This window comes from Mugil cephalus, chromosome 6 (genome assembly GCF_022458985.1).
Source record: "Mugil cephalus isolate CIBA_MC_2020 chromosome 6, CIBA_Mcephalus_1.1, whole genome shotgun sequence".
NCBI lineage: Eukaryota > Metazoa > Chordata > Actinopteri > Mugiliformes > Mugilidae > Mugil > Mugil cephalus.
The window spans coordinates 16,849,620-16,992,462 of record NC_061775.1 but is presented as its reverse complement, the minus strand read 5'-3'; the positions used below and the strand labels follow the sequence as shown (position 1 = coordinate 16,992,462).

Genomic DNA, 142,843 nt, shown 5'->3' with positions numbered 1-142,843 from the left:
ACTAATTATTGCATTTATTTGCAATCAAATATGAGATTTGTTCCCTGACTTGTTCGCAATTCAGTTGAGTTAAATAATTCAATAGTATCAATCGACTAATTTTTCTTTAATTGGAACAAAAAAGGAGTTATTTTCAGTGAAAGTGTTCTGACCTTTTTTGACTGGTTTTATTCACGGTGTGTCATCATCATTAATCTGGAAGTTGCCATGTTGGAGGCACTCAACAAGGTAAACAAACCGCACGGACTGGAGTAGATTGTGGAAAATGGTGAATTATTGTTGTGTTTTTGACTGTACCGATCAGGCAGACCGTGAAAAACATTTGGAATTTGGAGAAAACGTTATTACAAATCAGGGAGAACAATGTCTAAAGTTATCAGTGGAAAGGAGGCCAAACCAGGATCTATGAGGCAAAAGTCTGTACAACATCTGAATTTGTTCGGTCTGTGGATTTTTTTTTTTTTGTTTTGTTTTGTCTTTACAGAGGAAGCATGTTCAGTTAACTTATATTTGTAGGCCTGTATAAGAATGTTTCTCCCTGCAATCCTAGTTTTTCCGGTTCCCTATTTCTTCTCTCACAGCCAGAGAACGTGCAGTCTTTGTTGACCTTTGACCGTAATTGTTCCTGTGTTTTTTGACCCAGACGCAGCCACCACCATCAGCCTTTGTCGACGCGAGATCTTTATTATGTCATTTTGGTGTGTTCGGCCTTTACTTGTCACAATACGTGCTGGAAGCGTAACAATCAATGCACCTGAGAGCCGTACAGGAGCTGTGTGTGTGTGCGTGCGTCGGGAGTAGTCAGGGAATAAGCAATTTGGAGTTATTTTTGCCGACCAATTTTTTTTTTTTTTCCCCATCCGCAGAGCAACAAGCTTCCAACTTCATAAAACACTGATCCTCCAGAGACAGAGTGAGAGGGAGCAAGGTGGAGGCAGACAGCCGAGGGGGAATAACAGAAAGAATCGTTCATGTGTTCAGGAAGAGGGTTGGATATATGGAAACACAAGAGAAAATGAGAGGATGGAAAATTGGACAATCAAACACACACACAAACAGAGAGCAGACAATTTCAGAGGGTTGTACAGATGTCTAATCGATTTGATTCCCCTCATTCTCAGATGAAGCCACACACACGTACGCACGCCATGGGAATGACAGCGGGGTACATTATGAACACTGTAATCGAAGGAAACATCTCGGATGGCTCCAGCATCTTAATATTGAATAATCATTCCCTCATTTTTCTGTCTCTCTCCCGCTCCCTCTTCCCTCGCTGACTCCCGGGTTTATTGACAGAACGAAAATCAAGGCTGCTAAAAGAACAAATTAGAGGGTTGGAAAAGGAGCACTTCCCCTGCGGGCGAGGGGACTTCAATTACAATGGAGAGCCATGTTTGGCAAAAAAGAAAGAAATAAATAATCATAATCATAATTCCAAAAAAGAAAAAAATACAATAAATGTTGTCTGGTAGATTTGCCGCTCGCCTCTCCCCAAGAATCAATTTGTCATATTCTGGGATATACGTATATGAGAAGCAATCTATTTCACACTCTGAAAGAATTACTCATTTCCAATTTTCCTTGTTGACATTTGAGCCGCAGGGGTGGGGGGATCGTGTGTGTGTGTGTGTGTGTGTGTGTGTGTGTGTGTGTGTGTGTGTGTGTGTGTGTGTGTGTGTGTGTGCATGCATGTGTGTGTGCGTGCGTGTGCGTGCTCACATAGCTGCACTGTTCCTTCCTCGATTCCTTCTCTACTTTTATTTCTATCATTCGCTTCCCTTTGAGATACGAGACCATACGTCCTCCAACACATCTGCACCTTTGACTTCAAAGGTTTTTTCATGTTGGAAAGACACTTTAAAGATGTTAAAACATTCGAAGATTTCTTAATGAAAATATAAAAGCTTTTACTTCAGTGACATTAAATATGACAGTGATGTGATGACAGTATTCTCCGTGGTATTTAAGTGTGTCAGTTCTTTGAAAACTATTTTTTATCTTATTTTATCAGGTTTGTGGACAATGTGCACGTACATTAATGAATTGATGCATGCACCAGATTTAGCGGAAAGCTAATTTCCATCTGTTTAAATACAAAACAACATCCAACACAGACCCAGAGGACACATGAAGTTGCCTACGCCACAACACTACATGCACAAAACATACAAAACACAACTTATAAAAGCACAAAAACATGTTGATGAGTCATCCTGCACTCAGGGGTGTAAACCATTTTTGTTTATCCACCATATAACCCTACCTCCTACTGTGTCTCTCCTACACCAGCAATTCTGTTTGGCTTTGGAACATGTGGCATTACTCCAGAAAAAAGTTCATCTTCCCCAATTTTATCCCCATGCTTGTCAGGGAGGCAGCTCGACTTCCACTGCCCACACTATTTTATTTTAGTGGACAGTTTGTCTGAAGGCAAATATTTGCAGTGGAGTCAATCGTTTGTAAGGATTTATGCGCTGACAGACACAGAGACGACTCTACTTGGAGGGCTATACAGTTGCATCTTTTACCAGAAAAATCAGAGCGGACGATTCATAACACCATGGTACCAAACTTCGGTCCTTCGCACAGAAATGTCAAAGTGGGACTTGTTCACAACCAGTATTGTTCAAAATTGAAAGGGTTTCCATTAAATTCGATGTCTGCTGGTGCCTTGAATGCTCTTTTTACTCATTTTAGTTCAGGGGCCACATTCAGCCCAGTCTGATCTCAAGTGGGCCGGATCAGTAAGACAACAGAACCATTACCTATAAGTAATAATAACGACTCGAGATTTGTTTCTATTTGGTTAAGTGCAAAGAAGACCATGTATAATAAACTGTCCTTCAAAAAAAGTGCAATTTGGGTAACTTGCTGTCTGCTCTGTAGTCCTGGGTCTCAGCGTTGTGTTATGTCCACTTCTCTGACTACAAGACGGTAGTTTAATTGAAAAAATGTCTTGTCTTCTATGTAAATTTGTCACTTTGCATATTGATGTTGCGGGCCAGATTAGACCCTCTGGTGGGCCACTTTTGTCCCCTAGGCCTTAAGTTTGACACCTGTGTCCTAATGTAATAATGGCTGCATGTTAACGGTGATAATCAGAGCTCAGCAGCTGAAGAGCTGATACAGAAAGGTAAACTTCTTCAGACCAGAGTTTTCCCAGAGTGCTGTGAGAAAGAAATGGCCTCATCTTGCAATTCCATGGAAACTGTAAATATGGCTGGAATAAAAGATAACACAAAAGAATGGAACAGATTAGAAATGTATTAATCATTATATTTTTTTTTTGCCCAACAAAAATGTGCCTTAAGCTTTATTTATTCAGATTTATTCAGATTGCTGTTAAGAAATTCTTGAAGACGTTTCATTGTCTCTTCACATTGTTTTCTGGAAAGGCTCAGTTGTCAGTCGCTGATGATTTGTTTTTTCATTTTCAGTCGACGCTAAGAGCTAAGAACCACTAAGAACAGCCATTGTTTGCTGCACTCGTCCACGTTTGCCACCGTTTCTGTGTCTGCGCCGAAAGAAAAGTGCCTGTTTTTTATTTCCTAGCAGTTCGCTTGAAACACATCAATTACCGAGCATGACACCAGACATATTTTTCAGTGCTGAAAAATGAGAAATGTGGGCGTCAGGAAAGAAATACAGCTCTGAAATGGTTAAATCTGATTTACATGTATGGTGTGGCTTAAATAATTAATTTTTCTATGGTCAAACTCAACTAAGCTTTTATCACATGTTGTCTTACACACTTCTGATTTCTTTCCATTTTACCCCTTGAGATTTTCTCTGACACGTCTCCTATATTCCTCTTCTCCTATACGGTCTCTTTCCCTCCCTCCCTCCCGCCCCTCCTTCTGCTTGGCTGCACCGCCAACTGGGGTCAATTAATCATCAAATACTATTTGCATATTTACAGTGGGGCTAAGCTAAGCTGATTACCGCTAGTCCAATAGCCACTGATTCAACAGGGCTTACGCTGCGACATAATGTGATGAGGATTTGGGGGGGGAAACGGCTTTAGAGCGATCTGATTGGCTGTCATCCCAGAAAGCCTAAATAACAGAGAAGCGTAACATCGTTGACCTTGACAGAACACCTTGCTGTCATCTGAAACCCCCACGGAAACGGACTCTGTCCTCTCGCATTACTGCTTCTCTCCCTCTTTTCTTTTTGTAATTGTGTGTCTCCATGCCAGCATAATAAATTAACATACACACAGCAGGTTTTGGGAGATTGGCATGTCGGTGCATGCTCAGTCATGTTGTTTGCCTGGATGTGAAGGTGGTTCGTATCCAAATTCTGTTCAGTCTAATTGGGTCTTGGGTTGTTCGCACTGCAGCGCTGTTGGTCTCAGGTCAGAAATGTGTCCAGCACCTAAGCGTGGGCTCACAATCAAACCTGATAATAAGGTGTGCTATAATCATCATAGGAGAAAACAATGTCCCGACTGGCACGAAACGGAGAGTGTTGCTGCTCTTTCCGCTGCAGCTGCTCATTACAGTAATTGGTGGTGCATCATGCTGTTGCTATGCAGTTTGGATCCGTTCAGGTCAGCCGTATTTTGGATCGAGCGCTCGCGTCCGCTTCAAACAGGGCCCCAGGTCCCTAGCAGGTTGTGACTTTGTTTCCAAATTAAATCATGTCCGTTTGTTTGGTGAAGTGGTGCAAATGGCTCCGGAAACAAACAAGTAGGATCGCCGGTGAAAGAGCTGAATGAGGTTTTTGCAGCGCAATGCTACATCAGGCAGGAAGGCGATGTGTTGCCCAATCAAACACATGCAGGGAGCACATTACTTTTTAAAAGAGCTCCTTAATGCTAATGTTTGTGTTACGATCACCAGGATAAAAGACAGCACAGAGAACTGTAATAACCTTACTGTGTTTTATTGTATTTTGTTCGGTCTTGTGAACGACAGAAATTGGATCATCTAATCTCTTTATTTTAATATGTCTTCAATCACTCACCTTGGGCGCTTGTGATAGAAACTCAAAGTGATTCTCGTTCGCAGTCTGCATTGCTCAAAATTGAAAGGATTTCTATTGAATTTGACAATCTGTCTGCTGATGGTGAATCCGAATGACTTGATGATTTGCTAAATTAGAGCCAAGATTTTCATCCTCATGCAATAATGGCTGCACGCCAACATCGCTAATCTGAGAACATGACTTGAAACATTTTTTCCTGCTGATGACCAAACTCTCTGTTTGAAATTGACACATGACATCGAAACAGATTCATCGGTTATTCGGGAATATCAATTGACCGCGCAGCACTCAGGTGGCACCGTTCAGTAGCCTGAACCTCGCGGAGTTTTTCCTGTTGAGTCTGTCCTCACCTCTAAACCTCGAATCACCCGTTCTTTTTTCTAATTTCTCTCAACGTTTCGTTCTACCCTCTTTTCCTGCTTCATAAAATGGGGGAGGGGGGGGGGAGTTATTACGCTGGGATTAGGTCTCAGCCGGCTTTAATTCCACCTCCTGAAATGAGATCCAAGCCGTAGCCAAAGAGGATGCTGCTCCCCATCCTGACACACACACACACACACAACGGTTATATTATTCATCTTGAATTTATATTTGAGTTGGTGATAGAAAAAAAAAAAAATAAGTTGAGAAAATGTGGTTTACGTCTTAGTTTGTATCTAGACATTATCATATATCTTTCTTAACTGGGATTAAAACGTCCTCTTCATAAACTACATATTTGGAGAGACTTAGTCTACTGCAATGTTGCTCTGACACTTGTTTTATCCAAGTGATCTTAAATAATATCTTGCCATTTCAACAAACAGTTTGTGATAATTCTTAATACTTTTTTTTTTTTTTTTTTTGAAGATCTTTACCTGAGACTTCTGAGTAGCTGGTTTAGCTGCCTACGGCCTTATCTTGCATCAGGCAGCCTGATATGAACTCAGTCGACAATACTTTAAGTCAGGGGTCTTCAGTGTTTTTCAGGCCAAGGACGGAGAGATTAATTAGGGACCACCTACCTACTATATGTGACCTATATTAAATTCAGCCTAGTGCTATTTATAAATACACATCATTATTATTATTTTGCATTCGATATTAAGCTATCCCTTATCCTTTTACTAAATTATGTTGGATTCATGTTAATGTGTATTAAAAAAATGTGTGGGGAGAAATTAATAATGTATGTGTGTATATATATAAAATATGTCTAATCAACCAAGGATTTTGACCCTTTGCAGCACCTCTGCTGACCCCCTTTTGAAGACCTATGCTTTAAGTAAAAGGTGAATGACGCATGAGCAGCCACTTCTGCGACTTGCACAGCTTGTCTTTAAAGTTTCAAAAGGTCAAGTGTTTTTTTTATCATTATTATTATTATTATTATTATTGCCATTTGAACCATTTCAGCCGAGACAACGTTCCTCCAAGACCGTGGGGCTATCGAGATGAAGTAAAGTGAGTGTGCAAGCGTATACAGGCGGTAATGGTAGTGCAAATATGAGAGCTAGACAGTACAAAACATTTCAGAAGGCAAATGCACTTACAGAACCACTGCACTACAACGTATTTATTATTAGAATCAGCGTAACCTTTAAAATCACACAGTTCAGTGCCACACGAATGAGCAACTAAAACCACCAGCAACTAAAACTGTTATAACCTAATGTTATTACTTTGTACAACAAATTCACCTGCTCTTTATATTTAATGTGCTTGTTTGTGGGCGTGTGAGAGAGAAAGAAGATGGAAGGACAGCCACGCCATGTGGACATCTCTGAGCATGTGGAGTTTTACTGCCCCCTAGTGACAACACACGAAGGTATAACCAATTACAAAATGAGGAGTGGCAGGAGGGCAGAGCAGAGGTAGGGGAAGCAGGTTCGGCCCCAGATATTCTACTGTGAGTTTTTCCTCGTGACAAACGTCTCAGTCTGAGACGGGGCCCGTTGTTTATGAAGCACTGATTGATTTTATCCTTGTTTATACAACCGCAGAGTAAAATTGATGCCGTATGAATGGATGGAGGCGCAAGGACGCCAAGGACACAACACAGCAATAGTGTTTCTGACCAGAAAGAGACACGTAAGACAGAAAGAAAGAAATCAATCACAAGCGTCCCGTATAAAAGGAAGTATGTTATGAAAGAGAGCGAAAAGTGATTATAGTTGAATAGCCGTGTTGTACCTTTTGGGAGGATTAGCAGCAGGCACATACACAAAATAAGACACACTTCACAGATGTTCATGTCAGCAACACACACTCGTCTGTTCCCTTATTCATTCTTTCATTGTTTTTGTTGTTTAGTTATGATTAACCCTGTGTGAAAGGCATGTTTAACCTCACACTGGTTAAAAATAAATCAGACATGAACTGACATAGCCTAAATAGCTTTCTCAATCCGGTGCATACTCTTCGGTTCTTGGTCTATTAATGTTTTGTTAGATGTTTTGTCATTTCGGTTTGTTTTGACCCTGTCTATCTGTGCCTGGTTCTGTAATTGTCTGTTGCATGATTGTTGTTTTAAAGTCGTTTCTGTCCGTGTTGTGAACCTGCCTTGGGACGACAACGGCTGAAAATTAGCATTTGTGCCTAGTCCGGCTAATGCATCAGTGTTGATTAATGTGCATGGTCCCAATTCAATAAACTAATAATAATAAATGAGAGCAGAGGTTTATGTGAAAGTGGAGGACCGCTGTCAAAAATCCCAAGTGAAGTGGAGAGGTGCCAAAAAGAGCAGCTGAACAACTCAACTTTTACAGATTTCGAGAGTGTCCAGCAATTACGCAGACACGGTAGCGAGTGTCCACTTGACTTATGTGAGTTCATGGAACATTATGTTCAATCTGTCACGAGGCAAGAGAGAAACCAGCTTGTCATCACTAGAGTTAATACAGCGGGAGCAGAAGAGCTAAACGAGGATGCAGCAGTGGTTAAAAACCTTGATGTGAGCATAGAGATCATGAATCATTGGATCCAAACTCACTGAGTTTATCTGAGGTAAAATGACCCATTATGTTGTTGACACTGTTGGCAGCTTTCGCGTAGATTAAATGCCGTTTACCTGGAACAGCCTTTGGCCCCCCACCCAACTGAACTGACCTGCTTTTGGAGGACTCTCCAGTTGAGGAGGCTGGGAAGGGACCAGCAATTACTGGTGCCCTGATGAAGTCTTCCATGTGCAAAAATAGTGACAATTATGAAGATTTCAGCTCTGGTGATAAGTAAAAAAAAATTGGTGTCATTTCATTCTGTTAGCAATTGTGATCTGAATTTATGCTGCATGTGTTTTTATTTTTATTTTTTTACATCAGCAATTGGTGGTTTTGCCGAGGAGTTGCACCTGCCAAGCCGATTGTCTGCAGCTGTTCATCTAAAAGCTCACTGCAGTTGCGCCGTCGTTTGCAATATTTCATACTGATCTACTGTCAAAAATTGCAGTTTTTACCTAACAACAGAACTGAACACATTCCAGGGTTCCCTCTGACTACTTGATAACGAACGTTGACTCGTTTGGAACCCCATTTTTGCCAGTTTAATGCTTTAGTGCGGAGCGGCACTATGAAGACTTTCAGTTCAGTTTGCATTAGCTGTGGTCTCTCAACCCGTCCGTTATTGTCAGATCATGATTTAACATTTTACATGTCTTACATTCATATCCAGATGTCTGTTTTTAAAGTTTGCAGACGACTCACTTTGTAATAATGAGAGTATACAGTATAAACACTTCAGTACATTGATGACACAGGCTCAGGCATCATTGTCTTATCCCACTCAGTTATAAACAACAAATCAGGAAGAATACCAGGTTCATGTTATTATTTATTTCTTGTGACTACCTGAACATCTGTGTCCAACTTCTTCCTGTTTGTTGAAGCTCTCACAAACCCACCATGTGTTCATGTTGATGTAAGCAAAGTGGTCATTTGTCATAAAAATGATTTTACCTTTATTAACAGTGACTTTACAAACAGTGACTTTAGAAAACATATAGTATTGTGCACGTCAATACCAAGTCTGAACAGGACCTAAGTGTCACTCTTCCGCCATGTGAAGCCTACCCCCGATCTCACTTTCCAACCTCATTCACCCTATCCCTGCAACCCCTTTCATCCTAATTCAATTCCTCGCGTCTAGGGCACGGTTTTGTTTTGAGCTTTGAGATTGCCACTTTAAGAGACAGAGAAACTCAAATCCTTCAAATCGCAGAAACACCTTTTCTGACTCCCAAGTCTCTGAAACTTCTGCTGGCTCACCAGTACAGTGTGCTTAAACAGAGTTTAACAGCAACTGCATTTTAAAAACCTGACAGCAATGTGTTGTTCCTGAAACAGCTTTCCATTACTTGGGCAAAAAACCCTTTGAGGGAGACTTTAAACTTTACCTGAATTCTGACGGAAAGAACCAGTGACTTATTTATTTCCTCTACAAAGTCTCAAAAGTTGTTTCATCCGGGGAAAATATTTTGTTTTGTACCATTAGTTTGCTGACACCATTCTGTCTCTGCTGTCAGTGATTTTTATTGGGACACTTCCTGCAGTAGGAAATTACTTCTCCTTACCAACTATCCACTAGACCAGACCTCGCTATGAATAACTTAAAAACAAATATATGAGACAAGTTTAATCACTCATTATTTCCCTCTTTCCTTATTACTCTATGTCCAATCCAAACAGCCCAGTGGAGCCTGAAGAGCTTTTCCTTAACATTCACCTCTGTTGGTCGACTTTAAAGACGCCACAAGGAAGATTTCTTTCATGATAAAACCATATCAAAGCAGCTCCGACGGTGAGCAGAATTCGGCAAATCCTGTAGCTTATCGATGCTATTGTTTCTAAGTGCGACTTCTTACTTTTAAACCGCCGAATATTGCGGAAGAAACGGCGGCAACATTAAGCCGCTTTGTTCTTTAATAAGATTGGATTTGGGAGGGTTGGGGTTGGATTTTTGCAGAAAAGCTATAAACTCCCTTCCAGCGGGATGTCAAATAACATATTCATTAGAGCAGAGGAGACCTGAACTGTGAGTGGCATTTCTAAAACAGTCGGTAACAGTAAGCAGGGCTTCTGTGGTTGTGTTGTTTTGTACTGTGGAAAAAACAAAACAAAACTGAAAACCATACAACACATGCTTGTGGCATTTTTCTGTGGACTAAACTCAGCCAGGTGCTCTGCTTTTCAGAAAGCATTATCCATGTACACCGATCAGGCATAACATTATGACCACCTTCCTAATATTGTGTAGGTCTCCCTTGTGCCTCATCAGAGAATGGACAAGGGTCTCCTGAAGGTGTCCTGTGGTGTGTGGAAACAGGATTTTTTACTTTTTTTTTGTTACTGTGGATCATCCCACAGATACGTGATCAGTTTGTCTAGGGAATTTAGAGGCGAGGTCAACACCTTGTGCTGTTTTTCTAGGTGCCAGGTCCAAAAGTTTCTCAGCAGAACATTGAATTGTCACAAGATGATGAATGTTATTCACTTCTGCTGCCAGTGGTTTCAATGTTGCGGCTGATCGGCGTAACAGAACAAAAAGAACAAAAGCATAAAAAGTCTGTAGTCACATCCACTGACTAGACTACATTTTTATTAAGTATGTTTTGGGAATTTAAAACATTGTGAACTGAATTCACAGAAGTTGCCTCCTCATTCACTGATTACCTGAACCTCATTTAAGCTTTAAACGAGACGGGGACACCGGGAGCTCCCTGTAAGTTTTCATCTCAACAATTAAAGCGGCAGCTCTTGACTGCTGTTAAAAGGACAGGATACGAATCCGTGGGATTATTTGCAACAATGTTATGTTATAATTGGGATTGGAATTATTCCAGTGACATAGCCTCGTAGTTTGAGCGTTAATTTACCAGGTGATGCACTGAGCCACGAGATGAGACAAAAGAAGTGAATGAGGCATCTTAAACTAATTAACTAATTAATTCGATTTAATATAACTTTAAACAAGGTCAAAAGAAATATCATTTACCAAATCTGAAAGGCTCGATAATGAAGGGTATTTTTTATTTTCTTACTTTGAAGAAAGATTACCTGGTCTCTATTGTGAAAGTGGTTGTTGTGTGTGTTCGTACAAGAGATCAATAGAAGGCTTCAGAAAACGGGGAGAAATCGGTTGGTGCATTCCCCGATGTAAAAACACGAGGGCAAGAGTTCATCAGACGGTATAAACGGATCTCCATCGTACAATACAAGGCACTAATTTTAGTTTTGTTATCAGCATCAACACACAGTGGTCCGACTGTAGAGCAGTGAAATCTAGCAAACAAAGAAGAAGACCATGCAGAATTTAACAAACTGAGCAGGGAAATTTATCATGATTGCTCGAACATAATTATTTACACAGTACATTTGGGTCTGTTTATAAGGCAAGCATGTTTTGTTATGAAGAGAAGCAGCTGAAAAAAAATCTTCTTCTTACCTTACTACACCAATCAGGCATAACATTATGACCACTGACAGGAGAAGTGAATAACACTAACATTGATACAAGAATGGTTGCCGAGGCAACCATGAGACTGATGAGTTTAATAATAATAATAATAATACATTTTATTTATAGAACACTTTTAAAAGGTACTGAAAGACACTTTACATTTACAAAAATCATACTAAGAAGACCTGCTGTCTGATGTCGAGTATTGCAATGCAGTCTGGGATTTGTAGTATCAATGGTAATTCTTATAGATATAAAATATTATTCATTATTTTAAAATATTATTTCGTGGGCCGATGTGTGCCATGGGGGACAGTGTCCAACCTGCGTGGCTATGAGATAGATAGATAGACATAGATACAGAGAGATAAATAAATATACTAAATTAAGTAAGTAGACACTCTGTTCTTGTTCAAATATTAAAATCAAACTGTTGTGATTGTTTAGATGGCATGGCTGTTGTCCTTAAATTTTATTGGTGGTGGGAGGGTGGGGGAACTAAATTGCCTGGGGGCACCAGATTAGGTAGAGCCGGCCTTGACTGTAGGCGTGGTTACAGGTCAAACAGCTGACCAAGCCTTTATTTAAATCTGTTCCTTTTCTGTATGGGACTCATTTTGACTTGGGGGTCCACAAGTACCTCTTAACCCTGAGGAGTCTGATTAGACAGAAAACAAAAAGGCCAAAAGAACCGTAATCCTTGCAGATAATGTCTCTTGCCAACGAAATTCACAGGGAGAAGCTTTCTGTTACTGCCAGATGGAATCGCTTTCTGTTCCTCAAGCAGACGTCTGGAGCAGACGGCGAGCTGTATCCTGCTTTTTCAGCTGGGAGGGACGAACCAGCCAATTACATCTTCTTCCCCTCTTAAGTCCATTAATCACCTCATTACAAAGGCCTCTCTTCCCTTAAAGGAGAGTTTTGTCCTGCTATCACACTTTATCACATTAGCGCTTAATTAAGAATTATGTCCTAGCATCTTGGTTTTAATTATGTGAATGGCTGGCTCCATTTGTAAAGGAACTGTGCGATGACATGCAGCAGCGACAGCCACTGCAGGAAAAGACACTGAGGGAAAACAGGCTGTGGCCTTTTGCCGAGGTAATGAATTTAGTTTTAATGATGACAGAACATGGGGCAGAGCCTCCAAGCCACGGCGGCTTACTTGGAAGAGTGAACACTGATGCACTCAAAGTGAAAGTGAGGCTGTGAAGTGTGCGTACGTCACCTTACGAGGCCAAAGTTGAGCATAGGACTGAAATTAACAGCTGGGCTGTTTAGCACTATGAAGCTTGTTTTGTTACAGAGCAACACACAGTTATTTAGCACTGTTCCCAGTGTACACAGGACCCAAAATCTCAAACAGCAGAGATGGATGAATATGAGAACATTTAAAATGAATAAATAAATGGTAAAATGACTATTCTCCCCTACAGTGTCACCTGTTTTGACAGTTTCTAGTAGATGTTCTAGTCTCTGGTTGCCTAGGTGGTTGCTTAGGTGGTCCTCTTGTGCGCAACACAACGATCAGCCACAGGATTAAAACCACTGAGGAGATATAAATAACATTTGCTATCTTGTGACAATTCAGAGTTCTACTGGGAAACCTTTGGACCTGACATTCTTGTGGATGTCACTTAGACATGTATCACCCACCTAGACCAGACCAGGCACCCCCACCCCATAGCGATGACACTTCTTGATGGGAAAAGCCATCCCCAGAAGGACACACAAAAACAATTTAGGAACAACTCAAAAAAACAAAAACAAAAAAAACATGAAAAACAGCTCAAGATGTTGACCTGGCCTCCAAATTCCCTAAATCCCAAATTGACCAATTATCTGTGGGATGCACTGGAACAAGTCTGATCCACAGAGCCCCCTTCCCTCAACCCATAGGACCCAAAGCCCCCCACTAAATGTTGCCACACACCACAGGACTCCCTCAGAAGACCCATGTCCATTCTGTGATGAGTCATAACTGTTTTGGAGGGAGACCTGGACAATATTAGAATAGGATTAGATCATAATGTTATGCCTGATCGGTACATGTGGTGTCAGTACAGTGTGAGGCCCAAATGTTTCCAAGTGGGAAAAAAAGTAAAAGCTAGCGTCTGGACAGAGCTAGCTAAAAAACACTGCTGTCCCATCACCAATGTGTTCTTGAGAGTAGTTGGGCTGACCCACCCACTTCTACCCACTTTTTGGACAATCAGTGCTAAAACTTGGTGAATTACATTACATTTCCATGCTGTCTTGTTGTCACATCGTTGCTGGTTTCTCTCTGTGCATACACCACCTTAACAGAACACATTGGGGTTCATAGACAGTTTTATTTCGTCTGCCAGGCTTCCAAGTAAACCCGAGTAAACAAAGAAAAGACCGACATGAGTGTACTCCTCTTATGATGGTAGATAAAAGGTGCCAGGCAGCATTGTCGGGCAAGTGTGGTGCATCTTTGAGATTTTATTTGTGAATATACCATCTATCTTTATTTTATTATTTTTTAAAAATCAAACTTGTAGCTGCTTGTTAGAAGGTAGAGGTAGTAGTTGGACTTTAACATGAATAGTTCTGGACAAACCTCAACTGTTAACCACTAAAGTCAGTTTCTGTCAGATGAACTTGAAGTGCTAATTCATGAATCAACACAAATACCACATTGACTTACGTTGCTTTGCTAACAGATGTTATCTGGGTTCTCTTCTATATTTAGTCGTTTTGATTCAATATTAAAATCCATAGTCGTGTCTCTAGATTAACATGCTAATGATTTATTGATTAGGCGCTTCACTCTGTGGAATCGGAGCTGACGCGTGGGGTTCACCTCAGGGTTAATATCAGCGGTGGCCGTTACTGGAAGCTTGCGTGAAATTATTGGATATTTGCCATTGCCGCTGTTGTCTTTGTTACACCACATGTTTAGTTACCTTCGGATTTTCATGCGAGAAATTGGAACTGTGACTAATGGGCATCTATTTTTGAAACCGCAAATCTGAGGACTAATGACCGCCATCTGAAACTAATAGGAAGCCAACGCAATGAGTAAATGAGGTGTGACAGTCCTCCACTCCACAGAGAAATGACCACAGATCCTTGGAGTTGACGTTTCCTCACATAAAAGAATAATGAAGTCCGGTCTTGCTTACAGTGTATATAAACTTCCCAGATTGTTCCCCATTGTGTAACTTCCCAAACAAATTAACACAACATTTCCTGTTTTGTCCGTGGTGTTAGAAGAACCCTGAAGGAACCCCTCTCCCTTGGAGTGTAAAGTGAATTAGCACCCAAGAGGTGTTTGTTGCTTTCAATTAGCAAGAGAAACTAAGGTCTCTTTCCGGAGGGGGTGGGGTGGGGGGGCCGAGGTTGAAGTGTTGGATGTGATAATGATGAAGAGGGAGGTCCTTTTTGAAGGCATGTCGTCGCAGCATGCGGCGCTTCCTCTCAGGGTGCACATCTGTCTGATGTTCGAGGCGGGAGAGCCGATCACATTTGATGAATGTTGACGTCGCCGTTCTCTGCTTCCTTGCCACAGATGCATCATCTGTTGCGTTGCCGCTGCAGAAATATCGTTCCGAACGGATCGATATTCAGGGCAGCTCTGATAACAGCCAGAGTCAAATTGTGAATCGATTTGTGTGTGGATGGGTTGTTTGTGTCTGCTCAGTGAGATCTGCCATTTGACTGAGATGCCACCTGTGCTTTCAGAATGATGGATTGGGCTCAGTTATACACTGTTAATGCATCAAACCATGTGCTTGTGCTTTGGCATTAAGGAATATAAATAGCGAAAAGCAATAGCGTGTCTTTGTGAAACTGCGGCATCTGCAGTAGTGTGTAAGAAATTGTGATGCATTATTATTACAGTGAGACGTTTCTTAGCACATTGTGAAAACATTAGATGCACCAATGTGGGTTATCTTACACACTGCCTCGACTTATAGGCCTATAAGTCGGCACTAAAAAAAAAAAGTCAACCACTCTAATATTTCATCATTACCTTCTGGAACGTCACAAGATTTATTTCTATCCAGTGTTACATCCATTTTTCACCAAGATCTTATATTGATGATGGGAGAGTTTGACCACTGGATAAAACCTTCTCCAGCACATCTCAAAGATTCTCAGTGGGGTTTAGATCTGGACTCTGTGGTGGCCAATCCATGTGTGAGAATGTCTCATTTCCTTGAACCACTCTTTCACAGTTTGAATCCAATGAATCCTGACATTGTCATCTTGGAATATGCCCGTGCCATGAGGGAAGAAAAAAATCCATTGATGAACTAACCTGGCCATCCACTGTATTCAGGTTGTCAGCTGACCTCATTTTTTGGTTGCTGAACCTGGACCTGAGTACTGTAGTAACCCCAGATCATAGCACTGCCCCCACAGGCTTGCACAGTAAGACACTAGGCACGATTGGGGCATCACTTCATCTGCCTCTCTTCTTACCCTGATACTCCATAACACTGGTACAGGGTAAATCTGGACTCATCAGACCACGTGACCTTCTTCCATTGCTCCAGCTTCCAACCTTTATGCTCCCTAGCAAACTGAAGCCTTTTTTTCTGGTTAGCCTCACTGACTAGTGGTTTTCTTAATGCTACACAGCTGTTCAGTCCCAATGAGTTCCCTTCACATTGGACATGTGGAAATGCTCTTACTTTCACTATTAAACATAGCCCTGAGTCCTACTGTTGTTTTTCTTCAATTTGATTTCACCAAACGTTTAAGTGATCGCTGATCTCGATCAATCAGGATTTATACCGACTATATTTCTTCCTCAAAGACGATGGATCCCCACTACACGTCCACGTTTTATTAACCCAATTTTAGTAGTTCCTGCTTCAGTCTCCTTAGATGTTTTCTCTGCTTGATGCATGCCAATGATTTGATCCTTCTCAAACAGACCAAACATCTTTTCCATGACCACAACATTTGTCTTTCAATATGGCTGTTTAAGAGATGTGAAGCTACTCATTGCAACAGTTGGGGTTAAATAACTAGTGCCAGGTGAAAGCTAATCACCCATGCAGTATTTCTCCACTAGGGGGCTTGTATCATTTGTTTAGTTAAATCCAGGTGGCAATCGCACATATGCACAAAAGTAATATTAGATATACCACTGCACGTTTTTTACTTGCGCACATTATTTTTAATTGCCTAAACCCTGGGGCACACAATGAAACTTGTCAAGTCTTCACACCTGCAAATTTCATTCACATGAGGCTTTTCAAGAGCCTCGTTCTTTCTTTCTTTTTTTTAAATTCATAGTAGAAAGACCTGTAAACAGACTTTTGTTCCCATATAATTACTCCCCTTGAAATAATCATTTGTGTGCACAAATTAAGGAAAATAGACCCAAATTACTGAAGTTAGTCCTTCAAGTAAAACGGTTATTATAGCAGTTGAAGCTGTAATTGCAGGGTGCTAGTTAAAAAACGTCAAAACAAAATTTAAGTGATTACAAAGTGAATAGAAGAATAGAAGAGACTACAAAAGGGGGCAGTTTCGTGGCATTTTAGCAACTGAACACTAGTTTTATAAAACAATTCTTTTCAGCTTTCCGGCCGAATGTGGTACAGCGATTTAATCAATTTAAATTATTTTTACAGAATGTTTCCAGGCTCCGTTGAGGTACCGTAGCTCTGATGGAATCATAACGTATCAACTTTTAACACCATCCTGCGTTTCTAAATCTAGTTTTGACGCCGCAAGATGTATTTCCTAGGAGTCTGAGTGTTCACATCTTCTAAAATCCAACTATGTATGTAATTATATATTTAAATATATTAAGTATTATGTAAGCTATATAGTCTGTAAAATTAAAGTCTGTAAAGATGAGCTTGCCTGTCATTTCTGAGGCTGGACCTTTTAATTATTACGTATTACCTAAGAACAATAAACTATTTTTTTCACCATTTATCCATACAGACCACTGGCTAAATCATGCACTTGACCTTTTCCGTACTTGTCTGTGTACCACACGTGTTACGGGAGGATCGTGTGCTCATCAAACCAATATTATTCCATCTGATTACAGAAACGAATGTGGTTCCTCCTGCATTAATTCCCCAGGTTGTTCCTGCGGACCCTGGCCTGACGCGTGAACGCGGCGCGCACCGATTCTCCCCGAGCTGCTGATTCAATTTCAGTTTTATTCAAAAGCAATTCCTGCGACGCTGGCGCAGGTGTGTCGAGCGACGAAAGCAGAATAATTGGAGGTATTAAACTCTTCCCTTTCCTCTTCAGCCTTTCGTTTTAATTACGAGAAAGAAACGCGCCTCCTCTTCTTCTTCCAGGGACAGGCACAGAAATGTGCATAGGCGCACGTGCAATCCGTGCCGGCGTTTACGCATTCAGGCGGAATGAAACATCGGCATCAATGAGGCCAAACGCATACAGACACATGAAAGGATATCGACCTGCAAATATAAGCATACGCACATTTTCATAGGAGAAACCATATTACATACATGACAGTAAACTGGTGTCTCTTGTGGGAACATGTGGAGATGGGATACAAGGAGTCACGCTCGGGGCTATGGAGGGTCTCTCAGGTAGAAAAGACACCTTTGTGACCTCACCTTCTCTTGCAGAAGCATGAGCTTCCTCTCACAGCAGTTTACAGCTTTGTTTATACTATGGATTCAATAAGATCATTATCACTTGCTTCAAATCGTGTCTGTTCTGTTCCTTGTTATTCCAACAATTAAAAGTCACAGGATTTCACCGCGAGATGTTTCTGCAGCCTGTGAGCATCTTCATCATCGTGTTTTGAGAGGACTTGCCGTTAGACACGTACATTTTCCGTGCGCATTGCAGCTACAGAAAAGGGATGAACGTATGCAGGCTATTAGATTAAGCTATGTTTACATAAGCTCTCCATCGGTTTGGGGGTCCTTAAAGACCCCTGACTTCAGACATTATTCCACAGATTCTGTCTTCGGACACAAAACACACCCTGCTCAGTTGGTTTGGAATCATGCTTAAATTTGTGGACAGTTAGACTCTGTATAGACTGGAACTGGGTCAGATATTCTTTGTCAGGCAGCAACAATATGACTATGACGACATGATTAAACCCTAACAACTGCATCTGCACTCTCTGTAAGAAGAAAAAAATCCATCGAAAGCGTCCCCCGTGGACATTAAGGTCACTTGCCGTGCATTGATTCTGAGAATTTGGAGTTTAGATGCTGACTGAATAGAGTCAAAGGTCTTTCATTACTGTTTTCATATCAGGACGAGATTTGAGCTCAGAAGGCATGATAGGCGTTTTATTTTCCAAAAGCAATCTGCTGTGCCTGGATTTGACTCGTCGACTCATTTGTTTACCCTCATCCACTTTTCAACTAGACGATCTAACCTTTCTCCTCTGCTATTAACATAATCACTGTAATTTATTTAGCGGCAAGTCGGTGGGAGACTGAATGACACAGTGCTGAAACCATCACGCATTCAAAGCCTTTTTGTCTTCATAATGACACTAAAGACATCTCTTGCTATATGACTGTCAGAGTAAAACCCCAAATACATCTGCTGACGTTAGATTTGGCAGAAATATGCCACCACTATCAAACCTGCTCCATTTTCCCAATACACTTGCGACTTTCATACACAACCCTCTGTACTATATGCTGTTCCCTTTGCTCCCTGATGCTTCAACTTGAGGCTACCCGAAGGTTAGCAGAGACATCCCTCCCCGGGCTCCTCCCTGCATGGGAAGAGATCCCACCAGTGCAGATCCCAACAGGAAGTGTCAGAGGTGAGATATGTAGAATTCAACTTGCAGAGCCAAGTGCTCACTCAGTAACAGCCTGCAGCTTTGACCTTAAGTCGAGTTTTAATAGTTTAGTCATGTTATTTGTTATTTGCGACTTTCTGTGTAAATCTGATTTGAGGGCTTGAGACACTAGAACCTAAAAATAGTGAAATATATCCAAACATTGGTCCAAACATGTTTATTTATTAAATTAAACCATTTTTATGACCGACAAGAGTAAAGTAAATAACATTGATCATCTTGTGACAATTCAGTGTTCTGCTGGGAAACTTTTGGATCCTCCTGAACCAGACCAGACACCTCCACCCCAATGACACGTCGTGATGGCAGGAGCACGAGTGTTGACCTGGCCTCCAAATCCCAAAGTATGAAGTTCTTTAGAGCAGGGGTCTTCAACTTTTTTCAGGTCAAGGACCCCCAAACTGATGGAGAGATTAAATAGGGACCCCCTACCTACTATATGTGATCTATATTAAATTTGGCCTAGTGCTGTTTATAAATATAAATATTATCATTTTGCATTCAATATTAAACTATCCCTATCCCTTTGTATTAATGCATATTCAAAAATACATAAAAAATCTCTAATCAACCAAAGACTTTGTGACCCCCCCATCTCCCCCCACCCAGACAGTATTAGGAAGGTGGTCATAATGTTGTGCCTGATTGGTGTAATATTCCCACAGCACTGAGTACAAATTGAAACCAGAAATATAGTCGTGTTTAGGGTTGGGAGGACAGCAAATGAGATAATTTAATTAACTTTTCAAATGTATATCCTGCAGCTGCGATCAACTAGACTACATTTGTGCGCAGTTAACTGAAGATATGTATAAAATATATCATCGGGCAGTCACATCAAAAGTTTGCCAGATTCACCTTTACTTGAAGTATTCGCTCGCCTCTTTGTATGCAGAAACAGTTTATGCTGTTAGAAGGCAATCTCATCATTTAAGTTTCTTTCATTTTAATATGAACTGTTAGTCTGGGGTTTTTAGGATTTCATGATTCTCGGATGTATGTTGTAGGTTGGTAAATTACAGATGTTTAAGCAAATCCGCCATTTATTTTTAATTTTCAGGCAAAACCAAGACCCTAAAACTGATAGGAAGTCCTTCTCAACGGTGCTTTTAGGGATTTCTGATAATTAAAACATCATGAAACTAAATTCGTGAGGCTTTGGCCTCGGTGAGGTTGAACCGTCGAGAGGGGGAAACCTTTCAGCCGCCAGATCTGTTTTGTCAGACACTTCACGCACACTGTTTGTACACTGAGCCAAACAAAAAATTACCCAATTGTGCATTTGAAAAATGCACCCATTTAGAGGCAGCTGCAGAGCAGACGCAGTAAAAATTATGCTGTGACTTGCCTGCAAAGTGAAAATGATGAGGATCCTCCCTCTGCAGGCTCCGCAGTTAAAGAGTTTCACAAAGAGTAAATAACAGCAGCAGCAGGGACGGGCTGGGCTGGGCCGGTCTGGGCTGGGCCGGGCCGGGTTGGGCTGCGGTGAAAGTCTATCCCTTCAGATGTAATTAAAAAACTTGTGGCAAAGGAATGAATTAAGGCTCCCAGCAGCACTGATAACCCTGGCGTGGCAACAAGCAAGGTTTTTAACAGTCCCCTAATGGGCCCGCTAAAAGGCCCCTTTAATATGTTTTCGTCTGTAAATGATCAAACCTCCCTTTTCACTAACCTCAGTGATCTTTATCAGGGAGCGAGAGAAGAAAATGTTCACAAAGGATGAAAGGGGGACGAGGGGCGGGGGAGTGGCACCGCAGGCGACGGCACTTGGATGGGCTAAAGGCTAATTGTGTCTGAAATGAGATTTTAAGCGTCTGAATTAGCAGAGTTTGTGGCGCACGGCAGCCGAGAAAATGGAGGGAATATAAGCGCGGGGCGCATATTTATAAGCGTGACGGCTCTGCCGAGAGTCTGACTCCCGTGTTTGTGCAGCTCTTTAAGCCGCACAGGACGCCTCCTGGTGATTAATTAGGCCGACTTAGGAGAGCAAACACTGTCATCACTTGGCGCGTTCATCCTTCATTTCAGTCATTTAGACGCTCTCCTCGCCAGATTGAATCCATGCATCAGCAAATAAAAGTCACGGCGACCTGACGGCGGCCCGAGCCGAATGCTCCCTGAGAAACGGGCCATGTGCGGTGAGGGAGGAGAAGCGAGCGCGGCTCACGCAGAGGAGATGCATTTTAAGGAGATGTAATGGAGCTTCTGGAACAGACGAGAGTTGTTTTGAAAAGGAGGACTAATGTATTTAAATGATGGAGAGCGAGGGTGAGAGATGCGGAGAGCAGTGTTTATTGCTCAAGTAAGGGAGTAAATATGATGTAGCATCTCCAGCTGTGCGCCGAGCTCTGTCAGTGCGTGTGGTCGGCGAGCAAATACGAGGTGATGGATGTATCTGGTCCGGTCCGGAGGGAACGAAGCGGCGAGGGGGGTGTGTGTGTGTGTGTATGTGGGGAGGGGGGGGTGGAATAAAAAAGGACGGGGCTGTGGTCGCTGGAAGACTAATGGGCCGATTAAGAGCTTCAAGGGGGTGGCCATTTGTTTGTGGTGTGTGACTGGATGAAGATTCACTTCATTAATAAGGCCCAGCACTTACCGGCGTTGTTTCTTTTCTTTTTCTTTTTTCTTTTTTCATTTTTGTTTATTTTCTCTTGCTCTCTCCAGCGAGCCTCTCTCTCTCTCTCTCTCTCTCCGTCTCTCCCTCCCTCCTCTTAGGTGGATTTTGTCTGGAGCATAAGGAGAACAGGCAAACTGCAACAGAGAGGCGGTGAACGCATCAGAAAGTTCGAGCGTATCAAAAAGGTGCGATTTTCACAGGCGCCACATCCTAGTTTCCTGTTAAAATAAAATGCAAAAAGACGGCAAACAATGAGTGTCAACTAAAAAAATTATTTTTTGCAAAATTCAGGTATACGCTCATTTTGACTTTGATGCCACCATGTTTCATAGAACCTGGGACAGGAGCTTGTTTACACTATTACGTTTTCTTTTAACAACACAGTGGGTTTTTAGCTGCTCAACAGTTTGGGGCCATAAAGCACCAAGTGTTTTCGACGGGTAATGGGCCTGGATTACACACTAATGGATAAAGAAAAAAACATTCTGAAAGCATTCCTCTCAGACGTTAATATTTATGCGTCTTGTATTTTCCAAGCATTCTTGTAGATCTTAGATCTTAGACATTCACCACCCACCTAGACCAGACCAGGCACCTCCACTCCACAGCGATGACACTCCTTGATGCCAGCAGGATGTCGTCCTCAGCAGGATTCAGCCTAAAGGGTTTAGGAACTCAACTGAAATAACATGAAAAACAGCACAAGGTGTCGAGCTGGCCTCCAAATTCAGACACCACAGGTCACCCTCAGAAGGCCCATGTCCATTCTCTGATGAGGCACAAGGGAGACCTACACAATATCAGGGAGGTGGTCATAATGTTATGCCTATTGCTCTACTTACACGATGCGGGACAGCGGATGCAAAGATTGACAAATGTCTTATAACACTTAAAAAACAGATTCAGAAATGTATACAACTTACATTAGAACGGAAATTGGGCAAGTCACACACACAAAAACAGTTTGTAGGCACAAGGGAGACCAGCACAATTAAGCAGGTGGTCATAATGTTATGCCTGATAGGTGTCCATATAGAAACACGGCCCGATTTCCTGAACATGAACTGTTTTTTTGCAGTTTTCTAACCAAAAAGCTGCGAATGTTGGTGGTGGTTACGTCACCTTTCAAGTCCTCGGTGTCTAGAGGAGTTCATAAAGATCAGACACCTACCAATATTTCAGCCGTATCCCCTTTAAACAAGGGACGGCGCTGACGGATCGAGCTCACACTAAGTCATTATGGTGTTACTGCTTCGCTGATGTGATTTAGTGGGCAGAAATGTAATAAAAGCTTAAGGCTGTAATGGAGTCTGTCATATCAACCAGCTTGTCAACATAATTGCCACTTCCATCTGCAATTATATCCCACTGCATTCACCGGCGCTCATGTCCATGCGAGCCATTCAGCTGACTGATAGTCGTCGGGCGGGTTTTTAAAGTCATTCTGAAGGACGCAAGCCTAAACTAGCCGCTGTGCCCTTTGAACTCAAAGATCACGCGGCGAAAAAAACATTAAGCGTGAAAATAACAAATATGATTTAGTTCCCTTTCTCATTAAAAAAAAAAGAAAGAAAGAAAATAAAACAAAAAAAACTACAGATGGGTCAGCACAAACTTTTGTCCTTTTAGAGTCCTCTTCCTCTTGTTTCTCCTTCGTTTTACCCCTGGCTGGGTTCAGCTGAATAAAGAAATCAAACTCCGGAGTTGTTAAAGTAATTGCCAAGCTGGCACATCCCCAGTTACTCTGCAAAGACACGGCGGGCACTTCAGAATGTTAATGACCACCCTGATCCAGCGAGGGCAATGCAGGCTTGGCATATGCACAGCTAGAGAGTGTGTGTGTGTGTGTGTGTGTGCCACTTTAACGATTTGTCCATAAGACGCAGACTTCTTGTTCTTTCAGTGACCTTCTCTCTGTGCCGCTCCACTTCTATCCTCTTCTCGTCGGGCTCCTTTTGAACGCGCAAGCTCTTAACGCTGAAGAGTCAAAGCGAATCGTGTTAGTGCATCGGGGTGTGAGGGAAGAAAATACTGATTGTTAAAAACCAGTTTTGCTCAAAGTTGTCTTTGTGAGAACGTTCGACTCACGGCGAAGGTTTTCCCTGATGCGGGGACCCTTCACGCCCACGTTGGAAAGGACAGCCAGCAGATTACATACACGGGCTCTGGTCCTGTCCTAAACTTGACACGTTTTGGGCCGAAATGTTTTTAATGCGTACAGTAGGATGTTTCAGAAAGACATCGCCTCCCGGTGCCACATGTGCATTATTTGGATTCATCCCTGAAACTAGCTGCCTTAAAGGCAAAGCTCCCATAATCATAGCATCCACCTCCCTAATTGCAAGAAGTCTCATTCATATGGAAGGAGCAAACACCACCCAACTTTCCAAGATTGATAAGAGACATTATGCACTTTCTAGAACTTATAAAAATTAGGTACACCCTTAAAGGCTTTTCTAATCATTTAAGGAAACTTGGACCCCATTTCTGGAGTACTTCAAGACCTTACAAGTTCCATTAATTGAAGACTAGGAAACCAGTGTTATAGCATTCAGAAAAGGTTGGATAATAGAATGGATGTTTCTAAAACCCAAAAATAATCGTTAGAAGAAAGAAACAAAAAAGCGCCCGTTTTTTTTAAATTGTGCGACCGGAAGTTGTCGTTTTCAAAGTAAGAGCACGTAAAGTACGGCGCTGTGTGACAGGTTGACGAACGTGATCAGGACGTTGTTTTTCGAGACAATAAAAGAGTGTGTCTCAGGGAAGACGATGTGGCTGCAGAAAAACTAAGCCGCATATTGCAGGTAAAAACTAAAAATAACTACATATAATCTGTATAATCTGATATGCGTGCAGAGATTTCTACAGATGACAAGCCTTGTTTTGCCATGTCAAAAATCATGTCAGAGTAAGCCTCCAAAGACATTTAGGAAAACGACAGATAGAAGTCAGACACGTAGAAACACAGTACCGTCCTCATATGTGCTCTTACTTTGAAAACGGCAACTTCCGGTTTCAAAAAAATTAAATAAACGGGCACTTTTTTTTGTTTCTTTCTTCTAACGATTTTATTTTTTATTTTTAAAAACAGAAAATGAAAATAGACCTTTTAAATTTTTTTTCATCCATTCTCGACCCTGATAAAGAAAAATGCCTTGAATTTCAATTCTAAGTTTTGAATAATAATAATAAAAAAAATCTCTATTTTTTTGTCTTTTTACGTCCTTTTCTGAACGGAAAATCCAATGACCAAAACACACATGGACTGTGACACATGTCTGTGTGCACACGCAGAAGATAGATCTAAAAATGACAAGGACCTCGTTAAAAGACACTTTGTGCAGCTGGAACTATATATACCAGCCTGTCTGTGTGCTACCTTGTGACTGCATGTTTATTTCACCTTAGAGCTGCTTGTGTGTATAGAGTAACTGAACATACTGCTTGCCATACCTTCGAAAGTCAGATGTTTTCAGTACAAAAAAAGCAAATTGTATGGAGTAATCTCAATGTCATCTCCTGGGAGCACACGGCTAATGTACCTCATGCAATTTATTCCACTTCCAAAAATGATAAACTGTGGAAGAGTTTCAACTAGTCTGGATGGTGTTTCCTGTTAATTATATGTACCGTCTAAAAATAAGTTGTGACGAGCCCAGCGAGGAGGCGCAGAAACTCGCTTCCCTCGGCTCGCTGTGAGTTTAATGTGAGAATCCAGGACTGGTTCCAATGAGTCACTGCAGCGAGGACTAAAAATGCGGCGACTCCTCTGTCAATTATGTGCACTTTACACTTTTTTACTTTGCGCTCTTCATCTGAGGAGATCGTGTCTTTTAGAAAAGCAGCAACCACGCCAATAGACCCGTAATTTAACTTTCTCTCACTTTTTTATTTACTTTTACTATTCTAGACCTACACACTATTAGGATGGTGGTCATAATGTTATGCCTGATCGGTGTATTTAACCAGTCGATGTCTTTAGCTGCTTAGTCGTTTTAAGTTTCACGTCGCAGTGACTGCCCACAATTAGGTGTTCGATCCAGAAAAAGAAAGAGAAACACAGAGGAGCTTGCGACTAGCAACCCATTTTTAATCCCCGACATTTTCTTCATGAGCATCATTCGGATACAGGACCACATCTCTGTTCCAACATTTCTGGTGACCGAAAAAAATGGGAAAAGAATGGCGTGACATTTACAAATCTGATTCACAACACCAGGCCTGCGCTATGTACAAGGTGACAGCGTTGGGTAAATCAATCCATCAGTAGTTTTAATATCTCTTTAGCACCTCTGTGCCCAAAAGGCCCAGATCCGGGAAAAAAAAAAAAAAACATAATAAAGACAAACGTGTAGTTGTCGGTACAAACTGAGTAAGGTGACTGCCAACGTCTGTCAAAAATACAAAGGAAATTAATATTTAAGATCGGCCAAGTTCATGAATTCAGTTCAGAAAACGGGACATAGAAAGGATACAATACAGTAATAGAAAAAACATACATTAACAATATACCATATTGATTTTATACATACACTTTAAACCAAGAATGGTACAATAAATCCAGATTTAAGGGTTCCTACATATTTCCTTTTTTCCAAACATCACATTTTTCAGACTTCTTTACAACGGACTTCATAATTCTGTCGACTTGTGCTGATGGGAGAGACGCGTGACGGCAGACGAGAGACGCCCGTCGCCTTTAACGGGAGCGAGTATGACGACGTAAGCAACGCGCGCGCGCTCGCCAAACGTAAGCGCGAAGAATTTCCTTGCTCTTCTCAGCTGCGTGAAGACGAAGACTCGGATCTTCATCCGCTCACTCGTTTTCTGTGGAACCCCCGTGTCCTCTGGAGGCCGAGAGGAGGGGGACGGAGGGGACCAGCGAGGGCGGGAGGAAGCCGGGGGGGAACCGGGAGAGAGCCCACGCAGACACAGGGAGAACACCGCCCGACGTGGATGTCGAAAAATAATAAAGGTTTTCCACATGTAGGAACCCTGAGAGAGAGTTTTGGTGTAAAATGCAGAGCCGCCGCGTGATCGATGCGAAATGATGTCACTACATAAAAGGTCTCACCTGTTAACTACTGTGACACATCTTCACCTACTAGTGTTTGCGTTCAACAAGTTGATTCTATTACAAATAACTCTTTCAATATTCGACTAAGACAATTAAATACTGAGTTCCTGCTACAATACATCATTTTTTTTAATTATTATTATTATACCCTGTTTCCCCCAAATAAGTCTTGCAATCTGACAAAAAACCCCAACAAAATCACTTAATCGAAAACATCCTGTAGATGGACAATGTGACGCTTTCCTTTCCAAACAGTTTCAAAGTCATTAGTGGCTTTGAGTGGATTGAAAAATAGATCATCTTGTTGCTGGTTATTAGATTTTATAAAAGAAAAAGCAGAGTCCACCGGGGGCCTCTTTGCTCAGAGGCTGTCCTGGTAATTAGCTTCTTGTAGAAAGAAAACGGGAGTGTGCCGTTGTTGTTGAGTTAATGCAACGAGGTATGGAGTTGATGCCACCCAGAGTCTGTTCATATTGAAATGGAGGGGGGGAAAAAAGCAGCTGACCACAAAAACCAAAAAGGCTTATCAAAAAAAAAAAAAAAAAAAAAAGAGAAGACAATAATAATAATAATAATAATAATAACGTTAAACATTTAATAAAAAAAAAAAAAAAAAAAGCCTTGTCCTATTTAGCTGCTGCTCAGAGCAGGTTAAAGCACCACTGCAAATACAACTCAAAAATAGAAAAGTAACATGCATTAAAAGAGTGCTTCGTGTCCGTGTGTTTTCCTGCTCCCCCTCTCGAGCACTCAGAGCCGGAACAGGAAATATACATGTCCATTAATACAGCACTCAGCAGGACCCACCTCCATTAGCTTACTTCCTATTGGCTCAGCCTCCACTGGCCGAGTAATAACAGAGTGGAGTAGTTTTTTTTTTTGTCAGTTTTTTTTCATTTTTAATACAGAGGTCCGGCGCCATCGTCCTGAGGAAAATGTGAATGTAGGAGCGTCTCCATGTAGGACACGTATCCGCTGCTGGGCGTGTAGCCTTCAGACATGTGCCGGGGGGGAAGAGGAGGAGGAGGAGGAGGAGGGGACGGGGCGGAGAGGAGGGGGTCAGAGTTCAGGGTGGTCTGAAAGGGAGTACAGTGCGGCGTCAGCGTGGGGTCTGAGGCCAGGTGTGGCTCTGATACGGCGCCGGCGAGAGCAGCGCCGCTCGTGTCCATTGGGGTCCCGGCGACCATCTGAATGTCGGCGGACGGGGCGGGGGCGTCCTGCGGGGTCGTGGCGGGCTGACACAGAGGCTGTGAGGTTGACGGTGTACTAATACTGTGGTGTCCTGGTGGAGGCGGAGGCGGCGCCGCCAGCGCTGCGGTCGGGTGGCAGGCGGGCGGACCGGCCGTCTCCATGGGGGTGTCGGCAGGCGGGGCCGAACCCGAGGGCAGGCGGGGGCGTTTGGCTGCTTGAGCTTCGTCTGCTGAGGAGACCTCCTCCTGGAGTATCGGCCCCTGGAAGGAGGACAGACGCAGACTTAAGACCGAGGACTCGTGGGGATTATTACAAGTTATTGTTTTCTGTCGCCAGAAGTTGGTTTTAGTTCGATATCCTGTTGTCAGCAGCAAAGCCCACAAGATTTAAAATGTATTTGTTACATTTGAGCCGTCCGTCAGGTCCAGGACTGAGCAAATACGATCAGATTTATTGCAGCTGTCTTGAGGTGATTGCTTTCCGATCAAATACACTATAAGTAGTTCAACTGTGAGGCTAACGTGAGGCCAATTTGCCACCAACACATCGTCACATCAAGTTCATTCTACTGTGAGTTACCAAATTTAATACACACATTAATGTGTAGGGACGGGCAGCGAGAACCAACTGGTTCAGTTTATCCACATCACTGGCCTTCAGGCTTCACCAGAATGTGCCCCATAACGTGTGAATTCTGTGACATCTGCAAAGTGACGGCAATTTTGAAACCCCTCACGGAAATCTCCTCCGACGTTGTCTTTACAATTCTCCCCAAATTTGGCTTTGACAGTAAAACAGATTCAAATTCTGAAAACCTGCATGTTCCTGCCCACACCCACTTCCATCCTGCACGGGCTGCAAAGCGTTTTACTTCATCTGCAGATACTTTACCCGTTGGTCGGCCCTTTTCCTTACATTTTTGTTTTTAATGAGCAGCAGGACGCAGAGACACGGTTAAACACTCACCAGTCGGGCTCTGACCCTCTTGGGTAATTCCTGGTCCAGCTGAAAGATCTCCGAGTGCTTGAGCAGCAGCTGGGTCTGGTCCTGAAACTCAACCTGGACAGATAAAAATGTGACGCTGATTAACGAACACGTATTCTCGATGGGAGTACGGGGTTAAAAAGAAATGATACGATTCGGTTATTTAACGTTAACCCAGCGAGACGCAACATCATTCGCATGTCGGGAAGAAACAGATAAATCGGGGAGAGATCATTAAGGTTTTTCGGCGAGTTTTAACAGAGCACCCAGACAGTCGCTGGTTGGATCTCAGACGTTAACAAATGGTTTTATCAACAGCTACGTCCTCTTGTCAAAACGCCCTTGACCGTGACACTGAACCCCAAATCTGTTCACTGGCTGGATAAGAGCTCCGGTTAAGCACTTTAAATGTAAATGTAGATTTTTCTTTTTTTTTTGGTAAAAAAAAAAAAAAAAAATACTTGGAGAAAAGGGGACAAGGTCACGGCTGTAGCTCTGACTCTGTGACCAGCTGGAGGCTTGTTTTTTAGCTCATCCCAGTCTCAGAGAGGCTTCTCAACACTGTAGGCAGCAGGTTACAATGAGACGAGAAAAGATTTCGGTTCTGATTCGTTTTCTGAGGAGGGAGTTGACTTAAAAACTGAGCGCGAGCCACGGGGCCCCACATCATGTCTAGAGTAAATGCAAACAACAGTTTATTTATTTATTTATTTTAATACAGCAATTAAATCAAAGTTTTCAGGGGAGGAGTTAATCTCTATAATCCTAATTTCTGGTTCACGTAACTGACTCTTAAAAATACACGAAACCAGCACCAACAAGGCAAAAAGTAGCGACATCGCTGCTGATTCTGATTCATTCTTACGTCCGGATGTATTTATTTCTCTTCCAGAAAGTCTCAGATATTATCTTGTTTTGCATCTTGCAGTTTTGCGCTTCCCGAGCATAAATCTCCCAGAATGCACCAGTGGCGCTAAGCCCCTTGCGCTTCTGTGATTTACCACGCGACAGAAACAGAAACGTTTGGCAATAATCTACAAGGAGGGCCGAGGCTTCGCATGCAAGTAAATCTGAAATCACCAGAGGGCGGCGGAAGACGCGGCGGAGGGAACTCGGGTCAGCGGCGGCTCACGGGTTCGGCCGTGTCTGCGGCAGGGCGTCGGGTGAAGTACGTTTAACGACCCGCTTAACGATCCTTTCTGCTCGACGCCCGCGTAAAAGCTGCATCAGGAGGTGATTTTTATTGTTTGATTTGAAGACTTTAACACGCGTTCCAGTGGTTGGAGGCTTTTCAACAGCGGCAGCTGCAAGAACGTCTCACTCCTCCTTCCTCCATAAACTGCGCGATACACAGATTTATGACGTTTCACCACGGGAGCGTATCCGCCCAGGTGTAGATATTGCAACCTTAAATCGTTATCTGCCGGCCACGACTGCGACGGTCCATCCTCCAGCCGGTCGCCGAGCTTCGAGCGTAAATGAAAGGTTGCTTTTCTCACCTGGTACAACTTGTGAATGTGCTGTTTGACGAAGGAGGCGTTGAGGACCTGACCCTCAGGCGTGCTGACCATGATCAACTCCCCGATGTCAGGAGGACCGGTACGGAGGCAGTCATGATTCTGGAAAAAAAAAAAAAAGAAAAGAGGATGAAAACGTGTATAGGAGGAGATGAATTCAGCAGGTAACTCGAGAGTTTTCACTCGTCTGCGCTTCAAACAGTTTGTTTTTGTAAGTGGCAGAGGATCAATTTAAAGTTCACGGCATATTTGGATTTGGTATTTTACATCACATTACTAGATTTAGCACTCGCATCATTTATTTTTTTTAGTTTGACCTCTTTCTCTTTGAGGACTTAACGTTATTAGACATCCATTTGTTTCCAACTCGCTGCAGTGACTCATTAAAGGTTATCTGAATTTATATTTAGCCGATACGTTTCCATCCGCCGACGCTCTCAAGCTACAGAGCACGTAACAGTTGCTAGGATATTAAATTAACTCCATGAAAAAAAAACGCACGCATGTAGGTGTCTCGCTAAAAGTGTCGGAGCACTCACCAAGACGTTTTCCGGGTGCAAGTTGTCGCAGTACGAGCCGTCGTCGAAGTTGACCTCGTAGAACGTCTGCGTTGCCATGCCGATGATGGTGCAGTGGTAGTACCAGCTGTCGCTGTTGCGACCGATCACCTTCTGGCCCAGGGTGGGACCCTGCGGTGCTTTGGGCGCCGTTCGAGGCTGAAAGGAGGAGAACACAGAGACGGTCGCGCGACGCTCGTCATCACTTCTTATACTCCTACAAATACTTATTAAATGGCGAGAGTCATCGCACAATGTGACATAAAGAGGCGTAAAAATTAAACTTGTCCACTTTAAAAAGCAGATACAACTTGTTTTTAAACATTTTCCACGGATCACATCTGAAAGATCATTTAACGCCCACTCATGAAACATGACTAACAGGAAAACATGCAATTAAAGCTTTTACAACTACTTTAATGAATAAGTTACAGCTTAACAGAAGCCTTTAATCTTTGTGGGTTTTTCATATCACACAGAAAAAGAAAAAGAAAAAGAAAACGCACTTAAATGATGTCAAATGAATCGGTTTCTGCGTTCGCGCTCACCTTCTGAGTGGCCCTTTTGATTCTGTGCCTGTGGCAGGTGACGGACACCACGTAGGGCCAGTCGGCCGGGGTCATGACTACGCCGGCGATTTGGGCGCAGGTGACGTGGAAGGAGGTGGCGCAGTTCTCGTACGAGCACTGGATGCAGGCGCCGCGGTTCTGGTTGGCACTCTTGCCGTGGCAGAACACGCACTTCTGCGAAGGAGGAACGACAAAATAGACACTTCATTTTTTTTACGCCTTTTGATGATCATGACAAACACTCTGGAAAAAAACATAAACTGAATGACTTTCAAAGGCGTCATTTAACACCTGCAAGAAATTTAGTAGCTGACCATGTAAATACTCACCTCTGAAGATTAAAACAAATTATATATCGAATTATCTGGCACATCATGAAATCGCAGAGCTCTCATAAACAAACTGAGAGGAGGAATCAGCATCTGCAACCATGTTCTCTCCTTTCTGATCTTTGAGTATTAACGGATCAGGCTTAACATTATGACCACCTTCCATTATTATGTAGGCCCCCCTTGTGTGGTGTCTGGTAACAGGATGTTGTTAGTGGGGGCCTTTGGGTCTTATGGTTTGTGGGGAGGGGCCTTCGTGGATCAGTGCATCCCACCGATGCTTGGTCAGTTTGGGATCTAGTGAATTTGGAGGCCAGGTCAACATCTTGTGCTGCTCTTCGTGTTTTTTGAGTTGTTCCTAAATCGTTTTTGCGTCTGTGTCAGGTTGCATCCTGATGGGGATGGCTGCTGCCATCAAGGAGTGTCATTGTTATAGGGTGGGGGTACACGTCTAAGCAACATTCACGAGAATGCCAGGTCTAAAAGTTTCCCAGCAGAACACTGTATCGTCACAAGATGGTCCATGTTAGTTACTTCTCTTGTCAGTGGTCATAATGTTATGGCTGATCGGTGCAGTACCACACTGTTAACAGGTTTCCTGCTTCATCTGCTTGAACTGTCACTTTCAAAACGCTACATCACTCTGCATCCTTCCTGGCATTGTGTTTGACCTCTACTCCTCTATGATCAATAGAAAAGAGGACTTTTCTATTCTCCCCTGAAGCGTTTCAATTTTCACATCTGAAATTACTGCAGCCCAGTGATTACTATTAACCATTTTAATTTGCTTTCCTGTAACCCTCCACGTCACCTTCCTCACATATCCCTCACATGCTCCTCAAAGTAAAAACTGAAACAAAAAAAGGAGACACAGCCTAAAAGTGTAATTATTCACATAACAACCAACTTCAATCGAGCCGACTCAACCCATTATCCCCACAGCTCTGACAACTGTCCGCTGGTATTATTCTAGCTTTGTGCTTTATCGCGATTATCAACCGTCTCTCCAGTTCCTCATTCTTCCTCTCTCGCGCACCTCTACCTCCTCCTCCTCCATTTCAGAAAGTGAGCAGCCGCAGCACGGCGCATGGCCGATCAATACAAAATAAAAATTCTTTATTAAAGTGTCGATACTTCATTTCTGTACTGGTGCGGGAAAGATATATCATCAGCTGATACGTTTTTATAGTTTTTCTTTTAAAAAAACGGCCGGTGTAGTTTTCCGGTGGAGGCTTGACACCACTGCAGCACGGAAGGAAATTCAGCGCCACCAAGAAATATCTGTTGCCTTTTTATTTCAGCTGTTTGGTGTTTTCTAGATTTAGCTTTTAATCTCCAGTTCAGTACAAAAACAGTCTGAACGGACTGAAAACAAACTAGCTTACTTCTGATTGAGCGTTCAAAAACATACTCCTCTTTAACTTTCAATTTATTAATTTTTCATTTTATCTATATGCATTTATTAAAGTTTTATTTTCATCTGCAGAAAGGGGAAAACTTGAAACATGAAACTTTCCCACAACTGGAATTTTGAGCGTAGAAGTAGTATTTATAGAAACCTGTATGTCTAAGAACGTAGCTGAGAAGGATCTCACATAAATCTAGTCTCGTCCAACCCTCACTTCAATCCACAACACTGTCCTACAACTCTGCTCTCAGAAAATAAGTGGTTTAAGTAACTGATAAGTAGAATCACTTCAGTGTTTTAGTTGCTGCATGTAACAGAGGGAGAATGGGCCTACAACTGCACGTAGGTGGAAAACCGTGATGGTTTATTTAAGCCTCTTGCATTTCCAAGCTTGAGGCGTTTTTTCTCACAAGAACTGAAATCGCAGCATGTCTAGGTGTAAGATGCAACACTACCTCTGGGAAGGGCTCTTCTTTAGAGGGGGGGGGGTTTGTAACGGAGCCTGAGAAATAACTAAAACAAAAGCGACTTGTGTGAAACGGCTCCATCCCTGAAAACCAAACCCTGAAAGACGGGAGGGGGGGAAAACACTGATTGCTGAACATCGAGCGCTATAAACTGGCTCCAAAGGAGCGTGTTCACATTTGATCATCCGAATCATTAGACCGCGGAGCTTCCTTCTCGAGGCTTTTTAAGGAGAGACAGAGGATACCTTGCTTTGACAGCGCGCGGATGCAAATGTCACGCGGCTCGTCTTTGATCGATTACTCAAAGGGACGGGGAAGGGGAAGGGAGGGAAGGGAAAGGGGTGACAGTATTTGTAAATTTGAGACAACGCGGCGGCGGCAGCAGGCACTGGGATCGGGGAAGGAGAAGGAGCGATGACGAGGACTGAAGGAAAGGCAGGGGACGAGTTGTGTTCAAAGACACGGCAGCGATGGGGAAATTGCCTCCGGCCCACGGGATCGATGCAGTTCATTTGGCGCAGCGAGAAATGACAGCTGATTATTCAGCCGTTCCGTTTAGCACATCTGTTTTACCCCATGTCCTCCACTGCTCGCAAAAAAAAAAAAAAATCCCTTAAATATCCATCCACCAGGGATGGAGGGAGGGTTAGGGACAGAGTGACAGATACAAGAAGAGAACTAGAAAGACAGCATTTTTTTTTTTATAACGCTGGGGTTTTAATATCCATCGCGCGCTTCGGGAGAAACTTAATCACTAAACTCAAACCAGAACATTGTGCATGATCTGAAATTAACGGGGTAACGCACACCCAGAACCGGAGAACACCGGCACGATCTCACAGGGAAGCGGATGTAAAAACAAAACAGACGGTAGAGCAGCTACTGATCAACACTCCAGTCTGCTGTAACACTTGGTGTAACTTTGCAATACTTTGCAGTGATGAAAAAGAAAATGGTCGGGAAGACGCGGTCCACGCACGTTCTTTCAACAGCAGCATGCCAGCCAACGCCGTCTTCTGTTTGACATTCCCGCTCTACCACGAGAGACATGTGCATCACCATCGTCTTCTCTTCGTCTCTGCCTGAACTTACCAGATTCTTGCGGGTTTCGGGGACAGCGCTGACGTCCACCGGCTCCCTCTCAATGGCGTTGACGAAGCGAGCTTCGGCCACGGCGATGGCACAGATGACGTGGACCCACCTGGTGGACACCGCGCGAGAGAGAGAGAGAGAGAGAGACAAGACGTCATCGAAACCGAGACCAAAACAACAGTGAACTATGAACAGTGACATGGTTCGGTTTGAAATTTCTCCATGAAGACAAAAATCTTCATAAGCTCCTCGGGGTGTTGCTGATATTGAATTTTGCAAATGTCAGAGTGAAACCCAAGCATGAGGCGCTCACCGGTTATTTGTGGTGGTCTTCAAAGCTCCACCTCTCAAGTTACAGAGACAACACTCCTAAAACGAAAAAGGAAAAAAAATGGGAATATGCAAGATTCAGATATTTCAGTAACACTTCATGTTACATCTCTAAATGTTGAAATGTTAGTCCGGGCAACATTATTGATCTGTCTTTACAGTGACCAATGTTAAATAAATAAAAACAGTATGACCAAACAGTCTAGTTCAGTTCAATCTATGTCTCTGTATGCAGTGAAGAGTTTGAAGGGGTTTAGCAAGTTTTTGCTGATTCCTATTATCACGTGAATTATTGAGTTATGTCAGAGAAGATGTGATATACGTGGTGAGATTTACAATAGGTTTGAAGAATGGTATCGCAGTCACAAATATGTTTGGAGTTTATTTTGATATATTTTATTGTTACGGGGCAAAGCTGGGGGCAGTCAACTCTGAGGGAGCTTTTGCATGTAGTCTGTGCAAATGGGGGCACTCCTTGGTTCGGAAAAATGTATAGCTGAGAAGCCCTCAACGCTACGTGCTGCGTTGACTGCCACGTAAAGATGGGAAAATGAAGCCTTGTGAAGCTTCTGGGGCTTCTTCCCGATTGCACCGAAAAACTATTCGAAACTTCGAGGCTTCAAAGAAAGACACTACTGGTGACATCTAGTGGACAGCTGCAGTTATAGCAGCCAGGAACTTCTAAAGATTCAACAACACACAACAATAATAAAGTCGGTCTGAAGCAGCTACACACACTTGAAATTGCCACAACATTCGGAAATATCAATGCGCGAGTCAAACTTTTTGAATGTGTTGACCTCTTTCTATTTATCACCTGAGACAAGACTCAGATCGAGAGATCACAGCTGTTTGAACATCGGCGTTTTTCGATGTATGATTCAAGGTCTGTGAGAAGTTCTTAAGCAACTCTGTGAAGTCAGGAGGGAACACAGAGCAATCTGTGTCTCTTTCTAACGAATGAAGTGGTGCAAATGATTCGCATCAGTCAGTGTCATGTGATTTGATACGAGCCTCGACACAGTGTTTCAAACCGGTCTGCTTTAATAGAGTGAAACAGGCTTCAGAGCCTCAGCGTCATGTCACATCTCTACTGCCACGTCAATATGAAGTGAATGAACGCTGAATACAACATTGTATGATATTACGTGGTATTATACTAGTCCCTGATCTGGAACAACGTATAGGCAAATAAACCTGTGAATCCAATTCTTTAAACTAAATGAAAACATTTCCTTTAAGCTAACACTCACCTCTGTCCAGGCTCCTGCTGCACATCGTGAGCATATCCAGGACTGACCAACAGAGTCCGGCTTTACACCGTAGCAGCCTGTAAGAGAGGAGAAACTAATGATTTCACATATCCTTAGACATGTAATACTTCACCTTTTCTGATGCACGGCAACGTTTCCTCTACTTTTCTATCTTTTTCTTTTTTTTTTAACACGGTTGCGCTCACTTCATCTTCCTGCGAAACACCCGATCCCTCCGCAGGTTTCTTAAACATTCTGTTCACACCGTCTCCACATCATCTCCAATTTGAACTTCTGAACTAAAAAGTGTGACAGGTTTATGTAACACCTGGACAGGTTTGAATGATTTTTTTTTTTTTTTTTTTTTTTTTTAGCCGTACGTCCATTCGAGAACAATGAGCAGTAAAAGGATGCTGGGCAGAGCTGGCGTTTTTTTTTTTTTTTTTTTTCTTGACAGGAGCTCTTTCTGCTCCATGTCCTCTCATCAATAGACGTGCTGTTTCCCCAGCTGAGCCCGGCTCATCCCTGGTTGGCTAATGAACTGGCCTTGAAGGTGCACTACAGCTTTAGGGATAATAAGAACCCCGGAGGGTTGCTTTGTGTGTGTGTGTGTGTGTGTGTGTGTGTGTTGTGTTACCGAGTGCGCATGTGCGCGCACATCTAAGCCGTGATATGTGATCTTATGTTTAGCTTGTCAGAAATCACCCTTCAGTGCAGATATTTTTAAATGTTTGCAGATATTTAATCTCAAACATTTTTGCACTAGATGAACAGAATTTTTGTCTTTTAGTGCATTTAACTAAAATAGTTTTTAGAGCACAGCGCACAGCGATCCTTTCAATAACTCACTCAAATCTAATGTTAATAGGCTCTCGCTGCTTTCGCATGCTGCTCTGACACTTTAGGTGTTTAAAAGTCAATATTCTTGTGAAAAGCGGTTAAGCGCACCAAGCAGGGTAAATAAAACCAGGGGAAGTTAATGCCTTCAGAGAGACCGGCTCGTCGCTTCAACAGCTTCTTAGCTTGTTGAACCCGAGTCAAGGAGAGTTAAACTCGAAAGCCTCTCCGAGGACGTCAACGGATGAATCCAGCACACACTTCGTTGAACTGCTGTAGTGGAGTCTCATCTTGTGCGCTTCCCCCATTTTTTCCGACACTATTCTCAGAGGAGTTTTGGGGGGTGGAGGGGGTTTGTTGTGAATAGAGTGAAAGGCCCAGCGGAGTCGGTCTGTAAACCTCGTCAGCGCGTGCACGGCCTCGTAGCTGGCGTGATAAATCAAACGCTGCAGAACAGAATCAAATACAAATACGTTCCCAAACCACTGATGTCCGTTTGTTAAATTAATGTTTTTAAATTTCCGTTTGCAGCTGCGTTATTCCCCTGTCAATTTGATGTGTAAAACATATTTGTCACCTGAAAGCAATAAACAGATGAATGAATGACTTAAAACACCACTATAAATTCTGTTTGTTTTATTATCAGCATGAAGACACTGTGTTGAGAGTTTTACACTTACTGGCATGAACCTGCATGTGGCAAGATGAACAGCAGATCAGGAGACTGGTTCCATCCTCCCCGATGTGATAGTTTGTGGGTGGGGGCTCCGTGTTCCCCGCTCCGACGCTGAAGCACATCTCCGGGACCAACGGACGAGTCATGCTGCCGTGACGGGGAACGGGGCCGCGCGGCGTTTCGTTTGCATTGGGGGCGTCTTTCTGCGGCTGGAAAAGTCGACTTCTTATTAACCTCGAGCACTAAATGTTGCCCCGTGTGTTTAATGTTACTATTTCACGTGCACACACGCGTGCCTCTGCAACCGTTTACCTTTGTGTAGGGACAGAAAAGCGAACAAATAGCACAGTGAGGTTGCAGCACGGCCACTGCGGCGTTGAAGGCCTTCTCTGCCAGGAAGTTGGGCGAGTGGTTCTGCCACAGGTGCTCTTGTTTCTTCATGTCGCTATCCAGAGGCATAGGGGACGACGCCTCTGTGGGTAAAGACAAATTAAAAAATATAATGTATTAAGAGTGTTGCTGCACAAGGAGACAAGTCTCCGTGGTTACGGACACTGAGTGGCAAAAAGTGACAGTTGAACATGGAGATTAGCAGCAATAGTTTGAATCATAGGCTTCAACATGGTCTAAATTGTTAAAATCTAAGAATTTGTTAAAAAACGCAAAGAGCTGTCGTGCGAATGACTGTACCAACAGATCTAAAAAGCAGTCAGAGATATATTTTTTTACAGATAGTAAATGGATCGTTGCATTACGAAGAAACAACTGGAATCCAGGCACAGAAACCCGGTGTTGTGGTTCACATTTAGTGTCAGGTAATCTTAATTTATACTGTATTTTATTTTGATGAAGTCAAATCTTGAGTTACTTCTCGTGTTATGCTGTGGAGGGCTGTCGGATAAGTTTGTGGACGTTGTTGTTTTGACGTAGTTATGACTGACAGTAACTATTTCAGTTTCAAAAATAAATAACAATAAAACAATAAACGGAATATTTGTGATCACTCCTGGTCATCCTTGGTCATTGCTGGCGTTACTTCTCTTAGCGTTAGCATCTCTCATTTAGCTACATTTATCATAACTGAAATCACCTAAAACTAACTTAAACTAACTTAAACTGAGCATAATCCACTTTTTTCAAATCCATACCAGTTCGTATGGATCACTGTCGAGTCCAATTGTCCTTAACTTCTTCTGATAATCCACATTTTCCCTGGGCTCGCTGATACATTTCACTGTGTTTTTGTCACTCAGGGGGCGTGGCCCCGGGCGGCAGTGACATCAATGCAAACCCTCTATAGAACTTTTAGCTCCCATATCTTCTTAATAAGGGAATCCACACCAAGAAACGACAGCAGCACATTCTGCTCCTGGACTATAGCAACATTACATACACACATGATGGACCCAGCAACACAAACAGCACAGGCGTCAATTATTTGCTGCTCCGGGTCGTGAATCAATTTTGCATCAAAGCCCTGAAGCCACTGATCCAGGCCGTCTGTTCGACCTGGACAGAAAAAAAAAAGGAGCACCTTTTCAAAAGCATCTCATTTAACTCCCGTCTTTTTTTTTTTTCTCCCACCGTCGGCCTTCTTTCTCTCTTTCTCTCCGTCTCTCTCTCTCTCTCTCTCTCCTCGTCTCCTCATCCACCACCCTTCTGGAGGACGAGCCCTGAGTCGGGTCCCTTGCTGCCAACTTAAAGTGACTTTGAAAGCAGGTAATTGGAAGTCATGATCCCTAGATCAATAAGTGCCCGTCAGAAAATGAAAAGAAAAACATTGAAGGGAGAGTAAGGGGGGGGGGGGGAGAAGACTTACGGTCTTGATTTCATTATCCCCACAGGGAGTTTAAGTTGCGCTTGTTTTTCTTTCATCGGATCAATAATCACAAAAAAAAAGGTGTCTTCTTCATTTTGAGTAACATGATGGAGAGGACAATAAGTGGGTCGAATAATGAATTATCTGTTATAATTCTTGTGTGTTAAAATAAATATTATATATATATATTTATATACACACAAGCTTAGTTACTCTTGGGTCGGTACATTTACAGAACAAGCATGGAGAGTTTAAAATATGAAGGATGTAATCAAACCTTTGTCACTGGTCGGGTCTTGCTTGACGATGGACAGAGGCGAGCGCATGGGAGGTTTACTGAGGGGGTGGCGGCGACTCTTCTTCACCTCAGTTGGTTTTTTCATCTTGGAGTAGCATGCCTGAGGAAACAGGTTTGGATGAGCACATCTCTGAATAAAAGTCGTTTTTTAATATCTTAATAAAAAGAGTTTTGCATTCATTCCATCCTTTCAATTCACACCATACCAATCATAAGTTTGGACACACGGGTGCGTTCAAAAATATGGAATTCGGTGAAGCTGATCTTATTTTAACACCAGCCAGCGATAAATTAAACGATTAAAAGGAAAATCCCGGCAGGTTTGCCCTCTTTGACGCCATCACTCGCCCACAAATCAAAGGACAGATCTATCGACTTTCGGTCTCACCTGGGTGGCACTCACATCCATCTTGCTGTCTTCTGGGATGTCGCCGTCCCCCGGCGACTGTGTGTCAGGATTACTGGCCGCGCTGTCAGAATCCTTGAAGCCGGATATAGCGTACTGCTCAAACGCCTGCTCGAACCCGGTGATGGCATTTGGGAAAACCTTCTTTGGCTTTTTCTGCTTCTTCTTCTCGATGTCGTCCGTCAAGCTCGGCGGTACGCTTTCGGATTCTGGTGGTGGCGAAGGAGCGCGGAGGAGAAAAGGTCAGACGCATTGAAAAAGACTGCATGAGTGGTGACTACGTTGAGGAATTAAAATTATTATGAGCTTTGAATTTGAAAGGTTTTACCAACAAATATTTGACTATTTTAATTGAACCTCAGAGAGAGTCTAACCTCAGTTCATGGGAGTCAGCTCAAGCTGCCGTTTAACACTTTTAATCAAACTGAGTTGAGCCTTGTGAACCCTTTCTGAGCTACCTGTTCACATCCTCCTCACCTTCTACGAATGGAGACTCTGCCGCTTTAGCCGCGGCCTCAGCGGCCTCTTGCTCCTCACGCTCCATGGCCTCCAGGGTCATCAGGGCCTCCCTGGCCAGCCTCTCCTCCCTCTCCTGCCTCCGCTGGGCCTCGCGTTCCTCCACCTGACGCTGGTACTCGGCGGCATTCAGCTCGATGCCCTCCTCCGCCAGCACCTTCACCTCCTCCAGCTTTAAACGCCGCACCTGCTTCATCTTCTGCTTAGCCCTGGGGTAGCGCGGAGAGGCAGCTCATTAAAACCTTCACGTGTTCTCCTTTTGGTAGCACAAACACCGACTTTGTGTTTTTGCTTCAGTCCGTCGCAAACGCATCCAACGTGCAAAGCGTTGGATACGTTCTAAAGCCGAGTTTACACGTAAGTAATTGTAATTCAAGACAACGTTCGAAATGTCTCCGAAAAGAAAAATGCGCTGCTCTAAGCGTTCTCTATAATTATTTCATGTCAGCTTATACTTCCCATTTTTCACGAAGACAACAAATGCAATTAGACTGAGTGCTATACGTGTGGGAATATGTGTTGTTCTCTTGAAGCTGAAATGGCTAAAGCCTTAAGTGAGTTGAAACTTTTCAAATGAGCTCATCATTTTTCTTACATTTAAGGCTGTTACATACGTACGAGAAGTGATGACGTCGTTTTGTTCTCGCCGCCCTCATTTGGGAGTTCTCGTCGCTTGTTCTTGACTTTTTATTGCAATTCAATACTTTGTATATATGCCGATACTTGTATATCGTTTATTCTGTTCTGTGCAATATCCGATAGTCATTACCTGTGCAATTCATTACTTATTGTTGCAATTCAATTATTTTTTGCTTGTCATTCAATACTTTTTGTTACAATCCAATTACTTTTTATTGCAATTCAATACTTTTGTATATAAGCCACTACTTGTATATTGTTTATTCTATTCCATTTCTTTTTTATCTTATTATTTATCTTTTACACAGTCCACTCATTATTCTTGTTTATTTTTCTGCCCCTATGTATGCTGCTGCAAACAGCAATTTCCTCATTGTGGGACAAATAAGGGTTTTCTATTCCACTCTACTGATAATAAGAAAGTCCCTCTCGTTGTCCATCCCCCATTTCTCCCACAATGCTTAGCGCCTGTGACGTACGCTGCAGTGGGAGGCCTCACCCAGAGTTCGGCCCTTGAGTTTCTCGTGAAGTATAAATGACCAAGCCCCAGGAGCGAGAATAAATGTCTCGTTTTATCCGTAACGTCAAACTACATAACGGACGCAAATTAAAATGCATATGCATGCAAATAAATGATGTGCAACATCTCCACACATGCAGTCTGACACTTCACCTTTGCAGGAGGTTTGCCCGGTAAGCGATACGCTGCTGCCTCCACATCTCTAGCTCGGGGCTGCTGAGCTCGGTGGACTTTAGGTGGTCCAGCACGGTGGTGTCTTTTCCCTGCTTCCACAGCTCGTAGCGATCAGGCTGCAGGCAGCGCACAAACACATCCATGGAGATCTTCACCATGTCCTTTCGACAGGTACACTGGGGTGGGGGGGAAGCAAACATGCAGAGAATGAGGACGTAGCTCTGTTAGAGCAGGGAATAGTGGACGTGGTGTCCTTTACATTTGACTGTTTTTTTTTTTTTTTTTCAAAGCCCCGTGCGGTTGTTTTTCCAAAGCAAAGTTTGTCTAAAATATGCTAGCGGGTAAAATTTGGCAGACAGTAAGGAGACTGTGAACTCGGATGTAAATGAGAGTGACAGGTGCATCTGGTAACCACCAACACTTCAAAGCGTCTACGGAAACCTTCATGGTGACATTACAGGTCAACGGACCCTTCTGCTCTCCAGAGAAAACGAGCTGCCGCATAAATGAAAGCCCGGCGCTGACGTGAAAGATGGCAGGTACAGCGACAGCGGCGAAAAGTTGGGGGAATGAAAGACACAAAAGGAGGGAGATCCGACAAACAACAAAAATGGCAGAGGAGAGGGAGGGAGAGAGAGAGAGAGACAAACGAAAATATTTTCTCCTGTGCCTCGCTTGCTGTGTTACATTCCGGGCCCCATTATTTCCTGAGCCGTACCGGGAGCCTTATGTTCAATTACTGGAAACACAACAGCTCACACCCCCACAGTAAAACAATATCCAGCCTACATCTCATCTAGACACCACTTGACAGACGGAAACATTAAAATGTGGTGTTGGGGTGGAGGGTGCTGGAGTGAGAAGTGGGAGGGCAGAGGAGGTGTGTGTGTGTGTGTGTGTCTGTGTGTGTCTGTGTGTGTGTGTGTGTGTGTGTGTGTGTGTGTGCGCATCATGAAACCTTTAGTGGAAACTGCACGATGCCAGGAAACGGCAGAAATAAATATTGCTCCGGCGACTACACCAGTAAAGAAGCTCTATTTACATCGGGAAGAGGATATGAAGGCTCATTTTATCCTCATGAAACTATTAAGAGGTTATGGACATTGTTGATGTCCTCAAGGGCCAAGACGAATTCCACTTTATTATCATATGAAAGCTTAATTAGAGGAAACACATTTGGAGAGGCGCAAGATCTGAGAAAACAAAACCTCACCGAGGGGCAGGCGGCCAATGAGCCCTGACGTATGTTTCGAGCTCCTAATGAAGCTAAGCTCGTTGGAGTCACAGAAATAAATCCATGGACTTTAAAGTCTGAGATGCACTCTCTTCCCAACTTTTGCTTTCGATAAAAGAGAAACATCCCGACTGATCGTAACCGATTTATCCACGATAACAAAAGCGATTGTTCCTCACCTTTAGCCAACGTCGGGATGTAGAGAACTCTGTAAACAACATGCTATTGTTCTGTTTCTGTCTGTCTGTGCGGTTTCTGTGATTTCTTCTGCAAACTTCAACGTTGTCATTTTCTGCTACTAATGCACCGATACCAAATATCTGTATCGGTGCATCTCAAGTAGCAAATCAAATATAAAAAAAAAAATGCAATTTTAAATGACTTCACATTTACAATACCTGGCCACTCAATGTGGCCTTGAATCCGTCATGTCCACCTGTAAATTCACCCGACAAATGTTTGGAAATTATTTTCCACTGAAAGGTTTGTGTAGAATATGAACCTCTTTTCACGGTGGACGCAGCCATTCCTCGGCTCCGGGCAGCGTTCAAGAGCAATCACACTCTTCTGTTAAATAATATAGTGAGCCTACAACACATCGAAAAAGAAACGCCCTTCGCTGAATGGCTATTATAGACACAGGCAGCACATAAACAAAGTCTAATAAATAATTCATGGCGTCCAATCACCGTGCGGCGTCTGGCCTCGCCAGCACGAGACAACTTCGCAAACAAACATAAAAAGACGAAGTGAGTCATTTGCAACTCATAAGATGAAAAAGCGATGTGATTTAGTCTAGGACCTGGGAGGAGGATTTCTGCTCCTCTACCAGACAGAAAAATCACCTTGGAAGCCCGGAGGAAGGAACGGCGGCAAAGTGTGACTGAGCTCCGAATCAACAGAAAGAGGCTCTCACTGAGGACACGACAGACGCAGGAGACATGAACTGTGGACAAACACCAACATGATGGTTTTGCAAAGGCAGCTTTTGACGAATTCAATGCTGTATGTACAGCGTGTAAACCACTGTAGCTAATTAAGACGGCAACGTCTTCAGCAATAGACGTATAAGTACATGCATACACGACACTGGAGCTGCTTTGACCCTGTGCGTTTTCTCTTGGCAAGGCCGACACACAGGTTAGCAGTTACAAGAGCGTGTATCTAAGCAGCCCGAGACACGCGGCGCGCCCCAACTTCCTCTCTCTTCGCTGGCGGCGCCAACATGTGACAAATCTGACGCCGAGCCCCATCCGTCACTGTCCTGTTTGGTGCGGGCAGAGTAGGGGTTAGGAGGAGGAAGGCGGGACAGGGAGCAGAGGCAGCCGAATGAGATAACGGACGGCTGCTTGAGCCAGAGAGAAGGATGGAGGAAGTTAAGACCCCATTTAAAGTCACCTAGCCGTTTACACTCGCCGTTCGTCAGACCGGCTCACTCCGTAACAACTGTGTCTTTTATTGTCGGCCGGGGTTCTTGTTTCCACTCTCAAAAAACTCAAAATTTCAACCAAAGACGAGTCATACAAATGTTTGTATCTCTGATACGTCCTCAGTTAACCGCTCCTCGATGATGGGTTCCATCTCTATTGATCCAAAACAATCGATTCGAAAATTGCGGAGATGGAGAAGCAAGTGGAAATACTAAACCAGAAACAGGCTACTACCAATTGGACCAATCACAGCTCTTGCTGTTTGCGTGGCACTAACATGTAGTTATATCTCTGGCAAGTCACACGTCAGGCTACGGCGTCAGGGTCTGCACTGCCGCCGTAGCTACGCTGTCTTTGAGTGAGACCAATACAAAATTAGAGGCTTCATTATTTTCAGGCGTAGGCGGATCATGGAAAAAACTATGGCATGTTTAACACCACTGACTTAAATGAACCCGACGTGGAAACAGAATAACTGACCAATCACTCACTGACCAATCTGTCACTGTGATTAGGTGCAATTACACTCTGCAAGTTCAGTACTGGAGGGTTGAGACGTGTCGTATTAAAACTTGACTGTCAACCAGTGTAACCAATTTCTGTGTCCAGAAAAAAAAAAAAAAAAAAAATGTTCAAAGATTTTCAAGGCATTTTGATTTCAGGGTTCACTTATTAATGAGGATGAGACGAAATAAGATCTAATAAGAGAGAAAAAAATATATATATATATATATAAATCACGGCCATGTTCCATTTCTAAAAGCAGAGCCCATTGAGACCTAGCAATAATGAGAGGTGACAGCTATTTGAGCTAAAGTTACGCAGCACTGGTTAAGGGACAATCTCCGTAACCACCGTGCTTCCACGGAAGCCAACGAGAGTGGAAAAGAAAGACAGACTGGCAGAGAGAGCCTCGCTCGCCGGCCAAGCTGTTTGTATTCCACATTCCTCTGACTGCGTGTGCTGAGCCGGGACGTCGATTTGTCGACTCGGATTAGTAGTGCAGAATGGACCGCTCTTTTTTATCAAAGACAAGTGCAGCGGAGATGCTCCCCTGAGCACTGGCTGAGGGAAGACCGCTGGAGCCCGGACTGCTGGTTCTTAAATTACAAGTGGCCACATGGGCAAAGCGGGAAGGCCGCCGAAAAATGAGAAAGAGCGAGGAGGGAGGGAGATGTACTTCTGCAGAAACTGGCACCTCATAAATCTGACACGCAGCCAAGTAGAGAGAAAGCCGGGAAAAGGGGGCGCGCGAGGAGAAAGGGACGACAGGAGGGGCGAACGGGGAAATAAAGCGGAATGTATGGAAGAGGGACAAGTGGGGAGTTTCCTCTACATCGTGGTGGGGCTCCCTTCCACAGCCAAACCGTGCCCTGTCAATTTCATGCTCAACGGCCCACAGGCAAAGAGACCGTTTGCGTCGGCGCGGGAGACGCAGGAGTACAGTTAGCGTCGATAACAGATGGCGCGTAGCAGAGAAACAGACGCTGCTTTTACATTTTGATATGATCTATTACTTTATCCCTTCAGAGACGCAAACAGTCAGAGCGGGACGGGTGGGAAGCTGAATCACACATCGGGTCGCGTTCTTGCCAAGTGTCTGCGCCATGATGACAACACGAAAGGAGCTGCAGATTCAGGCACCCTTGACTGTTTGGATGCTTCCAGAAGATCACGATCGAATCACCGTTTCCCCAAATCTTTTAACAGATGTTTTTTCTCGCCACAGCAAGACTGAATGTACTGAATACCCTCTTAGTGTGCCTTATCTTTTACCTGCGTGGCCATCTTGCCGTAGTCCACCCAGCGCAGGGTGGCAAAGTTGGTGGACTCGGCGCAGTTGAAGCCGTGGTTGAAGCCAGCGTGGTAGCCGTAAGGAAAGGTGATCATGAACTCCCCTTCGTTCTGAGTTATCTGTTCACAGAAATGGGGACAAAAAAAAACAGAACAGAGTTTATACATTTCAAATACTTGATCTGTTGTCACCCGTGAGTCCCGCACAGACAGCAACTGCCATCAAGGTTGGGGGGGAAAAAAACAGAGTTCGACTCCTAGGAACCAACTTTTCTCTAAACTTTTCTGACTCGCGAGCGAAAGTTCAGTGTTATTCAGAGGATGTTTTTTTTTTTAAAAAAAAAAAAAAATGTGAGGACAAGTTAAGCGCATTCTTTTTTAAACGCGTTGCCCCAAAACTTAAGCCCTACGCTCCCGCGTCTGACTGTGGATCTCGACTTCTTTGCGAAGCCTGGATCCCAGCAATCAAGAGACACATCAAGCAAGACAAGGTGACAGAGAAACAAGAGGAGAAACAAGGGGCTGAGGCTGAAAGCAGCAGATAAACTTCCTCAACTAAAGGCAGTGGTGCGGATATCAAACGCGCCTTTTTGCTCTTGCAAGAACACGACGGCGGCTTTATTTTTACGCATGAATCGGGAAAAAGCTACTGTAGGTGTGTAACATGTTGGCTGTGATAATGACGTCCTGAGGGGGGAGAGATGTGATAAGTGGGGCGGGGGTCGAGGGGGGGGGGGGCTTATGCTGACTGTGAGAACTTCAGTTTCCTGCTCTGCGTTCGTTTTTTTTTTTTTTTTCCTGGTACCATCTTTCATATTTATTTCATAGTAAGAATTTGTGTTGGATGCTGAACAGAATAAAATCAGGAAGGTGAGAAGACGCCAATTAACAACCTATGACAGAGAAGATCTTTACTCATACTGAATCATTACTACAACCAAGCTGACTCATTCAAAACAAGTCCACCTGTCCTGCAGTTGGGTGTACTTGGGGAACGGGGCGTGTAAATACATAACCTCACTTCCTCTTTCAAATATTATACTTCAAACTTATTTTTTATGCAAGTCTCGTGTGCGTGTGAGTCAGTACTGGCTGAAGGGAGAGCATCGAAAAATTTTCTTTGGGACAAATGCAATGTACGTTTCTACTCACCCTGTCAAAGGGAATGCCGTACTTCTTGAGGATGGACGGAGATATGAGCGTCATCTTGTGGCGAAGGAAGGCGTCGCAACCTTGGGAGCTGCCAGGGAAGAAGCCTACAGAGGAGCGGCAGAGAGGACAAGGCTCTTTACTGGTGAGTGGAACATAGTTAGTGGAAGAAACGTAACCATTGGTCAGTTTAATTTACTACACTCCTAAGTCATTGCGGACAAAAATGTCCCAAAAACTGCTATATAGATAGTACAGGTTAATATTTTTTTCTGCTTTTTGTGTTAAATCTTTTTGATCAACATCAGCCCTGACCAAAACTATCAAATATTGAATCATTATCAGGATTTTATCCCTTTATATTCCAATTTGGTTATATAATGTTAACATTTTGAATGGAAAACATACATAAATTGGGTTATTTTCTCTATAATAAATGTTACATAATGGGCCACTCCAACATCTTGGTCCATTAAGCTCCATTACAACCACTTTTTTTTCTCTCACAGACACAACAGAATATAATCATGCATTCTTTAAAGTTGTGTTTTTACATGTTGGGTTTGCATTTATTGTTTGCATTTCACTTCTGAAATCAGCCGTTTCCTCATTATATACCGACGCATAAAATTACTGTCATTTCATTGGTCATTGTGCATGTGTTATTTATAAAATGTGGGAAATATGAATGATTACAACACAACAGCAAATAATGATCAACAAGAAGCTTGAAATCAAATGACAAAGGGGTGGTTTATGAGTTTTAAATGTTGGAGGGACATCTCAGTGGGTCTTTGGGACGTATTGTCCTGTAGCTAGTGATGGTACAGAGGACAGAGAAATGGAGGATGTACTGTGATGTCAAGTTTATCAGTTAAGAGCGCCAATGGAGCACTTGTTTATGAAAGACATTAATTATAATATTATCAATGGAGCACTTGCTTAAGAGAGACAGTCATTATCGCAATCATTTTCTGGTCCCACAGTCCCCTGATGTCATGATGGCACAAGAGAACTTCACAAAAACTCGCAACGACGTGGCATTTAAATAGCTGCTAAACGCAGCCAGGACGGCAAAGGAATCAATGTAATCAGTCACTTTTCACAGACCGTGTCAATACATCACACCGTTTACGGTCATCTCCGGTTTGCGGCAGCTCCCCGTTGCCAGGAGTGCATCAATTCATCCTTTATCCCAACCGGTCTGAAGCCAATTGTCAAAATTGGGTGTATTCTTTAAACAAGCACACAAATAAAAAAAAAAAGGGGCTCGGCCGTCATTTTTCAGGACGGATGGAGCGTTAGCTGCAGCCCTAAAAACAGCACAGACATGGGTGACGCATGCCTCGTCCTAGACACATTACTTATCTCGCTTGTGTAAAGCTTGATTTATAGTCGAGAAGCAGACGGCAACAGATGTGATTGGTCTGAAACACATTTCCTTGTTCAAGTGTCTCAGCGGCCGAGCGAGCACAGAAAATTCATCCTCGTACAGCCTCCTACAAATTATCTGCTCAGATGTCTTCTGTGGTTTTTCTGTCGCCGAGATTCTAGTGAAAGTAACTGTATAGTCACACTTATTAGATCCATACCCAGAGAACGCTTAAGAACTATTGTACACCAATCAGGCATAACATTATGACCACCTTCCTAAATACTGTGCAGCTATACACAAGCTATAAAAGAAAGACCGGTGTCACCTTAACATGGATATGAATTCATTCACTGCACAAAGGGTGGAATAATCACATTACCACAGTGAATGTAAGTGTGAAATTATTTGCCAAAAAATTTAAAATATAAATATTAATTAAAATTAGCTGTAGCAGTCTTCGCATTACGTTCCACCTGCGCGTCGTGAAAGCATTAAGTTTGTAGCCATTACGTTTGTCTGATAAGCAATGACACACTCTAGCTGCGGGAACTTATCAATCTTACTTTTTGAGCCGCAAAACAAACACGCTTCCTTAAGAGCACAGGCTGCTTTGAGATCACAATACACCGCTGACATTTCGGGCTTTCAAAGCCTCGACTCGCTCTCTAAAACAAAGGCTCGCGTTTGCTCTTGGAGACAGGGAGACTCAAACAGCCTCTGCATAATCAAAGGAAAGAATTTCTCCTCCATCACTCACTCTCCCACCCTTCACCGTCTGTACTCGCTGGTGCCTCAAAGGAGGGAGGGGGGGGGGGGGGTCCATCCAAGCCTCCATCCAGTTAAACTTTAATGTTACTGACAGTATAATTGGCAGCCATTTCATCCTTCATTTTCGCTGCATTGTTTCAGCCTCTGTTCCGCCCTACAAAGCAAGAGAGGGAGAGAGGGGCTCTACTCTCTTGTTGCCTTCCTGCTTGTTGGAGCTGATAAAGGTGAATAATGTGCCGACAGAGTCTGGGTATTAATCCCCATTAAAATGCAGCTCGCTCTGTGAGCTCTCCACGGGGTAATATTAACTTAAAGGCTCCATTCTGTCCTTTTGAGTTTGAAAATTAAGTTGATGCCTCCAACCCTGCACCCTCCCGTCTCCTCCCGTCCCCGCCCGTCCCCTCCCGTCCCCTCCCGTCCCCTCCCACCCCGCCCACCCAACCTAAAAAGTCTGCATCCATGACAGTGATAAGAGAAACGACGGTCGCTGTCAAATGTTTGGAGAGGACATTTCGAGTAACGAGACCGTTGTCCCAGCCCCATTTGGCATCCCTGCTACACTCATAACTGTCTTTTTAGGACCTCGTAAACAGTTGGCCGCCTGCGCTGACGGCGGCTTTGATAGGTCAGCGGGTGCCTGTTAAATAACGGCGGCACCGATTCCCTCCTCCTGCCAGCTGCTTGGATGAGAAGAGAGGACGGCTGCAGTGTGACTGACTGAAAGCTGAACGCTGCCGGGAGAAAGGGGGTAAGAGTGGGGCTGGTTCGTACTGAATACCGGTATTTTTTCCCCGCTATGATACGAATTTTTAATATACCGGCACACCGGTGCATTTGATCACACAACATGCACCGCGAGACGCTGTTTCAGACTGGACCATTTTCAATGGAAGCACTTCTAAACACGCGTGGTGCGACTGTGTCACTATGTCGTGTGGTGAAGATGGAAAGGTCTGAAAAATGAAGAGGCAGTAAGAGAAGACTTTGGATTTTTTGTAGGTTTACTAGACGCCCCAGATTTCTGGGGACAGTCCTCTTTTTGTACAACCTGTCCCCCGTGTAAAGTCGTCCCTGAAAATGTCCTCAATTTTAACATTTTACAAATGATGGAAAAAAAAATAAATGTTGCACACAGACTATAATTATTACGGTAGCCACTTGCGCTGCTACTGACATTACAGACACAGCAGTTTAAATATGTTTTAATATGAATAAATATGTCAAAATAAATGTAACAGTAATTGTCCCCATTTCTTCATTTCATCTTGACAACATTTATTTCTTCGAGCTGTAAAGGCTGCTGCCATCAAGAAGTGTGGGGTTTGGGTGCCTGGTCTAATCTAGGTGGGTGCTACATGTCTAAGTAACATCCACATGAATGGTCCCACCACTGTATTATCACAAGATGATTAATGTAATTCACTTCTCCTGTCAGTGGTCATAATGTTATGCCTGATCAGCGTACAACAAGTTATGGAGAATGGAAAGAATTTGAATCTAGTATTATAACTGCCTACTCTCATCAAGGAAAATTATTATTAACAAAAACTTTATTATTATTATAATTATCCTGTAAATCACCTCAGGTCAATAGTAAATATTCACTGTAACACACATGGTCCCTTCATGTCATTAAATGAAGCACATTGAATTATTTTGAAATTTGATTGAATGTTTTCATCTACTTACCTACATAAGCTTATTTAAGTCCTAGTTTGCTCAAAAAAAAAAGGCCATGCAATTACAAGTTAAATTTATTTTGCGGCGAAACAATTTAAGCAATAAGCATAATTAAAGCTGACATTATCGAGGATTGCACGTTTCGAATGCGCTCGAGGTAAGAACACGGCGCCGATATTTACGGCCCGACCTACGACGACAGGTTTCTGTGTCAGCAAAGCCTTCATTATATACGGTGTTGTTTGTAAAAAGTTGCCAATACAATGAGCCGGGCTCAGAGCAGACATTCAGACAAATCTGAGATGGAAGTAATAACAGTAATTATGGCTTCGTTCCATTTAGGGGGGCCGGTAAGTCAACACGAACACCAGGGCTGGGAAATTGAAACAACTAAATGGAAAGATGCCGAGGCAGCAGTTCTTTTTAATACTGTTTTGTAGTATTTTCCAGGTACTTAACTTCAATAAGACAGAGATTAAAAGGACTAAGGTGAAAAGAACGAAGTCTCCCTAACTAAGGATGATCAGAGTAACTGACAACATTAACGGTGGGTGCGAGTCATTTAGGTCTAAGCCTGTTTACTGAAGACATATTGCTGGGTTAAGTTAGATTTACAGTCACGCAACACTTCCACGGTGTAGACACGGCGTCGCTCCAGAAGCATACGGTGTGGCCTTACACGAATTTTTTGCAGAAACGAGACTAGGCATCGATGCAGAGCACAGCAGCTGTGGTTGTTTGCTCGTCTCAGTGGCCGTAAGAGCGCAGAAAATTCTTCCTGGTTCAGCCTCCTACACACCATCTACTCAGGTGTTTCTCTCGTTTTCTGGGTTGCAGGAACGTTTAACGCAATTGACGGCGTGTGAAGTACACAGGGAAACTCAATAAAGCTAACTAATAGCTTCAATGTTAAATGCCCTGAATTTATCTTCTCTGGAGAACAGGTTCACCAATGTTAAATGCTGGATGGGTAGAGAGGGGTTCTCTTCAAATGGTTCAAATTAATTAGAAATTAGAAATAATGTCATTAGGTGAATTTAGTGAGGAGTCTTTTCTTTTAGTACCAACTTTGAACTTTTTTTTATTTGTTTAAATGTCTACTGCCAACACAATGGTTACTGAACCCATTAGCCACTAATGAATTAGGTGTGTATGAACCACAGACTGTATATAGACATTGACAACGTCTTGTCACTTCCTACCATTGGCCAAACTGATGCCATTTTCTCAGGGATACGGGCGGCGCCATCTTGTGCTTTTGGAGCCAGAGTCTGATCACTGTGTATACTTCTGTTAGTCTCACGTGCGTTTTCATTTAATTAATACTACGCTCTGCTCTACCTCCACCAATTCACCAAGGAAATGTTGGATTGTACATTATACTTAATTGTTTATTTTACAATTTTTATAGTCCCACAGGACCACTCAACAATTGGCACTTGAACGTGCATCAACGTTATATTAACTACCTAAAATCACAGAACGCATCCTTGAAAAGAAAAATGATCTGATGTGTATTTCAGTGTTTTAGTTTTTAGTCCCATCCACTATCACAGAGGAGGTGGAACTTATCACCTATACTGCAGCCGCCCACCAGGGGGAGCTCTATTAGGTTTGGCTTCACTTTACAAGAAGCAGTTCGGCAGCCACAGCCACGTACTCTATTATTATTTATGTTCCTTCCCCATAGATACGGCTGCGGGTAAACATTTATGTGGTAGACTAAACCAAATGAAGGAAAGACCCATGACTGTTATCCTGAGGCTACATCAATGTATAATATTTGTACCACTGTCATAAAAAAGGTGATGCTGTTTGGCTCTCTGGGAAAGATTGTCACTATATTAAGGTGAACTGTAACCATGTAGCCACGGTAACCATTCGCAAATAAAGGGAACAGCCTTCAACAGATGTTGCATGGTTACTTGTAACTAAATATTTCTGGGTAAGAGGCAGTTATAAGATAAATTGCCTGCCACACTTCACATAGCGTCTATTACCTGTACAAGCCAATCCAAAGCCAAGGCCCAACGAGAGAGACTATGCACTTGTGATCAACTATTTCTTCTAAGCTCTTCAAAACAGGTGCAGTTTGTGTACTTACTTAATAAAATTTGGTTTAAACAACTCTCCCTCATCATGACCAAATTTTCCACCTCGCATGCAGCACTCAAGTTAAACCTCATAGATCAATGCAGGGAATGAGAGAAGGAGGAATCAGGAGGAAGGAGGAATCTACGGTTACAGAAAGAGGTCAGAACTGCTTCACTTCACTACCTCTAATTTATCTTCCTCAGACAAGATTTTGAGATTTGAGATAACATGAAAAAAAAAACAACAAGTCAGAGCAGATCCTGGCTCTGGCAGCTGTGAAGCTGTTAGCAACTGACCAAACAACTGCACCACCTTGGACACTGGTTTGGCAACTACTTTAATCTGCTCCCGTTTTATTTTATCTTTCTTTCCCTCTTGGATAATTAAAATCCAAGTGAAGAATGTAATGATCAAATATTTCAGAGATGTTGTACGAGTCAAACGTGTCCAGTTAAGTCGTTTTATCATGCAAGCGTCAACAGCTTGCTCCGCAGCACCAGTAGCATTCACAAAGACGCCGTGCGCGAGCTCCAAATGTCTCTCCAGAAGCCCCGATGCAACTTGCGTCACCTCTAACAGCCTCTCCTCCATATTCAGCGTCTTCAACCCTCCTGATCTTTTAGCACAAGTCGCTGCACACATCAAGGACTTCAAGCTGCTCTTCCTTCTCCCGCTCCACTCGAGCACAGCCAGGTGACGGAGAAATCTGTACGTCACGCGTTGAGGAAAGTGGAATATCAACATTTCTCAGCCCCTTGCGTCGTTTACGGCGAGGCCCATTTTGCTTCTCAGAAAATTTCAATTGCAAAGTTGTTTATTGTGAGTAGTAAATACTTCTAAACAGCGCTGTCCCCGCTGTGCTTAGGATGAATGAGGCGGAGTGTGGTCGAGAGGTGCGGCTTTGCTTTCCACGCGCAGGAAGAGGAGCAGCGAGTGTGCTTCAGGCGCGTGTTAGCGCATGTGTCGAGAGTGCAGCATGTGTATGATTTGATGGCGCGCGTTTGACAGTCTGAAGCACTTAAAGCACATTACTGAGAGAGGCGGGGAGGCGTGAGGAAGCACCGGAGAGAGAACGATAAATAGTTTTTAATTGAAAGCGGGGCCTCACCTTGCGCCAACCTCTCCAGTCTCTTGCCGTGCTCGGGCGGGACGGCGTACCTGCAGACAGAAGAGGAAAGGGTGATCAGTTTTTTTTAAAGAAAGTTGGACGGACAGGAGTTGGACGTGTCTGCAACATCAAAAACAAGTCTCCAATCAGGACACCTGTCTTATGATACAGTCAAGTAAAATAAAAGAAATATCACAAAATGAATGCAGAGCTTTCTTCATAGGCTGATGAGCTACAAAGAATCTTAAACCTTGCCTCGGGCAAACCTGCAACTTTACATCGTTTTTGGTCGGAGGACAGAGGAGGAAAAAACAGATGTGGAAATGGGAACGGCTATGGAAATGGCTACAGGTCAGCGTGACTTTTCTTGGCAGCGAAGGGAGGATAATAAAATGACCATTACTGCCGATGACTTCTAATGGTATTAAATTAAATATAATCCTGTTCAAAGGGAACGCAAGGAACGATGTCGAGACAGCTGAACAGTATGTTAAACATTAAATAAAATAAAAATAATTATACAGCGAGACGAGCAGAAAAAAAAAGGACTGGGGAGAAATAACAAAAGACATAAGTTCCTATCTATATAAACTCTAGAAAAACGCAAACCAGTTTTTGGAGGACTCGCTGCACATTAAGCCGGATGTTAAATAAATAGTGTTGGAATCGAAATTTAAGTTCTCCCATTAACCTAACATGAATATTTCAGTGTTGTGATTTTCTTGGTTTGGCTTTATTTATATTTATTTGCTCACAGGCCACTTTAATTTGATGTGAATAGAAAAATTTCTAATAACTACGGCCTGGTCTTTTCTATTTGTCAACTTTTATCTTTTTTGTCGATGTGCCTCGCTCACACTTACCACACTTATTGAATCTGAAATTACGAGGCACTTTTTTACTTCACACATTACATTAGGAGGGCATTTTAGATAGTATTTTGTGTATAGTGTTTGTGTGTTTTTGTGCGATGTTTGCAGCGTGGTGTTGTGGCCATCTCTGCACGTCCTGTGGGTTCGCGTCGGACGTTGTTTTGTCGTTTTATTTTAGGGCCACAGATGGAAATTAGCTTGCTGCCAAATCTGATGCACACATCTATCCCCGTCTTTGACGCCGTTTAATGTATGTGCACATTGTTCATAAACCTAATTTAAAAAACGCTCTCCTCTGTTATGTTGACGGTTGTTATTGAGACGCCACAATCGTGAGCCGTTGTGTGGCGAAAGGCAAAAATTAGGCAAAATTACTCTGAACTCGGATAAAGAATTGAAGCTGAGACAAGAGTCTTCTAATAAATCCACTGTCTTGCTGCATATAACAAGTTATGATCTAAAAGGGAGGGAAAAAAGGGAGACGTGTGGAGGGAGGAGGGGGTCGGGGGATAAAATGACTGGTGAAGGGCAGAACCAGGAGAAATTACTGTTTTGGGAGTGCTGGGTTATTTCTCAGCCCTCAGCACTTACCGGTTTTAGAAATGAAATTGCCCATGACGTACCCTTCATCATCGCTCCCTCCAATTTTCTCTCACACATGAGCACATCAAGCCGAGCAATCGCTATTCTTATCAATGTTTGAGGGGAGGCGGCTTTACGTTCCGCTGCCACATTACTATAAACTCCTCTTCTTTTGCGGCTTTGTTGTTTTTTTTTGTTTTTTTATAACCGACTCTTTGACTGCATATCTGTACAAATTAGCCAAAACCCCCGTATTAGATTTTAATATTTCCATCTCTTTACTGTGCAAACGTAGTAACTCCGTGGCTTTGGCTGTGTGTTGTGTTGAGTTTCTGCACTGATAATAAATGAGGCAGGCACTGTGAAGTGTGAGGCACCGCACAAAATGACGGACGCAACATTTCTAAAGCAAGTTTATTAGTGAAACATAATGGGAGGGCGTCTGCAGAGCTCAAATCTAATCTGTCCATTTGTGAAGTTATTACGTACTCTTTATTACTGCAATTACTTCCTCTAGGCTGTTCAACCCCCCCAGAGACCTCAGGCAATGAACTATGGGTAGAAAAAAAAAAAAAAAAGCTTACATCTCTCCTTTCTTACCAAAGCCTCAACAACAACAACAGCAAACTGAGACGGAGAAGAAGAAAATGGGAAAGAAACGGCACGGACGAGAGATGGCGAGAAGCAACAACACTTAATGAGAGAGAAGAAGAATGAGCAAGAGGCTGACAGCGAGGGAGAGATAAAAAAGAAAGAAAGAAAGGAACCAGGGGAAGTCAAAAGAAGCCCATTTCAGTCAGTGGTGCCAAAAAACACGGTGCAACACTGCCACCTGTAGACAAAAGCTTATAGCGTCAGAAAGGCAAAGCCTCCTCCAGTCTTATTACGGATCTACACATGTAGCTGAGCCATATGGAAACAAGGAAGTGACATCTCACAGGAATTTTATGAACTGGAATTTAAGTTATATGGTGGGTTTAGAAAGTGAAGGAGTTTACCGTCTGTGTCTTTGGGTTTAAAGACCTAAAATCTTTCCGTGCGAGTGACCTTATGTCTAATTTGTACATTTTGTACCTACACATAATGGCTAATGAGCAGGACGATAAAATATGAATGAGGCTTTACGATCGGAGTTATAATTTGTCCTGTGGCCATAAGACAAAGGACAATGAAAATTAATAACTTCTTATTGCTGCTGGTGGCGGTTCCCATTACACTTCAGAGATAACTGAAAACTTTGCATATATTTCAACTCTAATCTGACCTTGGGTTATGGTTTCTCATAATAAAACTCGCACACTTCTCGCGAGCGAAAATATGAGCAGATATAACACAGAGCGCGCGTCAGCCTGCCTCATTAAGGTTTGACGATATAATTGCGCCTTAGCCTATCAACGGGCATGTATTACACCGTACAGACTGCGCTGCAAAACCTTTCAGGTCTAATTTAAGGCATCCTCGCAAAGCGTTGCTGTGTATTGTGAATAATCGATAATAATGTGCAGCAGCATACTGAAGCTTAACGTCTGTGTAAAACAGTTTTTTTTAGTGGAAAGTGACGTGTATTACGCCATTTGTAAACATCTCTGAACTGAAGATGAAATCGAGCTTCTCGTCGTGCTCTTGAGAGCGCACAAGTACGCCTCCAAAAACGTTTGAGTGTTGCTTCAAAAAGGTTTCGCTGTCCTCTTTGCGAGAGGCTTCGTGCTGCAGCTCTCCATGTAAATGTGCACAAATTACAGGGCACGCCGCGTCACAGAACATCCCTCAGACCACCGCCTTCCATCTCGGCAACAAACTAAACAAATCAGACGATCAGCGTGAGCTCCACCGCCCCCCTCCCCTCCCCTCCCCTGCCCTCCCCTCCCCTCCCCTCCCGAGGCCCCGGTTACCGCGGCAACGACACGTAACGTCACTCCGCCGGCAGAGCGAGAGAGAGGCCCACAAATAAAACAACGCACGGCAAATGAAGGTTTGAACTTTTACACCTCTCCCAGGAGGAGGAGGAGGAGGAGGAGGAGGATGATTTATCCGCCGTGGGATCGGGCTCCTGGGCGGGTGGAATTGAGGAGCGGGGCGGCACACGGCGCACATGCGTTAGTTTGTGTTTTACACGGCTACGGGCGTGTCACACATGTGTGCTCTCTTCTAATTTAATCGGTTTTCGAGTTCAGGATCGCGCGTGTTAAAGCGAACGCCGCTTGTAACATGATTCCCCCTCGTGACGGGGAGGGCTGAGGATGATTACATGCCAATAATGATGTTCACAGTGAATGTAAAGTGCAGCAGAAATTAAGAGTGTGTGAGCAGAGATGAAAGGTCCCAGCACATAATCTCTGTCGCTCTTGGAATTTGTGTGGGCACTTCCAATTACTCCAAACACCAAGTCAGAGTCCAGAGCGCCCCGCATCCGGCATCCAAATACGCAGATCGGCCTATGGTGAGTGGCTCAGGACCACGGGACTGCACGAGAGGTGGACGGATTCATAACGAGCTTCTCCGTTCCCGCAAAGTTGCAGCAGGGCCGCACTTCAAAATATCTATTTCGATTCTCTTTCGTCAGCCTTTCCCCTACTTTCCTCTCACACGCTCGCAGGCTAATCTTTTATCTGACGGCAGATCTGCTGTTGTGTGTTGGGGGGAGAGCGGTGATCGAGAGGGTTTCGGCGCCGAAAAGGGAGGGGAAGGAGAGCGACGGAGGGATAAAGACGGAGAGAAAGCGACTGGCAGCTTGAGCTACACGTGCACCGGTGCGTGCGCGAAGCAGTAGTAGTCGTGGAGGGGTCGGATTTTGATGGGAGCAGAGTTGCTGGGGGATTAGAGTTAATTTCACAAACGGCTGCACTATAAGAGGAGAGGAAGAGAAAGACAAAGAGAGCATGCGAGTGTGTGTGTGTGTGCTTTAAAGGAGCACGTTCTATTTAACAGCCTGTTATTACTCCACCACGCACCAGTGTTAAAATGAAAATGACTCAAGTTTCAGGAAGGGAAATACAGGTGGGAGGGTTCGGTGAGAGGCAACGGGTGACGAACAGAACAAAACCAAGCAAGAGAAAATTCAACAAAGCAAGAAACGAGTAGAGGGGAGGAAAGATGTCTGAACGAAAGGTGTACATCCGACACTTGGTCTTAAATGGCAGAAATGACGGTAAGAAGATAAAGCCAAGTTGAGGAAGAAGAAATTTGAGATGTATTCTTATGGTAACCTGCACTCAGCATGGGCGGATGTCAAAAGACAGTAATGCTATACAGTTCCTGCTTAGAAATTAACAACACATCCGCTAACCAAGTGGGGGTGGTTTCACATTCTTCCAAGAAAGAAAGAAAGAAAGAAAGAAATGGAGTAAATTGTGAAAAGCTGTAACTGACTCCTATGTCAGATATTCAGGATCTAGTGACAAATTTATGAGAAGCTGATAAGTCTCAAATTAATAAGCAGTTAAATTAAAGGCCCAAAATATTGCAGCGACTACGACAAAGCAAGGTTTGAGGTTTCATAATGAAGGATTTGACCGTTCAGGTGTAAATGGCTCTTTAATTTAACGCAAGCAGCAAATATGCTTCTGCACAGGGCTACGCAAGGACCTGACGCACTGAGCCTTTGCTGGTGCAAAACATTTATACTCATGCGCTCATCAGTCTGGCTCGGTCTGTAACAACTCCATCCAGACACTAGACGGCGCTGTATCTTTTTTGCCAGTCGGGTTAATTTTTGTTTCTACTTCCTGCTTCACTTTCAACAATGGAGACTGAAACTTATATAGAGTTATAAAAATGTCTGCATGTCTGCATCTCCAAACCTCCTCAGTGAACCTTTCTGATTCTTTATTGGTCCAAACCAATCAATCCAAAAAAATCATGTGACTACCAAGCGGACCGATCACAGCTCTTGTGCTCTATGTCGCCGGTGCAAGTAGTTCCATCTCTGGGGAGGTGCGCAACAGCAACGCCGTAAGGTCCACACACTGTCAGCTAAACACACAACAACGGATCCTCTGCAAAACTTCAGCTTAACCCTGATCCTAGTGCAGAAGCCTAAATTACACTTCACTCACAAACCTCAGTGTAAACAGTCAGGTTTACACCCCTTTAACCCTGCACCGACGGTCATCATTTAAATTTAAGTCATGTCCAAGGACGAATGATAAACTAATCATTTTGATTTCCGAGGTACATAAAGAATTAATAGTCTCTATTCTGTTGTAAAATTCATTAATCTATTAATTGTTGCTTCTGTTATCATACTTTCTATCTTAAGTAATAGCTCAATAAACTTTGTTGTACTGCGTCTTCAACATACTGTGCGTACACTATGATGTGGATCACCTTCAGTGTGTATGTTTGTGTGTTAAACTGTCATTCTTATAAATAACCTTTACATTGATAACACCAACACATAACCCTTACTCAACCAGTGTTCTTGTCCATAATGGCTGCCACATCTCCTACAGAGGAAGACTTTATTTCTGTAAGACGCCACTTGAACATCAGATGGTGCTGTTAACTGATACTGCAAGTACCGTCACACAGGCAGCTCCTGTCGTTGTCTGATACTTCCACTATGCAGCATCTGATATATGATTGGCTGATCCAGTTTCTTGATTGCAACAAAAATTACAAAATCCTACCCTGCCATTTATAATCTAAAGGACAAATAAATTAATGAAAATGGCAAATGCAATACTGCCTCCTGTGTAGCAGCATGTGGAAGTAGTATGAGGTTTGTGTTTATATCATTTGATCTTTCAAGCCATGTTGTAAAAACTAAAAAGTTTTAAATGTAGGAAATGGAATGGGAGTAAGTAAGTGCCTTTGGATATCCTGGATAAGAGAGACAACCTGTTGACATGTAAAGCAATCCTCTGGACCATACTAAAGGTTTCAGGAAAAGCAAAAAAAAAAAAAAAAGGTGACTGACCAGGACTTGGACTGTCCAAAGTGAAGGTAGTTGATGCTGTAGAGGTCCATATCCTCAGTGTGCCAAGCAAAGGTGGTTTTCCACATGCCAAAATACAGGTAGGGAGTGTTGACGCCCTCGATGACGATGCCACACTCCTGCTCCACCATATCCAGCAGCGTGTTGAGGTGGCCAATGTTCCACTCGTGAATGTCCTGGAGGGGATAACATCCATTTATATGACATTTTGATACAATACAGTGTTTTAATGCACCTACACTACACTCCAAACAGAATCTAAAAGGTCTATCAATGGCCACTAGATGGTGCTGTAGACAAAAATAAAAGTCAACCAACTCGCTGTCTTATCAATTAACTGATGTTTCGGTCATTATTAATCAATAAGCAACAACAGACACCGTCCTCAGGATCAGACACAGCCCCTTTACCTCGTCATAGATGGAGCCACTAACATCTGCACCGTAGATTGGCGACACAAATGTCAGGTTCTTCCAGTACTTCCTCTCCAGGTCGTCAAAGTCTTTGTGGCGCGGTGTGCAGTACCTGGAAACAGAGCAAGACCGATAAGACTGTGAGTGGTGAGTGAGGACAAGGCCTTAACTATGAGTAGCTCAACAAAAGCCACACAGTCACATGTGCTTCAGGTCTGCTAACAACAAATAGGACCCGTGTACGATAACTTATCCATCCTGACTTTCTTTGTTTCTACATTTTAATAATTTAATAGTGGATACAATAACTTCACCTTCAGGGCTGCAGTGACGAAAAAAAGCAAAGAACAATTTCGATATTTTGACCTGTAATGCATTATTATGTTCACTAAAGAGCAGAGACTGTGAAATACACTGACAACCACAATGCGTCACATCCAATAAAAAGCATTTATTTCATGTTTTAATGGTTTTTAATATTCAACGCAGACCATGAATTAGACATGAAACAAACATTATTTTTCATTGAGAGTTTTAAAAAAATCCTAGACAAAAGTGACACAGTTACAGGCTAAGAAGTCAGGATTTATTCATATTATTCACATGAATTATTACTTTTTTGTTCTTTTTATTCATTGAAACTTGTTTACCGTTGCATAACTAAGAGGCATTTAGGTTTTGCGTCAATTTGACACCAAAGCTACGGCGACATTTCAGACCCTAACACCGTAGCCTCACGCGCACCTCCCCAGGAAAGTAACTACACAACATGGCGACACAGACGGCCATTGGTGAAAGTAAAAGGAAGTAGCAAAAAAGGCACAGTGCCGACTAGTACAAGTAAACAAATATAAAAGCCTTGTACTGATGTAGGCTGCATGTGTGGTTGCGTCGTCTAGTCCCACAGGCTTTAAAAGTTTGCATATATATAAATATATAAGTACAAACTTGTACACAGAACACTGCTTGGGACACATCATCAATTTAGACGCACGTCGTTATCAGCCCCAATGTCTTCGAAAACCACAAAAATACCAATTATACGCTTTAATTGATGTGGACGAACTTACTTCTTGCTGTTGGCCAGCTTGCGGTAGTCGCCCACAGTCATAGATTTCTTCTGAATGTTGTACTGAGTGAAAAGACCCGACTGGCCGGTCACAACCTGCATGATGGGCGCTGGAATCACCATGTCCTCGATGGTGTCGTAGGACCTGCGCGGCTTCCAGCCCTCGGGAGGAATCACCTGCAGAAGGAGAAGAACAATACACATTTACATGGATTAAACTGACATTCAAACTGAGAGACTTACAAGGAGCCACATACGAGTCTTCACATACAACTCTCTCAGGTCATGTTCTTCTAACGGTCAATAAATCTTTTAGACGTTCACCATGAATGTAGGTAGAAAGTGGGTTATGATTGTAATAATAAGACTATACTATCAGAAAAAGAGTAAGTGAACGTGTGAGTTTAAATGTATAACCTTTGCCAGGCCCGCACGATGAGCTCCTTGACTTTCCATGTAGACAATGTATTTGGCAAAGTCTTTGAACTCCTCCATGGTGGGTCGGAAGGTCATAATCTTGCAGCTGGCGTTCTTGGCAGTCGCCGGTGGCTCCGGGGGGGACTCTGGGACCGGAGACGCGTTTGGGTCCGCAGGCTGGGCCGGGGTGGGATCTGGACCCGCATCGTGTTCTGAAGTCACTGGCGTGTCAGAGCTTTCGGGTATTTCTGACTCCTGGTTGGAGATCTGGTCTTGGCCTGCGCTGGAGCCGAGGGAAGCAGCAGGAGACGCTGAGACGGGATCGGGGGACGAGGCCGGGGCGGGATGAGGGACTGACACCGTGTCTGCGGGCATGTCGGTAGCCATCGGGGCATTGAAGGGTTGCAGGTAAACCTGAAATAGAGACAATGAGCACGTTCAGTCCATTTCATCTTTTTTTCCAAACTGCCTTTTGTAATAAAAGCAAAGAGGGCAACATAGTTATGCATCGAGAACGAGATGATGTAACTTAAAATAAAAACACTGTAAAGACACTAAACTAAACAAAATTTACGAAATATAACACAAACTGCAATTTAATAGCAAGCATTTTTTTTTTTATAATTAATCATGTGTGCGAGTTTTAAAACTGAATACGGAGGAAAGTCTCCGGTGTAAGTTGAAAGTCAAAATGCTTAAAATGTTTTGTTTGACATTGACGCGAACCCGTCAGGTAGACTCCTCAAACTGCTGAGCTGAGAGTGCACTCGAACTCGTCAGCTAATATTAACGCTTTTCAAATGTGCTGTACAACAGAAAGAAGAAGCGCATACATTCGAATCACAAGCCGAACCAGACAACTAAAGCCTGGTTCAGACTACACGACTGCGTCCGCTCGGGCGAGTCTGGGCTGTTTTAACACCTCCAGGACGCCAGCCAGGCGGCAACTAAAACTGAATATCTAGCCTGCCAAATAATTAGCTGGGTCACGGTGATGTAAAAAGAGCACGGGGGTTGCCGCGAAATGCAGAAGTAACTCAGAGCAGCAGCAGTGACGACAACAACAACAACAACAGGACCAAAAAAATACCATGGAGTCAAAGAAGGTTTATCTACACTAACAATTTATTGGACACTAAAGTTGTACAGCCTGTCTTTATGTTTGGAATAAATGTGTGCACTTTGTCTGAGCCTGTATTTGAGTGCTTCATGTGTATGTGCCAATATATTTCCATTTTCTATTCGTACAGGACTAGTTTCATAAGAGAAGATAAGATATGCCTTTATTCATCCCACAGTGGGGAAATTCTCGTTAACAGCAGCAAGACGTTCAGTTTCACAGACAGTGCACATATAGGTTATCTAAAGATAATTTAGATAGAAATATAGTAGAGAGCATGGACGATTAGTGGACTCGGACACAAACTGTATTGCAAATATAAAAAATTTCACACTCAATAAAATAACCGGCGTCTTGTTCAACGGGTTCCCTGTTCAGAAACCAAAAACTGTTTCTGCTCTAACTCTAGTAGTGAAGTGTATGTTTTTAACTTGTGCCATTTCACCCGTGACTCACTTTCTCTTTTCTCCTCTGCATTTGAATGTATGCAAATTTCAAAACCAGAGGACAGATCAGTCAGAAGAGCCTTTGTTTTTCGTATTTGTGTTTAGTTTATATGATTTGAACCCTATCTATCTTTATTCATCCCACAGTGGGGAAATTCTCGTTAACAGCAGCAAGACGTTCAGTTTCACAGACAGTGCACGTATAGGTGGAGTAAAGAATAAAATATAAGAACATCAAAAAATATATAAAAAGCTTTAATTTGGAATAATAATCACAGAGGACATCTGTGATCTTAATACATGTCCGGGATTTGTAACGTAAAAATGACTGGCTCTTGTCACTTGAGAATTATGAAGGATGTTGCTATAATTCAAAGTTTGGACAGATGTCGCTGAACTATTCACGCGTTCATATGGATGAAATCATTAAATCAACCATTAAATGTGTTCATTGGCAAAGGTGGAGATGATTTAAATACTAACAGGTCACTGGTTATTTCTTCCCTGGGATAAATAGCATAAAAATATATTTTTATCATCCATTATAACTTACAATAGAATTTAAACCGTCTCAGAAACGCAGTGGAGTGAGACGGAAAGTAGCCACAAAAACGGAACGCACATTAGAGTAAAACACAGAGTTTATTTATCCCCTGTGAATGTGCCCCAGGTAAAACTAATCCTGTGGGAACTGCAATATATCGAACTTCTAACATCTGTGTCCTTCATAACTACTTGTAATTAACAGTTTTACTGCACAGAACCACAAAAATGTTGAAAGATTATGTCTTTATTAAGCAGGCTCTCTGCAGGACAGATGCTCCGTGCTGTCCGCATGTCCCCATTCATTCCTTCACCAACAGTTTTTCCTTCGTTTTCGATCTTTTTTTCTCTAGATTTTCTCAGACACACACAATCTGGAGGGTTCCCGTTTTGTTTTGTTTCATTGCCCGTTTTTGCAATGAAAATCATTAGCTTGGACTTTGCGTTCCCACATTTTCCTGTGTCACTTCTGTCGTGACTTTTTGATGCAGAACGTTTTTGAGACCAAGTACAGCTGTCGGCCGCGCCTGCTGATGGAGGATTGTGTAGTTGTCATGTAGCGCGAAAACCCCACAGACCTCAAGACCAGGCCCACCAGTCGAGAGAGAGACGCGCAGTGTGAACAGCACAGAAAGCCGACGACGCTGAAAATCGTGTAGTGTAAACTTAGCTTGATACCACCGAAAAGGAAGCGAATAAAAGTTGTTCACTAAAGCAGCTCTGTGGCTTCTGTATGACAACAACTGGTCAACAAGGCCACTTGAAAGCACTGACATTAGGGAAACAATTATAGATGATGAGCCCAGAGCTGGAACAATTTGTCAAATGGATAAAATATATTTCTGCGCTTTATACTGTTAATGCAACAAAACAATCTCACAACAGGTTTGCGGAACAGAACAAGCTTTTACTTCATGATGATGAAAAAGTGAAGCAATAGTTGCACTGTTGGACCTAGCCCTATTTCACACCAGTGGAGATTAAAGATAATTTAGATAGAAATCTAGTAGAGAGCATGGACGATTAGTGGACTTGGACACAAACTGTATTGCAAATATAAAAAATTTCACACTCAATAAAATAACCGGCGTCTTGTTCAACGGGTTCCCTGTTCAGAAACCAAAAACTGTTTCTGCTCTAACTCTAGTAGTGAAGTGTATGTTTTTAACTTGTGCCATTTCACCCGTGACTCACTTTCTCTTTTCTCCTCTGCATTTGAATGTATGCAAATTTCAAAACCAGAGGACAGATCAGTCAGAAGAGCCTTTGTTTTTCTGATTTGTGTTTAGTTTAAATGATTTGAACCTTATCTCACGGCTCTTCGCATCTATGGACACGAGATGTGGGGTCTGACAATAGACCAACAAAAAATCTTCTTATCATCATATGAAATGTATATCCACATTTTAAAGGGGAAATGAAACATAAATGCGTTGGTCCCTGTACTGCAAACTATATCTGGAAAAAGTCAAATATTGAAAAGCTGCTAAAATCAAGGATTTAGGGAAGTTTACTGTGCGTCACTTCCACCTGGTTTGCCTGCTAGCGAGTCACCATTTTGAAGTGACATAATCGAATTCCTCACGGGGTTGGTTGGATCCCTCTGAACGTCGTTGGAAATGGACGAGGAAGATATGGAAAGATATCTTGCATCCAGTATATAGGACTCGTATTTTCTCTAAATATGCTAGCATTTGTTAATTATTATTTTATCTTTCTTGTGGTTTTTAAGAGTGTTACTTTTATGTGCAACAAAGCTACCGTGACCAAGTAATTGGTCATTAAAGTCTGTCTAAGTCTATATATTGTTGCTAAGAGTGGAAGTACTTCTTGCCTGATTGAGGGCTTAATTTCCCCTTTAAGGTGGGGTACAAAGCATATATTTTTATATATTTCAGGGGAGAAAAAGACCATTGACATAGTAGTGCATCAATCCTGATTCTTCAAAGAGATCGCTGTCATACACCGCAATCTATTAACTGTTTTCTCTTATTTTTTTCCCCCATCTCCAAGCAAACAGATGACATGAAGTCGACTGTTCTCGCACAAACAGGTGCAAAAAGTTATCTGTTTGGAGATTAACCTTGGCACAGGCTCAACCCAAACAAACTCAATCAACAATGTGTCAGCTGCAGCCCAAGACACAAGCAGGGCGCACTAATTGATTTAAAGGAGAGTAGCTCTAGGGTTGGTATGCAAGGAAAGACCAGATCTGAACAGCAGCGATTGAAAAAAAAAAATCACTTTAACAACGTACACACGCGAAAAAGACACATCAATGACACTGCAGCTCATCCTTTACAACGTTACACACCTCTGTAATTCAGCTTTAAATGTGTCACTTATTTATAGCACAATGGGTTGCAACTGCAGGGCCAGACAATTAGCAATTGAAATTGAAATGTCCTAAGTAATTTGCACACACAAACACCTACTAGGCAGGAAAAGAGCAGTCAGGCTTTCAACCAATCAGTCCAACACAAAACTCAGTGACTGGGAACAATGCCTTCCGGGATAAGTTGCTGCCAAGAAACCTGCCCTACTGCACAGATAGGAACCACTTTTACTTTCACAATCAATAGCACTAGTTTCGAAATGTTGACACCAATATTGAGCTCTGCCTTTTAAAATGGAAGTTGAAGACTTTTTTTTTTTTTTTTTGCTGTACTTATTTTGTCTATGTTGCCTATTTCCGGAAGGCTTTTAAAATAGCCTGTAGCATCACTGTTTTATATATTGTTTGTTGTGAAGTGCCTGCAGTATCTTTTCGTTATTGCAAATGGCTATATAAATACAATTTGACTGACTCACTCACTCATTTAGAAACAGGGGGCCCGGACACTCTCGGGAAGATGGAAAAGTCCACATGAGCCCAGCTGTCTAACCAAAACATGAAGGGGCCTACATTGACCCTTTAACTCCACCTGGGCCCGAAACTTATTCCAACACTGCAGACACTGGCCCCGTTTTTACAGGAACTGGCACGCTAGCACGAATCGTATCGTGTGTATTTGTGAGCCGTGTCGTTAATTCAGCCTCCTTGTTTGTCTGGGAGTAATAACGACGCTTCTCGGTGTCGTTTATTACTGCAGCTAAAGGCGATGCTAGCCCTGCACAACTACCATTAAGTGTTAGCATTTCACCCACTGTCACAAGGAACAGAAAGCACAGGAGAATAACTTCACAATGAAGAAATAACGCGGAACCCACCATTTCCCCGAGTTGCATGCATACTCGAACATTTTTATACAGCTACACATCCCCGTGTCCTAATGTAGAGGCATAGCTAGCTGACGTTGGCTAGCTTCGTGCTAGGTACTTCCATATCTGCATTTAGAAAAAACAAAACACCGCGACGACAGAACAACACACAAGCGAGTACAACCGTCCCCGCGTAGAATAAAATCAAAGCCCGTTTGGGAGATATTACCTCCTGCAGCAGAATATAGTCCTCTCCCTGTTTTGCTCAATCCAATTTGGTTTCCTTTAGTTAAATTTCCCTGGATCGATTTTCTCCTAGCCGTAGCTAGCTTATGGCGTCGACTGGCCACGCCCCCTTCACAATCCTCGCCTTGTGATTGGTCGAGGGACGCCCCGATAAGACGCTTGGTGAGCGTACTGGCAATTTGATTGGTTTATCCCGTTACAGACAGACAAAGCAGCCATTGACAGGAGACATTTACCAGTCTCCATGTTCCGATATTGTGTACGTGCGTGGCGTGCACGTACGCACCACCGGGTGTGCAAAAGGCTGCTATGCTCGGCTAAACAGGAGAAAAATAAATATAACCTCAGTGCAGATGAGCGTTTACACATTTTCTGACTTACGTGAGGTCAAGAGTTTCACAGTCCCACCCCCTTCAAAACATCTACCTCTATCACTGAAGTAGCCTTTCTACAGTTAAATAGCAATCCATTTATCAATGCTTTAAAAGCAAAAAAATCTAAATTAAACATTCTCCTACACAGATCTACAGATGCACAAGTAGTTCCTTTCATACCATAGTTCAAGTTCACTGCAAAAGTCTCTCCACTTCAAAAAATACAAACATAATGTACCAAATTTTAAATTTTATTGAATAACACTGAAAATGTATTGACAAAACTTTGCACAAAAAGTGCAAATAATTCTAAAACTACATAAAACTAAAATGCACTAAAAAAAAAAAAAAAAAAAAAAAAAAATTATACAATTTCAGTAAATATACATTTCCCAGTCTATGCAAATATTGGTCTTTCGGTCAAAACATGAAGTCCTGGCGTGTGGATAGATACACACACACACAGCTGTTAAAATTCAACACTAAATATCATTCCTAGAAAACAAAATTAATTTAGCTCAATCAAGCATTTCCTGTTTTTTTTTGTTGTTTTTTTTCAAATGAGGTCAGGTTTCACAAGCGACCAATGGAGACAAAAGACTGAATGAAACCCCCCACCTCCCCCAACACAAATGGCAGTAATGGATTATAAAATATCAAAGTACACATTTTAACATCTTAAAAAAAAAAATCTAGACTCAGCAAGACGCGAGTATCAGGGACAACATCTAGAGACCTAGATAGATGATAGTTCTACATTACAATCTTGGTTAAGCATCGCCGTTTCTTTGGACTTTTATAGAGAAGACTTTTCAAAACGAGGAGAATCCAAATTTATGCCATGGTATAAAAAAGGTTTGGCATTAAAGGGTTATATCAAATTTATAGAAACTTCATATACAATCATATAAGTATTAAGGGAACCATGAAATAGGTTGAAAAATCCAACATTGTTCGATGACACAATTCCCACAGACATTTGTCATGCTGCTTAAGAGCAGGAAAACAAAACAACAACAATTCCTGCTGGTTCAGATTGTGCTTATACGTTGGGTCTCGTCTACACTGTACTGAGCAGTGATCGATTCAGAAATCCTTTTTTCTCTCAAAAAAAGAGACTTCGCTCAGTTATGGTATTGGTGCCAATCACCTAATCATGCCAGGAAAAAAACTAATCGAAACAACTGAACGATCAAATTTAGTTAAACAAATTGCACCAAAAATAACAAGATCGTTCAAAAATTAACCCCGAACAAGTTGGGAAAATGGCTGAACGTTCTTTAAACGAGTGCTAAATAAAACGGAGGGATTTAGTCAAGTGACAACTTTTACATTACGGATAAGATTAGCATTAGTTAATGGACCAAAACGAAACACTGGAAGTAAGATCAAGGTATTAATGGAGTAATAATACAGCCAGTTATACAAAAAAAAAAAAAAGGAGTTTTCAATTCATCTCATTGACACCGCATCATGGCTGATCCAAGGCAAAACTAAAGAAAAAAAAAAAAAAGGGAGCATCAAAGTCCACAAATATTGTAGTTTTATAATCATAGAAAATATATTAGGAGAAAGTGATTCTTTATTGCCTCTACTAAAAATGCCCCTTACAGTTTAAAATCACGTTTCCTCAAGGGCCAAGTAGGCAGAACCAATGATCATCGTCCGTTGCTGTAGCCTGGGAAAAACTGATTTAGAATGTCTTGCAGAGATTTGTTGACAGACATGGAGTAGTTTTTGCCCAGGTCGTGTCTGCAGGCCGGGCAGGTGTAGACCTCTGCTTTGAAGGACCGCTGAAGGCATTCCTGGGGTAGAAAGAACAGAACAGGTTACTCTTGTGTTTTAAGGACTGCCTGCGTTCCCCTGAGTACATGTTGGTCCATCTATCAAAAGGTGATGATATTATATCAATAGCCTCTTTAAGGTAGTATTTCACTCATTCTCAAAGCTTCTCTGTTCCCAGGATTTGAGTTGAAAAGATGACTGAAAGCTAATCCATTCAAGTAAAATGTTGTGTAACACCACAATGAGGCCATGCAGTCGTTATCATTCACTTTACAGCTGCTACTTTAAATCTATCCAATCAATTTTCGATCGTTTACTCAGTTTAGGATGGCGATCGTTTCTTACCCTGCAGACATTGTGTTGGCACTCTGTGGTGATGGGCTGAAAGACCACTTCTTGGCAGCAAATGCAGAGGAAAACTTCTTCAACTTTGTTCAAGAATTTCTGCAGAAATCAAACAAACGGATACAAAAAAAAAAAACATTACAATGTGTTGTAACATAGCACTTTGACATTTCATGTTAAATTTACTTCCGTTGCTTCTTAACAAAATACTGGTGTGAAGAAAAAAAAAAAAAATCACAACAGTCTAAAACACATCTTTGTTTCACAAACTCAGCCTTCCTCTCATAAGACATTTTAAATCTAAACCTTTGGCAGAAAATGCGTTACTGGCACTGAAAAGTCCGAGCATTACCTTATTGACAAAGTAAAGTGTACCCGACAGCGTTTGCCTACAGTAAATTTGATACACACTCATTTATCACTTCAAGTTAGTATCGCCTCAGCGAGTGATATAAAGAGGTGGTTTAGAAAAGCTAAAGTGTGATTTATCGACTCACATTCAGGACAAACACAAAACAACAACTTCTCAAAAACATCATTTTTTAACTATGCAACATTCTTCTGGCGATCTCACAAATGCACAGCCATCCTCACCGGTCCAAGTGACAATGACTCCATGGCTTCGTCCCACAGCTTCTTGTTTGTCTTGTCCTCCTTGATGAGGGCTTTCTGCTCCTGGGACAGCTTGTACACCTCTACCTTGATTTTCTTAGGAGTCTTCCCTGGGGAGGCCTTGGTTTCTGTGAAACAACCAAGAAATACATTTGTCATTTATTAAGGGTTTGCAGTAGAAAAACTAATATCAACCCTAAAGATTTGATCACTCCTTAGAGCGATATCACTCAGACGATATAGAAAATAGAAAATCTCAAAACCAACGTACCGCTGCTCTGAGACTTTCTCTTCCTCTTTGTCTTGTTAGGTGTTTCTTCCTCCTCCACTTCATTCTTGTTCTCCTTCTCTTTCTGATACCCGGCAGGATACTGGAACAACAACAACAACAGTTAATTTGATCACTTGTCAGCACCATTAGCATGATTATGAATGTGAGCCAACTGCAACACAGCAAAACAACCAGTGTACGCCTGGGCTGGAAATCAGTACTTAATACCTTTCAGATATCAAGCGAAACGACACAGTAGTATCGAAACTGCACCTTAATCGGTCTTTTTTGCAGCCAGATCTAGAAAAATGTGTGTATCTATGGTTTTGCGTACAGCCAAATCACTGCAAGCGTTCTTTGATTCAATGTGTGTGTGATTGGCCCACCACCGCAACATTGTCGTGGTTTCGTTTGGCGGATTTGGCAGTTCAGTGTAACGAGATGCCACCAAAACACTCAAAAGTCTGACTGTACTACACGTCTGCTGGTTCTAGTAAATACATAAAATGCGGCAAAGTTATGTCGGGGAAAATGGAGAATACGAGCATCCTCATAAAGCACCTCATCACACACGGAGGGTGGTGAACTGCACTGTGTTCATCTTCTCAAAAGGACACGGTGCAACCGTCGATAACTTCACATAATATATGAACAGCTAGTGGGCTACCTGTACTCATCCTATGTGTGTTAAAACCTTTTTTTTGTTAAGTAAATTGTTTGTTGTAGTAGGTAGCTTGCTTGCTAATTTTTACCCTAATTATCAACTATAAGATGTTGAGGACTGACGGGTCAGTGGCTAGATTCTCCGTGTTTGATGAGGAGCTTCATCTTGATGGAGAATATTGACCTGAGGCTGTGATGTTGAAAATTACACAGCCCAAATAACACTTTGTTGTACAGGTTTGTACAGTTATTCAATAAAAAAAAAAATCAGTCATTTGAACACTTTCAAAATGCATTTGTGTAAAAATGTTTTGAATGGGGAAGAGTGGTGACATTTACACAACTGATTTCTTACTATTGACATGATTAATATTGAATGAAGTAAAACAAAGAATCGAATGAAGTCCTCGACTGGTATCGGTATAGTTTTGAAGGGTACTATATCAGTACTGATACTGAAAGTTTACTCAGCCCTAGTGTGTGCCTGTACCTGCATGACGAGACCAAGCTTCTTGATGCGTTCCTTGCCATCTCTGGTCCACGGTGCTGGCTCATCGTCATCACGCTTCAGCAGATACCGCCACACCAAGAAGCCGGACTTTCCTTTGTCTGGCCAGTACTTTGCCACCTGAATGAAATAGACACATTAAGTAAAACTACAAATAGATGACGGAAGGTACAGGATTAAAAAACAAAAAAAAGTTTGCAACTAGTTGTTGCATAACTGACAATTCAGTATAATTCTTTAACAGTTTAACACTTCCCTAAAACGCCCGTATAGTGCGTTTTAATACCTTATATATCCCATCGTAACGGTTTCCTTCCTCAGGGCAGTATTTACTGTGCTTACGTCCTTTGCAGCTGCGCACAACTCTTACTGGCTTGCCTAGCTTCCAGTTCTTGGACTCGGCTCCGTTTTTGTCATTGACCGGCACGTTGCAGTTGAGAGCCAGCGCCCTGTTGGACCCCAAAGGAAACAATTTAGAAAAAGAAAAACAAGCAAACCAAAAATCTGACCACAAACACTAAATAATTCCTGTTAACATTGTAACACCATACCGGTTCATGTGAGTCAGAGTCTGATCACACGACTGCTCGGCCGTCCTCTTGTTTCCTGACAAGTCTCGACCTCCAGAGCCGGTGTACGTGAACTCATTGCCATCATCCTAAAATGATAATAAATATTACAGCAAACAAAAACAACAGAAACAGCGGCATCTGAATTGAAACTCAAATGGCAGCATACCACGTCGTCCTCGTAGCCTCCTGCCAAGACCAGAGAGTAGGCGCCATCGTTGCTCCTGCCATGAATTCCAGCAACATGAGGCCTGTGGACACCAGATTCACTGACCTAAAAAAACAAACAAAAAACACATTAGAATTCTGGCCGCTGGAATAAAAGCTCACAAAACCCTTTAGTAAATATCTAGATGTAGATGTCACAATTAGTCCTGTTCTCATGTGTCTTAACATTAAAAAGCCACAGTTTTGAATTCACATGCAAAGCACATTTCATATTCTGTAACATGAATGATGCATTTCACACACTCTTAAAGAAGGTTTTCAAATTTACTATTAATGTAACTTTTTTTTTTGCCATAGACTGACCTGCACTCTGAACTTCCACAAAGAGCCGACGGGAACGCCAGGAATTGGGCCGTAGTGGTTGGATGGAACAATGGTGCACTGCTTGGTTCGACCAACACATGCCATTCCCTGGAAGGAGAGAAGTAAACAGTTTGTGGGCACGTAACAAAAGAAAAATATTATTTTAATCAACAATGTTGTTCAGTGGTGTCTTATCCTTTAGAATTATCAATTTAAACGATAAATTAATCTTAAAATGCTACTAATAATTATAATTCTTGCACATATGCACGAGATTAAATTTCTGGCAGTATTCACCTTGCCCCAGTCCCTCTGGCTGGAGGAGCTGGCAGAAGCCATCTTTGCTTTCTTCTTGCTCTCCTTCAACTTTTCTCCAGCCAGCACCACCTCGCTGCTGTCATTGCGGCAATTTGGGCAATACCTGAAACAAAATAACATGTTAAGGTAAAGTCAAGCTCGACATACTCATGAAAAGCGTTTGCTTTGTAGAAATTAATACAAAAGTCTAAAAGGTCACTTGTACTAACTTAATAGTTACAACTTCCAATGAATATGTTGTAAAACTGAATCTACTGACCAGTCCTCATCTTCAGGGATGGAGGCAAGTGGAGGATTAAGACAGTAGATGTGATAGGCCATGTCACATTCGTCGCACAGCAACTGTTTGTCGGGATCCTGCTTGATGCCGCAGATGTGACAGTTACACCAGCGACAGGCTTTATTGAGATCATCCTTGCAGTGCTTGCACTCAGGCCCATTTGATCCTGAGAGGACACATATTCCATTTAATTATAATTTCTAAAACGAAACGTATAAATCTTTATTAATAAAAACTCCTTAGTGCCAACAGCTGCAAGTAGAAAACTTTACAACTTGGAATATTTTGGTCTTCCACCTACTTTTTAGAGGACTTTCGGATCCAGCTGGGGCGTCGCTGAGAGAACCAGCCTCCTCGATTTTGTAGATTTCGGTCAGGAACATAATTCGGCAGTCGTTAAGAGAGTCACCGGCATCGCTGCAAACAAAGGAACAAAGTGTCAAGCTACAGTCAAAGACAGGCAGAATGTAAAGAGTCATAACGTATGCGCATGTAGAGGAAATGAAAGCTGTTCATACCGGAGCCTCAAACAATAGTTACAATACAGATCATTTTATGCAAATTATCAACACCACAGCAGGAAATTAGGTTCTACCCACCTGCAGTTGTGGCATCGAAAATGACCTCAGAACAATATTCACCTGCTACCACAGCTAGTTGAATAGATATTTTATCAGACGTGACTTGACGTGGTAACTGAGCCCACCTTACATCCAGCAATGTCCTTACCCAAGGAGAATCTTGGCGTAGATCTCTCGCACAGTACGAGTCTCCCTCTTCTTCTGGATCTCGGCGTCGTACCAGTACCCACGTTCCTTGGGATCATCTGGGTTGTAGTTAACAAAAACAACCATTCCTGGCTCCAGCTGGTGCCACTGGTACACGGTGCGGGCCCGCGGACGAACATCTTTGCCCAGTAGTTGAATGATTCCGTTTTCTGGGTAGCTGTGAAGGCAAATGAGATGTGATATAATATTGTAGCTCAGAGACAAACCACAGACCCACGCAGGTGCTTCCTGCACAATACAGCTATACCACTCAGAGTATGTTCCTTCCCTTACTAATGCACCTGCACACACAAAAAACACCTTTCAAGGAGTCAAAGGGACCCGGAGAAATCTACAGTTACACTTCTTACTCAGGAAAAAACATGATAGTTTAATGTCGGAATCAATGAGAATTTAATTGCTTTGTCTAGAGTCGAAGTCTGAACAGAAAGTTAGTTAGTATTGGTGAATTAACAGCAGCTTACTTCAGTTTACCTAATGAACTAAATGGATGCTCAACAGCTGACGCCGTTTAGTGGCATGATTCGGCCACTACACTTCAACACACAATGTTTTGTTTACACAATGTATGACAGTGTAAGAGGGAAAAACCGGTTTCACTGAGCAACAGTCGTGTCCTACTGCTCCACTTTTGCTAGCGCATAACCTCCAGCGCAGTTTAGTCAAGCCATGATTTCCAGGGCAAAGCCCTTTGGTGTAACATTTAATGTAATGTAGTGTCTTTCAAAACCAACAATCCACTATATCACTACAACAAAAAAATTAAATGCAACTGACACACACACACTATAGATAATACAGATGCAGATATTCACCACGGCAGCTCTGTGACGGGGAAAATCATCCACTTCACTTACAACAATACACTTGTATCACTGATTGTTTAACTGACTTGTAAGTATTTCAAACTGATTGTTAAAATGTTCAGTTTCATTTAGACATTTCCTTTGATTTCATTTAGTTTCATTACTGAAACTCTTTAGTTTCCTGTGTTTCTTAAGTGAAAAACACAACACAGAAGTAGAAAAGGGATTCTTACTCTTCGTATTTAACATGGTACAGTATCTCCTCCTCATCTGGCTGTGCCTCAGCGCCCTCCTCTTTGGGGGTCTTTGTGGTCTTCGTAACGTTCGTAATCTGGGCTTCAAACCACGCCCCCATGTTCAGGTCTCTCGCATCCACCAGCTCATTGATCTTCAGATACACAAAGGGAAAAGGTCAGCCAGCTCTTCCATGTTTTAATGCAATATATAGACAAAACAAACTTGATTTGAAAACAATCCCAAAACATGTGTTTCGCCTAAATTTAATTGATGCAATGGCTCCTCTGACATCCTGCAAAATAAAACAATGGGTGAAGAAAAGAAGAATTAGAGTGTGATTAGAGTGTGAGCTAGACATCGCAATTCTGATGCCGGGGGAAGTGAAGACGGGGACTCTCCAAAGGTCACGAAACTGAACTCCAGTCTTCTATTTTTATACATAGAAATGTATATGGATATATAGACCAAAATAGTGTTTGGAAATGCAGTGTTTTTATAGGGAAAAAAAAAGCATTAATAGAAATCACATACATCCAAGGCTGAAATATAGACATGAGTATGCTCTAGATCACCTGCACCCATGTTTTTTTTGAACTGCCACGCTTGAAAATACAGTAGTAAAAGCCTTCCATTATAAATGAGATCGTTAGTTAGGCAATAGTTACACCAAATAAAGAACTACAGGCACAGGATTCTGGTTAAAACCTGACGCCAGAAAAGTGGAGTTAATGAGGTTTGTGAAGCTATTCGACCTCCTGACAAGTAAGCCTCAGAAGCCTACCAACAGCCTCAGCATTCATGATGATGGATGTTTCCTGGTTATACTGAACTACATCCTGCTGCTCTATACCCATTCGCTTATATCCTCTCTTTATACAAAGCTGCCAACACAGCTGTGACTACGCTCACAAACCAAACTCAACACTTATCTGGAAGATAACCGCCATCCTGTGAAGTGTATTTTTTTTTTTTTGTATCTTTTTAAAAGGGAATTTCTGGCCATGCTTTATGACCACAGGTTCTGCATTTCACAAAGCCAAACTAACCTGTAAACAATAAAGACAATATTTCATTACCTTGAAGAGTCCAAATCCGGGGTCGACGAGCTCTGGTGCGTTTATCTGAGCGGAGGTGCCGGCGGTCTGAGCCTCTACCTCGCCGTGAGTTGAGTTCTTGTCAGACTCGCTCTGCGTGGACCCACACCCAGAATCAGAGTCTGAGAGCTCAGCTTCTTTTTCTTTGCTTTTGACGACACTGGGGGCCATCTTCTGCCTAACAAGCAGCTGCACTATGTCATTTAGGCCGACATTGTAGTCAAATATGGTATGGCCGTCCTCCATCTGGTATGAATTAACACAAAAACATGATTAAAGGGAAAATCAGCACTTCCCGTTATCTAGACATTTTTGTTTTTATATCCATCACCCATATCTCTACTACAACATGTGAATAATCAAAATGTCTACAAAAATAACACTGAAAACATCTCTATAAAAAAATCGCAGTCATGCTGCCTCACCTGCTTGCCACGGTAGAAGAGCCTCTGTCTCTCTGGCTCCACCTTAAAGAGCTCCATGATTTTTACACGCAGCTCATCCACCTTGGTGAGTTTGGACAGGGAATCCACCCGATGGGTTTCCTTCCCATCCATTGTGCGCACTTGAATCCACATTGCAGCTGCCCTGTGTGCAGTCAAAACAAGACCCCATTATAAGTATTGTAACGGTTGCAGGTATTTTTGCCAGATGCGCATATGGACAGTGACGTGTACAAAGTACGATGCAAACCATTCATAAGTTACATAATCAAAGAATTACTCAAAACATAATGCTACTACAAAAAGCTTAAACTGTTCCTTTGTCAATTAAAATCTTAATTAACAAATGCATCATATAGTGAATAGCAGTTTTACCGTTCTTTTTATAATAAAATCTGAAAATACAGTTTGTTTAGTACATGGAAACAGTAATATTGGAACTGTCAAAGTCTATTTTATGTAGGTAGGTCATGGGTGCAAAACTGTGTCAAAAGTTGGACATTAAAACCAGAAATATCAAAACATAAAAATAAAACAAAGTCAATAAACACGACTCTTGTGGTCCACTAGTTGTGTTATTGAACTAAATAACACAACCACTAGTCGTGTTATCGAAGCAAATTCCTGATGTGTGAATGTGTGGCACAACATCCGAAAGCGAATGACTCATGGCACAAGGCAACAAGACACCTTCCAGACATTCAACCACTACTCTGAACAACAACTGGGCGAAGACGAACGGCCAGACTTTCATTTCAGTTTCACTCTTTCTTTGCAAGACACATTCATAGCTCACTAAGACAACTGTTTCACACTAAAAATAAATGGGTTTCCATCTTAGTATCTAAGATTATAACAAAAAAAAAAAGTTTTGTGGGTTTTGCTCGTGGATTGAAGAAAAACTAACTTTAAAGGATGCGTTTTAAAGGGCCCCATCGGCAGCAGAAATGTGTGTGTTGTATTTCATTCAAACAGCACTGGGCTGTCACTAGCATAGTGAGTGTAAGAGAAAGGGAGGGAACAGGCTGATTTGAATACAGTGCGGGAAACTGAGCTCCAGGCCACTCCCAGTTCTTTTAAAAGCACATCCGGACGCGAGGGAGCGCTAGCAAACAATGTGCCTTCGCTGTCCGACAATAAAACACACCGAAACACGACCCCATATATAGTTTCGAACACGTTATTATTACACACAAGTAGGCATTTTAACGCACAAATAACGCCGTGCTCTCCTCACAAAAAAGCAGGAAACGGCGAGCACGGAGCCTCCTTGACTTTTACTTTTGCGCTCCCAGCTGAGGTCTCGTTCGCTCGAAATAAACCAAACAGCAGTGGACAAAAACACGAGCAAATAATACTGGGGAAAACAACTACTTCCCCCTCACAGGAGACGTGTTCTGTCGCCGGAACCGTTTAAATTTTTTTTATTTTTTTTCTCGAAAACGCGATTTAATTCATCACAAGCCAATGAGGGCAAACGGGGAAATAAGCAAAGTGGGGTTAGCGCATTTGTTTTTCTTCACGGGAAGCAGTGAAGAGGCAACGCTGGCCGAGACTTTAACGTGTGTTGCAGGTTATTCAGCCATGCTACACATGAACAACAGAAGATAACAGCTCGCTACAGTCAAGTTCATCACCCACCCATAGAAATGCCCACAGCAAACCACGTTATAATGTATTGTTGCAGAGCTTTCAACTAGTATGTCAGCAAAAAGAAACCAAGAGTGCGCTGTAAAGCGTGAAAACTCCCCCCGACGACTTGAAATTAAATTCAATTTGAATTTTACGTGATGCAGGCTTGGTGTACTAAGCTATAAAGAAAGGGGGTAGGACTTTGTCAAGTTAGCTAACCTTACTATGCTAGCTACTATGTGAATATGTTATCAATGGACTACAAATTTAAAAGTTAACATAACGCGAGGGAAAAAAAAACTGCTTTACCTGTTTGCTCGTCCAAGTGAAATCAAGAAATTGACGTTTAAGGAATAACGTTCAGGTTCTTGCCCAAACAACTTCTTTTGCGAGGTTGGCACGACCAACTCTGTGCTACTCTTGTTGGAGATTGATCAATGAGTTATTCTTCAAGACTTCCACATCCCGCCTGCTCTAGAAATGTCACGCCGCCATTGGCTGCTGCCCTCGCACTACGTCGATCTGATTGGCTTTCAGAGCTGTCACTCAAGTATGTGACTGGAGCTTAGCGCCAGCGCGCGAAACTACATTCTCGTTTATGTCCCAGGCCTGCGGGTGTTTTCTCGCGAGATTATGTGTCGCTCTGTCTGTCAGCCGCCGGTAGCCCTCCGAGAGACAGATGGTGGTCTTGGTAAACAACCATCGCTTTCAACGCTGTTTATCATGTCTGTGGAATGACTGGTTCGTTATTTGGTTTCACAATAGGTTTCCTTCCTCCAACTAATCAACTAAATATGTTAAACCTGGATGTGCAGCTCTCCAAATGGACTTTAATGATCCTGTTTAATTAATGATGAGCAATTACCTCCCCCTCAGTTTGGCGGGAGCTGATGAAAGCTGATGAGGCCTACTCAGTTCAAAATAGAAAATGAGAAGTAGATGTGTGTGCAACAACGATCTGTGCATGGGAGAGTTTGCAAAACACCCACTATTGTGTTTCGACTGCCCTTGAGTCCTGCTGGTCCATGTGACCATAGCAGTTCAAGCTTAGCCTTGAAAATTTAATTAAAAACATGACATTATAGTAATAATTTTATAACAAATAAAAATATATAAATCTGTCTGTTTGTCCAAGAAGGGTTTCTCGAGAGCTGGTGTGGACTCAGCTTTTCTACAGTTTCCTAAAACCAAGATCTTTCTGTAGGCTGTTATTTAAAAACACAAATACATGAGTTACATGTGGAAAAATGGGCTACGTAAACTTGACTGATGATCAACAGAAAATAGTCCTTAACAAAGTCTCCATTGCCAGGGATTTAATAAAACCTGCTAAGTATGTCCATTAAAAAATAAAATACAAAAGTGCACATCAGCTGTGAGAGACATGATGTATGTCCGTAATGTCTAAAATACAACTGCGGCTTCTCACATACAGACAAAGAAAAAAAAAATACAGAACATAGAATAAAACATAATTATAATCAATAATAATCTGTAGGTTCTGATCAGGGTGACATTAAAAAGAGGTTTCATGAATAAATACAGGCAATAATCAGCCTAAACAAACCATTTCTGACCTAATGAATGAAAGCAATACACCATTAAATGATCTGCAAAAGACATAATCTGCCAGAAAAATCAACAATGTGAGTAAAACAATTGAAATTAAACATCTAATTAAAAGAGCAGAACTGAAATCGCAGCTGGTATTAGACCATCATTGTTCTGAATATAATGGAAATCTAAAACTCTGCGTAAAACGCTTTTTTGTTGTTGTTGAAATGTACACTTACTTGTATGTTACAAACAATTAAAAGACAACGTGTAAAGTTCTTCTGGTGAGGAAAAATAAGTAGAAATTAATTTTACATAACTCACAGCTGTTTCAAATCTTGTTTTATTGCCCCGGTCTAACACTGCCCTGCTTTTCATATTTCTCTCATTCGGTATTGGTGCTGTGTGCAATTTCCAACATCGAGCAGTAGTGTCTAATTCATTTTCATCAAGGTAGAGTCAACTTTCAGCAATCAACGCTCCTATTGCAGTCTCACATTTCTGCCTCAGGCAGCAGTTGAATTCATTCCTGACTCTTGAATTCCTGTATTTTTACTTTACTTATCTACAATCAGTGGTTATAGTAAAAATATTACTTTTATTTTAAAAGTTCCACAAATGCATGAAATTAAGCTAAAAGACAAATAGATTTTATGAATTAAATCCTACAAGTCTGGTGGTGGTTTGAAAGCAAAAATTCTACAAAAACAAAATCTGTTTTCCCATTTATTTGATTCAGATTGTTTCAATACCTTAGAATTAACTGGCTCAGTTTGACACAATGACAGTTTAATTGAAAATCTATAATGCCTATTATGAGGTTGAAAACCCAGTCCTCAGACCAACTGTGAAACTCCAGGCAAAGGAAATGAAGGGATAATGATCTTCCCTTCCTCTAAAGTCCCCAGACAGTACTACTTCCTCTCTCGCTGGAGCTGATCAATGTGCGCCTGCAACTCTCAGGGGTGAATTTGTGTAACGGCATGAATGTGTAGCAGCAGTGTGTGGCCAAAGGAAAAGTGCATGCTGAGATAATCCTTCCAAGTTAAAAAAAAAGTTAGAGGAAAAAAAAAAAAACAATACAGGTGAGCGAGGCCTATCAACTGTACGGTGTCTCCGGCGTGGTGGATCCTGGACAGATCTGCCTGGCCGGTACTGAACAGCACTCAGAGCTCAGGGAAGATGACAGGAAGTGCACACGGCAAGCCAGGTCATCCAGGAAATCCTTTTGCAGCTTTGTTATCGCTTGAGAAAGCACAACGGGCAGGGACTGTACGCTGACGAGGATGGAGTCCAGCTTCTCCTCCAGAGCCACGATCCTCCGGTCCAGCTCCCCGCTTCGATGCTGCAGCTCTGACACCAGATCGTACATCATGTTCTGAGTCTGGCAGGCGACACGGAGACAGTGCACACATCTGACAACGCTGATCTCACTTTCAGATGAAGTGATGCATGAATTCTCCCCGAATTATTCCAAACTAAGTTTACATAATATGTCAAGTTAAAGTTTTATCTTAAGGCCACTGCATATGTTACTAAATGTGGAAATTCACTTCACAAGAATACTTTTTACAAATTATAATTCCCCATGTCAAATTAAAGTGAAACTGCACATTGGTTAAATTTTTTGTATCGTAATTGAGCTATTGATAAATGAACTTCTAACAAAATGAGTAATAAGAGCTTTAACAGCATGAAATAAGGCTTAAAACAGACACTATTTAAGTAACCCTAATGTTCTGCTTTGACAGTCTGTGGAATCTGAGCATAACACTGCATAGACAAACCTTTGCGAGATCAGCGACTGTATTGGCCTGGTCAGTTAATTTCCTCTGCTCCATTTTGACCCTTCGCAGTCTAGAGTCGAAAACCAGAACCACAGTCACTTTTGTGCCAACAGAAATAAACGCACCGTAGAGTGTGTCTTGAGAACAACTTAAATCATAACTCATGTGACAGAATGAATAAACATCCTGCCGCAAATTTAAATCTAAGTTACAAAAGGAGGAAGGTGCAGGACGTAACCCTGTATGCCCTGGTGATGATTAATTGACACCTACTGGTGAATGGCTTGCAGGAATTTCCGCTGATGGTGGCGCACTCTGGCGTGGTCAATCTTCTTCACCAGCTTGGTGTTTTTGTAGATGAGCCACGTCTCCCTCAGCACATTTGCGGCCGTGTTTTTTATCTGTGGAAGGAATAATAGTGAAATGGCAGAGCAGGACGTTCATGTCGCGTCATCTGATGGTCAAAGAGCAAAAATTGTACTCCTGTTTAAACTTAAGTCAAGTTCAATGGATTTGCATCTCTGTTTGTAGACAGACCTTTTTGTAGAGTTGCGTATCCATCATAAAGTTATGGACGTGTTTCTCAGCTCTGGTGAGTTCTGATTTCCTCGCAACAACAGCTACCACCAAGGCTGTGCAGCCCGCTCCCTGACAAGAAGAACAGATTAGCATTGTGCTTGCTTAAGCTAAAACCACTAGATCAAGGGTCTTCAACGTTTTTCAGGCCAAGGACCCCCAGACTGGTGGAGAGATGAAGTAGGGACCCCCTACCTACTATATGTGTTCTATATTAAACTCGGACTAGCCCATTTATAAATATACATTATTATTATCAATTAATCATTTAAAATCAATAATTTCAATATCAAGCGAGATTAAGAGAGATCTATATAGAGATAGATATATATACAAGAATATAAGATAAAGAAAATAACTAACAGATTCGAGTTTTAACTTTAAACATAGCTAAATGTTGTGCTAATATTGCAGCCTACTTCTGGATTTCACCCGTGGACTGAACACGCTCTTGGCCAATTGCGGGGACCCTGACAGAGTCAGCGTGTAATATGTGGCCTCATGATTGGCTAAGCATCGACAGGGGTGGGGCCTACTTTGTACAGGAGGCTTAGATTGACAGGTCTAGTGTGACGCTCTGTGGCAAATGGTGGGTGAGTGAATTGCTGACTGAAAGATAACGAGTCCTGCCTCCAGTTGTCCCTTAACCAAAAAACACAGGATTCATATATGTATTTAAATAAATTTATGGGGGGAAATAAAAAATATATAAAAAAATATCGAATCAACCAAAGATTTAGCAAACCCCCTGTAGTACCTCTGCCGACCCCCTAGGGGGTATGCACTACATCATGCATACTATATAAACCACAAGCTATTGAACAAAAGTCAAACCTCTAGCAAAACGTCTCATTTTAAAGTGGGAGTCAAATAATGTATTTGTATTGTTGTATTGCAACAATACAAATACATCATTTATGTATCTCTCTTTTCCATATTGTCATCACACCAAATCAAAATGAATCTCACCATAATTCCTGTCAACAGGCAAACCCCTTTCCCACAGTATGTGTGAGGGACCATATCTCCATAGCCAATGGACAGGAAGGTGATGGAGATCAGCCACATTGCGCCGAGGAAGGTGCTCGTCACTTCCTGTGCATCGTGATACCTGCTGAGACATGACACCTGGATGTACCAGCAGCTGATGTTGCAGATGTTACAGCTGAAGAGAAGCGGTGTGTGTTTGCTCAGCTGATCCAAGTTTTTACTTGAAGACCCCTCACCTCTCACACACGCGTACAGTCCACGCTGCGATGATCCAACAGGACACACTGAAGACCAGCAGGACCGTGCCGGGGCAGATGGTCATCAGGGTCTTCATGACGAAACGGGTGTCAAAGTTGATCTTGTTGAGCGCCCCGATGCTGCGAGAGGAGGCGTCCGTGAACAGTTTGCTGTGGAGCAGCATGACCCTCCCGATCAGGTAGAGGCGCAGGAACATGGGCACAGAGAGGATGATGTCGGCGTCGGCGTCGGCCACCGAGGCTGTGTAGCTGAAGGCCAGCCGGGCGGTCCAGGTGAAGACGTGCTGGCCCGGGATTGGGTGGATGGCGCAGACGAGGAGCTCCAACATGATGAAGAGGATCCGTTCAAGGGTCATGGCTATCCTCCAGTCGTCAGCACAGTTGTCCACCAAGAAGAGCTGTTGATGGAGAGAATGAGAGGAAAGAAATTATTCACGCATGGACTGAAGAGTAAACAACTGTGTCTGTCATTTGTGAGGGTGACAGGTTTAACACCGATGTTTATGTTTTGTCAAATTAAAGTTATAATATTAGATGCATTTCATCCATAATGACCCATGGCACCAGCACATAAGATAAGAATACAACACATTTAAAGTGATTTAAAGAGATTTTCATTTAAATAAATATTACTTAAATAACAATTTATTGATGGGACAAACATATGTTACATACGTGGTGACTGAACCCATGGCTCAATGCTTAAATTATCTGAAAATTCTTGCATATTATGAACTGAAGACATGTTGATACATGGTGATACACGTTCCATCATTTTCTACCAGAGAAGGTAGAAAGATACTTTAAAATGTGAGATTAGAAATAGATACGTACGTAGATGTTTTAACTATAACCATCCTGTCCCAGGTTAAGCAGATTAATTGCTTGGAAAACCATCCTTTAGTTGATTTGTCCAAGCCAAGGGTTTTATCTACAGCAACTCAGATAAATAAACTCCACCCAATGAGTCAGATATGCTTAAGTGAACTTAATGTAAGCAAGTTATGATTATCTTGAAGGAAGCTGTGAGACACATCCAGAAGCTGTGGAAATAGCTGGGCACTCGAGCTTATATCTTTTCCAACACACATCGGTTCTTTGACCTTTACTCTTACCTGGATCTCCCTTGCGTGGTACATCACGATGAGTCCAAGAAGAATAGCAGTAGAGAGGCTGATGAGGCCTTTCAGTACGTATGAATACATGGAGTCCTGTACATAATGGAAACACAAACATGAACATTGTGAGGACATGCTGTATATTACCCATCTGTTGTATATCTGTATATCTAGGCATGTTTGCTGTACCTTGCTGTAAAATCCCCTCGACAGCTCAGTTTCGATGACCATGACAATAATGCCAAACATCCCACAGACCAAAGCATAGTCGCTCAGCTGTTTGCGCTTCCCAAAGAGAGCTCTTCTCTGGCCCAGCCGGTAGCTGATGTCCTTGGTCTTCTTCTGGGGCACGCTACCTTCCTCCCTGGTCAGGTTTTCGCTGTTGGTCTTACTGGAGTCTTCTCTGATGACTTTGGAGAAGGCGTCCTCGAGGATTGCGCTGTGAAGAAGCTGAAGAGGCTGCTGGCTTGAGTTGAGGTCCGAGAGACTAGATCTCAAGGTGCCGTGGCTGCCCAGAGGCCTCAGTGCATCCCCGTTAGCTATGTCGGTCTCTACGGCGTCAGGAAGTGGAGGAGTGTGTTTGGAAAGGGAGAGCTTTGATCCACTGAGGTGCTGAGAGTTTGTCTGCAAAGGAAAGTGGACACAGACTAAGTATCATAGAGTATTAAAAAGGAATTGTCTTATCGGGCGCATTAATCAAAGCCATCAGTCTCTTTGTCAAACATCCTCTGTTCTTCTTTTCCTTCACCTTTTAATGTCAGGATGGTGGTGTTCTTCCAATATGATACTTTGTCTTTATAAAATAAGTTTGACAAAGTTGTCCAACTATGTGATTCATCTAAAAATGTCAGAAAAACAAAAAAAAAACGCACATACCTGACTTTGTCGCTGTCTGGTTCTCTCCTTTACTAACTCCTGGTTCTCAAGTGAACTGTACTGGCTGATGGAGGAAGAGTTAGGACTCTTGTTACTGACAGGTGCTGATGACCTCTTCACCCACGGAGCGCTGGTCAGGGGGTTGTAAGTGAGATGGTGGCACTTGAGGACAATGGACGCGTCTCCAGCCGACTTGCCGGTCTGATCGCCTGCTATCGAGCAGTGGGAGTCTTGCTTTGCACATTGTTGAACTAAAAGAGGCTCTTTACCAAACAGCTCCCGCCAGTTGGCGTCGGCTCCGGCAGCGGGCTGAGGCTCTTTATGAAGTTTCTGATTTGCCTTGGCACACTCGACGGAGCTCAGAGGAATGTTGAACAGATTTGGACATGCTGCTTGACCGCTGTCTTTGAGTTTCAGATGATTGCAGTGCGGTTCGGCTCGACCTTCTTGGTCAGTGCACTGAGGCATAAAATTATCCTTTGGATGGTTTGTTACAGGTTTCAACGGATCTCTTTGGTTTGTTAGCCTTGGTAAAACCTGGCAAGTAGTTGGTATTGTGGTGTTTTTTGAGAAAGTGTGTTGTGAAGATGAGAGGCTTCTCTTGTTTCTAGCTCTGGACAGGCAGTCCGGGACCGTTCCCTGTTCCGACTGTGGTTCAAAACTAGAGGCCTCTGAATGCTGGTGGGCATCAGGACAGGGACAGCTACATCTGTCTTTGTGGCTTGGATGTTCCACACTGAACCCTGCCCTTCCTTCTAAAGCTGAATCCTCTTCTACGCCGCTGACCTGGCCACAAAGCAGCAGCCAGTCCTCGTCGCTCAGCTGTGATAAGGTTAGGTTTCTGGATTTCAGTGGAGACATCTGGGCCGAACCTCTCGGAGGAGGGATCCCGTTGGATCTTTGGTGCGGTGAAGATGAAACGCAGCACAGACTCTTCTCCTGTGGGAATGAGGATGTTTCAGCTCCAGAGGCTCCAGAGTACAGATCATGGTTCCCTTCGGGGGCTTTGGTCAAAGAGGACGGACCTCCTGAGACGCAATGTTTGTGATCCCCATCGCTGAAGACTTCCCCAGTTGAGTCAAGGCGTCGCGTCGCATTGGTGGGTTTGACCAGAATCAACCTCATGACATCACCGGGGCGCTGAAATGACGCCACATTAAGATCATTCGTAATGTCAACAAAAAGCGTAACAGACTTGGATTATTCAGATCAGCATTCACTCTGCAGTCATCGGTTTCTAGACAAACTCCCCAGATTTACTGAATTTCAATTCAAAGTTCAAAACTTGACACGAGGAAAAGCACAACTATTCAGGTATCAAAGTCAGTGATGGTCAAACATTCTGGTGGAGTCTAAACTAAAAAAAAAAAAAGACACTGAACTCTAAACTAAAGGATTCTGTGGTAGGCGAGTAGTCGCGTATTGTCCATACACTGTAGTGCATCCAACGGGTTTAGGATTCTCATTGCAAATGTACCAAAAGGTAGCCACGTAAGGGCCTCCTGTCTCCTGCCTGTAATGATAGAGCACCCCTGATTAGATTGTACTTCATTTCTCATTATTTCGGAAGGTACATTTTAAAATATAAGATAATACAGATCTAATTCATTATTATTATAGATTTCTAACAGAATTGATATCTTTTTTTTTTATCTTAACCTGTCAATAACATATTATTTATTTGTTGATTATGTATTATACAGGGGAAGCTGTGGCGCAGTGGCTAGAGAAGCAGCACAGGTTTGCTATGCCCCCGCACCTATGGCTGAACCGGCACCTAATCCCCAAATTGGGTCTCCCCATGCGCTGTACCCAAGTGGCAGTCTGGCATTTATTGTTATTAATCCAAGACTGCAAAGCATTCACATAGGTGGAGTGAATAAAAAGTGCAAAATTTGCATCAGAATTTAAAAAACTGGGGAAATGTGAATACATGAGTAAAGCACCTACTGTAAATGCGCGCCGTTCCTTAGTGGATTTCCACCACTGAACACCAGACAAAGAAACAAATGTTATTCTGCTTTAGAAATAAGGTCTTTTAAAATCTTGTGTGTCATTTAACGTCATAATACTTAACATAGTCATTCATCAAACCCACCACCATCCCACTGTTAATGATCCTTTTGCTGTATTGTACAGTGAATATATATATATATTGTATATTTTAGTGTATATATGTTTACAATTTATTGTATCTCATTCTATATTTTTTAAGCAACAAACACGAAGGCAAATTCCTTATATGTACAAGAACATTTGGTAATAAAGTCTTTTCTGATTCTGTATAAAATCCTGAATAACAAAAATCTTTAATCTAAACAAAAGTGATTTTTAAATTAAATGTAACATTATTGAGCACACGAATCCTCCTCCTGTGTTTGCTCACGGAGTAACTGTTGGCGCCAAACTGTCACGGCTATGAAAGCAATCGTCTCAGATTTTTTTTAGGTGGTTGTGAATATAAAACAATCTGTCAAAAGCAGATGTTACCCCCCTCCCTCATATGTTTGTTTGCTGTGCGTGGAAATCAGAAAGGCCGAGAGGCTCATAGCGAGCAAGCAGCTAGTACTGAAACTAAGATTCATTAGGAAGTGGATTCACTTTTATTTGATGTTGATCATTATATGAATCAAATTAATAATAGAAATTATATCCACAGACACAAATGTTAGATGTCATAATAATAACAATAATAAAACAATAAAAAAATCACCTAATTTTGTCGACACATGTCTAACCTTAAACACACCAGAGTAAATATACTCCAAGGTAACACCTTAATTTATCTTTACATAATTCATGACTTTAACGTGAACCTATAACTTGTAAGAGAGCGAATCTCATTATTCTAAGTGCTGTTTGTCTGTCTTGTTTTGCTTTTTAGCCAGAATTTAACTACTAATTAAATTAAATTTTAATTATTTTCCTTAATAAATACAAACAGTATTGGAGCAAATTCCTTCTACTACAGGTGATTCTTACCTTCCTCTCGCATGTGTAATTTTTGTCCAAACTTGAAGCAGCAGGTTACAGAAAGTGCTCCTGATTTGCAGAACTAAAGTGTGAAGAAGAAGAAGAAGAAGGAGGAGAAGAAGAAGAGGAGCAGACTGAGTGGGTGTTGAACGGCGGCCTGCCTCCTCCCAGTGCGAACGCTCGATAAAGGAGCTTTAGAGACGCTTTCCTTTGAAAGTAATGATTAGAATTCAACATGAAGAAAGAAAAGGGCAGCAGCAGCTGGCCCGCTAAAGGGTTGCCATGCAAATGGACGGGGAGTGGGAGGGTGCAGCGACAGGTCGGGATGCAGGGACAACAAAAAAATCTGGGACATCAGACCAGCGTGATTAGGGCGCAACATCACACGTAGGGGCTCAAAGACGAGAGCGTGAATTTGGAGATGACTGGTAGGTTGCTAGGGAAGGGGAGATGAATTGGCAGCTTTGGATGCAGAGAGGCAAATAAAAGGTCAGCTGAAGTTGTCATTGAAGCTCCGCGGTTCAAAGGCCTTCGCGCCGTCTCTTATCTCCTCCGCCACAAGAGCCTACGGGACAAAAGTGTCCATTTTTAAAGCTGTCTCTGAATGACTCACGCCGGTGAGTGCAAGGTCTCATCAGCGGCGTCGTAGAAGATCTAACGAACGTGGCTGCGGGAGTGTATTTTCACAAAGGGAAGCACTCAACAACACCACCGATGATTAAAGGAAGTTACGAGAGCACATGACCGCACAGATGTTCAACGGCCACACTTTTTGTTACTGCACGTTTTCCTTTTATTCTCAGGTCTGTAGAACAGCTCCCAAACTTTATTTCCCCAAATAGCACTCTCGACATTGTGCAGTTTTGTTCTTTTTCCACACAACTTTGCTCATATTTAGAGAACTCTATCCCTATTTTGTTCACCTTCTCTTTACCTGGCAGGCCGACAAACCTACAGAGTCAGTCAGCTTGCTGAATCATCAGCTCAGTATATGAATGTTGCTGCGCTGGAGGAAACCTTTGTGACCAGCTCTGACCCATTGTTTGGCAACAGAGCTTCAATCTTTGCTTGTTTTTAATCACGGCCCACATTCCCTATGGCAACGTTGCAGAACAATCAGAAATGATTTGTCCGCAAAGTTCTTTTTTTTTTTCTCTCTCTCCCTTGCACTGAACTGGATATAAGTGTTTTTGCACCGAACATGACTTATTGCAGAACTGTAGGTTTGCGATTGTGGATCTGAAGTTTCATCCAGGCACACATGGCCCCAATTTTAGCACAAACGGAGCACCAAATATATCCAGATTACGACCCGGGCCGTCCGTTTGGGGAAGTCGCCCGTAACTTTTGTTTCTGCGATAAAGAGTAGACCTCAGCTATCAGGAAAACCAGTGGTTCCAGAGGAACAGATAAAGGAGGCCGAATTCAGCTACTGTTTGGGGGCGTGAGGTGTTACTTAAAAAAATGGAAACAGAATTTTGTTTCGGTAATTTTAAAAGCTTTATCCTAATTCACAGTCCAATTAAAACATTTCAGCCTGGAAGAAAACGGATCTGTTCACATATATGTGTATATATATATATATATATATATATATATGTATATATGTATATATATGAAGCAAGCTATATCAGGGCGTCTGATGTTAATTTATCCACCTGACAATGAATCAAGTAACTAATTTGGTTTTCCTAAAACTGGAAGTGATAGATTCTTCAATCTTAACTCAAACAATGACAAGGCAATGACTTAAAATCCTGTAAAGGAAGCGTCCGCCACGTATTACATCAGGTGCATGATGCTTAATAGCCAGTATACATCATATTTGACGTCTTCACTTGTTTCTAATTAAAACCTAATTTCCTTAGGGCAACAACAGAGGCTTCAAAAGGAGCTGCCATCTGTTCTACCAGTTAATTAAATTTACAAATCGACCCTTATTTTGCCGGAGGCCATAGCAGTCTAACCTGGACACAAAGCTAATCAACTTTTTTTTTTTTCTTGAATGAAGAGTCAAGATGGAACCCTGTAACTCCACTGTAACGTTTATGGTTACACATTGCATCGCAGGGGAAAAAAAAAAAATAAATAAAAAAAGAACATGTGATTTGCTTTATGTGCCTCCTAACAAAATGGACTTCATTTAAAAAGAGAAAAGATAAAAAAAAAGATGTTGATGAGTGAGCTGTGAAATTTAATTAATAAGTTACTTTCAAAACATCTGACTTTCCGTCTCCCCAGAAGTGCTAGAAAATAAAAAAGGTCAGTTACATTGATCAGATATTGAGATGAGAGGCGACGTGCACAAACATTATGATCATGATGATGAGTTAATTTGATAGGTGAAAATGAGTTTCTCTTCTCAGTGCAACAAGACAGTCGCGTCCCTCTGGGATCGAAGAGATTGTTTCTGGGTGAGCAGTGATGAAGCTCTCGTCAGCAACACTCGATCTAATGATTCTGTTTTTCCAGTGGAAGTCTCCAATGTGCATAGGCAGTTTGCATGTGGAGTTACGGGGGGGAAAGAGTGCGTTCACTTTGAGTTGTAGGAAGAAAAGCGTTGGTTGAGGGGGTTCTCCGGCGCCTTGACCCACTCCTTCTTCAGCATTTGCTTCAGCTGCGACAATCTCATGTTGGGGTTCTCCTTTTTTAGGCGAGGCATGTTTTCCTCCTCGTAAGCAGCAAATGCCGCTTTCATCCTCCGCTCCGGGTGGCGATCCATGTCCTCGGGCCCCGTGCTGGGAGACAGGGATCAGCGATAAATTGTTAACGTTTGCTGAAAACGCGAAGGCAACAGGATGACACGTGCACTTTAGATACCTGAGTACAGCGATGGCGTCTTCTATTGTTCTGGCTTCCACGGTTCCTTCTTCAGGGATGATTCTGTTCACGTTCTCCTCCAGTGGTGTATCCAGGTGACTCTTTTCTGAGGGAAGAAATTTATTGGGAAACATGACGTGGTGGTAATTATTGGAATAGCAACTGTTGATTGATTTTTTTTTACCGGGTCCCCACTCAACCTGAAATTTACCTTTCGGCTTGGGCTGTTGCTCCTGCTGCTGCTGCTCGTTCAGAAGCGTCTCCTCGATCTGGGCACGAGTCACTTTTCCTGCCGCCGCCTCCTTCTGGGATTTGCCCTTCAGCCTGGCAGCCTCCTCATCCAGAAGTCGCTGGTTTTCTTTTTTCCTCTCGAGGAGTTCCAGTCTCTTCTTCTCCTTGTCATCCTGCAGCGGAGGAAAATATTCGTAGGTGAGGCCATCTGCATGTTCTACTGCACATTAAGTGACATGACTTATGCTCCCCTGAAACCACTAAGGATAACGAATCAAACAAAAAAGACAACCTAAAATATATCCCCTAACTTCCTTTTCAAATATGATAATTTTTCCATTGTTTCTATTGTTGGGTTTTCATGTCAGCCCTAAACATTTCAGTATTTAACATTTCCACTGGCATCCACAGCACGGATCACCTTAGTTAGGATCATAAATTTGGTCGTGACATGTAGTCGGAGGGAAACATTACCTTTCTCTGCCCCTTTTTGAGCACATGCTTGTCCGTTTCCTGCCACAGGGCATCCTCCTCTTCCTGCTTCTTCCGGGCATCTGCCACCGCCTTGGCCTCAGCCTTGCGGGCTTTGGCAGTAGCAGCCTTGGAGTTCTCGCCCTGGAACTTCTTTGGCATCCCAACAGCTGCCTTTTAGCTGGAAGAGACAGAGGCAAACGAGGGAGATGGAATCACACGAGTTTGACAAGTGGAATATTTTTTTTTCTAGACAGCTGCACACCATTGATATGGCCAGCTTTCATTTGGGGCTTGTGGCATGAAAATCCACCACCGTTGAATGTGCAGTGTGCATGTGACAGATAAAGTGCAGCAGCTCTTTCAGAAAGAAACGATCAAGCAGACTGTAAAGGTACTTACTATAAATTAACCTAACGTGTAACGGAAGCCTATTAATCTACCATATCCGTAAACATTTGAGCACAGCGTTTACTAAACAGCTAGGCGTAAAAAGAGGAGGTTAACGAAGTCATGAATTAGCCCTCTAAAATGATACAGACGACAGCTAGTTAGCATTAGCCAGTTAGCCTGGTAAATCAGACGTGTTTACTCGTTACCGAGCGCACCGTTCCCTGTACCAATTCACCGGAATTCACCTAAAAAGGGCAACCATCGCATCACGTAAACGTTTGGACACAGATGTGTTTTCCTTACCAGTATGAGAGGAAAACCAGGTCGTAAAGAGACGACGAGCTCCTGATGTTTTCGAAGAGGCATCCGCCACCTCCTCTCTCAAACCAGCGCGCACTCTGATGATGTCACCCACTATGCATGGTGGCCGCATGATGCCCATTGACTGTATATGTGACGATGCCTCAGGATTTTACACATTTGCGACATTTACATTTATCAAAGCCATTCCTGTAGCCTTGATCAGTTTGAATAAAGGAATATTACAGTACACATCTGTAACTCCCATGTCCACTACTCTGTTTATTGGCAGCTTCATTTTTTTTGGACATTATGTAATAACGAGATTTTAAGAGGATTAGTAACAAAAGAATGTTTTCTTGTGTTTTTCAAGTGTTGTCTAACAAGACTGACACTGTCAAAGGTAGAGTCAGATATTTGTCATTTCCTTAATTTCAAAACAATTTATGACATTTACTAATGTAGAGTTTTTAAGTTTTTTTGTTAAAATCTGTATATTTTGTTTATTAAGTTTGGTTTCTCTTTGCAAAACAAAGATTTGGAATTCATGTGTAACAACGTAGTGATAATTGCCAGATTATATTACATACATGTAGATGTTTTTTTTTATTTATTTATTTTTTAATTTTATTGCTTTTAAAAATGTTTTGAAAATTGTTTTATTCTTTAAAGATTGGAGAATAGAAGTGTCTTAAAAGTATTTAACCTTCTTCAGTTATATATCGAATAACCTATTCATTATACAGTTGAGTTTTCTATTTGAATACCTCTATCTACATGTCAACAGCCTTAACTGTTTACTTCCTAACTACAAAGCGACATTGCTGCCAAAGATCAAACGCCCTATCCTACACCGCTTCACATAATTTTGAATTTATCTCTTGTGACCACATGTTCATGTTGCAACTGACTCCAAATAATTTCTGATCAATGAGCCCTAAATGTCTCCATGGATCACTGATTGCAATAAATTAAAATTGCAACTGTTTCCTTTTAGCCATCTTTCAATTTCACTTTTATTTATATAATGTTAATAACAATACAAATTGTCTCAAGACACTTTACAAAATCCAGCCTGAAACGTCCAGAGCGAACCTGAAAGCTGAAACCTGAAAGCGACAGTGGAAAACTCCCTTTTAACAGGAAGAAACCATGAACAGAACCCAGCTCACACGGAGGGACCCATCTGCCTAAGGCCAGCCGGTAGAGACAGGAAAGAGAAAGAAGAGAGCGACAGAAGAGAAACATCTGTCATAGATACATACATCTGACTAAAGCAAACATGTAGAACCTGATGATGATACAAATACAAGATGTAGCTGATGATGTTACTTGAAATTACATCTTTTATGTCTAAACGTCCTTTTTGGTCACACTGTATTTTATTCAAATGTAAATAGTACAAAGAAAATCCATCACTGAAAGCTTAAGTATAAGCTATCAAATTTTATTTCAATACATGACTGACAATAAAGTAAAAAGTCATGTTGCTGCTGTCTTTTAATTAATCAGAAGAGATGTAAAAATGAAACCCTTATTATTATTTTATTATGATGAATAATTTTCACAAACTTTAAAGAACAGGAACTGGATATGGATGGTTAAAGTTCAAAAACCTAAATGATGGTACATAGTCACTGGAACATAGAAACAGCTGGAGCTCATCTGTGTGCCCTCCATTAGAAGTCATTATCACTTTCCTCCAGCAGAGGGGGCCTCATGCCTCCCTTGTAGGGACGACTGCCACCTGATAATGGTCCCTCCAAACTGTCATCCTCCAAATCTTTGCTCTCTTCTTCCTCCTCCTCTTCCTCGCCTTCCTCATCTTCCTCATCATCCTCGTCCACATCAATCTCACTGTCTTCAGTCTGAAACGGTGGACAAACATGGTGATTAAGTGATTAAATATCAATGTCAGACTTCCTTCGGTAACTAGTAAACACACAGTGTGAAACCCCAACTACACATAGAACCTGCTAATGTCTCCTAACTACTCCAGCCAGATAAGGGGGCCTAATATATTCTGTAATAAAACACACAACAATTGATGCAAGAGGGAATCCCTGTAGGTTAACATGTCCACCAGGACTAAGTATTAACCTAATTTAAAGGAAAAATCCATCCAACTTTAATACTCTTAAAACCCAACTTAAAAAATATTGCGGTGTCTTTCATAGACACTGTATATATAGTGTGTATATATAGTGTGTGCGTCCCTTATGGTTTAATGCAAGTGCTCATCCACATGTGCTCTATGTGTACATTTTAAATCTCTGTGCAGCTTCTCTTTCAGCAGGTCTACAAGATGTGGTATAATTTCTCCTCCCACTCCAACTTGTTTATTTATTATTTGAAGCAGCTGAAGAAAAGACATTTTTTTCCTGCATCAGATTTAAGGATGGATTTTTTTCTTTAAATACTCAAGGAGGAACAAGACATGACGTAGAGCCTACTCCGACACAAACCTTTCCTTTCCGCTGTTTTTTGGCATGGGGAATTGACCTTCTGGAAACAGCTAAAGACGCCTTAGGGAATATGAATTGAGCGGCAACAACAGAACAAAAGTAAGTATGAGGACGGTAAGTCGGAAACCAAAAGGGGTGAGCTCAGAAACACTGTAAAACACAGGTGGCTGAAAGTGGCAAATAAACAACAGCGAGTCATTTCCCGCGAACACAATTTAAGATCGCAAAGAGTAAAACAGAAAAAGAATCTTTACTCTTCACTTGACAGACACAAAATGAGAAAAAGCAGAAGTGACGACTGTGACATTACTAACCTCATCGCTGTCACCACCCTGCATGTTCCCGATGAAACGCGCTCCTCTCCCTTGGTTAATAAAAACAGAAAGCAATGCAGAATTTAAAACGGAAGCAAGTACATGTTGTTGGTAATGGTAGGTCTTTTACAGGAACCATATTTGCCACAAAGAAGTGGCCTATTGTCGTCTAATGTGACAACGTGTACGTTGACAAGTGTCTGAATCAGCACTATGTTCTAATGGTTCTAATGTTTACATTTGTTTACCACGTAAGGGCAAGAAAACCATGTAACTTCACTGACCTAGATTTTCTACATGAAAAGTAAAAATTCTGAATTTCCAAGTATTTCAATGAGTGCTCTATAAAATGATTAATGTAACTACTTGGGATAATAGAACACAAAGTAAAGAAAACAATATCCCCTTTCCTGCGTACCTGCCATGATGCCATTTCTTGTGGGCCGAGGCTTGGACGGTCGGACCTCTTCAATGTCACTGTCTGAACCTTCGTCCTCTGGAACGTCCATGTCAGAGTCCTCGTCTTTCACTGCAGGAAAAAAAAAATATATGTTTAATAAAATAATCCTACAACGCCATAAAAAGGATATGGATTTGCTTTGTTTTGTTTCATCTCACATGAACCCTTCATCAGATCCTTCTCTTCCTCTCTTAGTTTGTGCTGCATTACCCTCAGAGTGTTTTCAGCTTCCTGCAGGAGACAGAACAACATGTGTGGAAATGCTGCTGTATGTTCAGGCAGTTTCAGCGTTAAAATCAATCTCTGCTTTATTTTATACAGAAAGGTGGTCTAACTCTCATCTTAAGGCCAGCAGAAGTGATTTCTTTTTTCAATTCAAAAGAAAGCTTTCCAAATTCTTAAGATTAATCCAAACTGTCAAATCAATGTTGGTGTCTTTTTGTCATGCTGAGCATTATTGAGATAGTACTGACACACATTTGATCAAAGGTATGTTTGAATGTTAGACGGACAGACCTCAAACCTTTCCTGTTCCAGTCTATGGTATTCATCCAGTTGAGACTCCAGGAAGGTGAGATTCCTGTACTTCTCTACGAAAGTATCATATTGCTTCTGCAGATCTTCCTCGATCTTCTCATATTCATCCATGAACGCTGGCCTAATAGATAAAAAGAGGAAGAATAAAAACGTATTTTGCAACCACTTGCACGGTGAGGAGAAAAGGCACATGTACAGTATCAGTTAGTGAAAGTTTAGTTTAATGACTTGTCAGTAGAAGTTATGTTTAATTGCCTGCTGTAAGTTGCTAATTTTCCTATGAAAATATGTCTGTCTGCTACCTGTCCGGTCATAAACTGACCTTACACTCTGCAACGTCTGAAGTCTCTTTCGATTTCTTTCCAGCTCCTGCTTCTTCTTTTCTATCTTGGCGTCCAGACTGGTCTCATCAGACACAACGTTACTCAGCATGTCTTTGGTCTTTTCCACACTTTCCTTGAACATAAAAGCACAGAAGCAAATTTAGTGCTCCAGTATTTGACATTAGACATTAGACTGAACAGGCACCCGGGGAAAGAATTTGGGAATGAAATGCAAATTGGCAAGAATTAATACAGACCAAAACCTCCTTGATTGCAGCTTTGAGGGCCTTTTCTGTTTCATTGACCTCCAAGGGTCTAGCAATGGCTGCCGTTCTCATTTCCTGTAAGTGACATAAAAACAAAGTCACCAAAGTAATCGCATGCCCACTCTTATTGATGCCTATTCAAACAGATTGCATTGAAGCACAGTTTTTCTTGATAATTTTACAGAAAAGGGGACCCATTGATGCTCATCAGTAATAAAAACAATGACATAATAATTGAAGTTTAAAATGTTACTTTGTAGGCACTGAAGCAAAGAATACAAAAAATAACACCAAGATCAATTAATTCAAAACCAAAAATCACAAAATCATTTCTGTTTTGTCCCTTACCCTTAAATCCACCTCTTTTCCTAGTAAATCATATAGTGATGCTCCTTTAGAGGTGACTTCGGATGCCAGCTGCCGAGCTGCTTTAAGATCTGAGATCTAAAGTGGAGACAAAGTGAGAAAAATAAGACACACTTGATTTTCTCTACTAACTAGGATTTTATAAGATCAATTTAAAAAAGAACAAATGAAAAACCTTAGATGAAAACCTTATTCTCATATCAAAGTTTTGAAAAACGAAATATTGAATAATACGGAGTTGTTTAGTCAAATATTATGTACTGATTACACTGTTTTAATCTGAAAGCATAACTACGTAATATTTGCTTAAAATAAAAGTGTCAAAAACCAAATGTCACTGTATATCCCTTTTTGAACATACCACAGTTGACAGTTTAGTTCTTAGAAAACAAACAAACCAAACATTAACAGCTTTAAAACTGGATCTCACCCGTGAGCCGAGGTCGAACTTGAACTTGTTGTTGTCCTCCTCCACCTTTTCTCCCAGAGCCATCTGTTTGGTTTTCATTGCATTGTACAGCACGGAGGTGATCTTCAACATCTCTTTCACTGCGTAACCATCAGCCTGGTAGAGACGCTTGGTGTTCAGCTTGATGTGAGCCTTTGTCGCCTATAACCAGGAGAAGACACCAGTTATGACTGACAAACAGCAAGGCTTCTATTGACAGGAACAAAAGGCACAGTTTGCAAGAAGTTAAGACAAGATGTCACCATGAACTCTGCCACAGCCTTGATGAAGAATATTCTGTCTGACTCTGTGTCCACATCAGTGGGAATATCAATCTGTGGCTCATATCTAAATGGACAAAGAGAAAGAGGCGTATATATATCACAGTGGCCTCTATTACATGTCTATACATGGTCAAAACTAAGTATATCCAAGTAAAAAAACTGAAGTACACCTCTTTACAAGCCATATAAGGATTTCAGCCACTAGAGTGAAGTTAGGTGTCCTGAAGTTCTCCATGGATATCAAGCGAGGATATCCTAAGGCTCTCATCATTTCTGTGAAATCTGTCAAATACAACACGGTTAGCGTTACACATGTTAAGCCATTTAATATCCATCACATACAACAGGAAGAAGACAACACACACCACTTACTTCTTAAGTCTCTGAATGACATTATGACCAGCAAGAACTGTAAAGCAAAACGTACACTGATGTTTCCTCTGAAAGCAAAATAGAGAGAGGTGAGCTATGGAAAACAAACCACTGACTCGTTCATTAAGTATTGTGTCATTGCCCAAACTCCAATTATCTCTGTCAAATTTATGAAAGTACACAAACCACGGTCCATATTGCTATTGTAAGAAAGTAAAGGTTAAAAATTCTACACAGTTATGTCATATAATCCCTGGAGATTTCCTCCCTGTTATTTCGTTTTTGGATATCTTACCTTTTTGTTCAACCAACAGTGGTGTTTGAGAACGTGGCCTCGGTATAAACAGCACAGTTGTGATTACATAGTCTAGCTAGCTTGTCGCTAGCAGTACGTTAGCAAAAAGCTAACAGTCAAGGCGCCGGTGGCTAACGCTAGCCTAACTTATAAACAACAAACATTGTAGTTTAACTGGCTGTCGTGCGGTTATCGAAAGGAGCATGCTGCATCTACTATGATGAGTTTATTACCCGCTGTGCAGGCTAGTAGCTGCTCCTTCGCCTTTTACCACAGATGGTCTCTATGGAAACAGATTCTTGTCCAACGGAAGCCCAACGCGACCAAAAAGTGCGATGATTTGAGTTTCCAAACGTTCAGTCAGACAGACAGACAAGTATTCTCTCTGTGCAGAATGCAGCAGCTTGCCTTTTACGAGGAAAATAAAAATGGCCTCACTACACTAGATTTCAGTCCATTTTAGGATCCAGTTTTGTATTTTAAGAGTCTGAATAGCCGACCGCCACTCTACTTGTCTGAATTATTACATGGTCATACTCCAGCCAGAGCACTGAGGTCACAGATGTCCCCAGATCTCGGAGCATTTTACATCATTGTTGAAAACAAACTTTTTTACCCACATAGGAAATTAGTAATTGGAATCATATATATCAATAGAGTAATCATTTACATTTGGCCTAAATAAATTCAAAATATTCACTACATATATATTATGAGTCAAACACAAACATCCAACCGTGTGGTCTTTATGTGTAGAAGAATTAATGACTTTCAAAAACTGTAACACGATTGTTGAAGTTTTATTTGTATAAAGAAAATCAGGCAGAAAATAGGCTAATGAGCAGCGTCATAACTTGACGCCAGTATTTGTGTGCCCGTCAGTCTGGCTCGCTCTGTAAATACCCCACCTAAATGGACAAATGTTCATTAAATACACAAACAGTGATATCACACATCCCTACCCGTTACTCCAGAAACAAATGGAAAAGTGATGAATAAATAAATGAATAAATAAAAAAATACCTACAGATATTTGCCATAAGTGTATAAATAAATCACTTAATACCTAAATATATTGTTAGTCTAGCTCACTCTGTAAGAACTTCACCTAGACGCCAGTTTGCACTTTATCTTTTTTTGCAAGTCAAGTCAATTTTAATTTCTACTTCCTGCTTCACTTTCAACAATGGTGACTGAAACTTTTGGTAAAATGTTCAGACGGAATTTCACCGAACACGAGTCATAGAAATGTTTGTATCTCTGAACCTCCTCAGTTAACTTTTCCAATTCATTATTGATGGACCCAATTGTAATTCCAATTTAGACTAATACAGGTACATTTTCTAGCAGTTTAAAGTGCCTCCCAGGTGAACTTAAAGCTTCTATGAGGTCAGGAGACAGTTCTGGTTACAATTTACTTTTTCGTAACATGGAAATACATTTATCTTTCCATGTTTTCTTCTTCAAGAAGCAAACAATAGAAACCCAGAGGGTGGGTCGTCACATTTGTCCTTTAGATTCAGTTAGAGCAGTTCCATATACAACCTTTGTGAAATTTTGCTGCCATGAAGTGATGAGACACATGTGATGATGTGGATCAGAAAATCTAAATGAATGAAATCATCAGAAATAACAACTGTCACAGATTATGAGCTTAAAAAGTCTGCCTGGAGAACAAAATTTGCCTATTTCATTATTTTTATTTTTTTCATTACTTGATGTTTTGTTTTTTTATTTATTTTTTATTTTATTTTATGTTTTATTTTATTTATTTTATTTTATTTTTTTATGAATGCTACATATTTTTTATTAACACTAAACAATATTGAAAATTCTATGTACAACAGATGTAAGAAAAACATTGAAAGGTTTGAGGAAAAGACAGGAGGAAGAGATGGAAAAGCATTGAAAGTTTTGAGGAAAAGACAGGAGGAAGAGATGGAAAAGCATTGAAAGTTTTGAGGAAAAGACAGGAGGAAGAGATGGACAAGCATTGAAAGTTTTGAAGAAAAGTTAGGAGGAAGAGATAGAAAAGTATTGAAAGTTGTGAGGAAAAGAGGTGGAAGCAGCAGAGCTGAAAATGTAGAGGACAGGATCAGGTATTGATACATTAGAAGGAAAGAAGGAAGGAGATCTCCGGGAGGTTTCTAGATGAAGTAAAAGAGGACGTAAAGGTAGTAGAGATAGGGGATAGAGGATAGGGCAAGATAGAGGAAGGACCGCTGACTCCCTGGATGCAGGTTTCACTCGGGGACACACATTGCGGTTTTGCAGGCTTTCCACACTTGTGAGAAGAATCTGCTAAATTTCGATTCCCTTGGTGGTGGACTGGACGGGAAATGCAGATGGATTTTCAGATACTTCAAAACCGCATCGTCAAAAGCTGAATCCACTGACATTACAGCTAACAGCAGTGATTCTGAAGACCCAAATTCTCTGCAAAGGTCTTTCACCATGGCTTTGGTGAGTTTTTTTATGTTGGTGCCATTTACTCTGAGAGTAATGTCAGTGGAGCTGATCTCACTCAAGACTTTGCCTGTCAGTCGATCAATTATTTGGTTGATTGTATCTTTCTGTATGACCCTCTTGTTTCTCTTGAAGGATTTGATAATTATTCTCATGATCAGACAAGTCATAAAGTCGTCGGCCACAGATGAAGAACCAACTGATTCTGCTGCAGGTTCGTCTCCTGACTCTACAGAAAATTGTCCCATTCCGAAACCAAATGAGTCGCCAGTAAAAACTGGTGGAGGCGAAACATTTATTTCAGGAGATGAGATCAGATCTTCTGAATCAATGTAAAACCTGACAGGCTTGGATATTAATTCAGAATGTACTGAATCATATTCACCTGACGAAAGTCTTAAATAATGAGACGTTTGTGCCTCCTCATTGTTGGATTTCGAGGAGCCCGCCGAGGACAGCACCGTCGTCATAAGCTTTTCTATTTCAGTGAACGCATCAGACACTTCTTCAACGTGGGCTGTTGGTTGCGTCTCCCTCTCCTTCCAGAGCAGTACCTGCTGCAGGAACTTTTTAGCTGAATCCTCCATCATGGCATACATGACTTCAGGAGAAAGGTGACACTCACTGTTATCATCATTTCTCCTGAACTTGGAGAGGACACAGTTAAAAACTTTCTTTCCCACTGGAACTCGAGGGGTTTCACATGCGGGGCCGACCATTAGATGCGTGTATATTTTATCAGTCAGCTCCTTTGAAAAGTCGTTAATTACACGGCTGTACATATTTTCCTGTGTGCTGCCGACATTTTGCACAGCTTTGGGTGACTGATTTAATATTTCTAGCATCTTGTCAATACCGGGTTTGACGGTCTCAAAATCAAGCGAAGACACGTTTATCACTACACTCCTCTGTGACAGTGTGGAAGGTGTAGATTCTGGAACGCTCCCTGGTAAAAGACACTCAGGCTGGTCTTTGTCAGTGTGTTCAGAAGATTCTTTTTTTCTGATAGGCATCCGTCACCTCCGCCATCATCTTCTCAAACTGTCTCCTTACAAACTTAGAAAACTGCTGTGCTTTAGTCTGCTGGTTGACATCAGCACTGTTTCCTAACAGAGAAGACAGTGAGCTGAAGAAGTTTTTCAGCTTATCCACCAGGAGCAGCCTATTAAAATGAGGTGTCGGTGATGTGACACTCTCACAAGAATCACAGCAATGCAGTTCATCACTTATGGCTGTGACGATTTCTGACGCCGCTGCTCGAGCCTCCAGAAAGGTGTTAATGGGGGGCAGACCATCCTCGGTCTCTTCCACCAAGTCTGGAGACTCGCTGCAGATTCTCATGAGGATTTCACTCACCGCTTTTCTCACTGAGGGTTCAGCGACTAGAGACTTTACCTCTGCAGAGTCGCATCCCTCTGGGGCTGATAGTATCTGTTGTTTTGGTGAAGCAGCTGAACTTGACTTCGACAGTGATGACAGTGCCGTTTCTGGCCGCTGACATACTCCAAGACACTGATGTCTAAGTCTGGCTACCAGTCTTTTCAGACAGGTGGTAGCGTGGATCACCATTTGATTTAGACGGCCAATACTCGACATGGAGCCGCTGACATAAACTGCAGGCTCTGGGGGTTCAGCAGAGCTGTTGGTAGCCAGAGAAAGAACAGACTTTACCTTCTGGGAAACCTCGCTCTCAACCAGAGCTGTCAGCTCTTTAGCATCCTCACTTTTAAGCTGTGGGACGTTGAGGGCGACAGCAAAGCTGGCGGAGAAGGAGTCTCCCAAGGTTGTACTAAAGTTTTCCAAATCTTCTGGTACAGTGGGCAGAAAATCAGTAGTACCAGTGTGCTGTTGCCGAATCATGGGAAGGATGATTCTCAGCACTTGTACAGAAATACTTTGCACAATGTCTGTGAGCATGTCAGCCAGTGCAGCTTGTGTGTCTGAGTCACAAACATCTGCAGCGAGCATGCTCCACTGTGCCGGAGAGATTGTTTCAAAATGTGTTTTGACAATGGGCAGAAGGTCCTCTGGTGTAATAATCACAGGGCTGTCCACCTGGACTTTGGAAATCTCCACTGAAGACATTTCTATGTTTGTTTTTTTCATGTGGGGGTAAAGAGTAAAAGTTGGTAAACAGTTAATTTTCACTACCTCTAGATACTTAAGTGGCCTGGATACTAGATACTCACGGGCCTGGATACTGGATATGTACGTGGTCTGGATACTGGATTCTCACTTGGTCTGGATACTAGATTCTGACGTGGTCTAGATACTAGATTCTGACGTGGTCTGGATACTAGATACTTCCTTACGTGTGGTCCGGAAATCAGGAACTAAAACTTTTAAAACCAGATCAGCTTGAATATAAGGAAAATCCACAGTGACGTCATGCAAAAAGATCAAAGCCACTCCAGGCTTTGATCTTTTTGCATGACGTCACTCGTTTACGCATGCGCACTCAAACGCTCCGCTGGGGCCACAAACATGGCGGACACATTCAGTACGTTTACATGCACGTGAAAAAAAAAACGAATTATTGCCTTAATCGGACTGTAACAGGAGAACTTAGGTGCATGTAAACACGTTACTCCGATTGAAATCGGAGTTCTCATTATCCGATTGAGACACCCAGATAATGCGACTGGAATTCTATTTTCTCTATACAGTGAATCGCATTTTTTCAATTGGATAATGCGTGTGCGCATGCGCCACAACCGCCGCGTTGGCGTGTGACCCCGGAACAAAAATATCCAAGAAAGTTAGTCATAGAAGAAGAAAAAGATAAACGCTAGAAGAACGGTCTGAGGGATATCGCGCATCTTACCTGCACCGGAAGTAGCGAGAACATTACATACGAGATTTAAAAATGTACCATTATCCATATGGTTGTTGTTTAAAATGCCAGTCTGCTGCTTCAACAACTCTTGTTCATTATATCACGTAATAGGTCAACCGGAAATGGGGCTGTGTTGACGTGATACTAACCCGCTGAAAAGACACGTATCGCCACCTAGTGTGGAGGAGGAGAACTGTTATTCGATTTTCTTGCGCTGCATGTAAACTGAGACTGGTTTTCGCAATTCGCAAATTGTAGGCATTACAGGCAACCACGAACACTTACCTTTTAAAATTGCTCCACAAACAGACAGTATACAGAGGGGTACATTAATAGACAGTAATAGATAGAAAGATCTTTATTGTCATTCAAAAATACACCCACAGGTGCACACATGAACGAATTTTCGTTTCAAATGGCTCAGGCGCCAACGCTTAATGCACATTTTTTCTTAAAAATTGAACAAAAGTCTCCAGAAACAAACTGTAAAAAAGTATAACAGTAAATGCATAAGAATAAGAATATTGCACGGATTATTCACCTGGATTGGAAAACAGAATAGTTAATGGGATACAATAGCATATTATTTTAAAATAATTGGTGAATTAGGTTATTTTGTTTTATTATTATTGGTTTGATTTAAAACCGAGTAAACGCACTGAACACATGTTGCAGTATTGCCGACAGCCGCGGGGAGGCGACACCTCTCAGTGTGATCCACTGGTCTTTTATATTATCTAAAACTGCACTCCTGACGCAGAGCATGATGGAGCAATCTGGCGAACCCCCTCACAACAACAACAACCACCCGGCCAGTAATGAACCTCCTGCCTGCGGCCTCCACAGTAAACGCCTGAAGGAGCTGGAGAATGCCGCACTGCAAACCACTTTAATATCACGGATGGAGACGGAATCCGGGGCGGACGCCGGGAGCTGGACGGAGCAGCAGCCCGGGGAAGGTGAGCAGTCGGACGGCTTGTCCTTGAACCACCGGCCGGCCCCGCCGCAGTTGAGCGCGGACACCGCGGTGGAGGAAGAGGAGGAGGAGGAGGAAGGAGTGGTGGAGCCGGGGGTGAATGTGGCCAAGGAGCGCGTCGAGGAGGAAAGAACCCTGACGGACCATTTAAACAAACGACTGCTTTCCTCGTTTCTGGAAAAGCTAAACGAAAGGGACCTGGCGCTTCCCGGCGTTCAGCGCCTGGACTGTGCTGTAGCCGACGAGGACTCTAACAGGGCCGCGGATGAGTGGTGAAGCACCGGGCTGAAGAGAAGTGCCGCAGCGGCGACATGGAGGTTGGCTGAGGGGTTCAGGACCAACGTGCACGGAAGCACAACATTAAAAGACAGACCTGCTGTGTGGAAACCAGTTTAATCTGGAAGAGTGTATGAAAATGCCAGGTTTAGTTTTGTATTGCGAGAACGGATGAAAGATTAAGAATGCAATAAATGGCCATCATGTCATACAAAGCGCTTTTGTACTTCTTGGCGTATTTGGCAGCCATGATGGATACGACCACGTGGGTTCATCTAAATTCATTTAACCATCACCAGGTGTCAGTATACACCAAGAATACATCCGTGAAACCAATATAATGATGTGAATGATGTTAAATAGTGGTAATAAAAATAAAAAGTGTCATACTGAGTCAGAGGTATAGTTTCAGACTGAAATACCTACAGAAACAGACTGATCAGCAGAATTGATTAAATGGGTTGAACTGGGCACATGATCCTTAGGTGAGGATTAAGATTTGGGAAAATGTTGTACAGTTGCATCATATTCTCACTTGACACCGACATTTAAGACAACTTCTGGGGCACTGTTTAATGTCGGTAGATTTAAAGAATGAATGCAGTCACAAAGTCGTTCAAATGCTGAATATATTTTTATTTAGAAATGTGTGTTGAGCATGTACTATAAAACCTACTTACAGAAAGTAGTACAGAAAAGACATCAAAAAAGCAAAAGTGGGATATAATGGTAAATAAAAATACACAGTGTAACGGCATCACAAACATAATTTTTCAGCCATAGTGCTGCTTTCAAATGTTGATTGTGAACTTGTGGTTATAAAACAGGAAGTGGCGGTGACACCAGCTGAGTATTGTGAAAACACCACTGAAAGGAAAATGTCGGCAGCAGGAAAGCTAACAAGCATGCAACCTGATGTTGGAAATGCAAAGACATTATGAAATGATGAGGCTGCAGAAAATATATACATTTTACTCCTGACGTGACTATACAAATAAAACTTACTGTCCACTTCCACCATATTTGTGGACTCAAATGTAACTGAAAATTTAAGTGGTGCAACCAAATCCGGGACCACAAGAGAGGGTTTTATGGTAAACAACTCCACTTGAAGGCAGCATTACTCCACCAACAATGTGACACTTTGGCAGTTGCTTCTGAATACCACGATAGTCACTGGTCAGGTATGCTGCCTTCAAATGAAACTTGTCAGCCCATGGTTATGATAAGTCGTGTGTCAAGGAGCCACCGAGGCAAAATATGCTGAAGACAGAGTAACAAAATGAAGGAAATATAAAAGTGTTATAAAAAGATGTATTTTCCACAGATGTAGTATTATAAAAAATGAAACAGGACTAAATTGTAGTACGTCAACATACCACCCACTTCCAATATTTTGGGAAATGTCAGCAAGCACGTCACAGCCTGTGAGCTCTGACCTTACTGAACATTTCCACTCAACAAGGATGTGAATACCACCAGACGGCGGTTTTTCTTGTGTAGTTTTCTTTTAAACAAGGTGAACTTGACCTCGTTTATAGACGGCGTTCACCCACCAACTACTGAGCTTTAAGAGCGTATTGACAAGCGCATATAAGGCTTTTGTCAGAAGACCCTAACCCGACTAGGCAGAGGGTTAGAAGAGACGTGACTGACGGTTCATTTGAACTTCTATGAAGTTGAAGCTGTAAAGGGGGCGCGCAGGACAAGAAAATTTAACTGCACTTTAACCGATTGCTCTTTTGTCAGCTTACGTGTCATAACTTATCTTGAATAGCACCTCAGTATGCCAGTTGTTCATTGAGTCATTTCTCATTATAAAAACCAATCAATTATTCAGTGTCAGACCGAACAACATGATTTTTATTATCTTGTTTATCAAGATGCTTCCGTGTTAATTCCTGGCTTCTGAAGTGATAGTACTGTTTGTGTTGGATTATATTTGATAACAGCTGTGCACACACTTGCCGAGCAAGGCTCCTGGGAACCAGTTTCAGCCCCGTGTGTTGTGGTTTTAAAATGTATTTGTCAGTTTCACCGCATGTTCTGCACCTCACAGTTCAGTGGAAAACAATTGTTCTTTCATTGTTCCACAAGAGAAGTCCCTTTAATAGGAACATTTCGGTTCATTGCAGTAAAACAACACATGTAAAGGGTCGGTCTGTTACGCAGCTCATGAAGAGGAAACAGGGGTCAGATTACAGTAAATGTGCACACACGCACACACACATGTACACGTGTGTGTACACACACCAGACTCGGATAACGCCGGTCGAAGTGCAGGTGTGCGTCGCTACAGCTAGGGAACCTACCAGAGGGAATCTCCAGATAAAAAGCCTTTCATCACACCTGAAGGAACTTGATTAGAGTCTTAATGCTTCTTGGCAAAGTCATGAAGGCGCAAATGCAACTCCTAATGTGGCGGAGACTTACACTACGGTCAGATATACAAAGACAAAACAGAAGAGGAAAAAAAGACGTACAAAAGTTGACACCGCGATGTGCGCTGGTCACGGCATAATACGTTTTAAACTCCTAAACTCTGACGCGTGATCTGATGCTCCATTCTTCTTAGGCGTTTGCGTCATCTGTGTGCACTTGTATCAAAGGTACAATCTGTGATTTATCTGCCTGCTGCTCCACCTGCAAATAAATAAACAGGAAGTTTATGTGCTGTAAAATAGAACAAAGAGATCAGTGTTCTACAACGCAACCCATAAAAAAATAAATGGTGCAAACTTTACTGATGGGGATGAATGAGTTCATGTATCATGTGTGTCATCTCTTTACCTGAGTAATCTCGGTCATTCTCGCAGCCGGCTGCTCTTTATCCCAGCTCGAGCGGCGCATAACACAGGGAAACATACTGGACATGGGGACCGTCTTTAAAACAAACACAGGCAGCATATTTGAACACGTCAATGCAGCTATTACGTACAAGAAGGAGAAGCATGATGTTACTGCTGCATTTACAAGGCAGTGGATGTAGTGAGTTTCTCAGAGCTGTGAACTGCATGACCTTAGACTCTGAAAGCTTGTAGAAATCAAATGGAGAATCATGCAAACTCCACAAGAAAATCTGAACCCCAGGATAACATATAAGATAACATACAATACATGTACATATATTATAGTACTCACTCTCAGTCCTGACATGTCGTCCGCTGTCTTTCCATGCAGGTCCCACCACAGCAAACCTGGTTTAATCTGATTCCTCTTTGTTGGGCCTTTGATATGACAAGAGAAATTGCTCAGTTTTTGGAGTAACTTATGGCTTTCGTACGACGTAGTTAAAAAGAGAACGTTACAAGCTTTCGTTGCAGTGCAGTTGTGTGAGCGTAGCTAACTCACTGGAGTTTACTGACAGAAGTTTGAATCAGCAGTTGTCAACTGTGATCTAACACAACAGCAACCTCATTTCAATTCTGTCTGAAACTGTGGTTTATTTTTTTACCTGTTGCGTAACTCACGATCACCCCGACCAGGACGACTGAGCTAGTCGCCACGGCTCCGAAGTAGAGGTAGGACATGGAGTAGAAGCCAAGCAGGCCCCTAGATTTGTGAGGAATCAAAATAAACATTTTGTTTTTGAGGTGTTATTCGTCTATATCTGTACCAGAATTAAAATTGTATTTTTTGTGTATATAAAAAGAAACTTTATACAGCTGATCTAACCACAGGAAGGAACACTGACCCGTTGTTCTCAGGGTGAAGCGGGGTGAGGATGTACTGTTCCTCAGGGTCAGGGATGTTGTTCACGGTGATGTTTCTGAGTGCACAGCCGTCTGTGAAGCTGGGAAGGACGCCCATGGTCTTCTCAGTGGGTGGATAAAGAGTTGAACCAACAGCCAGCCACAGAGAGGCACAGAATCCCGCTACTATCCCTAAGTACGCCCCCTAGAAGACAGACAATAAAACCATCAGATGAGACATTGTCGAGAATTAGCCACTTCATGCCTGAAAGTGTGTTTGTCCAGTGTATTTGTTTTTGTGTCATTAACGTGGTCTGATCCACATTTTGGGCAAAGACATTTCAGTCATCTGACTGTCTCTTGGAGACTCAGCTTTTCTAATGCTAATCATCAGCTTCTAACAGACAATCTGACTCAACATGAAATAATGTGGTGTGACTAAAATTACAAGTACAATACTTTATTCTTACGTGAATGAACGATGTGGGTAGGTAAAGTAAGTAGAAAGTAAAGTGAAAAACTGTTCATATTAAAGCAACAAATGAAATTACATGTTGTGAGCAGATTATGTCTCACTTGTTTTCTGTTCAGTGGCACAGTTATGCACAGTTTGCACAATTTAAAGTTTTCTTTTTTGTTGTTGTTATTGTTGTTTTTCACTCACCAGTCTGTTTGTTCCTGGGAAAAACATGCCCAAAATAAAGACGCCCAGTAATGGACCGCTGACCACACCCATGACAGTGAACGATCCCTGGAGAGAGAGGACAGAGGATACTCTGGAAAACCAAAACTTCATTTAAAAAAACAAACAAACAAACAAACAAAATCAATTGTATATTGCAGTTTACTTTGAATCATCACTCAGAAGGCCAGAAATCGAACATTTTAGATTCTAGTGTTTGTCTCAAATATTCTTGATAAAACATGATGTTCAGTCTTTCCTAATACAACAGACAACATGCAGCTGTTACAGTGCAGACTGTGTCCTTTTGCTCTTACATTGTTGGATTTCAACAAATATTTTGGCTGCATTATTAATTAGGTGTCATACAGCATAACACAGTATGTGCTGTAAATATTGTACCTGAAGAACTCCCCAGTCCAGGAAGGAGGACAGAGCAGCTACGGTGATGCAGCTAATTCCATACAGGAATGCTTAAAAGACAAAAGAGAGACTTAAACGCGATATCAGTGTGGCAGAAATATGCACAATATGAGTTTTTAGGTAAATCTGGGACCAAGCGTTTTACAAAAGGAAGCGGGGTAACACAATATGTAGTCTGAGTGATTTATGAAAGGTGTTAATTAGGTTCATCCGCTTTGAATACAATCGCATTTCATGATCTGATCTTCAGTGAGACTAAACTTACAGAGTCCTTTGGACATGATGACCAGCCTCTTCTGGGTCATGTGGAGCAGGTGGGGTTTCAGCAGATCCTCCATCGTCACTGCAGCCATGGCATTGATACTTGTAGAGGCCGTGCTGTTAAAGAGACACTTGGTTGGTAATGAGTAATAATGAGCTCATTGACTAATACTCGTTTTATTTGTCTACTATCACAAAGAAAAGCAGAGTGCTCAATGGTATTTTCATTTCAAAGTGTTGGAATCAGAACGCTATCACCGACACCAGCCTGAATTTTTACGGTTTTATCGGATCGGAAGGGAAATCGGTGGTATCGAACGTCAATAGCTTCAACAAAAACTGAGCAATCGTGAAGGAGGATCTAGTGAAGGACTGTTATATTAGATGCATCTGTTCTTATTAGGGTACCTAATGATTTGTAGTGGACAAGAAATCTGGTAAACATGTAAAATAAATATTTAAATAAAAAAAACTCAAGCAAAATACAAGTACAGCAACTTGGTGTAAGTTTAAAGAATACTGAAATACCTCAGAGTCCCACTGTACGCGCAAGCAAGGAAGAGGCCTGGGAATCCTGGGTAATCTTTGAAGATATCCAGCACAAAGTAGGGCATATACTTCATCAGACGAGCGGGGAAATAAAAGTGAAAGAGTAAATATTAGTTTAACATCAGTGTGTACAGCTGACAGTCAGTAAATACACCTGAGCGGTCAGTGTTGTTTGACCTTGGCTATATCAAAGCACTGGAGAGGCAGGCTGCTAAAGTAAGCACTTGAAATGGCAAGAGAGATAATCTACAGCAAAAAATCACATGTTAACATGTTAACAAATAATGGACGGAGTTTTCAAAGAAAACTGATAATGTTTCAACCTGACCCCGAGATTAACATCAGAAATATCCAGCTGACCCAGTTCGCTTGACAGTTACAGCTCCAACCTTTAAACCCCACATCACTCAGATCCTCAGATCCCTACTCGTGGATCAGTATAAAAGAATTTTTTCTGGAACAGTGTCAATACCAGATCAGGGGCAGAAATCATCCCAGACTTCAGCGGGTCGCAGCCGTTGTAGTAAGCAAACATGACGATGCCGCAGGTAGCTGCGCTGGACACAATGAGGCAAAGGCCCACTTGGTTCACAAACAGTGCCCTGCAATCAAAAGCAAACATCAGGTTGGCACTATTTACTCCATCACGCCGCCGTGAAAACAATAACACAGATTAAGGTGATGATTAATCTGTGACCTAAATCTGTCAGTCAAAATACGCACGTGAGGAAGCTGAGAAATGAGATGTTTATTTTTTGACATTGAGAGTAAGCTCAAGCTTTAAAGGGAGAGTTCAAATAAATCTTATTTAATAATTATAATTTGTTACTGCATCTCCACTATCCAGTGTTACTGCTGCATAAAATGTTTTGCAGGGGAATAGCATCACAAAAGTAACAGACAATGGTTCTAAGACAATGGCGAATAAAACTTTCCCCCTTCTGATCAAACACAGATAAACAAAGGAGGAAGTGTTGTTTTGTCTTCTGTTTTGGTCTTACCAGAAGTATGGTCAGTAAACATCACAATCCATTATATTGCTATTTCATGGTATGACTATGCTCCAAGGAGCTGCATCTTGGCTTAGGAGCGGTTTAATGGCCTCAGATAGCAAGCTTTAGTTACTGCTATTTGTAAAGATACTAAAATTTGACAATTGGAAATGGTAGCGGAGCAAACTGATGAGAAATAAAAAGCAGCATTTGCACTGCGCAAACTTATAGATTAGGAACCTTTTAAGGGCTGATTCATTGCCACCACAGTGTCTATATTAAGTTCTGGGGGAACTTATTTTAACTGAGTTTGTGGATATGGCTAGCAGAAGGTCAAGTATGATTTCAGCCAACAATCTATATGGTTACACAAATGCTAGTATTTGTAGGCTGCAGTCTATTTATGGAACCTAAACCTGAACTGACTACTCACCACTTGGCGTCTTTCTCTGTTCGGCAGGAGATGTAGCGCTGGACTTGTGCTTGGTTAACTCCATACATGGACAGCCAAACCATTACACCCCCAACAGAGAGGGTCCAGAAGGTGTAACGCCTCTGTGGGTCGGTGTCAAAACTGGGGAAGACCATCACAACCAAGCGTTACCACGTGACCAACTTTGACAGTAGGTAACCTGACAGACTGATAGACCTAAACTGATGCTTTGAGGCTTATTACATGGTCGTTTAACGCTTAGCTTGACAGTATAAAGACTAATGGATGTGCTTTCAACATTTATGCATATATTGAAAATGTTTGTACTCATTAAAATTGATCCGTGATCCATTGTATGCGATCTCCAGGACCTGTGCAGGACCACCGACCAGGATTGTGCCGTGGATGAAGATGGCCACGAAGCCCGACAACATGACAATTATCTGGAACACGTCTGTCCAGATCACAGCCTTCATGCCGCCCTGGGCACAGACAATGTAGACGACAGACAGAGAGAGAGAAAGAAAGGGAGACAAACACATCATTACTTGATACAATTGGAGTAGACTCTTTGAAATATTCTTCTTTTTTATTGCCAACTGAAAATAGGTTTGTTGTAACAGAAACGTGCATTTTATCAGAAGCACTGATATCATAAAGTTACTCAAATAAAATTTTTGGATTTTTTTTTCTTGTACACCTCAAACATCATGTCATTGGACTGATTTCATCTGCAGAGGGACCAGGTCCTCATCCAATAAGATAATTGGATTATTTTAATGTGACCTAGAGTGCAATTCAAGTCAGCTTTGCTGAAGTAAAACAAGATGAGTCCAAACATCTAAGAAGTAGCTGGTCTGATTGGAATATCAAGATGTGTTCTTACCACTGTGGTGTAAATGGTGCAGATTAACCCAGTAGAAAACAGAGACGCCCACATATTGAGTCCAGTAGCTGCAAAACACAGATGAACCAAGAGTGAAATGGAATAACCCTTTAATTAGAAGACTTTAAATGTTAAACTATAAACAGATACTGGTCATTAATCGTGTTTATTCATAGGGCAGCGGTTTCTATAACGATGATCAGTGCCCAGCTGAGATACAGTATCCGCTGTGAATATAGACAGTACACTGCGAACAGCAGTCGTGTGCCAAAAGCAAACCCTGAAAATATCACTTGAAAACATGTTTGTAAAATGACTCAAACCCCAGAGTGAAAGGTTTCCCTGGAGGTTTCCTTGTTTCCATATCACTATTAAAGTATTTACCTTCACCTCTGGGAACCCATCCAATTCTTACTAATGGACAAACTAGTTGATAGTGAACCTTGAATACACATGGTACTCCTCTGACAAAAAGGTATAACCAAACAAAAAGGCAACCGTAAGTTACCTTGGTTCAGGATCAGTGCTGGTGCATAGATGACAATCCCTGTGTAAAGAAGCTGAAAAAAAGTACATTTAAGAAAATCAGTCACCACAAAGACAAATAACAGACCTCATCAAGGGCACAGACTACTTTGAACTTTGCCTTCAAAAAACACAGTGGCGTCTGTCTTACCGTCGCAACGATGAACTGGACACTTCCAAGCAGCTGCATCCCTCGGCCAAACCTCATCTTCAGATACTGTGACAGGCAGATGGCCGGAGTTACATAACATCACAGAGTATCTTTCTTCACCTTCCATATTTATCATGTTTGATGACCCAAGGGTGCATTTCAGCAGCTTGTCAGAGCCACATCACACCAGATTAATTTAAGTAGCCAGTAACCATAATAACAGTCAAGGTTTATAAGCTGATTTACACTGGAGCAGAATATAAGGACAATACAATACTAAAATGTGATGCATTGACCTGTTAAAGAGCTATTGAGAACCTGTGAGTCAGTTTTGCTCCATCCAACATTACTACAACACGTGTAGAAGTGGGTAAATAATTTTGAAGCCCATTATTACCTGATTGGTGCTGGTGATGCCCAGTCGAAAGAAAACTGGCATGAAGAAGTAAGCTGTCAGCAGTGAGTTGATGCTTTGTCCGAGGCACATGTAGAGGAATTTGTACCCGTAGCGAAAGCCTTCAGCGGGAACACCCAGAACCTGGACCGCTGACATAAAACTGGCACAGAGAGACAGCCCAACAGGCACAGCTGGCATGTTGCGGCCACCGGTGAAGAACTCCTCAAAATTGCCGCCCTTCGGCTTCTTCCTCAGGGCCTGGAAAAGTCCTATCGACATGGAGACCAGCAACATGCAACCGAAGACCGCATAGTCAGCCAGGACGAAGCCGGCTCTCTGTGCATCACTGGCAGTTGGATCTCCCATTGTTGGACCTTGATGATCTCTACCTTATCGTGAGAATTGGTGTATCTGTCAGAGTGAAACATACAGGAGATGTCTCTAGGATATTCGAAATCAGTGTGGAAGTCAGTATTTATTGTATTTTATTGGTTAAGAAGTTAAAAAGGATAACTACAATAACATCAGCGGGGTCATACCACAGACAAGGTGTTCAGAGTTGTTCAAAGTGACAGGAGTCAGTTTTATTTTCATCTTTTTAGTATTTTAGTAATTCAGTTTTGTCATTAAAGTTGATGGAAAAAATGTCAAAAAACTTTGTATTCTGAATGATATGTTACATTTTTATTTTGTCAACACAGGTGAGCACAAAAATGCCAAATGCAAGAATGTAAGAGTGAATGGTTACTGGTTGTACTATATTTAACAAAAAAACATGTTTTAAAGTAAACCCCCCCCCCTTCCAGCACCACCACCACAGGTTCCCCCAACCAGCCCCATCTGTTCTTAATGTATTGGAATACAAAACATTTCTGATAACTGGGGTTTCTGAATGTGTCCCCCACTCAACTGTCAGGAGAAACAAAACTCACAATCAAATGCTATCAGAGCTTCCATCATTCTCTATCTTTCTCACTATCATTTTCCCACGATTACTCTGAAAGTAAGAGTCACTGTACTCAAAACTTGTACTCAAAATTTCCCTTAACGAGTCTGATGTGTTTATGTGTTTACTCATTCGCTGTGAATACGAACTGCTGGTGTTTCTTTACTCTACTGACAGTTGAGCTGGATCAGAAAGATGCTTGAGTTAAGGCCAAACAGCTAGTGTCTCATTTCTTAGAAGCAATTTAGCAAGTAGACCTGTTACTCTCCTTTAGTGCATTTATATAACATACACACAAATTCATCACCGAGGATGCGGCGGATTGTTTGCCCCAATGATTTCATGCAGTTGAAATAAATAAATAAATACATACATGAATAAATAAATACATACATGACTAAATGAATAAATAAATAAAAATGTAAGCATACAAAACTGCAGACTTGCCATATTCCCAAAAAAGCTCCAAGTATGCTCCTACCACAGTATAATTTAATTTAAACAGGTATAAGGCATAATAATCTAAAACCTGCGGATAACCAATATAATTGTTGATCTAAGTCTAGGATCTGATTGTAGTTGCACTCACCTGCTGTTGAGCGTGATAAAACTGATCGCTGCAGCTCCACACAGTTCAGTCACTGGAGAAAGAATGTGCTGACAGTCGCCTTCACTCCTCAGCTGCTACTCTGCGTCCATGCAACGTCTTGGCTGTGCACGCCCCTGAGCACATCACCGACCACTCATTGCATGCAAGCGCTCAGGTCTTTTAAGGTGGGATGGTCAGGTGAGGTCAGCAGTTGGATGTTTACGATGCAAGGTCAAGCATTTGATGGTTAAGTGGTTAATGCTGAAGGAGAGGGGGAAAGTAACCTACTTTCTGCAGCTGATATCCTGAATCCTGATTGTGAGCGTTGTATCGCATGTTTGCCTTTGTTTGTGTGTTTGAGAAAGTCGGCTCCAGAGAAGGGAGGTGGGAAAAGTAAAATGATAACTCCACAAGGCTTAAATTAAAGGTTCTTTGCCCCTTTTCTTTATTCTGCAAAGTTATTTCTTAATTATTGAGTTTTTATTTTTGAAAGAAGTCCCTCCCAGAGCCCAAGCCGACCCCTTAATCTCTTAATTTATCAGCAATGCAACCATAAAACCCCTCAACGTTTCCTTAAGGATTGGGACTGTTGCTGATTTACTTTCTGTTGATGAGTCATCAGCTGATGGTTTCAAATTCAGCGCAGTCCACATATGAAGTTTGTAGAAGAGGCAGCCACCTTCATTTTCACTATCGTAATCTATTGTTATCAACCACTTGGTATCTCCTTCCTGCATTTTCTCATTTTATGCCAGTTGCTCTCAAATCTATGCTTTGAAAATGTTGCAAGCTTTGATGAGCACTTTTTTTTTCAATCAGACAAGAAGACAGAAAGGTTGCTATTTTTTCACCAGTCCATGCTGTGGGCAATGCAGCGGGTACGAGTGGACGAAGATGTTGATCACATCATTCCCTGACCTGGAACATAGACTCCTGACTTTAAGCAAGCAGTTAGGACAAAAAGATTTTGTGTCTCACACCAGTACAAAATAGTACAGAGAAACACTGATAGAAGAAGAGAACAACTCATTTATTTATTCATCTGTGGAGCGATATGGAAATATGGCATACAACAATCCCACATACCTTATAAATTGCTTAAATGTCGTGTGCATTTGTACATTTTTTGTTAAGGTTACAACTCCATAAAATTTAGACTGGACATCAGAATTACAAAAATGTATTATAATAAATCAAGTATTTATTTTAAAGACTATAAAAGAATAAATAATTAATAAACTACAGTTCTCAAGTAAATCTCACCGTCACCTTATCTCAGCATTATCTTTGTTTTTGTGTGCCCTTGAACCAATGCAGGAAGTTTGTGTGGCTGCTTTTACGGCACGTGCGTTTCTGGCACATTATTTCTTCATTTGATCTGGCTGTTCTCCAGTGCCTTTCAAACATGTTGTTGATACGTCCTCTCCTGTACAAAAGAAATACAGATATGAGTGATAAACATGAATTTAACCACAGTTAACTGCACCTTTACGAGCAATATAATATCTAATATAATTAATATTATATATACAATTATATATACATACAGTTGAGGCTTGGATTTCACCTTAAGAATAAAAACCTTCATAAAAAATGCATTTTGTGTTTACTTGCCTTATCTTTGACAAATATTTAAATTCGTTCCAGGATCTGAAAAGTTCCAGTGTGACATACTGACATACATGCAAAAAATAAGAAATCAGGGGTGGGAGGGTGGGGTGGTGGTGGTGGTGGTTGTGGGGGAGTGGGTGGCTACTGTACTTAAGCGTTAAGTTTGTGCCCTTCAAAGTAGTGCGTTTACACTATTTGACCTATTTGATTTCCGGCTGCTTCTCACAATTGTTTGTTTTGGATGAAATAAAGATGGGACACATCGAGCAAAGGTTGACTGCATATGTTTGGAGATCGTCACTTCTTATGATTCATGACTTGAAAGTTTTAGTTGGCATTGTTAAAAGTGAAGCATTAACTACGACGCACAAGTATAAATTACTTGCACCTGCGTACGCCTACGTACGTTGGTTACGGCATCAGGTCCCGCAGTGCTTTAAAAGAGCCTTAACCTCCTGAGTCCTGAGCTTTTGTTTTGTCAAAGGAGGATAATTTCCTGTTCTTCAGCCCAGGATCTTTATACCTTTTGGAATGGATAGTTTATCTGTGCACAAATTCCGCAACAATTTCTCACGTTTAGGTTATTTATTTGGTACACAGAGAAAAGGTATTGATTCAGTGCTGACACTTCAGCATATCCACCTTAAGTGTAGAAAAAAACGAAGCCCTCATCCAAGCAGACACAGTAGCCTTTTTCTGCCTAGGCTCCAACCATACAGAAGAGAGAAGGGCTGCCTCTCATGTGTCAGTGAATTTCCATGTGTAGCTGATTGGCTTTATCTGGTTTCCAGTGTGTGAAATATTGGGGTGTGATTTACCCTAGTCCGTGAGCAAGCTGCAGCAAAGTGGAAAACATTTCCTCATATGGTGAGATAGCGGAAGTAACAGTCTTCCTTTTCCCAGTGTTATACACTAAGGGCTAACCCCTTAAAACTCCACAGTTTGGTATTTGTTTTTAATTTCTCCAAGGTATTTAAGATTATAAGGACCTAAGAAGTATAAAAACTAAGCACCATCTTTGAGCAGGAAGTAGTTTTTGGTTATGTAAGAAATTATGAAACTGAACATGGCTGGGCAAAGATAGAATTGCAGTCATGAATGCACTTGCTAATTACCGAAGTTATAGCTTATAGTTATAGCTAGTATCAAATACTATTGATGAAATTTGTAACGTTTGCGTTTCATATTAAACTAGAAAAGTTAATAAGCATAAATAAATAAGATTCAACTGCAAAATTTGATGAGGTTTTCAGAATCAAAATTACTTTATTAATCCCAGGGGGAAATTACTTTTTGTACCTTTGTCACATGATCAGCTGTAGTGAATTAGCTAAAACGCTCACTAACATGGTTTTACACCGACTAGTATCTAGTTATGAGGACAAACCTAAATCTTAATGTCCCCACATGAGGACGGATCATCACAGGAGGTTAAGTCTGAGCTTAATCTGTACCTGTTGTTGAGTCATTTTACACGCTCCACACATTTTCCACAATGTAGATCTTAAAACTGAAATAAAGTAAAGGCAGTTATTTTATTTTTATTTTTTATTAGGTTTATGGACAATGCGCACATACACCAAACAGTGCCAAAGACATGAATAGATGTGTGCATCAGATTTAGCAGAATGCTAATTTCCACCTGTACTCTGTCAAAACAACATCCAACACAGACCCACAGGATGTACAGAGATGCCTGCGACACCACACTACAAACATTGCACAAAAACACACAAACACTATACACAAAATACAATCTTAAATGTGCTCCTAATGTGAACAGTAACGAGATTGAAGGCTGTACACAAGTCAGTTGCACAACGTGGGAAGAGAAGGAGAGTAGGAACGGAAAAAAATTGTGTTAAATGCTGAATTCTTTGTTACATTTTGAAAAGAAAAAAAAAATAGAGCGTTTGTAATAAATATATATATATGTAAAAAAAAATAATAATAATGCAGCTGGACTTAGGAGTAATTCAATAAGGATCATAAATAAAATGACTGGCTCCTCTCGCTCAGTGATATTGTGACATAGCGGTGATAGAAGATTGATTAGGCTATAGGCTGTATAAACATGTATATATACTGAATATCGTGCTGCAGTGGAACCTATTTAGTCTGTTGTACAACTATTAAACACTGCGAGTACATCAGTTCATCTCAAGTTCAGGCATCATATAATAAACAGATATGTGACCTTCCAGCATTTCTGCCCTTTTGCTTTTATATACCGTTGAATGATCTCATCAACATGACTCTAGTGAAACGGATGTGGAAACCACCTTAAGGGTTTCAAAACAAATATACCACGAAAGATAAATTTCATGCGAAATAAGAAATAATCTTGAGATAAAATCCAGGATGTGAAAAACTAATTTCCTGTTTTGCATAAAATACAATAGAATAAAATACTGAGGTATAAAAATAAAAGCAAAGATAAAAACACAGATTAGGACATGGACACTTAAAAAAAAAACAAACAAAAAAAAAAAACACAAGATACATAGATAAAGTGCAGTGGCAAGATGATGGCACTAGTACTGATCATATGATGGTAATGTTATTGTAACTAAACAGTATATAATAGTAGTAAAGTATATAATATAATAATATATAAGAATAGGAATATATAATACCAGTATAATAACAGTATATAATAGTAATAACAGTATATAGTACTAATAATGGCAGCAGCAACAGTATGTAATAATAATAATAATAATAATAATAATAATAATAATAATAATAATAATAATAATAATATACACCTTGTATCATATTAAGCTACATTTATGGACATAAAAATGTGTTGTCTTTGGCACAGCAGACAGGACACCTTAGAGCAGGGGTCTTCAAAGTTTTTCAGGCCAAGGACCCTCAAACCGATGGAGAGATAAAGTAGGGACCCCCTACCTACTAAATGTGTTCTATATTAAACTCTGCCTAGTGTTATTTATAATTATTATTGTAGTATATGGTCCTCCTCCAAAGATTGTCTAATGTGTTTATTGACTAGGGGGATTAGGTTAATGGTTATTGACCATTTGTTAATGTGATGGGGAAACCAAGGTTGCTTTCGCTATGTGGTTGGTTCTTGAACACACCCAAGTGTTCAGGCCAACCCCTCCTCATTGCTTCCTGATTAGGCTGAGGGCATTTAAGGTACCTGTGGCCCCATGGATGTCTCTTGGTCTCTCTCTGGCTGTCGTGTGTGCTTCCTCTGGCTGTGAGCTCTGGTCTTCCTCTTTTGCCTCATCATATTGGTGTCTGCTAATAAATCAATGTATGTGTGAACTTCTGATTCATGTGATGTGATGTGAAGTGGTACTAATAGACATGAACTTTTGTCCTTTTTTATAGTTTTTTTTTTATAGTTCTCCAAGGTTATGTACACTGATAGTGTGGTTCCCCTCACTGTTTGTAGTGTTAAAGTTCACCGGGTCACCGTTTGCAGTGATGCACTATTCGCAGTGATTGCAGTGATTGTCATGAGCAGGCATGGTGGATAAGCTGTTGCGCTCCTGGATCACACCTTTAGGTAGGCTGTCTCCCTTCTGTTGGTTTTGGAATAAGTGTTTAAAAATAGACAATTTTAGTGTTTTATTTTATATAAATGAATTTGTTAATAAAATTGTTATATTTTCATAATGTGTTTCCTTTTCTGGTGTTAATCCCTTTCTTGACAGATTTTCATTCATTAATTAACTTTAATTGATATTAATAAATTTGGTTTCACTTTGGAACCACGTCTCTGTCTTGTGTCAGTTAACGAACTTGTGTTGTCTGTTAAGTAACTGAGGTCTTAGTCAGATTGTTATAAGATGCAGTATTTCCCGGGGTGAGACTCCCCAGGTGGCGTTGTCTGGTCCGGTTCTGGTGGCCTCCACCCACACACTTACTTCGCCACATTCAGTGCAAGTTATAAAAATTACCAACTGATGGGTGTAAAAATACCAGCAGTAAGGGATCAAAGGATGAGGAGTTCTTGGAGAAAAGATAGCGGAGAGTGTTGGAGCTGAACGAGTGGGGGATTCTACAACTGGCGTCTACAGCTCCCTCAGATTCGGCAAGAGTTTTTGACATTGTTCTTTCATGCAATATACCTTTTTTAAATGCAGGAGAAGACTTGTCAGCGGTGATTACTTCTTTACATCAGCACATCAATGTACAACATTATCATTTTGCATTCAATAAAGCTATTCAAATAATTCACAGGTTCAAATATTCATTATTTTATTTCAAACATGTCCAACAGTAGGGTGACTGTGCACCTGCCGTAAACATAAACATACCTGACATAAAGATACATATGTATATTATGCTTCTCTTCTGCTAATGTTGCAGCGTGCATCTGGATTTATTATTATTATTCTTATTATTATTAGGGGCTACGGGGCAACGCCCGAGCCCCTATTGTTATCCCGCGTGTTTCTTCTTCTTATTATTATTTTTATTATTTTTTTTATTTTTTCATCTTCCTTACTTTTTTCGTCCCTTAATTTGTCCTACAGCTCTTTCACACACAGGCTAACTGTGCTAACTGTAAGCTAACTGTGCTAACCGTATGCTAACTGTGCTAATTGTGGGTTAAGTGTACTTATTGTGCGACGTGTGGGTCCGGTGTGTGACATGTGTGTTAACTGTACTAAATGTAGTCTAACTGTGCTAAATGTAGGCTAACTATGCTAACTGTAAGCTAACTGTGCTAAATGTGGGTTAAGTGTGCTAACTGTGGGTTAATTGTGCTAACTGTAAGCTAATTGTGCTAAATGTAGGCTAACTGGGCCAACTCCCATGTTGACAGAGACGGTATCCCGGCATTAGCCCCCGTAGCCCCTTCAAATTTTCCCAGAGGGAATTTCTAGTTGCTATTACTATTTAAATTGGTCCATTTAAAAAGTTATCAAAGCTATCTCTGCAGATCAATTGTCTGCATGGAAATGTGGTTTTTAGTGATGACAACCTACCCTGAAGTGCAGGCTACTGTTCATACCGATAGAGGAGTAGGTTAAAAAAAATTGCAGATGAAACTTGAAAAGCTTCAGGAAAAAAAAAGAAAGAAACTGACTGAATTGGAATGTAAAAAAAAGTTTCATAGTGACAGGAAGCAGCTAAAACATTCTGTGCTGAGCACAGTAACCACATGATCCTCTTCCTGTAAGGTCAGATGAGTTGATTTCTCTGCGGAACTGCAGATGTTTTCACTGCAGAACAACTTCTGTTTAATGTGTTTGACACTATGAAAACTCATTTTAGAGCGTGGTTATAAAAGTCTTGCCTTATGAAAACACTCTTTTACCACATCAGCGTACGGAGGTGGCTGAGGTCCGATAAGAGAAAATGTTGTAAGATTTTAATGTTAATTTTAATGTTTTGGGCCTAATTTGTCTAAGTGGAGGCGGCGGAACATAATGTTAAAATGTACAACATTTGATGGCTAGTTAGCAATCAAGCTCTTGGTCACTTGGGGACTTGTAACATCTTGGGGTATATTTACACCGATCAGGCATAATATTATGATCACCTTCCTAACATTGTGTATGTCTCTGTTGTGCCTCCAAAACAGTCATGACTCATCAGACAACGGATGTGGGCGTTCAGAGGGTGTTGTCAGTGGGAGCCTTTGGGACCTATGGTTTGAGGGGAGGGGCCTCTGTGGTTCCAGTGTGTTCCAGCTCATCCCATTGGTCAGTTTGGGATGTAGTGAATTTGGAGGCTGGGGCAACACCTTGTGCTGTTTTCCATGTTTTTTGAGTTAACTGTTTTTGTGTGTGTTTATGTGTCAGGCAGCATCCTGCTGGGGGTGGCTCATGCCTTCATGTAGTGTCACTGCGGTGGGGTGCTCTAGTCTGCTCTAGTGTTGGTGATACAGGTCTGAGTAACATCCACAAGAATGCCAGGACCAAATGTTTACCAGTAGAACAGTAGAATTATCACTAGATGGTCGATGCTAGCTACATCACCTGTCAGCACTGTATAAATATATACATATAATGTATATATTCATGTCTGATCTCATCAGTCCACAACCTTTTAGACTTTTAAACCGTGTCATGGGCTAAAGCAGAAAGACAAACATTTCAGAAGGAGGATGTTAAATGTTAACAGGTGGTGCCTTATTTTCTCAAAGGTGATCTGCAGCGTTTTGTAAAGACGCCGCTCATTGTATCCAAAAAATAAAAAAATTAAAAAAATAAATTGTAGTTTTGTATTGAAATGTGAAGTGATTCGTTCAAAGGTTCCACTTTTAATGCTGCGCATTGAACAGAGTTTGACAGGCGTTTAGTAGAAGCTGTAGATGCTTGTCTAAATCAGGAAATCCTATTCGACTTCCTTTCCACACACGCAGACAGCACAAGCGCACAAGTCAAAGAAGAAGGTCTTGCTCAACAGGAACAAACCGAGTAATGAAATGAGGACTTCGTGACACACACGTAAGGGTAACATATGGAGATGCTTGTGTTCGGGTCTTGAAATAGGGAACGGGGTGTGTTTTATTTGTAATAGGTGCTTAAAATTGCTGAGTGTGGACATGACTTTACATTACAGAGTGGATAGAGTGCTCGCTTTCTGTTTTAGCTACTTCTCAGCTTCACCCCTGGCTGTTATTCGCTAAAGCGCGTTGTCATCAATTATACTGACTGAATATTATTTACTTTTGGTTATTTTCATTTTTTTCAGTGACAGCCATCCAATCTATGTTAATATCAGTGTAACCTAAGAAAAGGAAAGAAAACGTGAACCAACGTTACGTATTGTCACATAGTGTTGTGAATTGTGTGCGTGCTGTCAGTCCACGGCAGAACATGTTGCGGGAATCCCCGCATGTCATTTATAAACAGTGGGTATGAGGCCTGTTCTTGGTTTAGACGATATTAAGGACGTGATGTTTACATGGCTTGCAGTGAACTGAATGCTGTTTGAACAGGAACTTGTGACATTTACATGAAATTTACATTTACTTAAATTGTTAATCTCTGTAACGGTTTACTTGCTAACTTGTCCTATCAGCAGTGTGTCATTGGTCTAAATTTAATTGGTTTGTCATATTTACAAGTTTACGTAGCTCTTGAAGAAAAAAAGAATCTATTTCTGCATTTGTATCTGCCACAGTTTTATTTTTATAATTTTTCTTTTTTTTTATTGCCGTTACATAACTTGGCTGTAACCATAGCAACGCAGGTAATGAGCAGCAATCAGGAACCGGCAGGAGATGCTCACATTCAACAGTCTCTTAGTATTCATCAATATAGGGGGAAAACTTATTTAATATTTATGAAATGAGAACGTGATACACAAAAGCTTCCCAAACTGTACATTGTTATTGACATTCACAACTATGCAGAATACCTACCTGCACAACGAATGAAGGTTACACAGGCAATTGTAGGTACAGAGGATTTAACTGTGTGCTGAGTGTACTGAGTGCACATCATTACTGTCATATACACAGAAAGTCTATTACTGGAATGGGTAACGATGACAGTGGTTCAAATTACCACAGAGAGCATGAATATATTTATAAAGACTCTGCAAAAACAAATAGTCGTGCCATATCTGTCAGGCAAGTGTCCAGGTTAAAAGTGGTTTGTGCAGCGTTTGTACGGCAGGTCATTGTATGTTGGGGTGGGCATTTTATTGATACCGATGCCAACAACAGCAATTTAATTGAGTTTCTAAACAAGATATAAGAGCTTGTGTAAGAAACTTGAGGAATTGGCCACTGGATCCTCACTAGTGAGACTTGGCGGCAGCTGCACTTGTTGACCGGAGTTTGCCAAACACATGGGTCTCTCGTTATTTAACACGTGCGTCGTTGACAAATGCTTCAGCATGTTGCTTGAAATTATGCTGCATCAGTTGCATGTCACGCTTACAGTCCCTTCTGGTGAAGTGAAGCCACACTTTGGACTGTTTCAGCCTCTCCACCATCACGTCTTCCTTGTCGTCATGTGATGGGAATGATGTGCTTCGACGTAAAGATTCTTCTTTTGTTAATTTATGGCGATTGGCAAACAACTTTTAGGTGCGTTAACGCTGGACCGGGAAGTAAAGATTCGGAATGAAAAGTATCGATAGGAATCGATAAGCATTAAGGCTAATGATATAGCTGAACTGAATCAGTTGGAAAAAGATACCGGTTATTTAAATGAACTGGTATCTTTTTCCAACTGATTCAGTTGATGTGCGATGCCCATCTCTATTGTGCATGTTAATGTTGGAGGGCTAGAAGATTTTACCTCATTGGAGAAGGCAAATAAGGCAGGCCTTACATGCCCTGGGGGTCCTATCTCCCATGATCCTCTCTGCTGTGCACACCGCTCACTGCAGGGTGTTTCTATCTGAAGCTGTGCAGTTTGCACACAACCAGACACAACACTCTCTGTAGAAGCCTCTCAGGACGAATGAGGCGTCCTTACCCATCCAGGAAGTACAGACGTCAGGAAGTACAGACACTGCTGAGACCTCTTGATGACTGACCTTTGATTAAAACTTTTGACTGAGTAAACGGGGCTTTCTATAATTGTTCATGACGTCACTGAGCAGATTATGAGCCACTTCTAAAGAACAGTGGTAGCCTGTGTGGCTGGGAGTGTGGCATGGCTACATCTCCCTGACTAAGTGTAGTGAGTAATGGTGATGATTTTATAATGTGAATTAATGCGAAGCCATCAAATCAGCTTTACAGAAATTCACATTTATCTAATATTGCACCAACACCTTTATGTTTTTAAAAGACTTGCAGTTTCAATATAAATAATTTTTGTAAAATCAGCTCATAAAACATGAATACTAATTATTTCCCCCCCATTCCAACCTCCTTTATTCCTCTTCTTTGAAGGTGATTTTGAATGATGAATGCTTTTTTCCTACTGGGTTTAATCAGACAAACAAATATTTACCACTGATTTCTGTACTCTCGACCTGGAACCAAGTTGCAGACCGGAAAGCTGCTTCAAGTTCTTACATGCATTTTGTCCTAACATGCATTTTTAATTGATACCTAAAGATCTCAATGGACACATTTGGAAACAGAAGTCAAACAGAGTCAGAGGAGATATTAGTCCAAGCTTTCCAAAAAGATACTGAATATTTTGTTAAAGACGGTCACTCACTTTCAGTGTGGTTTTCTTGACGTTTAGTTGTTAATTTTGTTCTCAGACGAACCCATGGATCACAGTGAGGAAGAGTCAACACCTCTGGTGATCAGAGACCGCGGGGGCAGCCAGAGGTCAAGTTCAAGCAATGCCCTCAATTTACAAGTTCACCTCTACTTCTTTCCCGGCACAAAGGAAGAGACAACAATACACATTTCATCTGGACATATATCCGCAGAAAACGTCTGCATCGAAGCAGGGAAAAAATGTGGTAAGATTTTAATGACAAAAGTCAGCAACTAATTGAACCTCTTGTGGCTGATGCCAACGTTTGTGCATAAAACTGCATAGTATTGTGTATTTTGTGCCTGAAATTCTCTTACAAATGTGTTATCACAAAAGGTTAGCTGCTAAAGAAAATGTTTGCTCCTTTAGCTTTTGGAAAGCGATAGTTACCTATAAATGTCCAGCCATATCTAGACAATGTTTATTTTTTTCTTTCTCCAGGAATCTTACCAGTATACCAAAGCCTTTTTGGTTTGGCATCTTCCGATCTGTCATTTTGGTATCCTCCGTCACACGTGTTTGACACGGAAGAAAACGTACATGTCCACTTTAGAGTCAGGTACGTTAAAATGGGTTCATTTACTTTAGAAAGATATGCACGTGAGATAACCCAGATTTGTACCAGGAAGGAAAAAACAGTCACAGGTTTACACGAATGTCGCATTGGAGAGATTATTTCTTATCTGTTTAACAAATACTTTATTAATCAAGATAATGTTCAAACAAGGCCAGAGAAAGTCAATGGATTTAATTTCTGTCCTATGTTGAGTATGAATGCTCGTTGCACCAAATCAATTTTTCATGTCTTTGAGGGACAGTAGTGTGTGTTCAAATCAGTCTCAGAAGGAACTGCTACAAAGCTTGGTTTAATTTTTATGTCTGTGCTACAGTCTGTAACGGATTTCTTATTATGTGCCAAGATTTTTCTTTGGAAACTGGCTTGGACAAGGAACAAGAACATCGTTCCGCTACAGTTTGACCAGAGACAGAATCTGTCCGGTGCTCGACTACAGCGTCATCGATTATCTTTTTGCTCAGGTGAAGTGCAAAATGATCCATTTATTCAACACCGACAGGAATTGACTCACTGAATGTTTTTATATTCTAAAATATTGCAAAACCTTATCAGCGAAACAAATCAAGTTCATGCTTGATATTATCTGCTCGTGCTTGGAGAAGGAAAATGTTTTGATAAGCTTTCAGTTTAAATAATGATTAAAGTAGTTTGTAATGAGTACAAGTGTTTTCGATTCTGTGCAGTGTAAAAGTAAAAGATCGAATATTGCACGGTTCACACAATTCATGGCCTTGCATTATTCATACGTTAAAGACTAAGTCACTAATCTATTTTCTTTCATGCTTAGTTGCGAAGTGACTTCATTGCCAGCGAGGCAGGGGTAGCCCCCCCTTTGAGCGCCCAGGAGGAATGCCTTGGCCTTGCTGTGCTGGACTTGTGGAGAATGGCTAAGGAGCGCCATCAGAGTGTCAGAGAGGTCTGCAAGACTGTCAGGTATTTGCATGGATAGAGTTTCTTTTTTTTTTTTTGCCTGAATTCCTACACAATGAATGTTTCCTCCTTTCTCCTACAGTGATTAGTTGTATTTGTCGTAGTTTGCAACCCTGAAACCAAACCAAACGCTCTTCCCCCTTCAGCTACAAATCCTGTCTTCCCAAGTCACATCGTCACGAGATCCAGAAACGAAGCCGCCTGGACCGCTTCCGAATCCGAAACACCCTCAAGCGCTTCTTGAAGAAGCTCGGCAACTGCTCAGTAGACGAGTGCAGCTTGAAACTCAAGTACCTGATCGAACTGGCTGGCATTGAGCCTTCGCTGGGAAGTGAAACCTTTCGGGTGAATTACTCTGCCTCGCACTCAAAGTCGGCTTTCTCTCTCGTGCGAGTCACTGGGGAAACAGGAATTCAAACCAGTGGAAATCCTCATTCTGACGACGTCCTGGTAAGATCATTGTAACGCTTTATGTAATTGAAGCTGTCTCCTCAAACGTCACTTGATAGAGATGCGACAAATCGGGTCAGACTCAATCAGGAAGCATCAACCTTTTCCGAAAGTCCCCATTTCTGCCTTTCCATGCTAAACCTGCAGTCCTGGAGTTATGAAATTGAAGCCAAGTTTAAAAATGGTGGTGCCAAGTGCAATCATGCAAAACATAAATGTATTTTAACGCAAATCTGTGTTAACATAGACTATTTTCATGCAAAACAAAACCAACAAAGCTTCATGATGTCACCATGTAGCCACCCATGTGTGGGCAGAGTATGCTGTTGGTGGAGCTACGGTTTTCTGCCCCACTTGAAATAGAACAAACCAACGACGCCACCCTGGGAATTTCGTTTTTGACACACAAAACATTGAGAACCAATTGTCAACCAAGAAAACAAAAATTACAAAACACATTACATAAAATAAAATGAACATATTTCTCAAAAGTAACCATACGTAAACCAAACCATTAAACAAAAGTACACAAAATACAAATAATATATATGTATATATAAAGGATCTAGCCATGTTAGCTGTCCTGTGCAGAGGAAACTGTCAGAGATCCAAGTGGATTCCAGAGGCAAACAGATCAGGTGAAAAGACAAAGCAGGTATAAAGTACAGAGAAGGCAAAATAAAGGCAAAAGGTGAATGCAGAGGGGAAAGGCCAAGCCAAACAGAGAAGGCTAACAGCATGGCTAGTAGGCCCCAACAACTCCAAAAAGCAGTATTTGGACTCGTCAGAGAGTCACCAGCAGTGGTTCATAAACAACAAAGTTCCACAGGGCTGGACTCGTATGGAAAACCTGCGACACTCATAGACGTCAGGTACCCAGAACCAGGCACTAAGAGTCAGGGAAGAGCTCAGCAAATAATTTCCTGTTTTCATAGTGACTCTGCAGCTAATTGGTTGTTATCAGACCATCAAGAACATCCAGAAACAGACTAGAATAGATTGAGAGGCAGATATGATTGATGTTATAGAATAACACGCCTAAAAACCATTAACACTCTTATTTTTTTTAGGAGTGGCAGACCTTCTGTGACTTCCAAGAAATCACTGACATTAGTATCAAGAGGGTGTGCCATGAACAGGTTCCTCAGGATAGAAGGATTGTGACAATAACGCGTAAGGATGACAGATTACTGGTAAGACATTCAGAGCACTTCACGCATAAAGCATAACATTTTTTTTTTCTGTGAACTGAAAACATTTGTTTCTATGTTAACTTTATGATTAATTTGAATTACAGGAAGCCAAGTTCCAAAGTCTCAAAGAAGCACTTTCGTTTGTGTCACTTGTCGATGGCTACTTTAGACTCACCACAGACTCTAGCCACTTCTTCTGTCAAGACATTGCCCCACCAAGCATTCTGGAGGGAATGAAAAACCACTGTCATGGCCCAATCACGTGAGTAACTGTGGTAAACACAGAATCCCATACCAACGTGAACATGCACCTTTTTTTTTTTAGATATGTCTTTTTCGTGTCTTGACCGATCAGATCAGAGTTTGCAGTCAACAAGTTGAAAAAGTCCGGATGTAAAGGGGGCACCTTCGTTCTCCGGCAGAGTCCCAAGGACTACGACAACTTCTTCCTGACCGTTTGTGTTCAGGTAAAGTCCATATTTGTATGTACAGGATGAAAACTTATTTATCACCTTTTCTATTCAGTGTGCAGATAGATTAGCAGGGAAAAATAAAGTGACTGTGTGAAAGCACTATCAAAAGTGTGATATGAAATTTCAGGCCTCTGTGTCTAAGTTAATCTCTATGCAGATGGTGTCTTGTTTTTCTCGTTAGAGGCTTAAAAACAGTAACAGAGAAGCATTTGCGTACTCCCACGTTTGCAAAAGTAATTTCAAACGTGGGAAAACATGGGATTACATCCTGGTAAAAGTGTGTATATTCTATATTACGTTAAACTTACACAGATCAGCCACAACATTATAACCAGTGACAGGAGAATTAAATAACTTTGACCTTCTTGTGACAATTTAATGTTCTTCTGGTAAACCTTTGGACCTGGCATTCGTGTGGATGTTACTTAGACATGGGATACACCCACAGAGGGCCCTCCCCTCAACCGATAGGTCCCAAAGGCACCCACAAACAACATTATGTTGACACAGGAGATAGATAGATACAAGACAACACAACTTCTTTTGGTTCTTGAAGACTTTTCACCGCTCATACAAGAAACTATTAGGGCTTTACAAGTTTTTATTTATAACTGGTTTGACAGAGAGTTTTATTTACCACCACCCATCAGGGGCAGTCCTCCCCACTTGTCAATGGGACGAGAGGTGAAAATTCATTCCAGCTGCCTTCCACTCAAGCTCTTGACTCTTCTCTATAAAAATGTCTCCGCTTACAGTAAATGTCAATAAAAGTTAACCTCTTATTTATGCAGACGGCACTTGGACTTGATTATAAAGACTGTCTCATTATTAAAAATGAGCACTACAGTCTTCCTGGGGTCCAGAAATCATTTTCCAGCTTGAGAGAGCTCACCAGCTATTATCAACACAATAAACTGCTGCTAGCTGAAGTCCCTGTCAAATTAGGTCGCTGCTGTCCTCCTCGCCCAAAAGGTATTTTTCTTAATCCATGACTACAATGCTATCACTAGATACTTTAAAAGATAAGATAGTCCTTGAATTTATACCCCAGTGTTCTATATGCTGGTTACATATTTGTATCAACTGCATCTGCTCCATAACAATTATTAACAATATGAAGATTATAAAAACTTGTAACCCACTTAAGAGATATTTAATGTTGTAGCATTTTATACTTGCTAGTTAGAGTATGTTATGTGTTGGATAGAGGTGCTATTTTCATATGAACTGGCATCCTGTGGAATTTTTCTATGATCAAATCTGAGATGGGATAAAAACTAACATTTTTGTTTTCCGATGTTCCCGAAGAGCTCACAAATCTGATCATCATCCGCAACAGCAGCTCTGTAGAAGCTCAGGGTTCCCCGACACTGGAAAGGAACAAATTCAGTCACATACAGTTCCACATGATCAAATATGAAAACCTGAAATGGGTAAGTATGTCAACATGATACCAACCGTAACAGACATGTAAATGGTACTATTAATGTTTTACCACATCCTTTTCTAATTCTTCCTCTACTGGTGTTTCGACCAGTTTTACTGCTATGATTTAAACTGTTAATACAATACTGCTACTACTTTCCCTGTAAGGAGGAAAGCCTTGGACAGGGCTCTTTCACTCGGATTTTTAAAGGCCACAAAATTGACATTCGTGACGGGGAGAAACACACAACAGAGGTTCTTCTGAAAGAGCTTGATTCTGCTCACAAGAACTGCTGGGAGGTGGGATTTTTACAAAAGAAACCGCTTTTTGAATATTTGATGATCGTCACAGATTTAACACGTAAAAGCTGCTTCTTTGCTTGTTTCCTTTCAGTCTCTGTTTGAAGCTGCCAGCTTGATGAGTCAGATTTCGCACAAGCATCTCCTCCATGTGTTTGGCGTGAGCGTTCATGGGGTGAAAAGTATGTTAAAAGTTAAAAAAAAAGTATTTCTTGACTATCATTTCTATGAGAAAATGTCCATGTGCATTTCATTCCTGCAAAATTCAGCACGTTTTTTTCAGAGATTTTTGAGATAAACTAGTAAATGAGCGAATGAAATTGTAAAAAAATCTAAATCTCGCCGTCAGGCTGAGCAAAATGAGTCGCATTAAATCCTCATGTGACCTCGGCTCTGTCCCCGTACTGCGGGTGAGCGTTTCAGACAGTTTGTTTTGAAGCCGTAAAGCTGTAAAAACAATCCTCGCTGTGCCTTACAGACATCATGGTGCAGGAGTTCGTCAAGTACGGGGCCCTCGACATTTACTTGAAAAGAGGAAAGTCCATGTCAGTGAGCTGGAAACTTGACGTGTCCAAACAGCTCGCGTCGGCCCTCAACTTTCTGGTGAGGAAGACTTTCGTCTTGATGTAGAAAAGGGGGAAACTAACCTAAACTATAAACTCTTCACAGTGTAATGAAAAGACACTAATTTGGGTATGAATCTTCATTCTGTGCAATGCATCTATGTTAACGGCGTAACTGTCGTGCAGGAAGAGAAAAACATTGTTCATGGAAATATCTGTGCCAAAAATCTGCTGCTGGCAAGAGAAGGTGACCCATCCCAGGGTAGCTCTCCTTTCATCAAGCTGAGCGATCCTGGCATCAGCGTGGCCATGTTAGGAAAGGACGGTAAATCTAATCTAATCTTCTCATCTTTCTAATCTGAGCTGATGATCAGGTGAACGTAGATAGATCAAAAAAAATAATTATAAAAAAACTCACTAAATGCATTATCTAGTGTGGTAAATGAAATCCCTCTTTCTCCAGTTATCCTGGACAGGATCCCCTGGGTGGCCCCTGAGGTGCTGCAGGCCCCAGACAACCTGAGCCTTGAGTGTGATAAATGGAGCTTTGGTGCCACTGTGTGGGAAATCTTCAACAATGGACACTCCCCGTTGCGTGGCTGGGACTTGGACCAGGTCTGCGCACTTCTGTCTTGATAAGATGAACTACTGTAGTTAAATATTTAATCGGGAATCAAAGTCACATGATCCTCATCGCTTTGGCACACAAGCGTCAGTTTAAACTGCACACTAGAGGTCACTGTTTCTACGTCACAACACTCGATTCAGTAGAGGTTTAACTGAATGAAGTTCAGGGTAAGAACACATAAACCGTTCAGAAAATAACACATATTCACATAAGTCACCTTGACGAAGACGGAGGAGGTTTCTCACGCAATGAAAGCTACACTGATGGGTAAGAATAAAACAGTCAATAACGGTGTGGTTCACTGTGTGTTGTTTGTAGAAGCGTCAGTTTTATGAGCGTTTCCAGCAGTTGCCTCCTTCCCAGTGGACAGAGTTGGCAGATCTGATCAGTCAGTGTATGGACTACCAGCCCGACATCCGACCTTCTTGCCGCAGTATTATCCGTCAGCTCAACAGCCTCATCACTTCAGGTAAAGATGTGTATGATATTAGGTTTGGTAGTCATTGTAGCCAGTTAATACCAGAACCCACCAATTTACCTTGAATACATTTTAGTCTAAATCTCCTGTGCTGTATTATATTTGTATTCTCTAAATGTACAATGGTCTACAGAACACACTGTATTCATTCTACCGTGAGTGTTTTCTATTGACAGACTTTTATTAAAATGCATTGGAAGTTTTGAGTATTCCAGGTAATTAGGCTGTCACTGATGATTGTGTCATTGCAGACTACGTGATACTTCACGCTACTGAGCCTGTCACGCAGAACTCCATGTACAGAGCCCTCTGCCCCACCCACAACGAGCAGACATTGTTTGAGGAGAGACACTTGCGCTACATCTCCCCACTGGGAAAAGTATGTGTGAGGCAACACGTGCAGTCAAAACCCTCTGAATTTGTATAAGCAGTAGTCGTATGCACAGGTTAAACTGATTCTGTGGATTTATTGTTGTTTTTTGGGGTCTGGCTGACAGTCGTGTGACTCAAATCTACTTTTTTCAGGGGAACTTTGGCAGTGTTGAACTGTGCCGCTATGACCCGCTGGGCGATAACACCGGCGAGCTGGTGGCGGTGAAGAAGCTGCAGCCCAACAAGCAGTCGACCATGGAGGACTTCCAGAAGGAGGTCAACACCCTCAGCGTTTTATACTGCGACTACATTGTGAAGTACAGAGGAGTCTGCTATAGCATGGGTAAAATAAAATAAAATAAAATAAATAATGTGCACTCAGGTTAAAATTGTTTAGGAGGCCTTCTCTTCTCTTCTGCTTTATTTTTAATTGTTGGAGGCGTTTTTGCTTTTTCGACTCATACATCCTATTCTGTTACTCATCATTTTTTTTAGTAACCTAATGTTACTGGTGGAGACAACTGACACTGTTGCTTTGTTTGCTCTCAGGTCGTCTCAATATGAGTTTAGTGATGGAGTATTTGCCCTTTGGCAGTCTCATCGGCTACATGGAGAGTAACCGGCACAAAATCAACACCAGGCGGATGCTGCTTTTTGCTTCTCAGATCTGTAAAGTAAGAGTCGACTAACTGAGTAAATGCTTGTTGTCACGATCCTAGAAAGTATTACTTGAATGGAAACACTTGCTAAATCTTCTACAGTGATTATCAGCTTCAAATGCTCTAGTTATACTACAGTTGTACTTTTTAAAGTTTTTGAACAAACATTAATAATGTCAGATCGAAATGTAGGTTCAAATTCACATAAAAAAAACAAAAAAAACATTTTAACTGGGACTCGAAAACTTCTTTAACAGGGCGTTGAAAACTAAAAGTCATTTCAGAGAACTTCTGCAGAAATAGAGTTACAGTTACACACACACATGCACATGTGTGTGTGTGTGTAACTGTAACTCTACACACAGCCACAGGCGGATGCTGCTTTTTGCATGTGCCGCACACATTATGAGGGGCATTTTATGACAGGAACTATACTAAAACGCATTAACCGCGTCGCAACTGCGTCGCTTGCGCCTGCAAAGATTGAAAATAGTGCGATGAACAATGAAAGGTGACGGATGCGAACGCAGCGGACGCCTGTATGAACGCTCGTCTCAATGTACAAATAACCCAGACAACAAAAAACGCTAGATATGCTGCAGAACAGAGAAAATGAATGACTGTCAGGTCCTGATGACACAGTGCACCTCGTGTGTAAATGCGCACAGCCTCTTAATCAGTTTCGGCTCAGTCCCTGAAATACCTCGACATGTTGTAATAGGCGTGCTCAGGCTATGTGCGTTAAGGCTTGTATCACTATTGTACCAAAGCCAACGCTTCAGACGCCTAAACGTGAGCACGTGTGACTGAAATAGCCTAAACTGTCACATCGTCTCTCTTGGTAATACATGGACAGCTTGAATCGTGAAACGAAGCAGCTGTTGAACTCAGAAGTCGTCATTATAAAGTAAATGATTATTCATCATAGTTCACCCGTCACGCACCGGTCACCTAGACGTATGCGCAACAACGCGTGTGCAGCGTCTGCGTGACACTACGTGACGCTCGTCTGTCCACTGAGAGTGAATGGAATTTACACGCGCAAGTTAGAGGTTTGATGTCATCGCATAGGCGCTGTACACGCGTTTTAGTATAGTTCGCTGGCATAAAATTCCCCTCATACACACACAGGTAACTTTATGTTACTACAGTTACAGATATTAACACTAAGAGTTGTAGGACGCACACACATGCGTGGTATGCGCGCATTACTCTGTCACTCACAGGCTAGGTGTGCTGAGCGTAAGCAAACTGTGCTAAATGTGGGTTAACCCTTTCAAAATTTCCCAGAGAGAATTTTCTAGGTCTTCATCCATAGTGTTTTTATTTAGTACCTCTATACTATAGTTACTTATGGGAAACAATCATTGACTTGGGTGCGTAATTACGTTCCATCTCATGCTTCTGTGTGGTTGCAAATGGCAAATAAAATTCCTTGAATCCTTGAAATTTCATCTTCTGTATTTCCTCTTCCTAGGGGATGGAGTACCTGCAGACCCTGCGCTTTGTGCACAGAGACCTTGCAGCCAGAAATATTCTGGTGGCCAGCGAAACGCTGGTGAAAATTGCAGATTTTGGGTTGACCAAGGTCATTCCTTTTGACAAGGAGTACTACCGCGTCAAGCAACCTGGAGAGAGCCCCATCTTCTGGTAGATTTCCTCCAGTCTCGAAACTGAAATCCAGATCAAAGATACTGATAGCAGAGTTTTAGCTAGCCGTTTCCTCCTGTGTCCTGTAATATGTAGTCTATGGACAAAATATGAAATAGTCCATTTAACTTAATCTGAAAATTTGAAAGTTTTTTTTTAAATTACTGTGATACAAAAATGCCAAAACATGATATGATATGGAAATTGAAAGCCATAGATTGTTTTGATTTTGTGCCCAGTATCTGGAGGTCTGATGGCCGTGCCCTAATTTAATGCAGGTACGCTCCAGAGTCCATCAATGAGTCGAAATTTTCCCACAAATCGGACGTGTGGAGCTTTGGAGTCGTTCTTCATGAGCTCTTCTCCTACTGTGATATGAACCGCAACCCAAAAAGGGTGAGGAAGTTTACAATTGCCGATGAATGGACGATATTTCGGTTCAATGCCGAATTAATATGAATGATTGTTTTTCTTTTAGTTGTGCATGCAAGAGATCGGACACAACATGCAAGGTACATCCATATCAATGCATCTGGTAAATATTCTAAAGAACAACTGGAGGTTGCCGGTTCCTCCAAACTGCCCACCCAAGGTATGTACTGTTATTTGGCACTTTTCTACTTCAACAAAACCAGTCAATCTATAGACCACAAAAAAAAAAAAAAAAAAAACATGTCTTTTTTTGTCAATGATTTTCTACGCACGTTATTTTCCACCACCTGCTCTCAAACTCACATTCTTCCCACGGTAACACCAGGTGTACACTTTGATGAAGCAGTGCTGGATGTACAACTCTGACGAGCGGCCGTGTTTCTCTGACATCGGAAACCAAATTGAAAGTATCATTCAAGAAGAAAGAGAAAACCTCAAAGGCTGACAAGGTGCCAGCTGCACGCAACGAGATGTCAACTGTCCGCAATGATCACTGTCACACTGGAAGCAGGGTCGCATTCGTAGCAGAGGACACAGCAATGTGCATGTGAATACTGACTTGCCACTGACACATGACAGGTTAATAAACATAGCGAATGCTCACTTTAAACTCCTTTTTCCAAATCGAATCATTTACATTACATAAGATTTGTTAGTAATCAATTCTAATAATAATAAAAGTTTGTTTCAACCCTAGCTACAGATAGTGTGTAAGCCTATATATGACTGTGGGTGATAAAAAATAGTCTTGCTGCTTGTTTATTTTAAAAGTGACAATGACTCTACATTCTTGCAGTCAAATATATGCAAGTCATTCAGCAACAATTTTTCTCCTGTGAGAAAAATTACAGCACACTGTAAGCATGTTTTACCAATAAATACAGAAACTGAAAACGGATGTCAAGCTTTGTGTGTTAAAATGTAAAACATTTGTATTTTCATTATTTTCTTCTTCTGCAGATGTATACTGTCGTCATGTATTGTGGTAAAGAATTTGCCGTGTTTTGTACCAGGTTTTAAATAAAGTTATGTTTTGTCAGCTTGTAACTGTGCTTATTGTTGACATACAGTAACTAACAGACCCATTTGAATGCCTGATGTACTAATGTGTCTCAGACAGCTGGAAAAAAATAACACGTCTTCTACTACTTCGTCTTTACTTCATGTTCTACAAATTTTATTTTCAACAAATCAACAAAGTGCATTAGAAAAAAGGAACAGAAACCCTTCATTTAAATAAAGCTGCACACAACATGATTTTCTTTATAGGAAGATATTTGTGTATTAAGCGCAACGTCTCAGTAACTTATTAACTTTTCACGTTGCACTATCAACTTTATGGTTATATTTTTCAAACGAGCAACTGTAACACATTTCACATCCAGACTGAATTTCAAGAGCAAGTTAGTCAACTTCAGCATCAGCTCAAATCAGTTCTATTTACATTCCCTCATTTGACAGACTGGGATTTTACATAACAGCAAATCAGTACATCAATTAGACCGGCAATTATAATTTTTTTTATCAGGCTGCTGAGTGACTTTTTATAGTGAACTCATTCTAAATACATATAACATAGTCCACAATTCATGCACAGGGATGAAAAAGAAAGTAACATGCTACAATAATTACATATGTACAATTTTAAGTGAATTGAATTTTCCTGTTTTATCCTGTTTAGTTAATAAATACATATATACTATGAGAGACTTATATAAAAAATACAAAGATCAAGTCAATGTGCATGAGGAGGCTCTCAGACATCCAGGTCATGGTGTATACATAAAACGACCAGAAACTTCGGTTCAATTCTTCCCTAATGAATGGTACTCTAATGGTCCATTATTAACCATCGAATCTGTATGGTTAAATTCCTTGCTATTGTTTCTTCTGGAAAGACCAAATAAACGTTTTACAACCAGTCTGAAGAGACAATTCCCAAAACCGACCAAGTTGCTGGCTGGTTCTCAGAAACGTATTGCCACATACGTCCCACATGGCTTAATATAAAAATAAAAATCTATACATTACCACAAAGACTTGAGCAAAGTAACAAAAATAAATAACTTTATTTGCGCACCAAACGTGATCCTCATGTGGCAAACAGTAAAATTCATGTACGCATACACGCCTTGACATTAACACCTGCCAAATGTAGGTGGATTTCAGCAGTAGCGGGTAGCACAGCCACTCCCACTAGCCATTTTAGCGTTCTGAATTTTCTATAAATTTTTAATTGTAGTTTTCTCAAACGGCATCTGAAATAACAAACGGAATGCAAAGTGAGACTATGATACTACAACTTCCATGAGCACTGCGTGGGAACAGTGTTTTCGCGACCGATGTGACTGTGGCCAGGTGGTTGTGAAGATGACGCCTGACTGCTGAAGTGATAATGTGGATGCCAAAGATATATTGAAGGTGTCAGAAAACCCAGGGAGGATAAGGAGACAGTTACACCCTTGAATGCTCGATTCTGGTTGGGGAATCGCCAACATTCAACCGTGATTATTTCTCGATTGACCTCTGCTGCCTGTGGCAATGAGATAAACACTGTCGCCCTTGGCAACCAAGGACACCCAACATTAACTTGCTTAATGAATAACTGGGAAGTTAATTTTACACAGATAAAATCTCCTTGAATCATTAAGATAAGATAGTACTTTACTGATCTCCACAGGGGAAATTTAGCACACTTTTTATTACTACAGAATTGCATATTTCCATATTAAAGGAGCTTTAGGCCTATGTAGAACCTTATCGGAGTTGAATACTTGATAATGACCTGCAGTGACAAGGGTCAGTTACATTTAAAAAGTTTGTAAATCTTTTTCTTTTCTTTTCTTTTTAAAGATATGTTGGGGCTTTAGCACCTGTATTACCAAAACGGAATCAATCCCACGCTGCAACGAGGACCATGATTTCCGAACAACAAAATTGTGGCTAGTGAAAACACTGAGCGGCTAGTAATTTTGGAAAACAGCTAGCCACAGTAGCTGTCGAACGAAAACAATAGGATCTATCTATGGCTCGCATTTCAGATCGGGTTCATGTAATTTATGCCACAAAAAATACATTTCAGTTGAAAAGAATCTGTGCACTACTAAAAGATCTCTGTAGAAACAGGGATCATATTGATCCCCCGACTTTGATGGAATAGTGATCCCAAGTGTCTTGAAGCCTTGATGGGAAACAGGGCTGAGTTCTGCTTTGGCCAGACACATGCCCATGTAAGCGTCATCAATGGGATGAACAGTAATGGACTTGGACATGTTGTATATGACCGATGCTGTATAGCCAGACAGTACGTAGCCACCCCCACCACAGTAAGGAGGATATACCTCCGGCTCTTGCACCTGAACTGGAACATAGTACTTGCTCTTCATCCATCGAACAGGCTTTTCATCCGGAAAGAGATATCCAGCATAGAGGTGACCACTTCCATTATTGTCCTTGAAACTTTTGAGGTAATCGACCATGTTGTCTGTGTGGGCAAAGACGTCATCGTCACCATTAAAGAGGAAGCGAACATCCGGACAGTTTCTTTCCCTCCACTCCAGGAAGAGTATCTGCTTCAAGGTGAGGTTGAAGAACGACTCCTCAAAGTCCCACTGGAGGATGTCGTTGTACTCCCGTTGCTCAAATCTGAGCACTGCGTTCAACCTTTCCTTCTCAAAACCATTACCCGACGTTCCTGAGATGAATACCCTTCGAATCTGCACGCCGTCGTATATCCTCTCTTTACCCCAGGTTTTGCGCAGCACCTCTCGCCGGTCGTAGTTGTTAGGGTTGCTTTTAACGACCAGCAGAAGGAAGACATCTCCAGAATTTTCAGCTCCTCCACATTTGCCAGGAACATCGAGCAGCATGGGGAAATGGCGGCAGTGTCGATAGTAGAGAAAGGTTTTGATATGTGAGGGTAAAGAACTGAAGGCTGAGATTTTTTCGGCCGACATGTTTTTTTGACATTTTGGCCAATGGTAAATGTAAGAGCGGGTAACGTTGGGTGTCACCAGTTCACTTTTAATATCCTCTTGAAAATATTTAATTGGCTGAATGAAATCATCGTTCCAGTGATGGAAAACAAATACAAAAAGTGATCCAATTATCAGGAGTGTTATCACTTGCTTTGTGTTCATTCC

At 41.7% G+C, this 142,843-nt stretch overlaps 8 protein-coding genes across 12 annotated transcripts in view; 1 reads left to right on the top strand and 7 right to left on the bottom strand.

Moving 5' to 3' along the window:
• Positions 1–25,917: 25,917 nt before the first annotated feature.
• kdm4b (lysine (K)-specific demethylase 4B) lies at positions 25,918–69,113 on the bottom strand. Of its 2 annotated transcripts, none has more exons than XM_047586554.1 (22): positions 68,968–69,113; positions 63,429–63,842; positions 63,013–63,188; positions 61,940–62,054; positions 61,512–61,705; positions 55,140–55,189; positions 48,118–48,221; positions 46,948–47,085; positions 42,487–42,683; positions 41,136–41,383; positions 40,641–40,867; positions 40,232–40,352; positions 38,448–38,608; positions 38,140–38,344; positions 36,623–36,699; positions 35,353–35,408; positions 35,040–35,148; positions 31,723–31,917; positions 31,157–31,333; positions 30,600–30,719; positions 29,083–29,175; positions 25,918–28,376 (listed from the first exon to the last, which is right to left on the bottom strand). In XM_047586554.1, the coding sequence occupies exons 2-22, from the start codon at positions 63,813–63,815 to the stop codon at positions 27,825–27,827; spliced, it is 3,702 nt and encodes a 1,233-aa protein (XP_047442510.1). In that variant the 5' UTR covers positions 63,816–63,842; positions 68,968–69,113; the 3' UTR covers positions 25,918–27,824. The 2 variants fall into 2 exon arrangements, with proteins under 2 accessions (XP_047442510.1, XP_047442511.1); XM_047586555.1 differs by having other exon boundaries at positions 40,656–40,867.
• Positions 69,114–69,593: 480 nt separating this feature from the next.
• Positions 69,594–80,682, bottom strand: uhrf1 (ubiquitin-like with PHD and ring finger domains 1). 2 transcript variants are annotated; one of them, XM_047586557.1, is made up of 18 exons: positions 80,550–80,682; positions 78,591–78,753; positions 78,148–78,411; positions 77,068–77,222; positions 75,970–76,185; positions 75,542–75,657; positions 75,220–75,406; positions 74,940–75,063; positions 74,643–74,750; positions 74,281–74,385; positions 74,094–74,200; positions 73,829–73,991; positions 73,525–73,662; positions 72,372–72,471; positions 72,083–72,228; positions 71,489–71,587; positions 70,970–71,163; positions 69,594–70,851 (listed from the first exon to the last, which is right to left on the bottom strand). In XM_047586557.1, exons 2-17 carry the CDS (start codon positions 78,741–78,743, stop codon positions 71,017–71,019), a joined length of 2,328 nt encoding a protein of 775 aa, XP_047442513.1. In that variant the 5' UTR covers positions 78,744–78,753; positions 80,550–80,682; the 3' UTR covers positions 69,594–70,851; positions 70,970–71,016. The 2 variants fall into 2 exon arrangements, with proteins under 2 accessions (XP_047442513.1, XP_047442512.1); XM_047586556.1 differs by having other exon boundaries at positions 69,594–71,163.
• Positions 80,683–81,865: 1,183 nt separating this feature from the next.
• kcnn1b (potassium intermediate/small conductance calcium-activated channel, subfamily N, member 1b) lies at positions 81,866–92,233 on the bottom strand. Its single transcript, XM_047587401.1, has 10 exons — positions 90,381–92,233; positions 87,399–88,538; positions 86,712–87,146; positions 86,520–86,615; positions 85,384–85,802; positions 85,127–85,268; positions 84,119–84,229; positions 83,855–83,982; positions 83,582–83,651; positions 81,866–83,178 (listed from the first exon to the last, which is right to left on the bottom strand). The coding sequence occupies exons 2-10, from the start codon at positions 88,521–88,523 to the stop codon at positions 82,894–82,896; spliced, it is 2,811 nt and encodes a 936-aa protein (XP_047443357.1). The 5' UTR covers positions 88,524–88,538; positions 90,381–92,233; the 3' UTR covers positions 81,866–82,893.
• A 165-nt stretch (positions 92,234–92,398) lies between these two features.
• On the bottom strand, positions 92,399–94,729 carry ccdc124 (coiled-coil domain containing 124). Its single transcript, XM_047587405.1, has 5 exons — positions 94,590–94,729; positions 93,897–94,074; positions 93,403–93,595; positions 93,192–93,297; positions 92,399–93,109 (listed from the first exon to the last, which is right to left on the bottom strand). The coding sequence occupies exons 2-5, from the start codon at positions 94,053–94,055 to the stop codon at positions 92,905–92,907; spliced, it is 663 nt and encodes a 220-aa protein (XP_047443361.1). The 5' UTR covers positions 94,056–94,074; positions 94,590–94,729; the 3' UTR covers positions 92,399–92,904.
• Positions 94,730–96,106: 1,377 nt separating this feature from the next.
• On the bottom strand, positions 96,107–101,028 carry cluap1 (clusterin associated protein 1). Of its 3 annotated transcripts, none has more exons than XM_047587403.1 (14): positions 100,950–101,028; positions 100,422–100,489; positions 100,220–100,331; positions 100,029–100,113; positions 99,748–99,927; positions 99,300–99,395; positions 98,943–99,026; positions 98,685–98,818; positions 98,342–98,483; positions 97,984–98,056; positions 97,784–97,894; positions 97,366–97,415; positions 97,052–97,111; positions 96,107–96,454 (listed from the first exon to the last, which is right to left on the bottom strand). In XM_047587403.1, exons 2-14 carry the CDS (start codon positions 100,441–100,443, stop codon positions 96,266–96,268), a joined length of 1,338 nt encoding a protein of 445 aa, XP_047443359.1. In that variant the 5' UTR covers positions 100,444–100,489; positions 100,950–101,028; the 3' UTR covers positions 96,107–96,265. The 3 variants fall into 3 exon arrangements, with proteins under 3 accessions (XP_047443359.1, XP_047443358.1, XP_047443360.1); XM_047587402.1 differs by having other exon boundaries at positions 100,717–101,019; XM_047587404.1 differs by lacking the exon at positions 97,052–97,111 and having other exon boundaries at positions 100,717–101,019.
• A 6,857-nt stretch (positions 101,029–107,885) lies between these two features.
• slc5a5 (solute carrier family 5 member 5) lies at positions 107,886–117,903 on the bottom strand. The gene is made up of 17 exons (XM_047587876.1): positions 117,797–117,903; positions 116,262–116,672; positions 115,865–115,930; positions 115,697–115,748; positions 115,189–115,256; positions 114,630–114,784; positions 114,303–114,443; positions 113,350–113,479; positions 112,857–112,945; positions 112,333–112,445; positions 112,047–112,117; positions 111,627–111,713; positions 110,965–111,167; positions 110,725–110,822; positions 110,412–110,497; positions 110,061–110,153; positions 107,886–109,913 (listed from the first exon to the last, which is right to left on the bottom strand). The coding sequence occupies exons 2-17, from the start codon at positions 116,625–116,627 to the stop codon at positions 109,842–109,844; spliced, it is 1,890 nt and encodes a 629-aa protein (XP_047443832.1). The 5' UTR covers positions 116,628–116,672; positions 117,797–117,903; the 3' UTR covers positions 107,886–109,841.
• Positions 117,904–125,731: 7,828 nt separating this feature from the next.
• Positions 125,732–139,748, top strand: jak3 (Janus kinase 3 (a protein tyrosine kinase, leukocyte)). The gene is made up of 24 exons (XM_047587231.1): positions 125,732–125,841; positions 128,570–128,776; positions 129,013–129,130; positions 129,492–129,609; positions 129,936–130,081; positions 130,225–130,528; positions 131,599–131,721; positions 131,826–131,983; positions 132,077–132,188; positions 132,986–133,166; positions 133,503–133,627; positions 133,788–133,919; positions 134,014–134,101; positions 134,398–134,522; positions 134,669–134,807; positions 134,946–135,097; positions 135,429–135,579; positions 135,840–135,967; positions 136,114–136,303; positions 136,510–136,634; positions 138,097–138,269; positions 138,548–138,665; positions 138,748–138,861; positions 139,027–139,748. Exons 2-24 carry the CDS (start codon positions 128,578–128,580, stop codon positions 139,144–139,146), a joined length of 3,339 nt encoding a protein of 1,112 aa, XP_047443187.1. The 5' UTR covers positions 125,732–125,841; positions 128,570–128,577; the 3' UTR covers positions 139,147–139,748.
• Positions 139,749–139,854: 106 nt separating this feature from the next.
• LOC125009341 (N-acetyllactosaminide beta-1,3-N-acetylglucosaminyltransferase 3-like) overlaps positions 139,855–142,843 on the bottom strand; it is a 4,787-nt gene continuing 1,798 nt past the window's right edge. The window contains exon 2 of the mRNA XM_047587232.1: positions 139,855–142,843. This exon is cut by the window's right edge and continues 20 nt beyond it. Within this exon, the coding sequence (XP_047443188.1) occupies positions 141,725–142,840 (1,116 nt within the window). The 5' untranslated portion in view covers positions 142,841–142,843 and the 3' untranslated portion in view covers positions 139,855–141,724.

Coding starts and splice junctions, on each gene's coding strand:
- slc5a5 (XM_047587876.1), bottom strand. CDS start 116,627: ATGGGAGATCCAACTGCCAGTGATGCACAGAGAGCCGGCTTCGTCCTG. Junction 114,785..115,188: donor GCACCATTTACACCACAGTG/GTAAGAACACAT, acceptor GTCTGTGCCCAG/GGCGGCATGAAGGCTGTGAT. Junction 111,714..112,046: donor TGGACTGGGGAGTTCTTCAG/GTACAATATTTA, acceptor CTCTCTCTCCAG/GGATCGTTCACTGTCATGGG.
- jak3 (XM_047587231.1), top strand. CDS start 128,578: ATGGATCACAGTGAGGAAGAGTCAACACCTCTGGTGATCAGAGACCGC. Junction 130,082..130,224: donor GAGGTCTGCAAGACTGTCAG/GTATTTGCATGG, acceptor TTCCCCCTTCAG/CTACAAATCCTGTCTTCCCA. Junction 136,304..136,509: donor AGGAGTCTGCTATAGCATGG/GTAAAATAAAAT, acceptor GTTTGCTCTCAG/GTCGTCTCAATATGAGTTTA.
- kcnn1b (XM_047587401.1), bottom strand. CDS start 88,523: ATGAGGTTGATTCTGGTCAAACCCACCAATGCGACGCGACGCCTTGAC. Junction 86,616..86,711: donor CGAGGGGATTTTACAGCAAG/GTACAGCAAACA, acceptor CATTATGTACAG/GACTCCATGTATTCATACGT. Junction 85,803..86,519: donor ACCACGCAAGGGAGATCCAG/GTAAGAGTAAAG, acceptor CTCCATCAACAG/CTCTTCTTGGTGGACAACTG.
- ccdc124 (XM_047587405.1), bottom strand. CDS start 94,055: ATGCCAAAGAAGTTCCAGGGCGAGAACTCCAAGGCTGCTACTGCCAAA. Junction 93,596..93,896: donor TCAAAAAGGGGCAGAGAAAG/GTAATGTTTCCC, acceptor CCTCCGCTGCAG/GATGACAAGGAGAAGAAGAG. Junction 93,110..93,191: donor GACGCCATCGCTGTACTCAG/GTATCTAAAGTG, acceptor CCTGTCTCCCAG/CACGGGGCCCGAGGACATGG.
- uhrf1 (XM_047586556.1), bottom strand. CDS start 78,743: ATGTGGATTCAAGTGCGCACAATGGATGGGAAGGAAACCCATCGGGTG. Junction 74,386..74,642: donor TGTGGAAGTTCAGAGTGCAG/GTCAGTCTATGG, acceptor TTGTTTTTTTAG/GTCAGTGAATCTGGTGTCCA. Junction 71,588..72,082: donor AGTCATTGTCACTTGGACCG/GTGAGGATGGCT, acceptor TGATTTCTGCAG/AAATTCTTGAACAAAGTTGA.
- cluap1 (XM_047587403.1), bottom strand. CDS start 100,443: ATGTCATTCAGAGACTTAAGAA. Junction 97,895..97,983: donor GGATCTGATGAAGGGTTCAT/GTGAGATGAAAC, acceptor TTTTTCCTGCAG/TGAAAGACGAGGACTCTGAC. Junction 96,455..97,051: donor AAAAACAGCGGAAAGGAAAG/GTTTGTGTCGGA, acceptor CCACCGTTTCAG/ACTGAAGACAGTGAGATTGA.
- kdm4b (XM_047586554.1), bottom strand. CDS start 63,815: ATGGCTACCGACATGCCCGCAGACACGGTGTCAGTCCCTCATCCCGCC. Junction 47,086..48,117: donor ACGGCATTCCCTTTGACAGG/GTGAGTAGAAAC, acceptor TTCTGTGAACAG/ATAACTCAGAACGAAGGGGA. Junction 38,345..38,447: donor TTTTCTGTCCCTACACAAAG/GTAAACGGTTGC, acceptor CGACTTTTCCAG/CCGCAGAAAGACGCCCCCAA.